The sequence below is a fragment of the Embiotoca jacksoni genome, unplaced genomic scaffold, assembly GCF_022577435.1.
Source record: "Embiotoca jacksoni isolate LCO1_2020_lvr unplaced genomic scaffold, fEmbJac1.0.p SCAF_31, whole genome shotgun sequence".
Taxonomy (NCBI): domain Eukaryota; kingdom Metazoa; phylum Chordata; class Actinopteri; family Embiotocidae; genus Embiotoca; species Embiotoca jacksoni.
This window is the reverse complement of record NW_027185383.1, coordinates 4,109,097-4,253,275: the sequence shown is the minus strand read 5'-3', so window position 1 is coordinate 4,253,275 and position 144,179 is coordinate 4,109,097. Positions and strand designations below refer to the sequence as shown.

General features: G+C 40.5%; 1 protein-coding gene across 1 annotated transcript; it reads left to right on the top strand.

Annotated features, from left to right (window-relative positions):
* Positions 1 to 47,000: 47,000 nt before the first annotated feature.
* On the top strand, positions 47,001 to 110,332 carry LOC138207430 (pinopsin-like). The gene is made up of 4 exons (XM_069164643.1): positions 47,001 to 47,449; positions 57,224 to 57,552; positions 93,588 to 93,821; positions 108,273 to 110,332. The coding sequence occupies exons 1-4, from the start codon at positions 47,077 to 47,079 to the stop codon at positions 108,552 to 108,554; spliced, it is 1,218 nt and encodes a 405-aa protein (XP_069020744.1). The 5' UTR covers positions 47,001 to 47,076; the 3' UTR covers positions 108,555 to 110,332.
* Positions 110,333 to 144,179: the final 33,847 nt, after the last annotated feature.

Below are 144,179 nucleotides of genomic sequence, written 5' to 3'. Positions count from 1 at the left end.
ACTTGGGTCCACATGCGTAAAATCACTCTGTTTCAACTCATGTAGCTTAAATCTTACATTACAACACATTATTTGGCTCTTTTCAAAATAATGTTGTCCATACACCAGTTAGAGTTGTGTGCGCTGCATTTACTGGAGGCTTCTCTGTGAACAGCCAGCAAGCTAGCATCTTCTGATACCATGTGAGGTGTTTTGGGAACATCTGTTAATTGTAGCTACAGAAAAGAACTGGCTTTACACTCTCCCCCTCTAAAATGCATGAAACGATTTGTACCATTATTTGTGATGTAATTTTCTTTTTCCTAAAATTTATTTGAAAAATTTGTTATCAAAAAAGTAGCGGTATCAAATTCAAGGTATCGGTACTGAATTTTTTTTTAACAATACTTATCCCTAATCAGTTTAAAATATTGTAGTAGAGGTCCTGCTGATGGTAAGATCAATGCACTTTCCAGCTCTGGTCAAAGCGCGCTACCAAAAATGATCCGGCAAGGAGGACGGAGCATTTCCTTTGTGCTTCTGGATATATTGTGCCAGTGACACATGGTGTTTGTTCAGAATACGAGTTATCAAAAGATCTAAGTGAATGAAACATTAGTTTATATATCTACCAAATCAAATAGATGTACTAAAACATACTGAATCTGGGAGGCAATATGATGATTGTTTATGATCCATGTAGCAGACAAATGCGTAGTCTACTGTTTGTATCTAAGCTCCAACCAATTAACTATCTTGTTTGTTTTGAGTCTGGGATGTCTTTGGAGAGTGACAGCTGTCAGATAATGAATCATGATGGTGACAGTAACCTGTTGTTCTCAATCTCCAACATATGAGCTGCAGTGTGGGGTCTCCATGGTTTTTAGGCCTGTATGAATTTATGGATGTCGTGTTGGTTCTGATGCTGATTTATGAGATGCTACAGATGAGATTTATGAGATTTGAGAGTCAGCACTCACAAACAGCGGGGTCAGTGTGAAGCACTGATGTGGAGATGAAGCGAGACAGGTCTGATGAGACGAAGAGTAGCACCTGATCCCTTCCAGGCCTCTGACTCGCTGCTGTGTTCCTGCGCAACAACAGACTTGAGAGACTGGAGCCATGAAAGCTAGGGCTGTATTGTTTGGCATTAGTTGACTCTCTGTGACCCAAAAAAGACGAAACACTTTGAAGATGATCTGCTTGTACTCTCCTCTTCATCTGTGTCCCCATGTCAGGCTCTCACTGGAGTTGATAAAAAAAAAGTGTGTTTTCAAGTATTTTTGTTAGAGGACATCTGTTTTTCCAAAAGGAAAACTTATACTTAAAAACGTATAAAACATAAAATTGCAGAAAACTTATAATACAAAAAATAATTGTCTTCATATAAGTAAACAACTGGGTAAGTTTCATGGTTATATCTATTAGTTAAAACAGTTTTTTATATGCATCCTATATTTTCATCAGTTTCCAGATAAAGGCTTTAACCACTTGTTAGAGAGGACTGCTTTAACATATAATGGACAATAAGTACACTATTATTTGTATTTGTTTAATTGTGTAACTGTCGGCTACATTATGGTGTAACACAACCTGAGTTGTGTAGTTACAAAAACAAGAATATTAATAGAGAAATTGCACAATAATATGTACAATAAATAATTATTTTTCTCTGCATCATGTGATATTTTCAGTGCTGCTGAAATACATTCTAATCAGAACAAATTGTTAAAAGTGCAGCTCCATCAAAGAGGCAGGAGGCTCCCGAGATATTCCTGATTTGGAGATACCACCAAAAAACCCTAACACCCTAAGAAATGATCAAAAACAGAACGATAAACTCTGTTGGTTGAATTGTGTGTACTATTTTCAGAGAAACTTGATTGGCTCAGCCACAGAGGAGGAGAGAGCTGAATGCTCAGGACTCTGATGAAACTTCTATTTAATTTTAAATTCTATGAATAAATCCATCAAATCTGTGCATCATCACTGCTAATTTGCTTAACAATGTATGCTCAGTCTATCTCTGTCTTTCACTGTCTTACGCGCGCACGCATGAACGCACACACACACACACACACACACAATCATGCACCTGAAGAACTCCATTTACATGAATGCCTTTGAGAGGTGATGGTAGCTGGCTTTTTAATTTTGATGAAAATGTGTGGAAATGTGGCAGCCGTCCTCTCCGCCTGCCGCTCATTCACAATAACAATGAGGGTGCACAGGAAGTGTGTTTTCACACTGAATGTCATCATCACCCAGTCTCTACAATATGTCACCTCTTCACACACAATAATGCACTGTGAATATGGCTGAGGAATGTCAAGTATTAATATTTCAGAAATGTGTGTTTTTTCAGGCTCTCTCCTCGCCTTCCCAAACGTGTCCAAGCATTCTCCTCGCATTTCTCAAAAGAATGGAAAAAAAGCGATGAGCTCTCCTTCACTCCTCCCTGTTTTTCCCACTTTTTTCCCATCAACCTTCCTCTTCCCTCCCCATGAGGCCGGCCATTGAGGTGAGGCGCTTGTACCCTGCTAATGGTTCCCCTTGATTAATGGTGCATTTCATTGGAGCAACCTGACCTTGCCTGGCATTGACAGGCTTTGTTGTCTGTGTATAAATCACAATGAGAAATTTCTCTGAAAATAAAGAGGATATTATCTCATAATTGATATCAGTGCACAAATACCAATACCAGCCAAATATAAAAATTAAGTTTTTCTTCAAACATGCTGCGTTTACACGGGATTCCTGAGGAGAGTTTAAAATATACTTCATTTTTCTTCCTTTCCTTTGCCTTAAAGGTGGGTGTACTTTTGCCTTTTTAGGTTTATACAGTATACATAGAGTCATTTCAGGATGTGTTCAGACTCCCTCACTTTTTGCACACTTTATAGCGTTATAAATTCAATTTTAAATCTGACATTTTCCCATCAATCTACACCCAGACCAGCCCACTGCTTGGAATTCTGCCCAAAATGTTCTGTTTCAGACTCATCGTATCAGAGAATCTTCTTCCTCGGGCTCTCAGAGTCCTTCAAATGCCATTTGACAAACTCCAAGCATGCTGTCTTGTGTCTTTTACTCAGAGTGGCTTCTGTCCAGCTGCTCTGCCATAGAGCCCTGATTGATGAAGTGCTGCTGAGATGGCCATCCTTCAGGCAGTTTTCTCCCATCTTTGCAGAGGACTCTTGAAGCTTTGTTAGAGAAACTGTTGGGTCCCTGGCCACCTCTCTAACTAAAGATCTACTTGTTGGACAGACGGCTGACTCTATGAATATCCCTGCTGGTTACAAACATCTTTCAGTTCACAATTATTGAGGCCACTGTACTCCTGGAAACACTCAATGCTTTAGAAACAGTTTTATAAATATCTATCTAGTTTGCCCCAGGTGGACTCCAACCAAGGTCTAGACACATCTGAAGGATTGAAAAGCTCAGATGAACCCTTGAATTCTTGCAGTCTGATGTTTTTCAGTCCTGTTTAACTTGATTTAAGTTGGTGTAAAACCCTCATATGCATTTTGACAGAGTATTGTAACATAACCCTCCCAAGCTCCCAACTGCACAAAGAGTCTGAATTCAATTTATAATCAGCTATATTACTGATCTGAGCCCCTCCAACAGTCATCTTTTACACCTGTACTCTGCACACTACTGCCTGTACACTACTACCATCACTGTGTGGGCTGCTTCCTCCTTACCTGTATACATACATGTGTGGAAATTAAAAGCAAGATGGCCTGAGTTTTACAGATATTGGTAATGAGAAGAAGCTTTTAAATTAGCTTTGTGAGAAAAGTATGGTGGGATTTGAAATCTTCAGTCTAAAAAGGTTGGGGAAGTTAAGTCAATTGTAAAGGATCTGGATAACAGTACTGGTGGTTACTGTGAGGTGAGCTATAAATGTGTCTTTTTAAAAAAAAAAACACCTTTATTTCAGATAGTTTTCGAAAATCATACCTATTTATGCAACTTAATTGTTTTTTATCAATATTATATTATTGAATTTTAATTTGTTGTGTATGTGCTTTCATTGAGTGTGGCAATCGTCATAGTCTTTTTTAATAAGTATGGATCTGTTGTTGGTCAAGTGTCTTTACAAAGACATTTTTCTCTCAAAGAAGAATTTTACCAGATTAAATAAAGAAAATTACATAAATAATTGTACAAGGAAATTATATTTAAAAACACACAACTGGAAATGAACTAAAAGAAATGGAAGAGGAGGATGTCTGTGTGTGCAGACTCAACTCCGCCAGATTTCTCTCAATTTCTCTTCTTTGACTTTGGGACTTTGTGTTGGAGTCATTTAGAGTTTTGTCCCAGGCTGGGATAGGGTAAACATAGTTAAGCATACCAATTTTCTGCTGAGGACGTATAGGTTCTTTTTTTTTTTTTCTTTCCCCAAAGTACATTTGAAATCTCATCTTGATCCAAGTACATTCCCTGACGCTAAATCCAATAGCTCAAGGACCTTTGCCACGACTAATTCACATTCTCATTAACATGGCAAAATCTCTGTGGAGGTCACAATTAATCTTCTCTCTCTGGGATTCTGGACACTAAAAAACATAAAATAAAACTCCACCTCAGCACCAGTGTGCATCAGCTGTCACCCTAGAAACAACTGGCATTTAAAACCGCACTGTGATAGAATAGATTTTACATGCTGAAAAATACCTCTGTCAGACTGTAATTTAAAGTACAATGTTGTCCCTGCTGTGTTTGCATTTACGATAACAACATCTGCTCATTCTGAATCTGCAGTACACTTGAAAACACATTCAGCACTGCACAACTGAAACACAGAAGTGACAAAAGATGCTGATGTGACACAAGGAAGGTGGCACAGTTTGACAAAAAAAAAAATCCCCAAGACTCATAAAGATGAACAGATAAACAAACAGAACAGAATAAAATAGACTGACAGGCTTGTCTAACTAGATGCATTGATATCGTACAAGTTACGCACCAACTGGACACCACCTCCCTTCACATACATACTGTATGTATCAGAATATTGATTAAATGGTCACTCTACATTGTTTTCATTTGACTTCCATAAAGTTGTGGGACTTGTAAGAGATAAATTGATGTAGCACAAACCCAAATGCTGTTTTTTAGTCCCATCATTACAGAGTCTAGAGTTCCACTGGAATAATTATAGATCACTACAGCAAATGATTATCATCAATTAATAAAGTAATGCAAAAGAAAAATTTATAAATTGATGGTGTTAATTGATTAACATTTAACACAAGATGTTTTACTCCTGAAAGTCCAGACCAAGGTTGGACTAAGGTTTTTGTACTCTCGCTTTGATTGGTTTGTTGATGGCGTGCATCTGAAGTCACTGTTATCGATTAGAAGCCTTTTCTAATTTAATTAAGAAAAAATAATAAACAGACCGATTTTGTCGCCATTATGTTATTATTATGGCATAATGACTGACACTCGTCAGAAAATATATTATGTTTCCTTTTTTTGAAGTTGACTTTTGATTTTTTCTTCAGACCAAATAATTGTGCTACTGCAGCCCATTTTCACTTCTCCTCTGGTTCTTTCTCTTCTTTTGTTTAATGTGAGAGCAGCCTGCCTCAGAGTCCAGTAAATGTTCTAAATGTCCGAACCATCCGAATAGTGTTTTTCGAAATGCAAACAAACCGAAACATGATTCAGTTTAATCCGGACCGAGACCAAGTCTTTTAGTCGGATCAAATGTTGGTCCTTTTTTCCAGACCGTTGTCCGAAGCACCTTTCATACCTGCTATTTTCGGACCAAACAAGGTAGGTGTGACAGCCCCTTTGCAGAGAAAAATAAGAACTGTTTTTCCTCATTCAGTCGTAACTAATAATTGAACAATGATCGAATTGCTAGAAAATGAAGTAGCAAAATTTGAATTCATTATAAATGTTTTTTTTGTTGTTCTTCCATTAAATTATTGTATATTTTGTAACATATTATGTTGCATCGCCCAATTCATTTAGCTCCTAATAACTTGCTTTTTCTTTAATATTGTGATAGCTCTCTTTTATTTTAGGAGGAGTCCTAAATAAGGATGATAATTTTGAACAGAATTTAAATTTAAGAGGAAAATAAATCAAAGATAATTATTATAGATTCCATTTTAAGTAAGTAATTAATTCAGCATTTAAAGACAGAAAAGGGGGGAAAAAAACTGGCAAACTTAATGATCTTATGACTATATGGGTCAAGCTCCAAAAATCTCTGATCCAACTTAGATCCCATAATGCAATATGAAAATATCTTTCCTGCCTTAGTAATTGGCCATATATTTCAAATTCAGTGCTGCTAGTTTGTAACAAAAATCAAAGTTCTGTAAAGCACTAATAGGAGCCATAAATATAAGACTCAATCATGAGTCATGCTTGTCTCAAATCTCCAGTCTGCAGCCTCATCAAAATAATGGGCCATGAATATTGTTACAACAGAGGGTCAGGCCAGTCTGAACCAAAAGGAAAAAGACATTTTGTCGCCGAGCATCCCAGTATGCCCTGCTCACCTTCACGTTAAAACACTGAAGTCCTCTGAAGTCTTATCATCAGTATTTAACACATCACTATTCAAAGTCACTGTAAACCCACTTTACACCTCAGCGCACAACCCGTCCGCCTGTTAACAAACCAAGCTATGTCCTCTTGTTTCCTTCCTCCGTCTCTACCTGGCACACACACACACACACACACACACACACACACACACACACACACACACACACACACACACACACACACACACACACACACACACACACACACTTGATGATATGTTAGCCAGATCCGATTCAGGCACTGAAGGACAAGTGTCAGCTTCCATAATCTCCAATTTAATTTTCTCTGCTGCTTCAGTTTGTTGTGTGGCGAGGGGAACGGTACGATGGACTGAGGGCAGGTTATTTTCCTGCCCCACGTGTGCTTATGATTAGGATGAGTGATGTTCCGGGAGGAATTGTGTGAATGTGTGTGAGTGGGGTGGTCTATTTTGTGTAGCTAGTCATTTTAGATGCAAGGCATAATCCATATAGTCTATTTCTCTCCAGGTTACACTTGTCTAATCCCTAGTTTTTACCCCGCTCCTCCTTCACTTCCACCTCCTCTTCTCTCTCTCTGCGCTTTTCTTTGGTTAATGGTGAAATGGCTTTTTGCTGCAATCATATCTGAGAGTATGTGGAGGCTTAGTGGACCATATGTTCCCTCCTTGTACATGGAGGAGAGCCAGACAGTGTGCAATGAGGCTTGAGCTGTGTTTCCAGTGTACTGTACACAGTATAAGTCCCTATAGCCATTCTCAATTGGCTATCAACTGACGCCCGCCTACACACAGCGAGATATACTGTACAATACAGGTTTTTAAGAAAAATAAAAGCCATTGTTTTCCTCAGAAATAAAACAAAGAAAGTCTCCTACGTCAGCACAGAAACATCCAGTGCCATTATCCTCTCTGTGTTTTTCAGGCTAAACATTGTTACTCAGGCGTCCACACATCTTTGAAAAATGCCCTCAGAAGTGTTAACTGTGGGTTGATTATGCCATTCATCCTGTCTGCCAATCTTGCACCTTTTTGCCTCCTCTGTTTTCTGAGCAGCGCTACCGACCCCCCCCCCCCCACACACACACACATACCGGTTGTGTATAACTTCGCCATTAACAAAGCAATTTGGGCTCTTGTTTTGACAGGCATGCAATAAACATGTCATGGCTAATGCGCGCTGACCAGCTCAACGATCGCTGCAGACGGCACCGCACACAGACGGCCCCATCCCGAACAAATCCCAATTAATAACACCAAGCCTGGAGAAGAAGCAGCTCTTTAAACATGAAGGAATTTGTTATTGATGCCCGAAACAAACAAAAGAGAGTAGAAAGGGGAGATGAGGCAAACGACTACGACGAATGGATGAGGGGGCCACCTGCTGCCACCTGTTGCTTCAGTTATACTGAGCAATTATTCGAAAGGAATATAAATCTGGAAAACTTCATGACATAAAAACCCATTAGTCACTGCTGATTCAGGGTCAGAGGTTAGATCAAGGGTCTCCAACCTTCTGAGGGCTACTTTGACAACATGAAAATGCCCACAAAAGTGTTCAATAAATCGTTCTTGTATAAGATTTAACAAAGAAAATCCAAGTGATCCAACAAGTGGTTCCCCTTTGATGTGAACCCCCGGCCCCTTTGAAAAGAAACGCATATCTAAGTCAAAACTTGGCATATGGCTGGACATATACTGTGAAACTGGAGGGCTTCTAATTTGAAAAGTTGCAACGTTCAGCTTACCTGAGGTGTAAGTTTGATCTCTCACTCACTCAGTGACAGACGCTCGTTTTATAATTCTGCCCCTGCTGTTGCGGTCCACCCGAAAATTTTGTATTTATGTTATTTACCTAATTTATGAGCACTTTTTTTTTCTGACTCAGTGTGGGAGTCTCTGCTGTGTTTTGCAGGCACATTGCAGGTAACCGTTTCTGTCCCCTGATCCCTGTGTGTCTCACTCAGGGCGGAGCAGACACAGGTGAAGGAGAGGAAGAGGAGATTGTCCATTAATCGATATTGTTGATGGCGTCATTCTCTCACAGGTTAAAAAATAAACAATACAAAAAAATGCTTAAATGGATCTTCAAATATACGTGGGAAGCTGCCAATATACCTGCGATTCCCACCCAAGTACGTCAATGTATGGGAAGCACAGGTAATGAGCAACTGGTAGCTCGTGAGCGACGGAGTGGAGACCCCTGGGTTAGATACACAACCATTCACAACAAAAGAAAATTGCACAAATTTAATACCAGACAAGCTGCTATTTGATTGGCTGAGTGTAATTTGTTCATAGTTGGCAGAATTGATCAATCCTTGTAAAGGAAGGGGGCAATTACAATCCCAGGCTCTGTGGACTGAATACATGTGATGTAGTGTATAATGGCAAATTGTGTAATTTTCTGGTCTTGCCATCTGTCAAAATAGTTGCTCTGCCATCATTTTTTCCACCTCTAATCACACTCGCCTCTTTGCCCTTTACGGGTTCGTTTATGTCTGTGTTTTATATTAACCACGCTGACGACCTTTTTTTTCCACCACCCTTTTCTTTTCTTTTCTATCACCAAACTGCAACTATAAATCAGAACAGCCTTTTAAACCATTAATACCAAACGACAACTCCCTCAGGACAGCTCCCACTCCTCCGGCTCATCTTCTCCTGCAGTCAGTCCCACGCCTCCTTCTGTCCAGGTAAATTCCCACAATATGCTAAAAGAGAGGGAGTTTGATGAATGGCCGCATGCTTCTTTCATGACCAAGGGAAATATCTGCACCACCTACACTCTCCCTATTATATTCAGAACAGAGCATTCAGCTGACATGTCTGGCCTCATCCTCCCTGAGGGAGTACAGTTGAAGTGTCCTCTCCCAGCCCTGAAGACAGATTCGCCTGCACATCGAATCACTTGTACTGTTACACTCAAATCATATGGAAATGAGAGTCCCATCAGCTGGTTCAAACACACGGGTACTATTGATGCTGATTTTGTGAATGTATATAACTTATTTTCTTTGATTGTTTTATATTAATACAGATGTATTCATGAGTAAGCAGTCTTTTACAGCTGTATCTGGCTGAGTTGGAAGTTGTTTTTACCACAGTTTGAAATTTTAGCACAGGGGATACCACTAAAGGGATTGATTCAATTCAATTCAATTTTACTTATACAGCGCCAAATCACAACAGAGGTTATTTCATGGCACTTAACACATTAAAGTCCTTACAGAAGAACTTTACAACATTATAGAGAGAAACCCAACAGTACAACAATTCCCACATAAACTAGGAGGGAAAAAACCCTCCTCTTTAAGGGATAAAAACCTCCAACAGAGGGAAGGAAAAACTTCCTCTTAACAGGAAGAAACCTACGACAGAGCCAGGCTCAGAGGTTGGCTGTCATCTGCCTCGACCGGTTGGGGTGAGAGGAGAGCAGAGAGAGAAAAGGACAGCATAGAGATACAAGAGAAGAACTGTTGGTGGAGACGACAAGCACAGAGCAGAGACATGCAGCTCCATGACGGGACATCTGCAAAAGAAAGAACAGAAACTACACGAGCGAGGGAACTGAATGGAGACAACAGATAATAAGCAGAAACTATGGGAGAGAAAAAGATGGTGAGGTATAGATCCCTGGGGGATTGTTTTAAATTTTATATTGTGTTACTTTAAAACTTTTATTTAGAATTTCAAGAATAAAAAGAAAAGTCGACAATAAACTTGATATTTCAAGATTGAAGTTGAACATTTAAGAAGAAATTAAATGAATAGCTTTATATACTTTGATAAAATGCCTTGTGTCGATAGTAATGGTAAAATGGTACTTCAGAATCCATTTTGTTGCAAGGACATATTATATTTCTCTCTTAGCGTGGATACTGTTATAGAGATATCCTGTATAAAAAGACACTCAAGAGGAATTATAAAGTAGAAGATGTACTTAACATGCAAGTAGCTCAAACTGTACTTCAGTCCCAGTGCTTGACCAGGAAGGGAGACACAGTTTACAGATGAAACTTTACTTTACTCTTTTGATCCACACTGGAAATTGATACTGTTCCTCCAAAGTGGTTGTACCACAGTAGTACGGGTGCACACAATTATCTCAAGAACCACTGACAAACTTTAGGAACCTGGACCTGAATGCTTGGAACAACGTGCCCAACAGCAAAGCATGATTATACAACAAGGGCGGCACGGTGGTGCAGTGGTTAACATTGTCGCCTCACAGCAAAAAGGTTCCGGGTTCAAATCCGGTCCTGGGCCTTTCTGTGCGGAGTTTGCATGTTCTCCCTGTGCTTGCATGGGTTCTCTCCGGGTTCTCCGGCTTCCTCCCATCACCCAAAAACATGCACTTCAGGTTGGTTGGCGCCGCGGTCGTGGCAGCCTGTTGCTGCAGCTCCCCCTCGGGAGGCTGCTGTAGCGAAATAATTTCCCCTCGGGGATTAATAGACTACAATAAAATAAAAAAATTAAAAAAAGTAGTACCAACCAAGCGATCTGATTGGTCAACTGTACATTTGGAGCGTGTTCAAATCACTATGAAACATCACACCCTGCTCCTCACAAGAAATATTACTCTGCCTTCTCAATGGGAATATATAATTGTAATTGAATTTCAACTAATATGTAATATAATGTTGTTTTTACTTATTATAGGTCTACTAATTGTGACCCATTTGTCACATATCAGATATCTTACTTACAACGAGATTGAGCGAGCTAAGCAGTCTAGTGTTTCGAGGGTGTGCTTTAATGTGATTATTGGCGCGATAGTGACCGAGGCGCTTGGGCTGAGGTCTGTAAGCATCACTGTTGTGCCAATAATCACGTTTAAGCACACCCTCAAGTGTAACATTGCTTAGTTCTAAACCAGAGATTTGAGTTCAGCGCAATATAAACAAAGCATTTTCCCTCTGTTGCTCCACAAATATTCTTCTTCTTCCATTGTCTGCTCAACTGCTTTCACACCATTTCACTGACTTAAAGAAGACGAGATTAGCCATCATCGTGGATTTTATACCTTCGCACGATGCGCCGTTTTACCAGTTGTCTTCCGCTCTTTCACTCACCATGGCCAGAGGCCAGTTTCCAGCCCTGACATCATCCAAGTGAAATTGCTGCATAATTTGGTAATTTCTTTTCTCACTTGTCAATGAAAATGTTGCCATCTGTGATATTTTCTGGAAGGCCGCCACATTTATAAAGTCACCAATTTGTTCAACACATCAGAGTTAATGAGGAGACATAGGAAACAGAGCTGCAAGAGAAGAGGAAAGATGAGGCGTGTGTCCCGGTAAGATCCAAAACAATTTCACAGTGATGGTTGTCGGTCATTCAGGCCAACCGTATCCAGCTAGGCTGCACACAAACAGTGGTACAAATGCAAAACTATGAAACATTTCCACTTCATAGCATCAGTTTTTCTCAGCTGATGTCTCACCAATGTGTGACAGACCACAATAACAAGAGCTGGACAAAAATAAACCCAGACATGATGCTCACTTAACTGTCTGTAAGCCAGTACCCATTTGGGATGGGCGATGTCTACCAAACTGGCACATGACGATGTCTAAAGTGGACCATTGTGATGGACCATGACATGTGCGGGGGTGGGGGGGGCGCGGCAATTTTCTATCTAAAACTTTCCCAGAATCTTGCATTATTCTGTTGATTGCAGCTGAACTACAGTGGGTACGGAAAGTATTCAGACCCCTTTAAATTTTTCACTCTTTGTTTCATTGCAGCCATTTGCTAAAATCAAAAAAGTTCATTTTATTTCTCATTAATGTACACTCAGCACCCCATCTTGACAGAAAAAAACAGAAATGTAGAAATTTGTGCAAATTTATTAAAAAAGAAAAACTGAAATATCACATGGTCATAAGTATTCAGACCCTTTGCTCAGTATTGAGTAGAAGCACCCTTTTGAGCGAGTACAGCCATGAGTCTTCTTGGGAATGATGCAACAAGCTTTTCACACCTGGATTTGGGGATCCTCTGCCATTCTTCCTTGCAGATCCTCTCCAGTTCCGTCAGATTGGATGGTGAACATTGGTGGACAGCCATTTTCAGGTCTCTCCAGAGATGCTCAATTGGGTTTAGGTCAGGGCTCTGGCTGGGCCAGTCAAGAATGGTCACAGAGTTGTTCCGAAGCCACTCCTTTATTATTTTAGCTGTGTGCTCAGGGTCATTGTCTTGTTGGAAGGTGAACCTTCGGCCCAGTCTGAGGTCCAGAGCACTCTGGAAGAGGTTTTCTTCCAGGATATCTCTGTACTTGGCCGCATTCATCTTTCCTTCAATTGCAACCAGTCGTCCTGTCCCTGCAGCTGAAAAACACCCCATAGCATGATGCTGCCACCACCATGTTTCACTGTTGGGATTGTATTGGGCAGGTGATGAGCAGTGCCTGGTTTTCTCCACACATACCGCTTAGAATTAACGCTAAAAAGTTCAATCTTGGTCTCATCAGACCAGAGAATCTTATTTCTCATAGTCTGGGAGTCCTTCATGTGTTTTTTGGCAAACTCTATGCGGGCTTTCATATGTCTTGCACTGAGGAGAGGCTTCCGTCGGGCCACTCTGCCATAAAGCCCCGACTGGTGGAGGGCTGCAGTGATAGTTGACTTTGTGGAACTTTCTCCCATCTCCCTACTGCATCTCTGGAGCTCAGCCACAGTGATCTTTGGGTTCTTCTTTACCTCTCTCACCAAGGCTCTTCTCCCATGATTGCTCAGTTTGGCTGGACGGCCAGGTCTAGGAAGAGTTCTGGTCGTCCCAAACTTCTTCCATTTAAGGATTATGGAGGCCACTGTGCTCTTAGGAACCTTGAGTACTGCAGACATTATTTTGTAACCTTGGCCAGATCTGTGCCTTGCCACAATTCTGTCTCTGAGCTCCTTGGACAGTTCCTTCGACCTCATGATTCTCATTTGCTCTGACATGCACTGAGCTGTAAGGTCTTATATAGACAGGTGTGTGCCTTTCCTAATCAAGTCCAATCAGTTTAATTAAACACAGCTGGACTCCAATGAAGGAGTAGAACCATCTCAAGGAGGATCAGAGGAAATGGACAGCATGTGAGTTAAATATGAGTGTCACAGCAAAGGGTCTGAATACTTATGACCATGTGATATTTCAGTTTTTCTTTTTTAATAAATTTGTACAAATTTCTACATTTCTGTTTTTTTCTGTCAAGATGGGGTGCTGAGTGTACATTAATGAGAAATAAAATGAACTTTTTTGATTTTAGCAAATGGCTGCAATGAAACAAAGAGTGAAAAATGTAAAGGGGTCTGAATACTTTCCGTACACACTGTATACTGACAGAGAGATTTGACATAAACTAGCTTCCTGACAGTTTGTCCAAAGTCTGGTTTGAGTTTAGAATTGTTTTTTTGTTTTGTTTAACACATATCACACACATCATTTATCAGACCAGCAACCCGTCATCCGGAGCAGGCTCTTATCACCACACCCTTTCTAGAGGAAAACAATCCCGCATACTGCATAGATGGCAACGGGAACTGGAGGAAGTTAAAACTTTTCTCCAAACCTCTACTTAAAACAAACAATAAAATAGTTGCTGTGTAGTTGGTTGCACCAACAATAATGTCTAAAACACTGATTTGTGATAGTTTCCCATCATGTTCTATACAAGATCCTGATATAAGGACTTTATGGCTCCAAGCTAAATGAAAGCTGGACAACAGGATGGTATGAATTTAAGGTAGCTCGGTCACAGCACAGTGCTAATGTTAGCTAGTTCACTATTTATAGAGCAGAACCCAAAAGTGAAATATTTCACTGGTAATTTGTTTCCCTGGAGACTCAGTAAGGTAAAAATAGATGTCCGAGTAGGACATCTCTTGACATTGACTGAGGTTGATGCATGAGCTTGATGCCGACCTGAAAACTGAAGGGACATGAGAGGGATGCTTTTTGGTCATTTATAAACTAAATTCACTCTGCTAGTTTCTAATAGTTTGGATTTTAGTCTGATGGTTTTGTCCCACTATTTTATATTTAAGTGTCTTTTGTTTTCCTTTAAAAGGGGGTGGGGACAGCCAAAGTTCCCAGATGCGCCGATGTGTACCCACAGCTGCAAAAAAAGCCCACGCCTGCCCTTGCACAGTTCATTTATCCAACGCAGAGCAGAGCCCAACCCTCTCAAATCGTCCGGGAAAGTTAAATAATATGAGCCTGAACCGACATTATTGCGTGGAGTCTGATGGTTCAGGTTGTGAATTACAAAATTTAGTGTTCAGACATTTACAAATATGAAATACGTCATACATTTCTAATTGACTGCATTGAGATCAGGCTGCATTGAGCAAGGACGTCTCATTTTGTAAAATGACTGTTGCTTCAGCTCCTCTCTCCTCCTGTTTCTGTCCATGTTCAGATGCCTATTTTACTTATTTATTTATGAGAGACTTGTTCATTTGCATATAGAGCAAAGAAGTGAGACCTGATCGCAAGTGATCACTCTAAAGGCATGCGTCTACTTAACTGAACTTTTTTTCCTGAATGATTTCAGATGGACCTCTAACACGAAAATACCCCAAAACTATGAAATGTGTGGAGATTCATTTTAGTCAAATAATGCTGCGTTCAAAGGAAGTCAGAAAAATGTTTAGGGTGTTTGCTCGTTGGCAAATGTTTGCACACACAGGTGTTGGGTGCGCCCCACTGTTGGTGTAGATAGAGGTCAGATGGAGGGTGATCACGATGCCGGGTTAAGACTGTCCATCAGCCCAACCCTACTACCCAGTTAAAAACATTTTAACTACAATAAATCTGAGTGACAATGCAACGTTTACTGACAACAACATGAATTAAGTCAAGAGGTGAGATGCGTCCTCCCAACATTTGAGTGAAAAACTGAGTTTTGTTTCTTGCCTTTTCTTCCTCTACATTGTGTGTTTAAAGCAGATGAGTCTCAGATATTTGGAGTGACAGAACTTGTATAAATAAACGAAAATATACAGCTTTTCTTTACCACTGCCTGGGGTGTACTTTATCTGCCCATCTAGTCTCTTCATAAAAATGGTTCATTTACAAAATTGACCATCGCTTTGCTGGTGGCCGGTAATTAATTCATACCAAAAATAACTCCTGTCAGACATCCTACTGTACTTTGTTCCCCACTGCCATGTGTCATCAGCTGCTGTTCCGCATGGGAAATCATCCATCACACAGCCCACACGGCATCTTACTTCCACACACTCCTATCTGATGTGCACACAGCACTGATCTCACTCTTTAATGGAGGGACGACAGATTTGAGACCAACAGCATTTTTTGGCCCAGTAATTTATCTGCACATGCAATGTTCCAAGTTGTGATGATTGCATGCTTTTCAACTGCAACCTCACATTCATGGATGGTAGCATCGACCTTGATTGTTTCAGCAGATCGTGGTTGAACAGGGTGACCTGTGCGGTCTCCCTGCACAGGTCTCTTAACCAGCAAAGCCTTGCACTGAACGAATCGGCTCAACAAAGTGTGTTTGTGCAGGCGTGAGAGACATAACTGTTTTAAAAGCCTTGCTGTGCTCAGCATACATGTCATAATACAGGGGTAACAATATATTGTGATATTGAAGGCAAGATGCAAACCGGTATCATGGCAAAGTGTGTATAACAGTGTCTAGTCTTGGAAAAACAAAACCATGTAGAAACCAACATGTGGAAGGAAAAACTAAGCCCAATTAGGGTTAGGAAAAAAAATCCTGTCGTTATGGTAAGGTAAAAACAAAACTCCCAGACTCGAATCCTGTCCTCTTGGATGAAAGTCACGTGACCAGCCTCGTTTTGATACGCGTTATTCTCATGTCTAAACGACGGCAGACGTCTCAAAGACTCTCATGCCTTGTTGTCACACTGGACTGCACGAAAAACTGTCAAAGTATAAATACTTCCTCAGTTCCTTGTCTCAGTTTGTGTTGTTACGTTGTAGTAAAGAGTCAAATGGCTGAAGACAGATTACAACACTGCAAACGAGCAGTTAGAGATTCAAACACAATCAATCACTGTCTGCCATGAATCTTTGCAAGTAAACTACTAATTACAAATCAATACAGTGTTTTTGAGAATCAATACAATATCACAAAACATAATATAATATTAAGATACTCATATGTATCGATGTTGCCTCTTTAAGTCGTATCTTAACTGTATTATTAGTGTTAAGATACTGCAAACAGAATTTCCTGCAGAAAACATAAAAGCTTTCCAACGGCATTGATGACAATACACCTCACAATGCAGGTGCTTATTCTTTAAGTTCATACAGTTTCATCAAAGTCAAGCAATCTAAGACACAGCTCATCTTTATTAAGATGAAGAAACAAATGCGAGGTGCTGTTAAGTTCTCGACAGAAATACTGGCATGTAAAAGCAAGTAGATTATTTGAACTAATGTCAGATTTTTGATTTGATGAGGAAGAGAAAATTCTACTTTGCTTTTCTGGTCTCGGTGATTACACACCTTCTGTGCGGAGCATGCATGATGAGCAGCCTTCCTAATAACTGCTTCCTGATATGCCCCGCAGTTGTCCTGCCATGCTTTACTTTGGCAAGTAATCTATAATCCGAGAAGAGAGCTATGCCTTTTCGCAAGTCAGGTCAGATCCAAATGCAGGACAAGAGAACTCTGCTGTTTGAACAGCTTCACCGGCCTGCAGATCAAAGACTACCTGCTATGCACCTCATTACCCCTTATGGTCAGAGATTCGCTGATGTCAAACGGTCCTTTTAACAAGGTCACATGTCCTTAACTCTATGTATCACATCTAGAATATACCTACCAACCCTGAGAGGTTTGTTGACACAGCTGATGAGGAGATATATAATATTTAAATGTAGTCTGCAACTACACAGTATGACAGCTGGTTTGTAGATGGATAAATTAATACAAATCTTTATCATAGTTTAGATTTTTCACCTTATCTAAATCAGATACTATACAATACCTGCCAATGATGGATTTAAAACCTTTAATTTCTTTCATTCAAAAGCACAGCTACAATTTCCGCTTATCGCCTTAGGTGCTGCCAAAGAGACTGAAACAGATCTTTGAAATTGTAACTTTAAGTGAATCTCTGAAATGGTCTAAAAAAAAAAAGTCTCAATTCAACCAATGGATTATATATTTATAGTGATTCACTCCAATTATAGTGTTAGTAGCACAACAAAGGAAATTGGTTATAACCACAAGACGGACGGTGCACAAGCTAACCACATCCCACAATTCAAAGGAGGGAATCAATGAGGGAAACTGGGATACTCACATTGAGTGGAGGTCTGATTAGCAACATTAAGGTTACCTGTCATTGCTATCTAGATGTTTAGGCTAACCCTGCAGTTATAATCTGGTTTGTGAAGCAGTTTAACGTCTTTAAACTCAGTTTTTTGGTATTATAGTCCCCAACTTCACCAAAACCTTTGTACGCTACCGGCTCCAAATGGCAGCTAGACAAAGTTAGTGACTATTTTGTGACTATTGTTGAGCGATGACCAAATAGAGAGACAAACATTTTCTTCAGGAGTCGGTGGAGCCCAAAAGAGAGGTAAATGCAGAGTGGACTTGATTTATCAGGGGGCACCAAATACCCACAAAGAGCATTACGTCGCTGCGACATTAATGCTTTATATCTGCTGGCTTTACGGTTGACTAAGAAGTTTTCCATTTTCAACTTAAAAGGTGAATACATGCAAATGTCGTGCTCGCATCTTAAGGTTTCATAACTCTACTAGCAAGCCGTTTCTTGCCAGAAGTGGTGCCAATTGATGGCTCAACTGTCGACTCCAACCCTTCTTAAGCATTTTAACAATAGATGGATGGATGGATGGATGGATGGATGGATGGATAGATGGATGGATGGATTGATATAGATTTGACTTCATTAATCCCACAGAGTAGGGACAAGCGGTCACTTCACTCTATTGTTTTTCAAAATTCAAAATGAATGACTGTCAAACTGTGTCAAACTAACCTTAACATTAGTGATGTGGCATCATGTGACCCTACATGGCCAACAACAGGACATTTATATTTTTAATGTGATGTATATATGTAATATAATGGTGTAATAAAATTAAATGAAATGATAACTTTTTGGACTTAGGCTGGTGTGCAAGTGTCTGGCCTTGAAGTGAGGCTGGAGTGGAGGTGGAGTTGGAACCTCAACACAGTTTGGTAATCACTGGTTCAGGTAGTATACTTATAACTTTCTTTATTAGGTAAAAAAGATTATCCTCGTTAACTATAAGCATTTGAGAAGCCAGCGCACAAAGGTTCAGTCTTTCTGCCCAGAACTAGTCAGAAATTGTTTTACCCTCGTGTTGTCCTCGGGTCAAAATGACCCGCAGCTGTGTTCAACCAAGTTCTATTTTATTTCTATATTTTTATATTTTTTGGGATCATTGGTCGTCATTCTTTAAAGAAACCCTCACAGCCTCCTTGTCACCAATGATCCCAAAAAATATGAAAATAAAATAGAACTTGGTTGAACACAGCTGCGGGTCATTTTGATCCAAGGACAACACGAGGGTTAAAGCAGTTTCAGGCACTGTTACATGTTAAGTGTGTATACCATGTGCGTACACATGGTATATTCAGGTAGGACTGACTGAGGCACTCTAAATATAAGGTCAGTTTTGCTGTTATACCCATGTTTATTCTGCCCCAGCAACCTTGCTGCGAGCACACCACATCACTATAATGAGGCCCGCCTTGTACTGGTCACCAGTCTCACCTCTGGCCTTCAGGAGATTCTCTACCATTTTCTTTCTAATCCTCATTCCACACACTCTTCCAGCTCATTACACATGCTGCACGTGGCCCCGCCTGGCTGACATAGACACACACTTGGTCAGTCACACGCACACAGACACACAGAAACACGGACAGACACACACACACACACACACACACACACACACACACACACACACACACACACACACACACACACACACACGCAAGTAAAGACACTACTGTAAAAATACTCCACCAACACTGGAAAACCACTGACAAAAATATGGGAGTCGTTACTGTAACCTCACTTTATGTTGCAGCGCATTAATCAGCTGCTGGCAGAATAATATAATCTGACTTCATTTGAATATTTTTAAGCATCTCTATACTTTTAGAAACAGAAGTTAACTGAGGTAGGGAAGAGTTATGCAAGGTTATCTGCAGCAAATGATGGAGGCACTGTTTTCAGCTGCAGTTTGTTTCTTCATTGTAGCACAAGAATATAATTTTCTCACCTGGAGTCAGGTTCTTTTTTTTCATTTTTTTTTCACATAATGTACTAAAATCTCATCTGCAGTAATCATCCGCCAGCAGCACTCCTAAGGAGGTGAACAAGGAAGTCACTAGGGCAAATTCGGGGACCTGCAAAGTGACAAATCCTCGAGTACCAACTTTCAGAAAAACAGAAGGGCTTTATTTTCTCAAGAGTGAATGAGAGTGTCAAGAGAAGCTCTGGCTAATCATTTGGATTCACACACATCAATCAATCAAACTTTCTTTTACATCCTAGTTATTCCACTAGTTAACTGCCAGTTTTCACCATCTAAATTCAAACCTTTTGTCTGTTTGCACCTGTTTGATTATTTTGTGGCCCACATATTATTTGCTGCTGTAGAGTGCATCTCTTGGTGTGTTGACGCAGATCTGGTAGCAGAGTGCAGCCTCGGTTTCCATTTTGGCATAAAATTTGGTCTGCATGTGTCCTCCTTGTAGAGTTCACAACTTTGCAAAAGTGCATATATAATATATGTAGATTAATCTGAAAACCACATTTCAGCCACATGGAACAGTTAACAAAATGTGAATTCAATACTTTTACAGAGGTGTTATTTACCATCTATAAGCGCTGACCTTGTCGCAAACTGCAAAGGCACAAAAAACACATGCGTCAGACATAGCCACAATGCTGAATCTAAACCATATGGCAGATAAACACTGCGTGCCATTCCCCTGTGAGGCAGCTCCAACAAGTCCAGTACACTAATTAACAAAATTAGATGGATAAACCACATAATATATAATATCATAATATAATATATATAACCAAATGTTATGCAGCATTACATGTAGATGACCATCAGGCGATGAAGATGAGTGCAGCTTATCAATAAGTACAGCAGCATCCACTATTTAATACGAGCTTTACAGTTTAGGTGCCACCGATATGCAAAAGAGTAAAGACTGATCTCTGAAGCGTAGCTGAATAAGTAGCACAGTGCTGTGCCAAAGTTTTAGATGTTTGGATTCTTATCCGTCACCGTCAGTGAGGCAACGAATCAGTCCAAACTTCAACAAGAAGTCCTGGAAAAAAACGCAGCCCTAATCTGAGATTACATAACAGAAAGAATCAAATGAGACAAACCAAACCAGACAATGCCAAACTGCTCTCTTAACTTGTACATAAACAGAACATTTCCAGCCCATTTCTGCTTAAATACATTATATTTGTTCTTTTCAGCTCGCTGTTACGGTAGGAGACACAGTCGAGTGAGGAAAAGTCAAATATTAATCCGTAGACTTGTGTCACCTGATGCTACATCAGCGTTTTACATTTTCACCTTCTGTTCCTTTTTCTGCTCTTCTGTGAAAAATGACTCGAATCTTCATCATTCAGACTTCGTGAAATGTGCCATCGTGTGACCCCCCCCCCGTCCAACTCAGACAAACACAACACAATTTGCACCTTTTACACAGTATAAAAGGACTCTTATCTTTTTGTGTGTTGCAGATGAACTCTGTGGTAACTTCTGCATGATGCTTGGAAGAACCTGTATGCCATGTACCTATAAAACATTTACATACTGTAAGTGAAGCTCAGAGAATTGGTTTGGTTTAAAAATGATTCACTGCATTCAAATTTGAAAGCATCTTATCTTTACTCCTAAAATGTTTGGACAGTCCTGTGTGTAGAGAAAATGTACCTGTATATTTATGCATCTTTGATATGACAGGAACCATGTTGGTTTCTCTATTAGTACTAGTGAACTTTTGCAGGTATGTGGATGAACAGAGTCCAACAATGATGTTTACATCCCTGTAGGCAGTCATACAACATTTCCATTCAGATCGGCTCAAGGCAACTGCAACAATATGAATTACTATGTATGAATTACTTTTACACAATTTAACAGCATCATACCAAACCACCATCACACCAAGACGAGCTCAGTAATAACCACTTCATTTACAATTAACGACAATGCAAATACTGCACATGGCAACGGAGACAGCAGCAACACATGGCTGATGAGAGTGACCGTGGAACAACAATTCAGTAGGGTTGTTGGCCTCATGGCTTGGCTTACTCCACTGTGAGCCACAACACGCGCATGTTTATAGCAGCTTTTTCTTGCCTTGGTGAAGTGAAGCTGTGAGGAGTATCAGCATGAAATACATCCTGAAATTGGTCCTGAGCCACCTCCAGAAAAACAGAGACACCCAACTGGAGCTGCAGCAGGGATCAAGGTGCAGCTATTTCCTCCATAAAGCTGTGTCGAAGCAGCAGTCACGGGTTTTCAGGTAAAGCAGCGCAGCACCTGGCATGGCACAGTGAGCAGAGATTATTAAGGTTAAATATAAATCATCTAGAGTTTGCTTCTGTCAGTGTTTATATACATTTTCAACTAGTACACTTACGAATGAAGAAGAAAAATAGGAGCATATATCACATTTAGGCCAAAAATACAGCTGTGTAGCGAAAAAGTATGTAAAATATGGACAGAATAAAATAGCATGAGAGTCCTATAAGTCAAAGATGTAACTTTAAGAGAGAAATCAGTGACTGTAGTGGTCATTTTTCACATATGTAAGTTGATGATCATAAATAATCATATAATATTGCTGAGATATAAACCAGTAGCTGCCTGGGAGGTGGAAAGTCAACTTAGAAATGTATGGTATGATTTTGAAAATGGTCAGCAGTAATGAGGAGTATATGCAATTTGTAGTTAATGAGCTAAAACGCGCAAAATCACTGATACAGTTCATTTTACTGTCATTTTTACAATTTTTTTTTTTTTTTATATATATATATAGGCATCTATAGTTATTAATGTGATTCAGCCCTCATCTTCAAGTGAATTACTCTTTGGTGATTAGACACTGCTTGGAAATGGTGGCTAGAGATGCTTTGTTTTTCTTGAGGAAAAAGGGATCAAACAAAGGCAGGTGTGACAGCTTTAAAAATATCTTTCCATTTTCTGGATGAACACAATATTTATAGTCATTATTAAAAAAAAAAAGGCTCCCCGAGGTAACAACATTTGCTCAGCCCCTTTCCTCACCACCGTTTCTCCCCATCAGTCATCAGAGCTGTTAGAGCCACATCCAGATACATAATGAACGTGGGGCCTGCTCTGTCACCTCTCTATATGTGGACATAAGTCTTTTTCTCAACGTGGTACTCAGGTTGACAGGGGAGGTCGCTTTTCCCTTCAATCAAAGCAAGTCGACAGACACGAGGGACAGTTGCATCAGTGCATGACAACGCAGGCGCCCCCCAAGCACCAGCCTCCTCCAGTCCGGCTAATATTTATGTAAATGTGAATACATATGGAGAAGGCAAATTTAACGATCTGTCATGGCACAGCTGACTGGACAAGTTAATTAAAGTTGCAATAGTCTTTAATAAAACAGAAAATAAAAATACAAAAATAAAAAGACTGATATGTTAAGCTAATAAATTGTAATTTTATAGGGAGTTCAATAACTTAGATGATAGCCTATGTCTGACAATAATGTTGATCTTCCTAACGGCCATCTTTCCCTCTGTGCCTTTGATTCTCCTGCATTACTTTACCCCCGTTAGCTTACTAAATTGTTAGCGTGTGTGGCTTCACTTGAACGGCAAGCATACGATGCACAAGACTTCTCTTGTAACCACGAACCCACGAGTTCCATTTGATGCAGCACAAGTCAGCGTGTGGAGAAGCTGGGTCTGTGAGAGAGCAAAAGTCAACATGGATTTCTTTTAGGTAAAGTAAGTAAGTGACAGTAGTTACAGTAGGTACATAACGTAACACACCTTAAGAAACGTATGTGAAATGTGTATGGTTGCTTGCGTAAGATTGCTTATTTTAACCCAAACTATAATCGTTTCCTGTATCTAATTAAGTAGTTTTAAGACACTTCACTTTTTATGCCTGTGCGAGGCAAAACTTGATACTGACACGGCGTCCTCTAGTGGACTGATGGGTGTACTACGTGCTATATCAACTTAAGTCTTCACACACAGTGAGTGTCCCAGTTTCCAGACAAATTTGAATGTATTTGTGAAATACGAATGCTCTTGCAGCCATTTTGTAAGTGACAGTGCCAAATGAATAAGAGCTGAAGAAATCCTTTCAGCCAATCACATGTCGGCACTGCGGACGTCCCACGTGAGGTTATCACACTTGCCGCTTGGCCGACTGCTGCACCGAATTAATTCACCGCAATGATATCTAACTCTATTAGGGGTTGTGTCCTCACCTGTTTACCAAATGGACTTCTTCTTCCTCTTTTTCACCACCTGTCTGTTATTTTTCACCATCTCCCTCTGTCTCCTCGTGTCCCTGAGGATGTGATTAGATGTGTCTGCGGTCCCGATGGGAAATCACTCGTGTTGCTGCTAGTATGTCTATAGTGACAGATTAGGCTCTGGACTCCCTAGCTGCTAAATTACTCCACAGAGCTGACTGGGTCCTATGGAAAAGGTGAGATGAACAAAGAGGAAGAGAAGAGAGATGGATGAGGAGCAAGAGCAGGGGGAGAAGGAACATGAGGCGGATGTGTGGAAAGCGGCGCTCGGTCGAGGATTTGAGGAATGTGGAAATAGAAAAAGAGAAAGAGACGGCGAAGGAGGCAGAGAGGTGATAAAATATGATGGAGAAAATGAGAGGGAGATATCAATGAATGGATGTGAAGATGCAAGAGGAGAGAAAAATAACAAAAAACGACGAGAGGAAGGGCAAAATGAGATGATAAATGAAAGAAGACGACAAAGAAGAACAAATGATTACAGGATAGAAAGTTTTCAGAGCCTGAATACACAAGGATGGCCCCGCATCGTCTTCTAAAGGTGTTATTTTAATAAGAAAACATGTTTGCAGATTGATATAGAAATCGGAAATTATTTCTTTTACATTATCTTACTGCATCAGTCGCAATGTGTGCGGATGTTTCCGCCCAGGACGGCACGTAATTAATGAAAACATGCTAAATTGCTGCATTTATTGTCATCTGGCCGACCACTAAAAGCATTAACTTTCAAAAGGCAATGTTTGGTTTTCAGTCCAGCTCATAAGAAATGCACAAACTGTACTAAAGGGGCAATAATAGCAGAGGTATTTCAATCAATAAATGTGTCACAATCTCTCTGTTTTATTATTGATGTGATGATGGATGGAAGATGGACTGGCCTCCATCCCATTTTATATTAGTTTGTTCAAACCTTTGAAATCCATTTAAAATGCATGGCAGTGGAGACTGCAGGCAAATTCCCTGATTGACTGAGAGTCTGGTCAGGGAGAAATGAGGGGGAGGTCACAGCGGCTCCCGAGGTACTCACTGACCTTCAGAGAGGTCTGCTGTATGACTTTAGTTGACTGAAGTGATAACTGTCGGTACGATAGCAGCTGTAGCTGTAGAGGTAATGAGGATAACAATAGCTTCAGATTGGGGCAGTGTCAGCAGTAAATCTGGCGCTGCACCAAACCGTTTTGGTGAAGAGGGAGCTGAATCGATCTATGCTCTGACCTCAACTAGCTCTGGGTAATGACCGAAAGAACGAGATCGTGGTTACATGCAGCAAAAAAAAAAATGTTTGCAGGACGGCTGGGCTCAGCCTTAGAGATAGGGTAAAGAAGCTTGGAAATCAGGATGGAGCTGGGAGGAGAGCCGTTACTTCTTTGCGTCAATGGGCTGAGGTGGCTCGGGCATCTGATCCTGATGGCTCCTGAGCAACTGGCACGAGAACTCGGGGCAGACCCAGAGCACGCTGGAGGAACTATATATTGCTTCTGGCCTGGGAACACCTTGAGATCCCCCAGGATGACCTGGAAAATGTTGCCATGGAGAGGGAAGTCTGGGAAAACTTGCTCAATCTCCCAGATAAGCAGAAGAAAATGGATGAATGGATGGCTTAGGTTCACTGACTTACTGATGATGTCATGCAAAAAGACTGAGGCTAAAGCTGCATGTCCTTGTCTAATGTTATCACATTTGCAGTTTAAATCAAAGCGGACAAATATCACGTGAACTTTTTTTTTTTCTCTACTTAAGCTCTTGTTTTTTCCAAAATAACGACACCACACTGCTTCCTCTTGGGAGTTTGAATGCTCCACTACAACTCTGTGAACACAGCTTCAACACAAGGTCTGCAGGGCTGCCGTGGCCAGTTATTTAAAGTTATGACTGAAAAATCACTGTTTGGGGGTAGAGTTTAACGAATTGGTCAATTAGATGAGGCACAAGTCATATAACCCTGAAATGCTGGTTCAAATCTGGCTGTTGACCTTTGATGCTTGACAGCCTTGTTTCCCCTTTCGCATGTTTCCTGTTACTCTACATTCAAATTAAGGGTCCAAAACTGCAAGAGCACTTTTTAAAATTGTAACACAGTGATATATGTGGAGTGAAAACAAAACTAAAACTATTTAAGAGATTAATGCTGCCAAAACAGCATTCAAGAAGTACAGACGTTATATTTTGTGACTTGAAAAGCTCACACTCGTGTTCATATTTAAAAGGCTGTTTCCTGGTTTAGGGGTGTTTTTATATAGGCACACATGCAGTGCCACTCACTGAGCTTTGGTTCATTAAAAAAGCCCCTTTTGACAGACTTTGTTTCAACGGTGCGTGTGCTGCTCCTTTATTTTAGAGTAGCATTAATCTCAGCACTCAGTTGGATTCCCTCCTCCCCTGGCAAATCACTTAATTCGCTCACCGCCAAATAACAGAACGCTCCTTGTAATTTCACACTCCTCAATAACAGTCATGTTTATTAAATGGCAAAGGAGCTCCCTCAGGTAAAATGATAAATAATTGCATCACCCTGATACATCACAGATTTCTGCTTCATCAGCTTGGTGCTTTTTGAAAACCGCCGTTGATGTGTGATGTTTGCAGGCACAAACTGAGCAGGAGGCCTCGCTGCACATTTCTGTTTTCCATTCGCTCCTCTCCACATATTGCCAGGGACAGAGACTAACGACTGCCAAATGAAAAGACGATGCTTAACGAGTGACATCGCTCACATGAGGGTGTAACTGAAACATGCATGCCAGAAAGCACACACTTGCGCGCACACACGTGCACGTCGCTGATGAGAAATCGAGGGCCGCGGAGCATTTTCATCAATTCACGGCTTCCATAACTGTAACATTTCATTTGAAGATGCTGTAAAGTAGAAATGGAAATGAGTTTTAAGTTCATCACACCACAGAAGTATGGGTTGTTAACTACCCATCCAAATTTGAATGAAAAAAAAACAGACAAGTCTGTTAAATTAGGCTTTGAAATCGTGAGAAAATCATCAGTCTTCTCTGCTCTCAGACTGGGGGGGCGTGTCCTGAAGGAGCTGAAGCTCCGCCCACTCACTGGAAGGTGTTCAGTGTCCTGTAGGACAGTCCTGTGGCTGCAGTTCTTTTCCCCACTAAGCGGTCGGTCTGACATCCAAACTCTCGGGTGACTTCATGCATGATGTCACACTGGTACTCTGTCTCTCTGCTGGACGGAGCAGCCTGCTTTATGAAAACAGAATAGAATCAGAATGTATTTGTCCAATGAGTGAAACATACAGATGCAATCAAATCCAGCTTGTCCCCCTGAGCTATAACAGGAGTCAAACTGGACACCAGAGACAGCAGACAGTGAGTCTCCAACTACTTCTAACACACCTTCATTACAATGGTGGAGATAATAAGAATGGAGGAGTTGATTTAGTTCTGTAACGACTGCAACATGAACAATGCTGCATCACATCACATCAATTCATTACATCACATGTCTATTCAAATTCTGAACTTGCTCAGGTCAAGCCAAAAGTCTTTCTCTTCCACTGATGTCCCTCCACCTCCTCCTCCACCTCCTCCTCTCTGCAGCCTCCTGCACATGTAGTTGGGCTCGTTTATCCGGACCGGTACATGTAACGTTACACCGGAGTACCAAAACAACAACCCTCATTAATCGGGAGGACTAGATATCCTCTGGTCCATGTTTACCATCACCCCGACATGTAAAATACAGAGTTACATATATTATAGTTCCTTATCGTAGCTAGATGGACACACATAAAACAATCGCCGGTTATCGGAGCATTTTCCTCTGAACTCTGCTACGAGCTCAATAGAAGCTAATTAGCACGTTAGCTTCCATTTCACCAAAATAAAGTTATTCTACACCGAGTTACTGTGGAAAAGTTATCTAGTATAATTATAACAAGTACACAGAACTTGTGCTGAGTGGTGGACTGCTGGCGGCGGCGGACGGTGCCGGTGTGACCGGAGAATGAACGGCCGGGAGGACGATGCTCGGTTCGGCTCCGCGCTGCAGGACGAGCGGTGCGTCCATGAACTCCATCTGTCTCCGGTGGAAGTTGAAACTATCCACCGTGAAATGATCACTGCAGAGGCGGCTGTTGGTGTTAATCCTAACGTATCCTCTGGCGAGTCACGAAATCAATCCACCTCTTTTTCCTTTCTTCATCAGTAGGACATTTAAATAGAGATGCAGCGCTGCTTTGGAGGTTCTTGCTTCCAGGAAAATGAACTTGCAGGTGGAGGGAGACGTCCTGTAGCAGCCAGCTGATGTACAACAACAATCTGACTATAGCAGGAGTAGAACTGAAGTCCAGTGGGATGACCTCTTATGCAAATGAGCTGCAGGCTTTTATAGCGTTTCACCGTGTGAGGAGGAGGAGCCATGCAGAAGGTCATATAAACCGGCTGTGAGCTAGCTCGGTGACGTACTGAAGCTACCTTTTAGCCCCGCCTAAAAAAATTTTTGCTTTACAGCATCTTTAAATGGAAAGTATGATTGTCTTCTGCAGTTGTGATGCGTGAAGTCCTGACATAGCAGACGCACAAAGCCCCTCCTGGTGCCTGCTTATCGATGGAGAAGACAGAACACATCCTGTTATCATGTTGCTCGTCTACGTCAGCTGGCTGCTAATTTTAAATGCGACTATAAACTGACCGTTACATATTGCTGGATGTGAGAAAATCTCGGACCTCCTCCCCCACATCCTTTTCCACCTGCTTTCTAATTGCATTTCTCAACAATGGACAAAGCCACCCGGGAGCAGCCAGGATCACAAGGCCTTTTGTCCTCAAGCAATAAAAGCAAATGACGAAGCAATATTCTTGCAGTGTTACAGCACTTCGCGGGGCGATAAATCACCTCTCTGATTTTGATGTCCCTAGATCTTTGCTGTAATTCGAATGCTTACTCAGCTTAATTGTGAAAAAGTGAGCTGTAATGTTTGTCACTTCTGTGTGTGTGTCATTTAAACGGTCACCCAGCCAGTGTCTAAATGAGAAATGAGGGCCACAGGGGGGAGTGGTGTCTATAATATGTCAGCAGGTGCTTATTCATTGTACTTAAACAAGAAATTTAAAAACAATTCTACTCAAAAAGCATTTTTATAATATCAGGCATGTGGAACATTTGTTTTCTTTTTGAGTTATTTTTCCACTCATCCATAATTATTAGTGATGTTATTTTAAGTTATTTATCATTTTAATAACTTTCCCCAGTGATTGATTATGTCTAGAGGTGAAAGGAGGTGACAGTTCAACACAGTTTTCATCTATTAGTTAAATCTGTATTAAAACCTGAACTGCTGGATCACATACACAGTAGCGGCCCCTTCATACATCTGTATTATCATCTGTATTATCTTAATGATTGGTGTTAAGTCTGATGGACTGATAATGTAATTAGCTCCTGTATGACATGACAGATCCATCAAGTTCTTCCATCATTATTCAGCTGTGAGGAAGTGGGAGGTAGTTGGGAAAGTACAGGTTTGCGTTTCCTACATTCAGATATCAGCATTTCTTAATTTGAACAGGGTGTTACAGTTTCCAAAGGACATGGGTCAGTTGTCATCACTGTCATTTAACAGCTCAAATTGGATGTTCACACACTAAGGCACTGCGTGTCATGTGACGTTCATCAACTGCCGGCCCTGACACCAAGCGGAAGCACAGTTAAGTGTGGAGACAACACACAGCACGGAAAAGAAAAAAAAAAATGATGGCTAAGTTGCATGTTGTCCTTGTAATAACGTCACTGTGGATCGTACAGCTCCACAAGTAGTTTGTACTCATTCATTGTGGGACTACAACAGAAATAGGTGAGGAAGTCGAGCTGCTACAAGAGCAGAAAGCCTTTTCTCTGGTGGAAACAAGTTTGTCAAAGGTGCAGCAAGGCTGGAAATAGGACCACGGGGTGAAGTGTTGTGGGACTACCCACTGCCAGTGTGGGGGTTGTCCATAAAAATGAATTATGAGCGGCTGATGTGTGTTTTAGCCCCAAGCCTAGAGTATTTAAAAGCCATAACATGTTCCCTCCCAGTCTCTTCTAGTTTGTGGAGAAATAATATCTGCTTCATAACTTCTAAATTACAGGACCTGTCAAAATTATTAATAGATTACGACAGATGAGTAGCTTTAAATATTTAGGAAATCTTATTGAGATCAATATCTCTTTTACAAGACAGTCTTGAGCACAACACCACAACAATTAGCTGCACTGTTAGCTTTGAACTCAGCAAAGGTTGTTCAATATTTGAAGACACTGATGCCCTCTGGGTGTCAGTGATAACCATCCAACCTTTTCATCTGATTCTCAGTAGTGAGTGCGAAAGCTTTCTTAAGTAATGAATAGAATACCACTATGGTAGACTGAGAACTGCAGCGATTAGATCACACATCAGGACATGGACTGAGAAGATCGATGGAACATGCTTGCTTGAAGTGGACATATTTTGTCTTCTTGGTGTTTATAACGAGTCTAAACAAAGACAGGGAGGTCCGCAGCTCAATGAAAGCAGCCTGTAATCAGGAGAAGGCAGAACAACTGGCCTTACACTGCTCAGAAGCGAAACATACTAAAGGACAGAGTAAACAGCAGTGGGCCAAATATTGACTGTTGAGGAACAGCTTTATCTGCCATCTGGTTTATTTGTCACCATCAACAAACAAACAGTTTGAAGTATTTCATGAAGATAATTATTTGAATCACCCAGCAGAACCATAAAAAACACCATAACATTGTGGTGTGCAGTTTCTAGGTAGATCTATAGTAAGCCATCAACATCATCCACAGCAACAGTTGCAGCAGTAATTGTACTGTATTGTATTGTAAGAGCACATCTAAAACCTGAAGTCAATAGCTGAAGGACATTAGCATCATCCAGGGAGCCGCAGACTTGTGAGCTGACTGGTGATTCCAGGATTTGGGACAGACAGGACTGCTTGGATAGATTATACTGAAGGAAGATGGTTGTTTCTGTCAAGTGTCATCACCTTTATGCAGTGGAAGTGGGATTTTGGCATTAAATATGTGTACAAGTGATGCAGTAATAACAGGAACAGTGGCATGTAGGTCCAAATTATCCTCAACAAGACACTTTCCCATGTTTAACTTTGTCAATGCATTTTATACCTCTGAGCACGTGGCAGGTCTAAATGAATTTTTATTTTATTAAGTATGAAGTGAGGAGCACAATGGGATGTGTTGTTATCAAACATGTCACAAAATTCAATTAAGTGATTATTACAAGTTTTCAAACATGTTGCTTTTATTAATATTAGGACCATTTACATCATTACTTTCTGGTGGGAGCAGTGTGGAGTACTTGTTCTATGGCAAATTTACAAATTTCTATAATGCAGAACTATTACCATTGCAGTTTAAGATGATATTAACTTTCTTGTAAACGTAATGACACGGTCTCTCTGCTGTCTAGTGTTTTGTCTGTCAGTATTCGTGCCAGAAAATCTCCTCACATGTACAAAAGAATCCAATAAGATTTTCCAAAGTAAAGAGGAGATCGATAATAACTCCTTTTTCATTGCAACATGTGACAGGTCAAGAAAAAGTGGTTCCAGGATATCATCTGTTTAAATGTGATTGTTTAAATCAAAAGAGGAAAAAAGTCTGGAGGAAGGAACAATAAAACTCTCATCGCTCTCATTGAGACAAAAATCTCTTTTTAAAGAGCGACCTGCCGTCTGAACATTGTTACAACATCAAACACAAACAATACACATGGACAAATACAACTATTACACACAAGTGAGCACAATATCCAGTTCCTATACAATACAGGTCAAGGACACGGATATTGAATATACTACACCCTCTTCAATTTGCATGCAGACACAACAGTGGAGAAGTGGATGATGCTTATGCTAATTAGCTCTATAAATATCTGGAGCAGGGTGAGGCGCATGCCCTTCAACTATTTGAGGAATTTTTGCTCAGCATTCGCTATTCAGTCAAGAAACTAATGTCATAGTCTCACTAAAGCTGTCAAAACAAGACAATGCAAATTTTGAGAGAGGAAATAACAAATGAACAGTGAAATTCATGTAATAAAACATATTGTAGTTCAATGCTATTCATCCGGGGTTTGGCTGCTTCCGCCTTAAACTGGGTTCAGACTGCACAATATAGTTGTCTTTCATGATGATATTTTATTAGATTAGCCAAATAAAGTGCCATGAATTCTTGCCGTGTCTTTGTTGGGAGACAAAGTATGACCCTGACCAATCATGGTTCACATTTGTACGAGTTCTTGTGTCAATGGAGAGAAAAGTGAAGAAGTTGCCAATCATGGCTACAAGGGTACTATGTTTGATTCTTGCAGTTATATGCGCTTGCTCACTGTCAAGAATCACGTTCAAACTAAGCAAGTAAAAACAAAATTTCTGACTGTTTGTCTTGGTTTTGTATGGCCCCTTTTGACGTTCTCTACGTTCATATTCATAGCAGAAACAGGAAATTAGTTGGCAATGACTAAATCATGTCCAAATCAAGCTGAATTTGTGTCGTCTGAATCTGCTCTATGTGGTCTGTTATAACCATAGATGAACATCAGCTTATGATGGCTCATGTTGGCAACATTTATGTAGATATTGCTTGATAACAGACATTACTGTCAGTTTGCTGACATTATGAGTCCTCTACTTGTGCTACTGTTTAATGAGCGTAGCATTTTACACAAATGGTAAACAGTAGTTTGGCTAAAACTAAAACTGATAGCAAGGGGTTTAGGCCAGTGCATCAGCCAACAGAAACAAATTGCGCTCCTCTCCATTTCCATCATCCTTCTTTGATGAGAGGAAGGCCTTTTGTGCTGTTGTTTTCCTGCAATTCAAGTCATCAGCGTTTACGGGGAAACCCAACTTTGGATCCAAAAAAGCAAGCATTTTTAGCATTGGTATTTTGGCCAGTTAAGCATTATTTCATAATTGACCAGCTGCAGTGACACTGTTCAGCTAAAAGAAATGGTCTCACTTTAATGGAAGGGCACAGTTGCACAAGTTGACTTCAAGCAACATGCTACAGGAACTGTTGACCCAAGTCTCCACACTGAAGATGATTGCTTTAATTTTTTTACTTTTCTCAAAAAGACAGAAGGTTCTAATTATAGTAAGACCATTTTCCTGGCTTTTATGTGTTGTGGAGTCATACGAAACTAAACGGGTTTTGTTTTTTTCTATTGTTTTCTATTGTATCAGGGGCTCCTTTTGTTACAGGATGATTTTGACTTGCACGGCTCTTCCTACATTCAGTATAGATCGACGCATACAGTAAATGCATCTACCATAGTTTAACAGCATTTACGTGAAACCTCCTAATGCTAACATGACTACTAAAAGTGTTGTTATAAAAAGGTGGTGCAGCAGTTTTGAAACTAAATGCGACCCAATTGAAACCCAAAATGTTGCCTCCATCTAACTCGTGATTATACAGAAATGACACACATTTTTGATCTAGCAAGAAAAGATGCTTTTCCACTATTATCACCCAAAGAGGCACCTTTCAGTGTTTCATGCTTTTAGCACTCACCCCTCTCAGACTGCACAGCGGGTGGCCTTTCTTCATTTGGTTGTTGCTGACCTGAAAAAAGGGTTCAGCCGACAAAGATTTATGAGACACTTCATTAGCGTGATGTCTAAAAGGGTTGTAATGATAAGTGGACTGACAGAAAACATAATGTGGTTTGCTGGGGTAAAAGGTGAGAAGGCTGTAATTAAAACACCTAAAAGCACCGACTTCAGGAGCGAGAAGGAAACCAGACTGTGTACTTTTACGGCTGTACCTTCTAACTTACTCTGATTGCTGAAAAGTGTAATGTGTGATGTTTAAAACCTCAAACCCACTTCGACATAAACTATGACAGCAGACTGAATCTGGAGTTCTACTTCAGAAGTAGTTAGAATTAATGATAATAATTCACTTCTGTCAAAAATAGTCCTCTTGGAGAGCTCCTAACATAAGCTTAAAGTTTCTACCCAGGAGTCTTAGTTTAGGAGTGATTTAGGAAACTTCTCAGAGCAACTCTGGGCACGGAAAGGACACAAACCCTTATCTCAGGGAGGTGTGGTTGATCCCGTTGCTAGGTATGACACATCTTTTTAAAAGATGCAATTGGCTGATCAAAAAATCCAGTGGAAATTAAATGAACTGCGTGCCAGTACGAGGCTGTGAAAGCTCTGTTTTTGTTTGTGTGGTGAGTCAGCTGATGAAGGTTGTGACTAGGAATGGGACATGAATAACAAACTATTAGTATGTGCGACTATCGTTCTTCCTAATTTCCCGTGTTTTTACCGGCCCCTGGGTGTAATGCATAACTCCTGTCACAAGGTGGCGGTAATGTGCCTATAAGCTGCCTGCCAGCCGCCATTAAAACATCCATTGTACTGCAAGTTATGTTCGAATTTCAATTTGTATTTTTGCTTGAAATGCCCATCCCTAGTTGCGGCAAACCCGAGTCATTACCAAATATCTTTGCGCTGTCACGTTTATTTCTGGCATCATTGTGTTGAGTGGGAGATTAGAGTGTATCAAACGAGGTAGACCACAAACATCTCTGCACGATAAAATTTAACACCGTCATTCAGCATTCATTTTAGTAGAGTGATAAATATACTATAGGATGACTCCCAAACACTTTCAAGGTTTTGTCCAAAACTTCTCTGAGAAGAGATAAGACCAAACAATAGTCTGGCATTTCACAAACAATGTTGACGCCGATGGAGGCTGGAATGATGACCGCCCATCAGTTTACCTTATATGTCTGATTATCTTTAGCATCTTTAGCTCTAAAGCCACTGCAGCCCTGGTTGCTCGTGTTTCTGTCTTCGCAGCTGTACAAATAATGGTGAGAATAACTATCGAAGTGTCTGTTTTTAAAGCCTTTGATATTCATCTGTCCCTGAGGTCCCAGTTTCATTTGCTGTGAAGATGTTTTGCATGCTGCCCTCTCTTTTCCTTCACTCAAGCAGATTTGAAATAAAAGAGCTCATCATTTCTTCAATAAGAAGCTTCCTTCAATGTTCTCAGTCCTGAATCCGGTGGACTGATATTGGAGTAATGCCCTACTGCACTGTAACAACTGATAATGTTACAACTGAGAAATAGTGTCATAACTCATCTAACTGCAATAAACTTTCTTTTACGCTGTTGGGAAATGAAATAAACACGGTGGTTGATGGCACATTTCATTACATTGTTACACAGAGCGGTCGGCCAGTTGGCTCGGTTTCACCTCACAATAGTCTGGTCCTGGATGCAGATTACTGCTGTGACGTGGTTTCTTCCAAATGTCCAAGAACAAATGTTAAATGCACAAGAGGCCACAAATGCTCCGGCTCTCGTGAATATAAATGAGTGTGTGCTCCTTCCTAGATTAGGAGTTTACAGGGAATGGAAGGCGAATATATAAATTACATTAGGAGGGGATTACTTAAAGAATAATTTAACACCATTCACAATGAGGTAGTCTTTCTGTTTAATGAGATAGTCTCCATGGCCAGCTCCCACTTTGAAGCAACTAAGACCCTTATTATGATGCCTGGGTTGAAGAAAATATGGAGCACTACTCTGCTGAGATCCAACTTCCTGCTCTCTTCCACCGTTCGCACTCTTCTATCTGTCTTCTGGTTTAAAATCTGTCCTAATGCCGGCTGTGGAGAATGGTCACTTAACCTCCAACCATTGAGATCTATTGAGATACTTTCAACTAATTTAATCAAACCTTGTGTGATCTGGGGAATTCAGATTTTAATTTCTTTAGATATTTAATATTTTCACCTTAAAAAACTTAAAATGACACCACATCCCACACCATAAAAATCTATTATTGAACGTCTCTCTTTGGTTTAAACTTTATAACCAACTGTACTCTTTAGATTTTAATCAGTTCATTACAGCAGATATTTTCTATCTTAACAGCTGGCGGGACTGGCTTAGATGACATGCGACAGCAACAAAGTGCGATAACACTTACGGTCACTTGGGGCTGGTTTAAAATATCCCTAACTCCAATAGACACCCATTCAAAAACTTCTCTCATGAAATACCAAGTCAATAGACTGAATTGTTGATCTTTTTTCAATAATATTGTATGGTCTTGACCTTATTGTGTAAAGACTGACATGACTTCTGTTATAATTTGTGGCTATATGAATACAATTTAGTTGAAAACATCCAGTAGATGGTAGAGGTTCGAGAGTGAAATTGCAAGAGACTCCAAAATCACAATCACAATCCACATTCATTTGGGTATTAATACTGTGGGATACAGATGTAATGTAACCTAATAAAGCAAACAGTAGTTATGGGGAAGTGAGGACAGCTTGGTTTCATAGAGGAAAACTGGAGTCGGTGCAGCTGAGATTTGAGGCTTCATCTAAACACAAGTGTATTTTCATCCATCCATCCATTATCTACACCCGTTTTATCCTGAACAGGGTCACGGGGGGCTGGAGCCTATCCCAGCTCACTTAGGGCAAAGGCAGGGTACACCCTGGACAGATCGCCAGTCCATCACAGGGCCACATAGAGACAGACAGAAACAAAGACCATTCATGCTCTCATTCACACCTAAGGACAATTTCTAGGTGCATGCACCTGAGGTGCATGTTTTTGGATGGTGGGAGGAAGCCGGAGTACCCGGAGAGAACCCACGCAGGCACAGGGAGAACATGCAAACTCAGCACAGAAAGGCCCCGGAATCGAACCCAGAACCTTTTTGCTGTGAGGGGACCATGCTAACCACTCCACCACCTGTGTATTTTCATATCATTCTAATAATTTTGGAAATACATTTAGACAGTTACAGTGGTTGCAGCAGCAGATTTAAAAATCCTAGTAAATGGGATTTTCAGTGAGCTATCAGCCTTGGTGGAGGTATTCACTCCTGCAGTGACCTTCCAGTTTGCTTAAAGATGCTGTAAAGCAAATTCCAAGATTTGCTTTTCAATACATTATATACGTGTGAAATGAGTTACTGAAAGCATGTGCAAAGCTTTAAAACTTTGTCGCACTGAAATGTGGAGTTAGACCGTTAAACAGTTTCTCACCCGTCTTCAACTCAGTTTTTTTTAGGCGGGGCTAAAACCTAACCTATCTACTTCACAACAACCTATCTACGTCAGATCACAGACAGTTTATAACCTTCTGCATGGCTCCTCCTCTCACAAAAGCCTGCAGCTCATTTGAATAAGAGGTCATTCCACTGGACTTCAGTTCTCCTCCTGCTATAGTCAGATTGTTGTTGTACATCAGCTGGCTGCTACAGGACATCTCCCTCCACCTGCAAGTTCATCTTTCCTGGAAGCAAGAACCTCCAAAGCAGCGCTGCATCGCTATTTAAATGTCCTACTGATGAAGAAAGGAAAAAGAGGTGGATTGATTTCGTGAAGAGCTAAAGGAGACGTTAGGATTAACACCAACAGCCGCCTCTGCAGTGATCATTTCACGGTGGATAGTTTCAACTTCCACCGGAGACAGATGGAGTTCATGGACGCACCGCTCGTCCTGCAGCTCGGAGCCGAACCGACCATCGTCCTCCCGGCCGTTCATTCTCCGGTCACACCGGCACCGTCCGCCGCCGCCAGCAGTCCACCACTCAGCACAAGTTCTGTGTGCTTGTTATAATTATACTAGATAACTTTTTCACAGTAACTCGGTGTAGAATAACTTTATTTTGGTGAAATGGAAGCTAACGTGCTAATTAGCTTCTATTGAGCTCGTAGCAGAGTTCAGAGGAAAATGCTCCGATAACCGGCGATTGTTTTATGCGTGTCCATCTAGCTACGATAAGGAACTATAATATATGTAACTCTGTATTTTACATGTCGGGGTGATGGTAAACATGGACCAGAGGATATCTAGTCCTCCTGATTAATGAGGGTTGTTGTTTTGGTACTCCGGTGTAACGTTACATGTACCGGTCCGGATAAACGAGCCCAACTACATGTGCAGGAGGCTGCAGAGAGGAGGAGGTGGAGGAGGAGGTGGAAGAGAAAGACTTTTGGCTTGACCTGAGCAAGTTCAGAATTTGAATAGACATGTGATGTAATGAATTGATGTGATGAATTGATGTGATGTGATGCAGCATTGTTCATGTTGCAGTCATTACATAACTAAATCAACTCCTCCATTCTTATTATCTCCACCATTGTAATGAAGGTGTGTTAGAAGTTGTTGGAGACTCACTGTCTGTTGTCTCTGGTGTCCAGTTTGACTCCTGTTACAGCTCAGGGGGACAAGTTGGATTTGATTGCATCTGTATGTTTCACTCATTGGACAAATACATTCTGATTCTATTCTGTTTTCACAAAGCAGGCTGCTCCGTCCAGCAGAGAGACAGAGTACCAGTGTGACATCATGCATGAAGTCACCCGAGAGTTTGGATGTCAGACCGACCGCTTAGTGGGGAAAAGAACTGCAGCCACAGGACTGTCATACTGAACACTGAACACCTTCCAGCGAGTGGGCGGAGCTTCAGCTCCTTCAGGACACGCCCCCCAGTCTCAGAGCAGAGAAGACTGATGATTTTCTCACGATTTCAAAGCCTAATTTAACAAACTTGTCAGTGTTTTTTTTTTTCATTCAAATTTGGATGGGTAGTTAACAACTCATACTTCTGTGGTGTGATGAACTTAAAACTTATTTTTATTTCTACTTTACATCATCTTTAAGTAGAATGTTCTTTGTTTTTGTAAAATAGACTGATGATGCTGTACGGTCAGTTATGCGCTCCAATCAAGTTTCATGTACTACTCCTCCTGCTTCACCCAGCTTCCCATATTTGGAATTTCCTGGTTCCAAACAGAAAAGATGACGTTAAACATAAATTTATTCCCTCATTTCTTGGCCTTAAATGCAAACCCATTGGGGAAGTCATTGCTAGCGATGTCCATTTTTATATACAATCTATGAGTGGCACATATTTGAAGGTTTCAAACAGCAGAGTGCAGCGCCGCAGCAGTTTCCTGCCTTACAATGATTTACTGATGATCGGGATTGCCTTGAGCTGAATCACAGAAAAAAAGCAAGGCTGTCAGACTGGTTCACATTTTTACCAAGTCCATTTTAGCATCCCAAAAGAAGATGAAAATCCACAAAGAAAAACAGCAAGCTCCCACACTATAAATGATGCTGGCTTTCGCAGCAAGTGTTGATATAAAATTTAGGATGTTTTCATGAGTGTACAGAGCAGGAGACACTTGTTGGCACTGTCTGAATATCAGCCTGTCGGATGCACCTCAGGGGTTTGCCCCTGTGGCAGGTGTGACTGTGCTTGGACAGTGTTCACACCAGGGAGAAGGATGCTCTTTAACGGCAGGAGGCAAGGGTCAACACTGTGTTTAACATCTACTGTATTTTTCCTGCATTTATTTGACACAGATATTCTGGGGCCTCTTATTGCTCTCTGTGGAGTGGGCTGACTAACTTGGTTAGAGCATCTATGAATCCACCAGGAAAACCAATGAAGTTAAAGCCTCTGCTGTATGTCCTTGTCTTCCTTCATTAATACAACTGAGCCACGTGAGGCTGCAATGATAGAAAGGGCATTAACTCATACTGATTTTATTGCATATCAGTTGACCTCCACAGATGCAAAAAGTAAAGTTACCCTGTGAGTTTGATTGTAAACAAATAACAGTGCTTATCCATAAAGCTGTGTTAATCAGGCCCGACCCTGCTTAGCTTCGGCGATCAGCCAAGATTGGGAGCACTGACTGATCGCACGGACTAGAAGCAGAAACAGGGTACCGGAGAGGGAGCCGGAACAGACAGACGGGTGACTGGCGGTGACTGGCAGTATGGACCGACACTAGATGACTGCAGGGTCAGGGTACATATAGTCCGGCGAGGCGATCAGGGAAATGAGCCACCTGCAGGTGGTGATTTGGGGAGAGTGGTGGCAGCTGCTGAGACCGGTGAGGAGTGTGGCCATGGGAGGTGACAGGAGGCGGGGAGAGGAGGATACAACACATGGTGAAACAATAACAAACAGAAAGGGGATGACAGAAAACATGAGCAGAGGTGATTGGGGACAAAACAGAGGAGCAAACAATAGGAGCAGACAGGAATCCTGACACTCAGAATCTCTGCTCAGACAACTTTTCTTCCCATCGTCTGGCATACACTGCTCAAAAAAATAAAGGGAACACTTAAACAACACAATGTAACTCATGTAAGTCAGTCACACTTCTGGGAAATCAACCTGCCAGTTAGGAAGCAACACTGATTGTGAATCAATTTCACCTGCTGTTGTGCAAATGGAACAGACAACAGGTGGAAATGAGGCAATTATTATAATTCCTATAAAGGAACGGTTCTGCAGGTGGTGACCACAGACCATTTCTCTGTCTTCGTCCTTTCTGGATGATTTTTGGTCACTTTTGCATTTTGCCAGTGTCCTCACCACTAGAGGTAGCATGAGGTGTCTACAACCCACAGAAGTTGATCAGGTAGTGCAGCTCATCCAGGATGGCACATCAATGCACGCTGTGGCAAGAAGGTTTGCTGTGTCTGTCAGCAGAGTGTCAAGAGCACGGAGGAGACACCGGGAGACAGGCCGGTCCACCAGGAGACGTGGAGGGGGCCGTAGGAGGACAACAACCCAGCAGCAGGACCGCTATCTGCTCCTTTGTGCAAGGAGGAACAGGAGGAGCGCTGCCAGAGCACTACAAAATGACCTCCAGCAGGCCACTAATGTGCATGTTTCTGCTCAAACTGTCAGAAACAGACTCCATGAGGGTGGTACGAGGGCCCGACGTCCACAAGTGGGGCCTGTGCTTACAGCCCAACACCGTGCAGGGCGATCGGCATTTGCCAGAGAACACCAAGATTGGCAGCTTCTCCGTCGGCGCCCTGTGCTCTTCACGGATGAAAGCAGGTTCACACTGAGCACATGTGACAGACGTGACCAAGTCTGGAGACGCCGTGGAGAACGTTCTGCTGCCTGCAACATCCTCCAGCGTGACCGGTTTGGCGGTGGGTCAGCGATGGTCTGGGGAGGCATTTCTTTGGAGGGCCACACAGCCCTCCGTGTGCTAGCCAGAGGTACCGGGATGAGATCCTCAGACCCATTGAAGACCATATGCTGGTGCAGTGGGTCCTGGGTTCCTTCTGATGCAGGACAATGCTCGGCCTCATGTGGCTGGAGTGTGTCAGCAGTTCCTGCATGATGAAGGCATCGATGCTCCAGACCGGCCCGCCCGTTCCCCAGACCTGAATCCAATCCAGCACATCTGGGACATCGTGTCTCGTTCCGTCCACCGACGTCACGTCCACCACAGACTGTCCAGGAGTTGACTGATGCTTTGATCCAGGTCTGGGGGGAGATCCCTCAGGAGAACATCCGTGGTCTCATCAGGAGCATGCCCAGGCGTTGTAGGGAGTGATACAGACACGTGGAGGCCACACACACAACTGAGCCTCATCTTGACTTGTCTTGAGGAATTTCCACAGAAGTTGGATCAGCCTGTGATCTGATTTTTTTCCACTTTTATTTTGAGTATGATTCTGAATCCAGACCTCCATGGGATAATGATTTTGATTTCCATTGATCATTCGTATGTTATTTTGTTCTCAACACATTCTACTATGTAATGAATAAAGATTTTCAACTGGAATATTTCATTCATTGATATCAAGGATGTGTTGTATATTCTCCCCTCCTGTATCACGCCGCGGCAGGCTGTGTGTCGAGCATTTAAAGCATGCGGCTCAAGTGACACGTGTGCCCAGATAAACTAGGGACTGTGGTGGACCCTCTCATTTGAGCCGTGGACAATAAATTCATATGATCTATGACATCGCACCTGAGCTTTCCTTAAAGCCTCGGGCATATTAAGTTGCAGAGCCGAAATGGCCACTCTCTCAAGGTCAGTGTCATAGGGGAGGAGAGCGGTGATGTAGCAGGAGGAGGGAGGGGGGAGGAAGAGGGACAGAGCTGAGAAAAGGTAGAAAAAAATGCAAATGCAATGCGTGTTTAAAACAGAACTTCACTGGAGAAAAATACTGTGCAACAAAAACATTTGTGGACCCACTTTCTGACAGAGGCGCAAACCCCTTCGCATTAGATAACCTTTCTTTCTTCTGCCTGCACCAACTCTCTGCGGTACTCATTTTTTGCTTTTCATCCCTTTCTCCTCTTTGACTTTGTGAGATGTTATTGTGTTGTTGTTGGTATTTTTTGTATCTGACAACATGGCAGCGGTTGGACCCCTTGCATACAAAGATCTACTGTACCCAGTCTGCGTGTGGATTATTTAAATGCAGGGCAACGATACCTGGTGACACTTCTACCTTGCGAGTTGCGCACCCTTTGGGGGCCAGCATAATGTCGACACAAACAAAACACAGAGGCTTCCGTAATCTTTCTGTGAGGCAGCATAAACAAATCAAATGCGCTGATTCCAGATCTGATGGTGAGAGGGTGATAGTCGGGAAGAGGAAAGATTTACAGAAATATACAAATATAGGAGACCAGACTGAAGAGTGCAATTCCACAAAACTATATCAATATTAAAACAAGAAAACAAGCGATATAAAGAGCTCCATCCACTTGTGCATGTGCAGCTTTAACATTAAACTGATTGATTGAAGGATCAAATATGCAAAATGATCAAACTGTGATTTCTGTCCTGGCAAAGCTTGAGGAATTGTGACCTTTTGTGATGCCCCGATTAGAAAAAAAAACACTTGTGGTGTAACTCTATGGATGGCATTGTTGGTTGATCAATCAACCAATCCGCTACTTTGGTCGAGACTGACATGTCTTAACAACTATTACTGTATATGGACTGCCATGAAAATTGTACCGACTCTGGTGATTGCTTGATTTTTATTTTATTTTTTTATTTTGCTTGAAGCACCAACGTGTCAAAGCAACACCTCACAGAACTGCTATAGCAAGAGGCAACCAACTGTGGTGTCACCCACTGGTTCGTGACCTGTCTTGAGATCGGCATTTCAGCCGTCAGTATTTGTTTTTTGGGGGGCCAGAAGTGACCATATTTGAACTGGGTAAGAGCAATCTTTAGATCTGACTAGATCTGACTGGGAACCTGAAGACACTTTGCCACCTATCACAGAAACGTGACTGCAACCCAAGCATGTCAATCAAACAGACACACCCCCAAACATACTTCTCTTTCAGGCATAATATCTAATTAAATATGGTATTATTTTCATAAGGACCACCAGAACACTGAAGGAATGAATTAAGCTAATGGCAACATAATGACTCAGGAAAAAATGACTGACTCTGCATTTCATGATCGAAGTTAAATGGGAGTCTATTGAAGCAGAGGCTTTTTAGAACCAGCCCCTATTGGCCCCCAGTGGTATTGCACTTTAAGGCACCTCAGCTTTGGCCTCACTTTTGAAACCCACAAGCTATTTCCACTTTTACATCCTGTCTACTTGGTACAGGATGGGAACTTCAAGCACAAATACTATTCAATATTCACTGAAACTAGTTACATTATATTAGCTCTTTTTTGAAGGACTTCCACAGACATTTCTGATAGTTGTAGTAGTTTTTGCATTACTTTGCTGTTTGTACTGTAACATAATCTCACAGCGCCACATACATTTTACCGGAGCTCGGTGCTCTTCTCCTCCTTTTGTTGTGTAACTGCAGTTGACAAACAGCTTTTAGATGCATTATCACCACCTTGTGACAGTATTAAGCCATTACCACCAGGCACCGGTACACAAGATGATAGTCGCATAAGGTATTTGACTTTTTTTAATGACTACTTAAAAATTCCTTATTCCATCCCCATGGCTGTATTCTCTTAATCCTGTTAAAATATTCAAGGCTTATACAAACACAAACAGTTCTGCTTTTAGACAAAAAAAACAACCCTGTTAGACGAAGGCAAAGTGTGGAGCAACAGGAAAACTTGTGAAATCCTCAATTGAGAATCAACAAGCTTTTCATTGCCGTTAGACTTGTTGGGGCCTCGATGGGATTCAGTTCGTCTGCTGAATCCGTGACTGTCCTTTAACTTAATTTCAGGTTCAGCTCTTGATGGATAATTGTGGATTTGGCTCGCAGGAATGCACAGGAGAGTACATCACCAGTATAAAGAGGCTAATAAATGCAGAAACATGAAGCACAACTGACTGACTAGCAGTGGGTGTGCCAGTTAAGTTAATGGGACAACATGGTGACAAGTCATGTGGCACTTTGGTACATGGCAGAATGACCATATGAAAGTGTCTGACAAAATGTGTTAGGACATGTCATTTTAACTTTATAATCATACTGGTTGTTCCTGTAACAACCTCAGATTGGGGTGAAAAGATGAGCGCAGCTCTTTAGGGCAACAGTAAATCAGATTTCATGTCCTAATATATTAAAAACCGTCCATAACAAATCACATAGGAGGGATAACAGGTATAAAACAGCATTATGGTGGCACCTTTCCTCTGATTTACACATATATTCTCCGCAATGACCTTTTCACCTCATTTGCATTTCATCTTCACGGACGTCCCATCAAAGTGCAGCCACCAAGTTGACCTAGAAATCTGACTAAACACCAACTTTCCAGTCCCACTGCGATGATTAAACAAGGGTGGTATTCACGGCGGAGTCCAAGTGTCTTAATTCAACTCAATTAGGCGTGTATATGGGGGAAGATGTTGTCAGTGTAAATGTCGCTGTACAGTTTCCACGGGTAATTACCTTGCTCCAGTGTGACAAGGGGCCTATTTGGTGGAAAGGGATGAGGAGAGACAATGAATGGGGAAGACTAAGTTTCCCCAACTGATTCTGTAACTTTTCAAATGCCAACATTTGACCACAAGAATTTGCTTTTAATTACCAGCTAGTTGCTGAAATTCCGGTGATTGATTATTTTTGCTTAGTGGATCATTTAGTGGGTGTCTGTGCTAATACATCCACTGGAAAGCAACCAAAAAAAAAAAGTCCCAAACTTCAGCATTATCTGCTGCCAGATACAAACTGATTTATTAGGAAGTCATTACAGGACCTAGAACACAATATTTGTAATTTGAAACTAATTGAAATACCCTGAGAGATTCTGTTTCTGCCCTAAAATTCAAAAGCAACTGCATTCGGTGGCACTTTATCTGTCAGACGTGTGAAGGAGCTGAGAGGCTAGTTTAGCGCTGCGGTAGACAAGATAATGTTTGTTTGACTAAAAAGCGAGCCAAGGTTCAGACGCACAGATCTGCACACACAGACACAAGCTTCTCTCAGGCTGCGGTGGAAATATATGAGTACTACGAGGAAGATGCTGGACACTCATCATATTTTAGCATTTCGCTGTTCCTGATTATTCCGGTCTGAAAATGCAGTCCCTGAAGTGTATGCCTTCAGGGCTGGCAGATGTGATTACATTCCACAGAAAGGGGAGAAAAAAAATGCAATTGGACAATAGCAAATCTATTTTAATTGATTTCTTTGGAAAAAAAAAAAAAAAAGCAAGTTACATAACAAAACATCCAAACATATGGATGAATCTTACAGCACAATCTTACAAGTGTTACACCGTCACCTCGTCACCATCTTATGGTCTGAAACAACAGCAAAGTAAATCGCCTGGAAATCTTTTTTTTTTTTTTTTTTTTTACATGGGAGGAATTTTGCCTCAGCCAAATCTAGACGATGAGTCGAAAGCTTGTTTCCATCACAAATAATGACAAATTTTAAACTAAACTTAAGACAGAAGTAGATGCTTTAACTCAAATAAAATGTCTAGTTTGACCTATGAGCATCGTAAAGACACAGAGCTTTCCCTACCATTATAACACTTGGGTGCAGCAACAAAGAGTTTTTTGACAGCACCTTTATTTTACCAATGTTTGGTGATTATTATTTTTATGGCATACGGGGCGTTTTCAAATGGATATTGTTATGATACTAGTCCAATATATTACATGGAAATAACAAAAAAAATTAGTCAGATAACTTCTCACCACTAACAACCACTGTTACTTAAGCACCTGAGCCCTCTAGAAACCAGGGACAAATAGTGCATTTTATTTATTTATTAGTCTGCATTAATATATGGCAAATGGTCGTGAGGTTAGGAGCTATATTTATGACCTAAATCAAAGATAATAGCTTTGCACTCGTAAATTATTGAATTTCCTTTAAATCTGCAATTTAATTGCATGACAGACTTGAGTTGATGAGCGGAGCTGCTGCTGCTGCTGCTGCTCCACGACTAATTTTAAACGCAGCTGCTGCTGAGACCGCGTTCAGCACCGCGGACAGCGCCGCGCATCAGTGCGCACGGAGCGGCCGTCGGAGCGGCACCGGGGCGGAGAGCACGAGCGGCTTCCTCAAACTTTTAGGGGAACTTTGGTTGAAATCGAGCTCTGAACTCAGCAGGGCTGTACAGCGTGAGCGCGGCATTTTCTTTGAGAGGCGCGATTACAGTCCAGATCGGTCTGTCGCTCTATTTCCATGCGTCTCCCCCCCCCACCCACCCAACGCACCAGCGCGCTCCGCTCCACCCCTCCACACCCTCCAACCCCCTGAGCTGAAAGTCAGCTGCTGGAGAGCGGGCAACAGTGATTTAAATACGGCCAGAGAGGGAAGGTGTCTGTATGAGAGACAGGAGCGTCTCCGGAATGAGTGAGAGTGTACAGTGCCAACTGCCACACGGTGGAGCAAAGCCTAACCAAACTTTTTTTTCAACAGTTATTTTCAATGTTGTTTTTTTTTTTACATTTTCTAACACCACACCTCCCCCGTGAACTGAGACACAAAGTTTTAACATCCCTGAACAAACAAACTATCTCACATTTTTGTTTGGCTCTACTTTTTCTACTTGACATTACTTTTTTTTTTTTAAAGCAACAAGTGTCCCTGGCTTCGAGCGACAGCTTGTCTTCTTAGACTTTTTTTTTCTCCCAATACCAGAAAAAAAAAAGAGAAATGCCAACGACATATTAGGCCGCCCAGTGTGCCACCGCTGTGACACCGGACTGCCATGATCGTGCCCAACGTGAGCCTGAGCGGCTGCGCGGAGGTCAACAGCGCGCTGTGTGCCGCAGCCAGGGAAGGGCACCTGGGGGGCGGATCATACCGGTCCACCCTCACCCCGACAGGGAACCTGATCGTGGCTGTATGCCTGGGCTTCATCGGCACTTTCGGACTTATGAACAACCTGCTGGTGCTCGTGCTCTTCTGCCGCTACAAGATGCTGCGGTCGCCCATCAACCTACTCCTGATTAACATTACCATCAGCGACCTGCTGGTGTGCGTACTGGGTACTCCGTTCAGCTTCGCGGCCAGCACGCAGGGAAGGTGGCTCATAGGAGAAGGAGGATGCGTGTGGTACGGCTTCTTCAACTCCCTCTGTGGTGAGTACGAATGTGAAATCTGTGAGCTGATGGTATTTGGGTGTTTCTTTTCCATCTATAAGCTACTGTGGGGCTACGTATTTCTTTTAATTTCAGATGTGGTCGGTGCGCGGTGTGTGTGGATCCTTAGCAGAGAACTGCGCTTGTTAGATTTGATAATGGGGGAGCTTCATTGATGCGGCTAAAACGAGGAGTTTGAAAAATGGGAAGAATATTTGACAGAATAACACAAGTACAGATGTGTATGACAGTATCAAACTTTCATAGAAAATGCCTAAAAAAAAAAATCATCGGAGCCCGGATGAATTAAATAATTCTGTCAAAAAACTGTCAGCGTGGAGTGCTGGGTGTGAGAATTGAATAATTTCTTATGCGCCAAATTGGAAAATATAAAACCTCAGCTATTTGATGTCTCATGCCTCTATTTGAACAACGCACTCTTTATGTTTTATTCATTTTGGGTGTGATGCTGCAGTCTCTCGTCCTTAAGGTCCAAGTAAAAGTCCAAATACCTTTTCTTATATTTTATTGTTAGCGAGAAAAAAAAAAAAAAAAAAACTAAACATGAAAGGTTAATTAAGCACGTGTCAACAACGGTTGCTCATCATTAGTTTATAGGGTGCACATCCACTGCCGTGGTCCCGAAGATGCCTTCACGTGCAGATGGGGCAGCTTTCTTCCAGGTGCTGAACGCAGTCTGTGTTTGCTCTCTTTGTGGTGCGGAAACTGGTCATTATCTCCGGATGGGGGCCGCGCGGCAGACTGTTGAATCACTTCCAGTCCCTTCCGAAGCGGAACGCATTTCCACTGGTCTGAGATCGCTGGTGCTTCACGCGCAGATGCTTAGTCATTTGTTCGGATGTCATTTATGAACTCTGGAAACAAGTCACAGGACTGTCAGCTGGGGGTTTGATGCCGCTATATATAAAGCAGTGTGCAGGCTGTCTGTTAAATGGCCGCTAAATGCTCGTTATCATATAGCTGAGGCAAAGGAAGCCTCCTCACCGTGCATTTAGCTGCGGGTGCAGGTCCGTGGTGGGCTCTGGGGCTTCTGGTTGTTGGTTTTTTTTTTTAGGGGGGTGGGGGGGCTCTGCATCTGCATCTGCATCTGCAGCATTTCTGGCGGAGTAAAATCCCCCGGGGGAATTCTGTAATGAGAGACGGAGCGCTGGTCTACCTTTACTCAGGAGTGCTGATATCGATGCAAATGGAGCACAATGATGCAACTGAGAATACGGCACGCGCTCAGTCACCTGGAACTGAGCCAGTCTTGGATGCGGAACCAAGACAAAATACATTTAAAAATGTAAAAGCTCAGGGCTATTTTTTTTTTTTTATGGAACAGGAGTGCATTACAAATACAACAGCAGCAAAACTCATGTCCTCTTATATACCTTATTTTATATGTATTTGAGTCATTTGGATGATATTTGTTTGGTGGTAAATTCGAAAAAAAGACAGCGTCAGAGATGAAACTGTTCTTTTATCATCAGGAGTCCTTGGCCTGATGCCTGATGTGAAGTTATTTAATGAACTGGCTTTCTTGATATCAGTCCCACTAACTGCTTTAAAAGCTTTCAATGACATCCAAACAACCTTTGAAGTCCAGTCAGTCTGAGATATTTGGGTTTGGAAAACACTCATTCCTCCTCTCGCTGACATTAGCACAATGTTACGACACTCTCATCGCTGTATATCATACGAGTTCTCGCTCGCTGTCTAATCAAAAGTGCATATTTGAAAAGGATGGTTGGCAGGTTGTGATTTGAAACCGAAGCTCTTAAACTAATTGTTGCAGGATTTCAGGAGAGGAGATGCAGTTGGTGTTAAAGTAATGTCAGTAGGTTTTGTCAGCTGTCAGATTCATGAGTTCTTCTTGTTCAAACTGAACTCGAAGCTCGACTGAATGTGGCAAAGATCAGATCTCAGAAACTTCAGTCGACGTGCGTCTCATAAAATTCACTGCATGAAAGTGGTTATAGTTGTATTGGTCGTGCTGCTTTGTTTCAATTAATCAAAGCCAGTGGATTTCATGGTCAACTTGTTCTGAAACGTCCTAGTCACTTGAATGAAAATATGCTTATTGCTTTTGACAGGATTAGGGAAAAAAAAAAAAGATTTGATGAAATATTAAGAGTTTTTCAGAAACACAGTCCTCCGCCTGCGTGTCTTTACAGCTGAAAATGGACTGAATGCTGCTGGATGTCTGTATGTCAGCGGCTGCAGCTTTTCTCTGGTGAAGTTTGTGCTCATAAATCTTCCACAAAAGGTTCCCTTCTCACTCACTTCAGTGCATCTAATCTCTGTTTAAAGCCTCACTTTAAGTGGAGCTGCCACTGGTAACCACCCACAATCTAGGTAACACACAGCCCAAACATCAGGGCTTCTGGTACCTGCTGGAAACTAAAGATTTCAGGCATTTGCCCTCATCTAGAGAAAGATTATGGCTCAGTGAGCCACCTGTGAGAGTCCATTTGCTTTAAATTATCTGGGGGGGAGAAAAGTTAAACTTTAAAAAATATGCTCGAGGCTGATTTTGCACCCCAAAGTGTGTAATACACCCATCTGTCTGCTCAAGGATACTGTGTAAGTGTCACGTTTTGCCTTGCCTAAGCGTGAAAAGTACACACGTGTATTACAAGGTCAAAGTGGTGTGATAGAGGTCATCTGACGAAGCACGAAGAGTTAGTGAAAAAAGGCTGGCGCTGGTTGGATGGAACAAACACAGGATTGACACCCAGGAGACCAGTTATCGAGACTGTGAGGAAGCAATGCGGATTTCTTTTCAATAACGAGAGTAAGTTAGCTAGTGTAACTTAATTAACTTTAATAATGCACGTTATAACTTAAAATACTTAAGTAACTGATGTAAAATTACTTATACCCTATACCATGATCTTTTTCTCACCTAATCAAGTATTTTTTTTTTACCAAACCTAACCCCGTCGTTTTAAACTTAAGGTACCTACTTTTTTTTCTTTGCAAGGTAAAACGTGACCCTGACACAGTGTCCTTTCGTGGACTAACAGGTGTCTTTTGGTTTCATTTTGCAGGTGGTCCCTCTGCAATTTGGGCCCCATTAACGTAGCAGAAGAAAGAAATGAGTCAGATTGTCATGCAGCAGGCGGGTACAGCAGCTGTTCACCTTTAAGGAAAAACCCATGAGTTTCTCATGTTTTCCACATGTAATCACATATATGACACGTATTGCACATGTTGTAACATGGAAAAATATGTAGGAAAGTTTATTAAATCTGTGTGGTTTTTCTGTAAAGGTACTTCCCTGGCTGTTATCAGCAGCCCTCCCCTGTTTCTTTTCCTGATCTACTGCTAAACTTTTCACACAGCACACTCAATTTAACTAAATTGAATTTTTCCTTTCCTTGAGAGCCTCTTCAATCTGTCAAACGTATAAATTCAAAACAGACCCTCGAGTATTATGCTCTTCCTTCCTCTGGGATAAGTTGGCAATTTCCAAAACCAGATTACTTCATTTGAGTCATATCGCGGAAGGGGAAAAAAGGCTCTGTCATTTCTCAGTATCTGGATGTACTCTGATTGTATCCACTGCCGCACTAACGCGAATGTTACATAGCGATTAAGCGTCATCTGAAAATGTGTAAAACTGACATCCACAAGGAGCCAATTTATTAAAATCTGTCTGACAGAAGTTTGGCTTCTACAAACGAAAACATCGCGGGAAGACAGACAGTGTGTTACAGTGTGTGTGCGAGGGAGAGAGATGGCTCGCAGACATCATTAGAGCCTCCATTGGTTAAGGATGAGTAATTCCTCAATTGTCTCATGAAAACAGAGTGAAAGAAAGAGGGAAGAAGGGTCAGAGAGAGGAAAAGTGAAGCTGATTGTTCAGATGAATAATGCCACGCGCAGCTTTGACAAAGCGACTGTGACGGTCTTCACCAAATCTCTATAAAGTCCTCCCGAATGATCGATGTTCCTTCAAATTAGAGGGCATCACTGTCAATGACAAAAGACATTGTTAGCTTGGTGTGAGGATGTCGTATTCCTGCTGCCTCTTCACATCAATTGAAACTTTTTTTTTTTTCCGCTCCCAGCCTCACCGCTTTTAGCCCATAACATAATAGGATTTTTGAATGACTGAACAATTGAAGAGCCACCATTTTAACTTTATGCCAAGAGCACCAACTGAAGACAATTTGCGGAGACACGTGTGTGTGCACCGCTGCCGTCGACACACTCTCTACTTTCCTTTGCCATCAGCCTCCTGGCACCCATTTAGCTGCTTCACCTCTTCTGCCCACCTCTTTGCGTTCCCCCCTCTCTCTCTCTCTCTGTCGCTGAACTTTTATTGTCCTCCATTAATACAGTGAAGAACCAGGACAGGATCTTTTTTCTCCCTCCCCCTGTCTTTGACACCCACTCGGCGTGTCCTTGCAGCCTGTTTGGCTTGCCTCCTGCCTCGAGTGGACTCTGCACACAAGTCACTGGATTAACCTTGCACTGCTGGGCCCACTCGCCGCACTCTGAAGTCAGATTGCCCTCCTGCACACACACACACACACACACACACACACACACACACACACACACACACACACACACAGACACACACAAAGACACACATCCTCAAAAACAGCACAGAAACAGACAGAGGAGACTAAATGCATATACATGTGCATCACGCCTGCATAGGCAACACCTGCTCGGAGTGATGTTAATTCATTGTGACAGTATGAAGCAGTCTCAGCAGGGAGAAAGAAAGCAGAACAATGTCGCTCCTCCAGAAAGGTCAAGAGTGAGTGAGCCAACTAATGAGCCGGGGTAATGCAGAGTGAATTAAAAGGTCTCGTAGAGCTGAGACAAAAATATGTTTTTTTGGGGGGGGATGATGGGTGTCTGTTTTGAGTCATACATTAAGTGTGAATAATCACGACACTTGCGACCCAAAGCAATTAATGAGTCCGCACATTTACAAATCTCATGCTCGGTTTGTCTTTTTTCTTTTTCGTTTTTGGTTGACTCAGTAGTACTGTGCACCTGGGCAGGCTGAGGGAAAGACACCGCGACGGGATTTTTTTTTTTTTCAGAACAAACACGGCTTTATTCAATCCTGTGATTTTCATTCAAACTGTCTTTACCTAGATATGCTGTATCTGCAGAAGCAGGGAGGGAGCATCAGAGACACCACAACAAAAAGTCAGCTTATTTTCTTTCTTGTATTTCAGACCATTCTGATCATAAGATGTTTCATTTTGTTATATTAGATTCCTGCTGTTGCTTTTGATCCTGCCAGAGGAATAGAAGATTCATGGAGGGTGATGTTTGATTTCAGACGCTACGAAGTTACATCCAAAGTTGTGTCTTTCACGATGACATTACATGTCCTCAAATACAAGATGTCCTCATCACTCGTGAGGTGCTGCGTAACCAGAGACAGGGCTGTCCTCATCGAGTGGCTGGATATTATAAAGGATCTGCTGAAGTTTTGAAATTAAAAGTGGTTAATTATAATCAACAACAACAGCTCTGATGAGCCGGGGGACAGAAAGTTTCAGCAACAGGGTGGCTGCCGGTGTTCAGTTTTGATATATGCGAGTTGTGGAAGAGCTGCTAATTAGCTGTGGCAAATTTGAAATGTGATTTACCTTTGGCAGTCACTCAAAGCTGGTTAATGGCCCCTGGAGACTTTTATACGCGCCCAACACATCAAAGATTTCCCAACCTGACCTGACATGCATGACCTCACAGAAATGACTGGAAATGGCACGAATCAGAATTTATGTTCTTTGTGCTGAACTACTCTTTGCCTGTCTGTTATTTCTGATTGTATTTCCAGAGAGCAAACAGTATATTATCTTTGCTCATAGCATTAGAGATGCTCCAATACAATACTCTGACTGTATAAGCAGTTTGGATAATAGCCGGATTTCACTGATCTGCTTTAATTACAGTTTAGTTGCGGATGTCATTTAAAAAAATCTGGGTTTTTGCTATCACATTCATATTCAGGCAGCCGAGTCAGTTTTTAGTTCCGCAGAATAATGCTGACCTCATGCTCCAACACTCAAAAACAAAAGACTTAACCATTCTTAAATTATTTTTTAACTGGTGCTATTGCGCAAGTTAATAATGACAAGAAATTACCAGGGAAATCTGTGTACCAAGCAGTAATACTGTAATATTAATAGAAAAACAGTATCTTAAGTCAGCAAAGTGTCACAGCTAAGTATGCAATACACACGCCCGTCCACTAGCGAGAAGTGTATCAGTGTCATGCGCTTTAGAAAAACAAAACCAGGTGTAAACCCAACATACCAGGTTGTTTGAGTATGTATGTTTGCTGTAGCGCCACCCAGTGGCAAGATTCCACAGAAGCAGGATATCCTGAATGTGCCGTAAATTGGCTGTTGCATACAAGACATAACGTTTGAAGTGACTAATGAAACAAATGATCAAATAACAAATTACACCATTGTTTCCGAGGTTCGTATGCACAAAAGCGGAGAATAGGATCTTTAAGTTTTTTGCTGTAGTGCCACCAAGTGGCAAAAAGGTTGCTCAGTGACTTTATGTGCACGTTAACTACATTTAATTGAAATAAAGTTTTGCAGTGAGGAGTTATACAGCTTTATAATCCCCAAAAATGAAAGAATTCACACAGTTTTTAGATTACAGACAGATTTAGAGATTGCAGATTTACGATCACTTATCACAGGCAAACAGACAAAAAAGTTTTTCATTTTGTCTTCTAAAATGACACACGCTTATTTTCTCATGAGACACCTCTATCAGCAGAACGATATATATCATCAGTACCTTAGAAACACTTTGCATATGAGCATCACAAAGATTTATATTAGCATTTGCTCATCAGCCACCACTACAGTTATGGTTTGGTGAAGCTTGGGCAAAACATGACATGGTAAGATTAGGAACATTTTTTGTTTGTGTAAAAGATTCTGTCTGCTGTTTTCAAAGTCAGAAATGAACTATCATGTTTAACTGTACTTGGTTAGGGAAGTGACAACAGTCACGGTTAAAATTGATGGTCAGAAACACCAAATGAAAAATTGTTTCCATCCTGACTTCTATAAACTTCAGACAAGAACAACCTTGCACAAAACTTTACACATTTCAATCAACAACAATTTCTGCATTCTGTCTTCTGTCTCAATTGCTTTTTAAAAGTTTGTTCGAAGTCATTGAGTTACATAAACCTTTAGCGAGCAGCTAAACTGTACTGTTGCTGAGCATTTCTGCAACTCAATGTACTTGATGACACGCAGTGTTGCCTGAACCGTTGACTGAAACTATATTCGTGTTCCTGATAAACTACACATCCAATCAGAGAAGAGTATTTTCAGCATGTCATCATGACTCATAAACCGATCAGAATTAATCACAAATCCAAATAAAAGTTTTATTCGGCTCTCACTGCGCTGGAGGGTAGTGGAGTAAAGGTTATTTCTATTAGGTTATGGTTTAAACATCACCTGCCAATACTATAAAAATACTCATTTTGAATAATAATTTGTGTCTGATGTGGTTTTTACATAAAAAGTTAAATTGCTATCAGTGATATATCGGTATCAACGTATATGTTTGTGGATATCAAAACTTTCTTTTTTACAGAACATAATGCAGAAAAAGATGCTTAAGCTAAATTCAAAATTGTTATCTGTGTGTTTTTTTAAATATCTCTTTATATGTAAATTCCCAGAGAGGCTTACTGTTCCAGAGCATTGATATCAGTGTGGACAATAAACTGTAAAATATCCTGCTTCTGTTACTTATTTTTGTCACAATAGTCAAAACTGTTTGATATCTACATTAGAGGGATCATTGCAAAAAAATGTGTACATATGTGTGTATATACACAGTATATACCGCATACTGTATAGAGAAACTGACTTGTATATCATATATATATGACTTTTTCCTCCCTAATATTGGCATCAGCCCTAAAAATCCAGTATCGGTCAGGATCTAACATATGCCTCCTCCCTCACTGAAAAATCAATATACTATGAATATGCTTATACTTTTCGGGAACACGCCTTAAACTGAAGTAGCAGTTCAGCTCGTAAAAACTTTTTCCACTTTCAGCAGGAGAATTTGAAAACAGCCTTCCAGTGTCATCACTCCGCACAGCGAAGGTCAAACATCCATCAGAAGTAACATTGACCAAAACACATTAGAGAGCGGGACGGGCACTTTAAAGTGTAGCTGCTGCACCACACTGGTATTTACTGACGATGCCCAGCGATGAACACTGTCACAAAGATTTTATCTTAAAGATGACATCAGCCTCTTCCTCCTGCGGTGGAGACAAAAGTTCTCCCAGTGTTTAATTTCAGACCTCACAGACGCAGTAGAACAAAGGATGTCAGAGAGCAGAGTTGGGCATCGCCTTTTAAAAATGTAAAGGAGATATATATTTGGGAGTGGTTACTATGAGTCAGCCCAGCAGAGCTAATAAAAGCCCCCAGCCAAGCCGAATGTGCAGGAAAAGCAACGCGAGTTCAATATCTGGGGGCAAACAGACAAGCAGAACACGCATAGACTCTGAAGTCAGTCAGAGGTGTGTGCGGTGTGGTCAACGCATTTGCACAATGTAACAGACACAAAAAACACCATCCTGGTCTCCTGGCTATTTTCTCCTCTTCCCGTTTTTACTTCTATTCATTCATCGTGCTCAGTCGTCAGCGAAAGGCCCAGACCGCCTTCTTAAAGGAGCGTGCGGATTAGGTCCCCTCCGCTGATGCTGAAAATCAATGGGCATTAAGGATGGCCCCATGGATCATAGTGGCTTCAAAACAAATAGCAAACAGGATAGAAAGGCTGAAGGGTCAGCGTGAACACGGAGCTGCTCAGCCTCTGAAATGCTGAGATAGAGAGATATCGAGAGAAAGACTGTGCTCATTGAGTGGTTATACAGAGATAAGGAAAGCGTCTTGAAATTTCTGTGTTGTGTTTCACTGCATTGCTTCTGTCTAACAGAGACAATAAAAGTAGTGTCACTGTGTGTAATTTACAGCAGCATGGATCTGCTGCAGGCCCCACAATGTGAACTGAAATATTAGATGATTCCTTTTGCTATAGTTTTACTATACTGCACTTTTCACACGGGCAATTATCTTATTAAATAGCAACTCCTCCCCTGAGAACCGATAAAGCATAAAGCTAATTTTGTCTGCACTTTTGATTTGAGAAAGAGCTTTGTATCACAGAGACTGCGCATGTTTTCTTCACCAGAGAGGATAAACATTTGAACAGGCAGTGCTCTTCTGCTTCTATTTTATGGCCCAGTCCAATGTGAAACAACAGTCAGAGTATACAAAAAAAACCAAAGAACACACCTGCACATGCTGTCTGCAGTCTTATGTTCGCTCTCTGCTCAAGCTTCAGGTGCGTAAAACATCGTAGATGCATCCAGACCAATGCTTACGGAAACGTGTAACTCGGCTGTTGATATTGATGAAGCGACATAACCGTTTACGTGCAACGTAGGACTATCTGCTTCTGTGCCCACCATTTTATCTACAGCTAGCTATTCTTGATTGGCAGCCGTAAAGTGTTTTAACACTGTAAAATGTTTTAATATTTGTGGTACAAATTAGGAATGCGCATGCCTAGAACAGATCGGGCACTGCCATGTATTCCTTTCCTTTTGTTAACTGTTAACTCCATAGGTTAAGGTTGTGTGCCTTTGTCTCTACCATACCTCTACCTTTCATATTTTCATATGAAATGTTTACCTGTGCCGGTGGCTTTGTCCTGTCTACACCGTAGGCATCGTGTCCCTGATCTCCCTGGCCGTCCTCTCCTATGAGCGCTACAGCACCATGATGGGCCCCACTGAGGCGGACTCCTCCAACTACCGCAAGATCTCCCTGGGCATCACCGTGTCCTGGGTCTACTCCCTCATCTGGACCCTGCCGCCCCTCTTTGGCTGGAGCAATTACGGTCCAGAGGGTCCCGGGACCACCTGCTCCGTCGACTGGACGGCCAAGACGGCAAACAACATATCATACATCACCTGCCTGTTTGTCTTCTGCCTCACCGTGCCCTTCCTAGTGATCGTCTTCTGCTATGGGAAGCTGCTGTGCGCCATCAGACAGGTGAGTCAGTGTGGGGAACACTTTAGTTGAACTTGCAGCACTTTCCTTTTGGAAGCCTGGATTTCCCTTCCACATTAGCTGCTCTATTGAAGGTCATGTTCACGTGACATAGAAATTCATTGATTTATTAAAGTTAAACTGTGATACGTGGCTCTTTTATTTTGAAAGTTAGCCAACTTCTATAGTTTAAAGCTGCTCTGATTACCGTGTTTACATTCCTAATGAATGACGTGAAACCCAACTCTGCAGTTTTATCTCTCAGCTCTACGGAGCATTTTTGTATCTTTGAACTCATTTTTCACAGCTTTTTTGGTCTGCTTTACTCTTACTGCTCGTAATAAGGCCGCTATTTTCAGTCAAAGAGCTCTGGAAAGCCCACTGGACACTACCTGCTTAGCATCAAACATCTGACAGACAGAGTTAGTGAACAGCAGGGGAGCATTGTGGAGCATTTAACAGCTAGAGACATATACTGTATGTCCCTCAAGAGGTGGTGGGGACCAAAACAGAGCTAAAACTAAACTGAATAGTGGAGTTAAGATTCATCAGGTTTGCTAACATACATCTGTGTTGTGTTTAGAGTTTGTTTTTGCTTCCCCCAAGTTGCCGAATAACAGTTAGTGTGAGTTTATTAACTTTAATTACACATATGCCGATATTTTCCAACTTTTTGGGCCGATAGGTGATACCGATATCTGCAGAGTCTCTCCTGTAGTGGAATTAACACATTATTATGCTGATCTTTATGGACCGCGGGCATATGTGGACATAAAATATGATAATTAATTTTTTTAACATGTACACAAAATAAGAAAACTACTTCAACTTATGTTACATAAAACATGCCAAATATATTTTCATGTAAGATTTTCTTTCAAACTAAACTGTGACATTCATCCTACTTAAAGAGGCTTGGATGATGACACAACCATGACAACAGCTACATCCATAGCAAGTTTGAACCGCATCGGACATTTTGGTATAATTAAAGCGGTAGAATTGTTCAGTACGGACATTTACGTATTACGTAAAAACATCAGCAGCAGTGTTGTCTTTAAAGTCTCAGATTCAGTATCATTCCCAGAGCTGAACACCAAAATCCTTCCTCTAGAAACTTCCCCACTACTGTTCTCTGGCAGTTGTTCAGTTTGAACTACTTCCTCCCAAAGCTGTAAACCTCTGAACCAAAACCTGCAGCTGCTTTATCAAACTGCTGTTTCATGGCACAGCTAATTACAGTTGTGAGCCATTAACTGGGGCTGTATTACACTGAAATTACCTTCTATAAGTCCATAAAGTCAGTTTCTGGGTGTTGGGCAGTGGAACTGGAAATGGACAACACACACACACACACACACACACACACACACACACACACACACACACACACACACACACACACACACACACACACACACACACACACAAACATTCAGAAAAATGTGGCACACTGAGCCACATTTGAGCTTGCATCGTCAAGCATGAAACTATTAAAAACACATCAGTTAGCCACACCGCTGCACTGGGTAACAAGTTTCTTCATCACAAAGATTATGAACACTTACGTAATGAACCACAGACTAATAAGAACGATCACTTTCACAGTCCCTGGAAAATAAATCTCCTGAGGCGGAGGCCACTGTACATGCACAGAACAGTCTAGCGTTACGGCAAAGCGTGTAATACACCTGCCCGTCCACTAGAGGGTAGCGCATCTTAGTGACAGCTGTCCTCGCCTTGAAAAGTTGACGCACGTCACATGATACGATGGCTGTAATGCACGTTTTAGTGCAATATGGGTAGGGAGATAGTTTTGTATTGTGAAAAATTGCCCCTTTTTTATGCCTTTTCATTTTAGTTAAGTTAGGGGGGGGGGGGGGAGGGACAGCAGATCATCCACACTCTGTTTTTGCTGCTTTCCCTCCCACCAACATTAGCTGTGAACTGTGGCACGAGGTAACCAGGGTTCGCTTTTTCACACACCTGTCCTGCACCGGCTGAGTGTAAGAAAATGAGGGGAGACCGTATGGAAGGCTGTGCTCACACACACACACACACACACACACACACACACACACACACACACACACACACACACACACACACAGAGTTTGCGAGAACAAGTCCCTGGGTGACTTTTTCAGGACTATAACTCACTCAGACTCTGTGAGTAACATCTTTTCATAGATAAACAATGAGTTGTGTGTATGTTTGCGTAAGCATGCTTACCCTATGTGTTCTGATAACTGCTCATTGGCCCGGTGTGTGAAGATGAACAACAATCAATGTAATAACAACGCTCTCCTCATGTGTTAAAGGCTGTATTTTTAGGCTTTGCATCCTTTTTACATGTGTTACATCTGTTTGCTGGAAAGCACACACAGTTCTTTGTGTAGATGAAGAAGCAGGCTAGGGAAAGTAATAGTGTTTAGTTCTCCTTCTCTTTATCTTTGTCGGCTTTTCTCTACTTTTCTCTCTCTTATATATTTACGACATGTCAGCTTCAGCTCCTTTGTTTCCTTTTTCCCACCCTTTGTCCCGTCTTTGTGCAGAATTACATGTACATTCTTTATCGCAGTCTGTTTTAAATGGCTCGACGTGCTGCCTAGTGCTCGTCTACCACTGACAACGCGACGCAAAACAAAGAGTTCTCCTGTCGGGTCACGTGGGGTAACACCGGCTGGGACAGATAAAAGTAGTTGAGCATCCTTTCCAGTAAAAGCTAAAAAAGCTGAATTCCCCTATCTAATAATGTGATGCGGACTGGAGCGGTCCACACGGAAAAGACTGAATCAAGTTTGGGTTTGGTCCAAGTTGAAGGATTCACTGTCCCATCCTCATTCGCTGTACAATAAAACCTCTCGGAGGTAAAAGAGGACACAGAGTGAGTGGCAGGCTAAATATCATGCGGTCCTACACTTCATATATATTGGCTTACGTGTGTGTTTCTACACGACTTAGTTTAGCGTTTTACAGTCTGTTCTCAATCCCAGGGGACGAGTTACTGACGTTCTGTCAAAGCTGCTGGCGTCACAGAAATATGCACAAGGTGCTGTATGGCGTTGGCATGGTGACCACCCGAGTCAAAGAAGGAGTCATGTGATGGAGTAGAAAGAAAGAGTGACAAAGTAATAGGTGAATGGATTAAATACAGGAAAATTACCAGGACATTGGTGTTCGAGTCCATGACAAAGAAAAAGTCAACTTGGATTTACTGTAAGTAACGTAACTTAGTAACGTTATGTAATGTTTTCAACCCAAACCAAGATTTTTTTCCTAACCATAACCAGGGTTGGACTGGCCATTGGACGTACCGGGGTGAGCTGACACAACTTAATCTACCTGTATAGGCTACTTGATATATATAAAAAAAAATGTGGGGCCAACGACCGGACCATAAAGTAGCGACAGCAGCCCATTGGTTTATTTTCATTACTGACACTGGGCTGGCCCAATCACATCTCTGAATCGACCTAAGCCCTCCCCCTTCTCCTGTTTCCCGTGTCAGATGCCGTGCAGATCAAAGTGCAAAGGGACTGCGGAGACACTGCGGGGCAAAAAAAGTTTAAACTCTCGAGGCAGATGTCAGCAAATTTATCAAAATAACTGATAAGTTTACTGCCGGGGCGGCAGGAGCTTCAACATCAGCTGCAGTACCCACACTGTGCAGCAACACGAACTTAAAGGAGGAGAGTAGAGCCATGAACACTGGAGACAGAGGATCCAGACAGATACAGGCAGGATGAGGAGGGACACAGAGTAGGAGGAGAGTGCAGTCAGAGCGGTAAACGTTAACAGTCACTTACAACGAGCCATAATGACACAGATTACTTTAATCAATGTCGATGATAATAACAGAAGCTATTGTAAAGTGACACCATCACATATCTGCTGGTCACTTAAAGTCAAATGTCACAGTTGAAGCTCTTCTGTGCTAAAAATGTATGCTTGGTGTGTATAAGGAAATAATGGTTCTGTTCCAACAACAGGCAAGTTGTCTTATGTTTATTGTCAGCCAGATATGATGTTAACTATTAGCACTTCTGGTCTTTATTACTGATGTTAACATCTGTTGGGTAGCCTCCGATCTATATTCAGTTCATATTGTTTGATGCTGCTTTTCATTGAATATCCACCTTCATGTGGTGAACTATTGGTCAAATTTCCAAACAAACAAGCACACAGTTGATTTAATTACCGTCACATACAAAGATATAACTACTCTCTGATAATGAAACAAACAGGTGATCTATCAACTATAAACATGATGCAATATATTATAATAAATGTTAGGATACGTGGAATCTGTATGAATTGAACAAGTAATTAAATAAGATGGAACAGCTGCATTCATGGAATAAACAACTATCTGACCATAACCAGAATGGTATTATTGAATTGTAAGCTGTAGCTTTTTGCATCTTTGTCTGGGACTTCTAACATTTCCGGACCTGAATGTACAGGAGTATACACTAAGTTGTTTGTATGGCCCTTCAAATGTAGAAAAAACTTTTTTCTTCTTCTTTTTTTTATGTTCCTGTGATCACTAAAATCAGTAAAGAGTGACCAATTGTGGTGGGCCACCCGGTCAAAAATGCCAGGGCAGATTTTTTGTCCCAGCCCAGTCCTGACCATAACCAAGTCGTTTTGGTGCCTAAACCTAAGGCAACTTGTACATCAGTGTTTCCCACACATTGCCCAGGTACATTACGGCCACCCAAGTATATTTGCCAACCCTTATCAGCAAATTGTATTTGTCCCCTCGCTGTCCTCCACCTGTATCTGCTCCACACCGTGTCAGTGCAGCAGAGGTTGAGCTCCGCCCTTCGTAAAACACACAGAGACGAGAGGACAGAAACCAGCACAACCGTCCTTTACTGCAAAACACAGGAGAGACTCACACTGAGCTGTAAAGAAATGGGTGCCCATTAACCTGGTAAATAGCATAAATACAATAGTTGCGGTGCGACCACAACAGCGGGGCCACAGCTATAAAGAGAGTGTCTGTCACTGAGTTAGTGAGAGACTGAAGTTGAGTGCCACGACTTTTGTTTCAAATAAAAAGTTCCACACAGCGTCCAGTCATACACTTGGTTTTGACCTACATGTGTTTCTTTCAGGAGAGGCAGGGTGTCCAGATTGAAAGGGAAACAGTTGATTTCAATTGAGGAAAATTTCCGAATACTTTATTTGACACTTTTCAAACTATTTTGGCCACACACGGGTTGCATACAATTAAAGTAGGTATTTAGGGAACATCTGTGTCATTGTAGATATAGAAAATGACCTGAGTTACCCCCGCCGCCCAACCCCCCCGTCGTGCACTGTGCTACCCACCAACACAAGTCAATTCTCAACCTTTGGGAAACACTCTACATATCTCTGAGATGCCAGCAGGCTTTGACAAAACGGCAGTATTTGACGTCCTGAGATGAGAACGGTTTGCCTTTTACCTTTCCAGGATGTGAAAATGTGCTCCCTTGTTAAGTCAAACATTAAACTGGGCTTCAACCTGTCCATTTAACAGGCAGACAGACAAACAGGCCAAGTCTCGACTTGATCCACATGGTTGTAAGCGTCTGTCAGTTTGTCATCTCGTTTTACTTCTCTTTTTCCTTTCCTGTAATGTGAAATTGAAGTCGTTATCAGTGCAGAAAACAGACCGTGTTTATACCCTCTCAGACACTTCGGTCACGTAGCATCTTAAAACGGGTACATGCTTTATGAGCCTACCTGGAGTTACTGTTGTAGACTTTGGTCTTACATAAAAGTGCCTGAAGCAAATGAACTCTGGGACAATGTGAGTCTTTCTGGCTTAATTAGTACTTTGTAAACTCACTTGGAAAGGGTTTGAATGTTACAGATGTTTATTAATGTATAAAAGTCCTGCACTACAATTTTATAGTAATTACTATTACTAAGAGTAATAGTAATAGTAATTACTAATTTTATACTGGGATCAGCCGGGAACAATTAATACTCACATTGACTAATATAAATCCATACAATGTTTTACTGTGGGGAAAGAAAGAGGTGGGAGACAGCTAACTAATTTGAAAGTTAGAAAACATAAAAAAAAAAAAAAGGAGTTTGCGTTTTCGTCGAGCTGAACCTCTAATGGATCTGCAACCATTACTTCTGCTGACACCAATAAGAAAAGCTGTCGCTGATGGTGGAACTGAAGTGACTGTGTACCAAAGGAACCGCAGCAGCTATCATCATCTCAGACCCCGGGCTTCAACATCGCATCTGAAACTTCATAAAATCTCCGGTAGCAAAATCCTCCAGTCTAAAATGACAGAGTTACTGATGTTACCAGAAAAGTCTCATCTCTTCACTTAAACAAAACCTACTCGGGCACAAAAAAATAACTCCATTGTTGGGAAATGTATGAGTTTGTGCAACCAGCACCAACACAATAATTCACCATGATGAAGACTGCTCAGACTCACAACCACCTACTATAGCACGATGCGTTACGGCACAGACGACTCCCTTATGTGACATAAGATGATGTGTTGTGAAAAAATACAATAATTTTTAAGATCACTGTTCAAACCTTTTCATCTGAGTTTCTGCTTTTATGTCTCGCAAAACATAAATTCGAGCATTTTTTAAATGCCCATTTCCAAATGTAAATTACGTGAACACTTCGACCTCAATAATTTAAGAAACAAAACAACTAATTAAAATATAATTTCTTAGTACCTTTCCCAAGAAACTTTATTTCTTATTTTATGTACTTGTCACCACATTGTTGACGGAATAATGATAATTATGGAAATAACCCCCTAAAACAATGTGTTACTGCCACAACCTCTGAAAAGTCACCAACAGACTCAGAGACGAGGTGAAATCAAAACATCAACATATAAATCCTAAAGCGGCTGCACTGATAATGAAGGTGTGAAATTCAGGGTTTGTTTATTTCTCAGTAGTAATAAGAAAATGTGGGCGTTTAAAAGTCCAACAGTCAGTGTGTATTAAATATAAAAATATGTTTTAGTTATTTTGGCTATTGTCAACATTAAAGCTGCACAGGTTGACTCCAGCAGTCCAAAAATAGATCTCAAAATGTATTCCAGGTGTCAGTCAACGGACACTTGGGACATTTTCTTGGCACTTAAATAACAACATGCAAATGCAGCAAGAAAATTGGACTCACTGATAGAATTGTCACAAACACAACAAACTGTAGAGGAGGACTGAGGACAGTGCAGTTTGCTGGCTGCACAGGCTCTCTTGGGAATTAACAATAAATTATTTAATGCACAGTTTTGGTACCACAGGTTGACAGTTTAGGATATGTTAAACCCTAAACGCTTTGTTACTAGTGTTCACGGTGAGTATATACGCTATAGCCTGGCTGCGCCAACTGTCGCTAACAGCTTCAGTTTTCCTCGCTGTGAATACAGTCTGGGAACTCGGCTCGTATCCACTCTGAAGGGCGGACCAATCAGCTACAAGTGTCAGTGATTAACAGTGTTTGTCCCACCCCTCCTCCCCTGTGACTGGACGGCTTGTGACAATAAACAGCACAGTGTTAATGTTTTTAAACTCTTGCTGACTAGAAAAAAAAAAATCTGAGAACATTTAGCGCAGAATTAATGCTAAGCATCTTGTTAAACTGCTGCCGTTCAATGATACAATTTAAAAAAAATATGCTGTACTCAGGAAAAAACGCCATGGTGGACACAGTAGGTAGTTGCAGCGGTGGCAGAGCATCGGACGGTTTCGGCACATGCTGATTGGTTACAATTCACCCGGGGTCTTTGGCTGATAGGATGGAACGACTCCAAACAATTCCCCATGGAGGGCAGGGAGACCCATATTCACGCAGTGAAATTAGGTCTGGTTCGCACGAGGTTCGGTGTGGTAGGAAATGGGCTTTGTTGGGATTATGAAGATAAATTACATTTTCTCTTTTCCCTTCCCTTTGAGAAATGAGAGCTCTCTGCTCCTGGACCAGGTCAACATCATTTTGCTCTACCAGGGCTACAGCAAAATGTACAGTTTTGTTTTCGTCATGTTCTTGTGACTTCAGTTCCTGATAGACACCACAAAAAACATAAAACACAAAACACACTTCCATTCATGTTTGCCTGTTTCACTTTTCTACAATGCAGAAATACAAAGCAAAGAAAATTACACAGTTTTTAGGCATTCTAAATGAAATGCCCCTACTTACGAAGCCGTGCTGCACAGTAAAGTGAAAAGACACGTAGTCCACATACTGCACATCACTCATTCCTCAATGGCTACAAAACATATCTTTTTCTCTCTATCTCAGGTGATCGGACCTGGGAGGTAAGCACAATATCCTGAGCACAGCAGGGATTTGTGTGATCAACTTCCTATTGTGCCTGTCCTCTCACTTTGATGCATTGTAAGTCACAAAAATACCTGAGATAAGGCAAAAACATTGTGAGACACCGAGGAAATGCCAGTTTTTCTCCACAAAGGCACATCATGAACTGTGGACTTGCATAAGGTCCCTTTATGTAACATAAAATGTGATTACCTGTGACTACAAAGGTTTTACATAATTTGGTGAAATAATAATAATCGTAAGGCTAGATGCATATTGTTTGGTGACACAGTAGACACCGTAAGCAGTCAGAGTGATGACATTTGGCTCTGATAATTCATGATTCACCCAGTCCTGTTCAACAAAGCGATTCGATTCTCTGATACAAAGAACATCCACCAAGATCGTTTCTTCAACAACAAAGAAGTCATCAAAAAACAAAAAGCAGCTTCTCATGAATTACTGCTTAGTCATGTGGATAAAGTAGAACATCACATGGGGAGCGCACACCTTCACCAATGCCAATAGTCCACTCTTAAATGATATGCAAATCTGCAATTGGAACCACTATGTACTGTACATTTGCATATATTTCCAAAAGTATTATAATGATGTCAAAATACACGCCTCGTTGAAATGTCACATCTCAGCTGTTCGAGTGGTTTCGGTTCTCTTCTATGAAACTACTGTCCCCATGCGCTTCATAACGACTTTGAGCAAGTAGGCTACCTGTGTGTCCCAGAGGATTACTGGTTGAATGTGGATTGTAAAATAGAGTCATTCTATTTCCAGATTAGCCTTTCTTTTATCACTACTGAACTTTACTACCGTCTACTACAGTTTTCAATTCAAATCAATTCAATTTTATTTATACAACCCCCAAATAGCAAGTTATTTCTGGGCACTTTACATATTAAAGTATGGTAAGACCTTACAATATTATAGAGAAAAACTCAACAGTTCAACAATTCCCTCATGAGCAGAATTTGGTGACAGTGAGAAGGAAACTCTCCATTTTTACAGGAACAATCCTCCATTAGTACCAAACTTGACCACTGACCATTGGCTTCTGTTCTGGTTTATGCTTCCTTCATACCCTCACCCAGTCAGTCTAGCTTCATTGTGGCACGATGGGAGACATTTAACAGGGGCTACAAGCGGTCGGACGGCACCTGCTACTGGGTCCCAATAAACTAATGCAGCGAATTGGTTGTTTTCCATGGTGTGGAGGCACGCTGCCAATTCAGTAAGCCTAGTGTCCAAAGCTAAGAAAACTACAAATAAGCTAGAATGACATAAATGTAATGTTGGGGAGCTAAAATCTGGCTGTGCCAGACTATTGCTTACAGCTTTAGTTTTCTCGCCGACTAGAAAAGACTTATAGTCTGGAAACCCTGTTCTCATTCATGTTTGCACAGCCACTCTGCAGGGCGGAGACATCAGCGACCAGTCTTAGTGGCTAAGTTAGATGAAACTAAGGTCAAATATTTTTTTAAATGTACTTGCAGCAGTGGTAGAATTTTGGTGCATATGATGGCCAATGATCTGATAATTCATGATTCACCCAGTCCTATTCAACAAAGCGATTGCTCCAATAGTTTCAAAATTAACCCGAGGTCTTCGCACACTAGGATGCAAGGACTGGAAACGATGGAGTGTGGCACCACCAAGCGTCTGGTAACACTGAGTGACTAAGATTCATGTGCTCAGGTAAATGAGTGAACAACAGCAGCGCGTTGCAACAGTAACAGACACAATAGGCTTTGCGCAATGTCAGACATGCAAATAAGATCTAGGATCTCCCAATGTAAGTGAAAGTGAAAATATTACTCATGGATCCACCCCCTGATTCAGATCTCTTGCTTGGCTCATTCTACACCCCTTCAGCAAATTTCATGAAAGTTGGACTGGTAGGTTTTCCATAATCCTGCTGACAAACAAACCCACCACACTGAAAACATAAACTCCTTCGCAGTGGTATCTACATCCGTGACACTCAAAGGAATTTGGATTAAAACAGAAAAAGATGCAGATGCACGCGCACACACATACATATCAAGTGGTCTTTGGTTAGATAACCCGCAGTTCCCTGCCTTGTCTCAGCATCTTTACCCTTGGTCTGAATTCATTAAGTGACTCATGAAATTCCCCGTGGATATGTAGTCTTACTCTCTCAAGTGCTACAACATTTCTTCAACATCCTGTAGGCTATGTGGCACAGATGTAGAGATGGAGACAGGGAGGGAGATGAAGGTATTAAGAGGAAGTGAAGGAGGAAGAGAGATGAAAGAGCGAGATGGGATAGGAGGGGGAGGAGTGACAGAGTGTCTGCTGGGGTCTTAATTTTGTGCTGGCCTACATCAGATGTACTGTAGTGACCGTGTGCTGATCACGTGTTACTAGGATTGCCCACGAGCAGATTTTTCCCACATTAACCCTTTGGTAATAATATGACCTGCTATCATATTTCACAAAAATAGGCATGGAGTGCATTAGAGAGAAAAGTGTCAATGTAAATTAGCTGGAAATGTGTTTGGATTAAGAAATTACACTTATGCCTCTGTCTACATTTTTGACATCCACAAAAAGGTCCTAGGAATAAATCTGACTAAATATTTCACAAGTTGAACCTTTATTGCAATCTGTCTACACAGTGGGCTAAGTGCATTGGTGGAAATCTGGTGAAGGATCATGTGCACACTGCTGCATTAATGATTTGTGTGCCTGTTACAGTGCGATACCAGATGTATTGTTTAAATTCTTGTCTATTTTATAATGCAGCTGGAGTGTTGAAAATTAATTGTAAATTCTTCTTTTGATCAGATAGATGCTTATTATTGATGGCAAAGGAATGCTTAACATTTCCCAGATTTTCAAAAGTTAGAATATCTTTTTCATCATTGTAAATTGAATGGATTTCAATTTTGGACTGTTGATCGGACATAAAAGAAGCAGAAACTGCAGACAACCTCTAATTTTCTTTCACACATTTTCCCCAGTTGCTCCTATTGTTTAGTCTGTTGCCGATGATACACTCCAGGTGAGAGGGACCAAAGTGGGCGATGATATCAACCTCTGTGTGTTAAATACTATCTACACCCCTGTGACTTTTTAAAGGCAACCACTGCCTACTTGTGACCCTTCATCACACATTGTATATGTCTATGAGCTGTGAGACGGTTAACAAGAGAATTTAAACTCATTTTATTTATATAACCCGATATCACAAATGGCTTTACAATCTTTACAGCATGTGGACACTCTCGAATCGAATGACGCTCACTTGTCAAACTGTCTAATTTTAATAGTTTTTTGGATCCTGTTGGGGAGGTTAACTCTGGAAAGTTAGAAGCAGAAGTTTAACAGTTGTGTGTTATCACATTGACAAAACCTTGGCGGTCCAATCCCCGGTATCGGGCCCATTGATTGTCCGCCCTTCCCAGGACTACAGCAGCAAAAACCTGAAGAAAAACAGACTGTTAGAATTCGTAGGCAAAGTCTCACTAACGGCTTATGAAAAGTCCAGAGCCAGTAGAAAGTCCAGTATAACACCTGCAGCTCATGTCCAAATGCTTCAAAGTCATATTTGTGTTTATTTCTTGGTTCACATTAGGAACCCTGATGTTCCTCACACAACGCTGACTAAAAAAACTCGCCGCACGCACGCACGCACACACACACACACACACACACACACACACACACACACACGCGCGCGCGCTTGAACATCCAAGTCGCAGCTCTGTAGAGAGAAAGAAAGACAGCGGTGAAAATACAGTACCTCTTTGAATGAAAATTGCTTGCACTTCAGCTTGCAATGAGCATTGTGGGGGAGTGACGAGATGCTGGACACCAGGCTGTTTGCTTAAAACACAAATTAGTTCTCCGTCAGATGGCTACCAACATGAAACTCTTGTAGGTGGACTACAGGTGCCTTTCCCTATTGTCTTGCTGGGCCCTTGATTTCTGTTTTTTTCTAGTTTGTTTTCTCCTTATGCCCCTCCGGCCCACCTCCCCCATCGCCCTCCAAGCATCCATCTCCAACTCTGTTTCCATTCTTTTGACATGTCTTTTGAACTGTTATGCTTATCTTACGTGTGTTTGTCCTTGCTCTCACATCTTCACACATTCACATTCCAGTTGTCTCCGTATGCAGCTTACTTTTCTGAATCTTGGTATGCACACACGCAACAACAACTGCTTTAATTCCGGCTTTTTCTCACTTGCTCTTTCACTCCTCTCCAAGCTCTCTTCCTCTAATTCTCTTGTTCAACCTCTGAGCTCTCCGTGTGCCCCGTTAACATATTCTTTCCCTTCCACTGTGCTATTATCATCCATCTTCTTCACCTTGGCTGTCTCAGCTGCCATTATTGCTTCCATTCCATATTCACCGCTCATCAGCTCTCCAGAGAGCAACCCAAAATGTCCCGTTTGTGTAACAATGAGACAAATGTAGACATCGAAGAGCAAAACAAAACTAAATGAGGTGGGAGGCCTTTGTTTTGAATGATATGCATATGCTTCTGTTTTGTCATGTGAATATGGTCATTTCTTTTCAAAAAATAAAGTCTATTACAGTCAACTTTTCTACAGGCACAGAAAACAAACCAAACAGAAAACAAACAAGTGCTTGATTCTGGGGGCGGGGAGTGTATTTATTTTGGAATGAAACAGATAATTTATATCAACAGACTATTCTTTCTGCTCAGTGGTTTACTAACCCCAACCCTGCCGTCAAAGAAGTCTTTAACATCTCATTCACTGAAACAGCATGCCCTCTCAACACTTAACAGAAACACTGAAAGCTGCAATCATCATTGCACTTATTAACTGATTAGTTGATTGACAGAAAATAAAACTATTCAAGGTAAAACAAAATTGTGAAGGTTTCAGTTTTTTAGAAGTTAGAATTTAACAATATTCACTGTCTTAACATTAACGTAGATTGAATGTATTGAAGGTTTGAGTGTTAGTTAAGGGAACAGAATGACTTGATGATGTCATTTAGACTTTGAGGATTGGCATTTATCAGTGGTTTTTTATGTTTTATTGAATAGATCATTTTCACAGCAGACATTTGGACTTGTCACAGTAGGTATACACAAGTGGAAGTCATGACAGTGAACCAATATGCACAAATGAAGCCGGACCTCCACTAAGTGGAATGCTGCCATAATTTATACACCTGAGCTTTCCTTTTAACCCTTTAAGCCCTAAAGGCCCCCAATTGGGGGCCAGGGACTAAACTATTATTAAAATATGGACATATATACTGATATTTACACATCTGAACAAATCTCACGAGTGTTCCTTTATTATTAAAAATATTTTTTTGTATTATTTTTTTATTGTGATTGCAGACATATCCTTTTTGCAATTTTCGAGTATAAGCCTAAACAATAGGTTTGTTTTTAAAGGGTTAATAACAAGTCAAAATGTCTGCTGTGAAAAAGGTTTGTTACCAACACGCTTAAAAATGTACTTGGTACTATGAAGAGAACGTTTTTGGAAATCAATGGAAAGCTGAATCAGGGGAGTTTTTAATCAAGAAACAAATTCTGATGATTAGACAACACAATTATCTCCCAGCTTGACAATAGACCTAATGGACATGTTGGTCAGTGACTGAAAACCAGGATTAAAAAGGTAGTACACTCCAGATTACTGTTTTTGGAAGGTATTTTCATTAACGTCCTGGTATTTTGGCCTGTTTTGATTGATTTTAAATATTTTTGAATTGTCTGTAACATTTTAATCACCAAAGGTTTCTTTCCTTTCATCCAATATCCTCTTCTGGTCTCAAAGGCTGTTTGCACTACATTAACATAAAATTCACATTATTCAGGACCACCAACTCCAACACTATACTACCTAAGTGGTGTTGCAAATTTACCTACACTTAGAGCCTCACCAATATATCGGACAGCAAGTTTATCAATTAATATTGGCCAATCACAGCTATATCAGTATCGGTGCATATGTGATGACATACACCAATGAAAACTGCTTTTACAGAGCATAATGCAGGAAAAGATGCTTAGGATTAATTAGAAACTGTTCTATTTATGTTTTTAATAATTATTTGTAAGGATTTAAGTACAAGAATATTGACCCATATATCGATATCAGAATTTTATTACTTCTGAGTATTGGTATCAGTATCAGTAATGTCGGTATCGGTATCAGATTCAAAAATCCAGAATCAGTCGAGCTTGCAACGCATTAAGCTGTACACGGTATAGCAACCTATGAACTTCCGTTATTAAAGTAAGTCCCTCGACAAAACAATGTGCTACATAGCTCTTCTTCAACAAGGATGATTCCTTATGTACAGTCCATCCATAGTTATCTTTTTGAAATATAATGTTTAATTGATTTGCACTGAGGCTCGTTGGTTTGAATCTCCCTCTGTGTGTGATCCTAAAGGTAGAAATTGCATTTTAGAAATAAAAAGCAGAACATAAATACGAGAAAATACAATACCATTGACTGAAGTATGATGGTATGTGTCCAACAGCACTGTTTAACCTGAATAAATGGTGCCGGTAGCAGTTTGAGTAACTGCAGGCAGGAACCTGCCCCTATAAAGTGCTGCAGCTTTGGGACCTCTGACATCTGCCAACCCCTCACTACCAATCTGTGGACATATGGAGACAACATGCAGCATGCACTTACACGAAGCCATCAACTAGACCCCGCTGATAGTTTAATTGATAACTGGAGTGAGAAATGCCTCCTCTAAGTAATGGTCAAAAGGGCAGCCATTTTATTCTAATTATGTAATATGTTCAGCATAGGAAACCACCTTGTAGCACTGTATCCTGCATCATTTGGTACCATAAAACACACAGGACCTAACTTCTAATTTTTATGTGAAGTAATGTCATAGAGTTCAAGGTTGTTTCAACTCAGATAATTACATTGGAAATGGAAATTTGAGAAAGTTTTCAAATATGGCCAATAGCCTTGGAAATTGATCAAAAAAGTTGTAGTGAACCATCAATCAAGTCCAAATTTGAAGTGAACTGAAGAATGATGTCCTTGACTTAATGTTTTCAATCGCTAGCTGTGTTATACTTATGTCCCACGTATGTATATATCTCATTGACGCAGATTATAAACCGCGGGACTTTAATCTAGACAATGATTAGACCGGCATCTTTCATTAAGGAATACATAACTCAAAAGCTGACCAATCAGCAAAGGAGTCAGCTCAGGAGAGCAAGTTCTTAATTACACTCTCCTCCCACAAGTATCTGTACATCATTGGCGTGACCTTGTACTGGACCGAAGGAAAACACACACACACAATTGAATTACTTTGTGAGGACTCTTGCTTTCATAATGCATGCCTCTGGCTGTTATCACCATTGTAAATAGATTCGTTTACCAAAAGCCTGTTCAGCCTGTGCTCCAAAGTGAGGATGGACAGAAATGTGTAATAAAAGCACACACACACACACACACACATACACACACACACACACACACACACACACACACACATACACACACACACACACACACACACACACACACACACACACACACACACACACACACACACACTGATGCTGATGTCCAGGAGGATCGCTGGTTTATCACTAATCTCTGTCACTGATTTCATACATGAAACAGTAAAATAAAATATGTATTAGACACATTCATATCACCAACTGTGCTAGGAACTTAAGAGCTCATCTTCTGTCTGACAGACAGACAGACATAGAGGTTTAACAGTTCTGCAGAAATGCAGTCTTCCATTGGCCAAAAAGCAAAGCAGCGTCAACCAGCACGTTCAACAATTCAAATTGGTCCCCCCAAAGATAGGAATGAAAGTATATACACAAACGCAAGTTCTACAACTCAAACTTGGTCCCCACAAAGATGGTCATACAAACACACACACACATATACAGCTGAATGTGGCCTTTTTTTTTTAAATGACTAGAAAGGCATTTTGGAAAATACAGGACTTTCTCTTGGGGAGAGTTACAGTAGCCATGTGTGTCTAGTAAATATGAAACAACTGCTGATTAGCTTATCCCAAAGACTATTGGTTTTAGCTTTAAGTTTTTGTGGCAATTACACAACACCACTCCCTCCTCCATAGATTTGTACAATCTTATAAAAATAAACTGTGCACAATCTTCGGAACAGCATGTATTTAAATCCATTTAAATCTATCACTGTTTAACGGCTGACTAATGTCTAAGGCTTAGCTCACAGTGCTTTCAAATCTACTTTAGCTCCAGGCTAAACTGTGTCTGTTCTTCAACTAAACTCCATTCATAAGATCGATAGATAGATAGTTACTTTATTAATCCCCAAGGGGAAATCTTTTTGCTACAGCAGCATTATAGGTACAGGAAAGCAATAAAACAACAGTAAAAAGTATTAAATATAAAAATGCACAGTATATACAATAAATAGAATAATTAAATTAAATGAAAACTAACTAAACAATAGCGCAAAGTTTTTTTGTTTTGTTTTTTGTTTTTTTTACATTTAAACTAACGGTGTTATTGTTGTGTGATGGATTTTGCCAGAGGTGAGTTATTGTACAGTCTTATTGCAGTGGGCAGGAATGATCTCCTTTATCTGTCCTTGTGACAGCGGAGCTGGATGAGTCTATTGGAGAAAGTGCTCCACTGTCCCTGCAGCAGGTGGTGAAGAGGGTGGTCAGGATTATCCAATATGGATAATAGTTTCCTCAGCGTCCTCCTCTCCACCACCTTTTCCAGGCTGTCCAGATTGCAGCCAATGATGGAGCCGGCCTTCTTAACCAGTTTGTTAATAAGTCTGTTGGTGTCTCCGGCTCCAATGCTGCTCCCCCAGCAGACCACAGTGAAGTACAATGCACTGGCCACAACAGACTGGTAGAACATCTCCAACATCTCGCTGCACACATTGAAGGATCGAAGTTTCCTCAAGAAAAAGAGTCGACTCATCCCCTTCTTGTAGACAGCATTGATGTTGGTCTTCCAGTTCAGTCTGTTGTCGATGGAGACACCCAGGTACTTGTACTCCTCCACCATGTCCACCTCCTCTCCCAGATGTGATGTCTGTGTGGAACCAACCCTGTAATTGCACATCATTTCTGCCTTGGACTGGCTCATACAAATTACCAATAACCAAGAGCACTCTAGTAATTCGCAATGACAGCATGTGCTGCCTTTTTGTCATAAAAAATGCAGATAGCATGAATCTCCCTCGGAGGTGAGACCCCTTTTTAAAGCCAGCAGGAGGATGTATGACTAGTTAAATTCATAATTGAAATGTGCTGTTTGATGGCAGCCCACAGCTATTTCTTTTAATCCAGTTATTGAAGCCGAGTACAATAATGTTCCTTATGGCTGCCAGAATAATAATATATATTAGAGGAACTAGATAGAGAATCTCTTGGTTATTTCAGGTGCGTGTTATTAAAGTACAGAAGTAATATAACATACTTTCTTCATCTTAACTCCCATGTGGAAGTTCCTCATTACTTTTAATTGACCCTCTCCTGAAACCTACACGATGAAAGGCAATGAATCATAGTGGTAATGATATCTAAGCATACTGTAGCTGTTTCTAGTCTTTAAAATGTTATCTATAGTATAATTGATCTGACCTTTTATTTTATGTTGACTGTAGAGGCAAAATGTAAGTCGTCATTTTAGTTTCATCAACATACATTCACATACATGGACTCTACATAAGTTCTGTCAGTATAACTTTCCAACAGTGAAAGTTTAGATAGAGAGAGAAACAGTTCAGCGACCCACAAATCTCTGATGTCCACACTTTTTCAACTAAACGAAAGGGTTCCCTGTGTACTGACCCACTAAACCAAACAACATCAACCACATGGGTAAAAAAACAATTTAATTATTCAATATTACTACATTAATTATTGACATTTGAGCTGAAGCCCCATATTAGGAGACAAAGTTTGGGTTGCTGTTATTTAAATGCCATATACAATAAATGCGCATCTTGCAATTCCCATCACATTTGCCTCCAAACCAAAGTGGGACAGGAAACTCCGAAAATATCAACCTCGATTCCCCTCGTGCTACAGCTTTCATGTTTGCATCCCGAAGAGGAAACTAGAGGTCAGGCATCAAAGTTAGAGAAAAACTGTAAACCACAGGGCGAACATATCCTCTTGTTATATCACGCAGTGCTAATTGCGGGGCTTTTGTTTTCATACCAAAGTCAACACAGCAGAGCTGGTTTTCATACGGGTGGTAAAAATTTGGAAGAGAGCTCTGAAGAGTTTTAGTTTCCACAAAAAGTGATTGTATACTACAGTGTGACGGCTACTCACTTTACATTGGTAAATATAATTGGGTGATTGTGCAGGACACATGTTATACGAGCGTCTATCAAAAATGTTCTGACTGTTCCCGTTGTGCAAGAACGAACCACAACACCATGATGTGTATGGAGCAGGCGGAAGCTCGAACCTTTGTGAGTAAGTATTCCAAGTTATGTCAGTTAATCAACATCAGCACCTGAGTTACAGGTATCTTTTTGTGATTAATGGTACATGTACATTTGTGATTTCACCATAGACTAGAGAGAGAGAGAGAACATACAATTTTATGTCAAACTCAGGAAATTGGGCGGTGGCCCTTGAAATGTTTCAGAAAGCCAATGGCAATAACGCAATGAACCAGGCGAGGTGTTTTGAGTGGTATTCACATTTCAAGAGGAGCATAACGTTACTGTCCAAGACTGAAGAAGGCACATCAGGTCAGGAACACAACCAGGTGGGGTTTCTTTGACATTCGCAGGGTTTTGCATTGTGAATTCATCAAAGGGTCAGACTGTCAACTCCATTTTCTACTGTTACGTTCTAGTGTTTCCCCTAGGCACATGGCCTCGGGGGCGGACTGAGTCGTCACCTCCCAGAGAAACAGACAAAATAGCGCAACATTCAGTGAAACTTTCAGAAAAATGCATGACAGAATGTCAAACTGAGCTGAAATCAAATGGGTGCACAGGAACTGAATAAATAAATAGTAATAGCTGGACGTAACTGCAGTTGTATGTGTACAATCGTATTTTGTTTCTGTTGGGGGGGCAGGAGATCTCACCACCCTCCTGAGACAATGGCAGAGGAAACATTGCGTTCTGAAGCGTCTGATGGAAATCAATTAGCACACCTGAACTGTGGTGAGATCGTACTTCGGTTCTGCCACATGACAACGCGCCTGCTCACGGGCTCTGAACTTTTGGATCGAACCATGTATTTTACGTCTACTGGCAACATTGGCCTTAGATGCCTGAGATTGACGTGATTCAATCTGAGTAAATCAAAACATGATCCATCATTATCCTGGGTACTTCCTTGGCCTTGTCAAAGTTCACCACTCTAATGGCCTTTCCAAAACCACGCAATCTTTTTGGCTTGTTAAGATGGAAATTCATGTCTCTGTGAGGAGCTGTCTTTGCCTGAATGATAAGTGATACCAACACTGGCACGCACAGCATTTACAATTCAAGGAATTCATTCTGGAGACATGATAAAAACCCTCAGGCAATGGTTATCAAACTTTAAAGCTACCAATCGGTAGCTAAAAATGAGAAACCTCAGTCTAACAATGTCTTTGTGTGTGTTTGTGAAAACACAGAACTGATGTTTCTGTATGGAGGCTGTTGTTTCTCTTTACTCCCATCCCTGGCTCTCACCGCCTGTCCTGACCCAGGAAGCCATGGCCTAATTGGAGCATTTGAATGTGAGGCAGCCTCGTGTCTGGCACTGCCCGCGTCTGCAGCCATCTGTCTGAACAATGTAGCAGCATTTCATCACACACGCTCACACTCGTTCATTCAGCGAGGCAGATGAACAGTAATGCGTTCCCTGGATCTATTGCGGTCTTTCTTTAGCATATTTTACAGGCCACAGGATTATTGAGGATGGCTGCCTTCTATTGTGACTATGTGTGCTCGCCTGGCTCCAACCCGTCTGTCTTTCTCCTCGGGGTATAAATCTAACACATCTCTTGAGAATTCTGCATGGGGACTGGAGCAGTGGCCACATATATATTATCGCTTTGATTGGGTTCTGTCTGACCTATTTTCACACGTTCATGTGTTCCCCGAAAACCTGGTTGTGGAAATGTTGACTTCTGCTGTAAATTGCTTTTCCCAACTAATTACTCTTGTTGAAACCACACGTCTGTAATTGGACGCTGTGTAATCTGCCCTCTGCAGCTTGTTGTAGACGTCTTCCTCTACATTACATTTTCACTCTCCATATGTGGCATTATCTTTCTGAATGGCCTAACTTTCCTTAAATCGGTCCAATGAGATTGAGATCACATCCTCGAGCTTCAGTGCACCTGGTTGCCTTTAAAGTTTCACATTTGAATGCTGGGCAGGGAAAGTTCCATGAGAGAAACTGTAAAATATCTGCCTCCATCCTCGGGGTGGGAGTGCAGCACATTTGATCTCTGTAGGCTGCTCACAGTCCGCCTTCTCTTTGTCATCAAACTTTATGTCTTGCTGAAGTCATCTGTAGTCAGTCAGTTTATTTTGTAGAGGTTGGACTATTCCACGAACTGCAGTGAACATTAGATTATGTTCCGAAAGAACCTTCAAGAATGCGCAGGGAACTCTATGTCGTCACAACTGCATCAGACCAGTCTAATTTATCTCAAATGTTTACTTTAAGGGCTGTGCATGGTCAAGCACCTGCCTTCTTTGAAGATCTACTGCAGCTTTGTCTGATGAGTAGGTCTCTAAGGTCGTCTGACAAAGCCCCTCTTCCACCAATCACCAATGATTCATTCCTTCATTTCTAACAACCCCGTTCCCGGGCTGCCACTTGGAGGTCAGCTCAGTTCGATTAGTAAAAGTTTGTGTACAGGTCTTAAAGGTGCCATATTGAATAAATATAGATTCCCATTTCTGACTATAAAGGAGGTCTAAGTGCTACATAAATACTGTGAAAGTCTCCAAACGCTCAAGTCCAAGGAGACATGCACAAAGCCTGTATTCACAAACTGTGCCATTTGGACTTCAATCCCTCATCCGCATTCAGCATGGCCTATTATATGGAAGAAAACACTAAACAGTCTTGTATATACAGAAGTAGTAAGCAACAAGACCAAAGACAAGTGGGGCTTGTTTTGTGCGTGCTTCACTCAGAAGACAGTCAGCCAGTCAGAAGAGAGAATCCTTAATTCGATGCGCCTTAAAGACACAGACTCCAAAGAGCCCGTTCTTGGTAGAGCTTCGCAAAGAAGCTTTAGAGAGATGCAAAACCATACTGAAATAGATTTTTTTTGTGCCCCCGAGGTTGGAGAGAATGTAAATCTTGCACTTTGCAGAGTATCAAATTAAATATTCATGTACATAATTAATTTGCTGTTGGAGTTTAATGTCCCCCTGATGTATTAAACTGGAGCCATACTGGGGCAATCAATAATATTTCTAGTGAATGTGTTTGTAAACCATACGGGGGAATCCTCCCGGTAAGGTGTGGCTATGGATTTGTGTGTGCTTGTGTTTTTGGCAGTTCCAGGACACACTGAGCGATGAGCTGTTAGCCCCCTGCCGCTAACTGATGAAACATAAGGACATAACAAACAGTCGTTCTCAACCACTGTGTCTGTGTTTGTGTGGGTATGCACTTGTATACACGTGGGTGAGCATGTGTGAAGAATTAACACTTAACAGCATATGGTACATGGAAGTCTGGACGAGTTTCATGCTACAAAGTCATTAAAAGGGCACTGCACTGATTTGAAGTTCACTTTAAACCTCATGAGGAACACTGTTCATTCACAGGTTTTTACTGTCATGAGATTTAGACACGGTGCTTTAGTGTTTAGAGCACAGAGTAGTTATGGGTTCCCAAAGCCAGTACCATTTTGGATCTTGTTCCAAGTTGCAAGAAGTAATAACATTTTTGATTAAACCCTTAATCACTGCATAATGGTTTAATCGTAAATTACTGTAGCTTCTATTAATGTCAGACTCACGCTTGTCAGGGAATTGGACTCTAAATCACAATTAAAATTTAAAAAAAATGCTGTTATAAACACGATTAGAAGAAGCTATATTTATGAAAGTCAATTCATATGTTTTGTTACACAAACCAGAAAAACGGTTTTATTGTGCTGAGCAAATTAAACACCACAATTAATCTTCATTTGCCAGTAAAAACACCGCTAAAAGAAAGATTCAATAAGCGATTCAAATTTGATTTCTGTACAGTGAAAAACTACAACCTGTGGTGTTGTGTTGTGTTTTCATAAATACTGCAGTGTTCTCTTAGTTTGTGGATGATTAAGGCGCTCATATTGAGTGTGTTAGTGTTTCCAAGACCAAATGAGTGCTTTTAAATCTGTCTGTTTTTTGTGAGTCTGCGTGTCACTGCATGTGCCAGTGAGTTTGATTGAGGCAGCCAGCTATCGACAAACAGGACGAACCCAAACGAGTTGGACTAAAACACCCTCTTCTTCGACAATGCATGCCACACAAATAAAAGTCTTCAAAGCCCCAATTTAGTTCTGTAAAGTGACAATTTCCCTGTAGATCTTCCCCTTAAATTCAATTGATTTATTTTTTGGCAGGGTTTCTTTTCTTCAATTTAACACAGGTAGACGTCTACACTGAATATTTCAGGATCTGAATTTGAGGCTTTTTTTTTTTTATGTCAAGGATGTCCCTTGCCTTTGCTGTGTAAGGACTCATCCTTGACAACGTTTTCACAGCCAGCAGATGTGATTAATTTTGTTCTCTGTATTTGGTGAACTCTATAAAGACTTTTGACATCGAAGAGAACATCAGTCTCTTAATTTTCTTTTTCTTCCTTCTCAATCTTAGAGTGCTTTTAGAGCTCCAGGACGAGAGGTAGGCTCTCCAAACGTTACCAAAAGAAATCTAGCAGTGAAAAAAAAAGAAAAAAAGAAAGCTCTTTAGGTCTACAACTCAACAAGTCAATTCCCCATTGCTGGTACAGTGCTTCACTCTCCTTTTGGTCCTTGGAGTGTTATTACGCCAAATGAAAATTAATGTCCCGGCGCTTCACCTCGGAGCACACACGCATGCGACCGCACCATTGTCCCATTCATCGCATCCGCCTCCAGAATTCCCCCCAGCAGCCTCACAGAGCCTCACCCTCAATTTGATTCCTGATTCCCTCCCTTATAAGTTGTTTGTCTGCAGAAAGCAGCTGGTGATGCTCATTCCTAGCGCTCAATAGATTTACTTGACTCTCCCCTCATTCAATAAAAGTTACAATCATGCTCTCGTTTTTGTGTGTGTGTGTGTGTGTGCGACCTTGCGGACATCTCGAGATGAAGCAGGTGGAGGGAGGGACGGTTGGGATATGGAAAGGTGGGGAGAAGAGAGAAGAGGAGGAGGGGGGACAGTGAGTGTTTGTAAAGTGACTCAGTGGAGCGTTCAGGATTCGTGCTGAGAGAGGCCCTTTGATGGGCGACAGGCAGACGTAGTGTTCTGGCAGGCCACGGGAGGCTGGTGGTGTACAGGACTAATGCGGCAGACACAAAAAAAATCCTGCGATCAATCATGTTTAGCAGCCAACAACTGTGCTGGCAGAACACCCGGGCCGACTCAGGAGCCGGAGTGCTGAGGCAAAACAAGCCAGTTGAAAGTGCTGTGCCGGTGTCTTTTTCCCCCTCCTGGATGTTTGTATCTGACGGATTGTCTCGGTGCCCAGGTGTGTGCTTAAATGTGAAATCAGGTGCTTGAGCGTGCTCAGATGTGGGTGTATCAGATGTGTGTCTATTTTAATGTAAGAAAGTTCTCGGGACTGTATTTGCGGTGCATACATCCGAGTGTATATTTCTGTACAGTATGTATCTAGTGCACTAGGCACCAGCAGCATATGACTGGATTTGTGTGCAGATGATTGGCTTCAAGAGTCCACAGCCCTCCACACACACACACACACACACACACACACACACACACACACACACACACACACACACACACAGTAAGTAAGTTCAGAGGAGAAATGTCACTCGACGCATTTTCATGTGACTTTCAGCATTAGTTGAGCGTCTTGTCTCAGTGACTGCACTTTTCTCCCCTCTGGCAGAGCGTGTGGAGGTGGTGGTGGTGGTGGTGGTGGGGGTGGTGGTAGGAGGAGGGGGGGCTAAAATGATGGAAGGGCGAAAAGTGTGATTAGATTGGTGAGGATGTAGCTTTCTGAGGCGTTCGTGTTCTGGTGCCAGGATTTGACTCTGCTTTGATATCACAGTGCAGTTTCAGCTGTCAAAGCCCCGCCAACAGGGGGTAACAAAAAAAATACAAAATCATGGAGGAATTTTCCAAACGAGCACCAACGAGAATGTGCTTTTAAAATTTTTAACTATTACAGCAACGCCTAAAACAAAATGAGCAACTTTTTATTACATTTACAATCCCAGTACTGTAGGTCTAGGGAAGTCAGAAGTTGGTGCTGTTTTGATAGAGGCACATGATACGCTTTGTGTTAAATAAATGATCAAATAAAAAAAAAATAACTCAGTTATGAGGGATTCGCATTTTCGTGAAGGCAAGTTGCCAAAGTCATGAGCTGTGGCATTAGGAGTTCAAAGGTTTCCTCCTCATTAAATTACGAGAGTCGCCCGCAACGACCGTATATCTCCTATTTTGTTTATCTCCTCACAACTTCAGTCACATTCAGCAGTCACAAGATAAGTTCTGGCTGTCGGCATTTCAAAGTTAGACGCAGCTAACTTACAGACTTGAAAATGGGAAAAGGGTTTCTGTAAAAGATTGAAGGGCGATAAAGAGTCGGAATTTACAGCAAAGCACTTCAGAAAATTTCTTGTAATCTTCCTTTCCTAGACGAGGTAGCGTGGTGTTGCAAAGCTATTCCAGCCCACCTCTCCCCGGAGCTTCACGGGTGTCGACAGTGCATTCTTGCAAAAAATTCTTGAGGCGTGGTAGATGCTAATTGCCTCAAATGATTTGGCTTAGGTCTCTGTTTTGCGGAGAGCCTCGGTGGGTGTGCGCACTTCAGGACGACAGTCGGGGATGCTCATTCGTGGCGGCCTGCTCGGTGAAGTGTGCCTACATGACAGCCTCGCCTCTTAAGGTTGGGTTCACGTGCTTGGCGAGTCAAAGACGACTGCAGCTGCTGCACTTCTTTCTCAAGCCGGGTAGAGCTGGAAGCCTCACCTGCTGGTTACAGTGTGGCACCAAAGCTCCCACAACAACAACAACAACAGCCTGTAATGACAATAGAAAGAACAAAGCAGGAGAGAAGTAGCTCTCATCAACGCCGGCACTTTAGTTTCTGATAATTTGCCAATGACAATTGGACACACAGCAGGGGAAGTCAGTTATAAATCCACCTTCATTCCGCTCTTCTCTTTATGCCGTCATTCCTCCCCCTCTGTGAAATTTACATTCCCACCTTTCCTCTACCTCTGCTGCACCAATCCTTCCATTCACCTCTCAAAAAACTCTTGGGTGTATCGCACTCTCTTCACTCTGCCTCCATCTGCCTCCATCTGCCTCCATCTTTCCAGTGATTGTTCTCACCCCGATGTCTTCCTCGCACTGCCATGCTTTCTGTCGCATCACCAATCTCACAGTCCAATAGGTGGTGTCTGGCGCTGCTGCAGGCAGGTATGAAGGCAGGCAGCAGCTGGAGGAGGAACAGGAGGTGAACCGACTGCCTGCCAGGGCTTCAGCAGCCGGCCCGGCAGCCGCCCGCTCCACCCGTGTGATGAAGTTAGCCGGCCCGAAGACTCCAAATGAACTGATTATGTGGATTAATTAAGAGCACTTAGGAGCACACTGATAGGGTTGCATGTACAGGGCGGTAGGGGGGTCGGGACCATCTGGTATGATCGTGGTGTAATTCTGGTTTACCAGAAGACGTGATGAACACGTTTTTTGTCTGCTGTCTGTATGTAACTCAATGACTTTGAAGCATTTCTGTGTTGATCGTTATTATTGTGCTGCTTTTAATGACACAATTGCAGGTATCAGTGAAGGAATATGAACAGAAAGACTATGTTTTGATGAGAAAAGAGAAAAAAAGAAACCTTTCTACAAGAGGCAACAGGAGAGAAAAAGAACACCTGGGCTTGGATGGATGAAGACTATTTTAAGCAAACATACTATCCAATATTCGCTGGAAACTAGACAAGTATTGTTTGAAGATCCTTAAACTTAGGCTCAAAAATGCCAACAAACTTGAAATCCCGTGCCTTCAACAAAGCCAATGAGAAGCATGTCTTTAGCTTCATCTTTGAGATGAAGGCTGTTGTTTGCTCTTTATGTCCCTCTGGCATTAATAGGGAATTATGACCAGAAGCCAATAAAAACAAGGGAAATAGAATAAGATGATAGACACATAGACGATTTTTTTTTTTTTTTTTTATTGACTATTCGTAAATTAAAATTCATCCCTAAAAGAGAATACATAAGAATAAAGATACGCGGTGACTCTAGAGTTGTTGACACCGTTTTTTTCTCAAATGGAAAGACAGAGTTGTGTATGTGTTTCTGAGCACTGCGCCAACACAGCAACATTTTATGTGTTTGGAACATGCTGGAGGTGACTTTTCCTGCACACTGGGGACCTGCTGGCCTGGTAATCAAACACACATTTGCACTCTGCCCTAATCTTCCTCCTCCAAAATAAACCCCCAGTACGCCCACCTTTAGCTATAAATATTTAAAAGATACTTCATCAACCACAGTATTGGTTATGTTTTTAATGTTTGCAAAACAGATATGAGTGTTTCTTTTCTGTTTATGATTTAAATATCTATAACCTATCAATAACCTAAAAACAATTGGCTAGTTATAGTTAATCAACTGCAATCTCAAAATTCCTCTTGGCGGACGTCATTGGAAGAATTTTATTTTTTATTTGACCTTTATTTAACCAGGTAATATCAATTGAGAACCAATTCTCATTTACAATGATGACCTGTCAGCACAGTCCTGAGGTGCATGTTTTTGGATGATGGGAGGAAGCCGGAGAACCCGGAGAGAACCCACGCAAGCACAGGGAGAACATGCAAACTCCTCACAGAAAGGCCCAGGACCGGATTCGAACCCAGAACCTTTTTGCTGTGAGGCGACAGTGCTAACCACTGCACCACCGTGCCGCCCGAATGAAAACATCAGGATCAGAGTTGATTTACTGCTTGCTACTCCGATATTAAAGACATTGCAATGATTTGATTAATGTCAATATAAAAAGCAGCTGATCCCACAGTGTGTCATAAGTCTTCAGAAATGACGATCACAGCAACATTTTCCTTTTGCCAAACACCTCCAAATAAGGATTAGCTGGTGCTTAAACCTGAGAAATTCTTCGTATTTTTTTAACCATGACAAGTTATCGTGATAGAAATACAGATTCTGATGTTCATTTAGAGTGATGGAGGACTTTGTTTCTAAACCTTTACCTCTAACTTTGCACTGAATTTGGCTATATCTTATTCAGAAGAAGAAAATATGTGCACGTTAGCAGAAATAGTTGATCTGACAGTCAAAATATGAAACTGAGATTTAAATAGTAGATAAAAATAGAGCCCGACCGATATTTTAGCAGATGACGATACTGATATTAGAGTGTATTATATATATATAAACACATATGTTGGAAATGTTTCCTAAAATTCCGTTGTCAAACCTTTCTGATACTTGTGACAAAAGTATGTAATGGAGGCAGGATATTGTCCACACTGACATCAGTGCACTGAAACAGTAAACAGCATATGCATACAACATATACATTGATACCAATATATCTGTAATAGTTCATTATTGGCTGATTAAATCGGCCATATAAGATATCAGTCAGGACAAGGGTGGCTCAATAAGGTAAGATAAGATAAGATTCGCAGCACCTTAACATGCACGGAGCTGGAGGGAGGTATAACCTGAATGAAAAAAAAGCAAATTTCATTGCTTTATCAAAATCAGCACCCGAGTTGCGCATGCCTTTGTGAGCAGTGGTCTGGGTGCATCGGTGATGTTTAACACACCTGAAACTTGAACAGAGAGCACACATCAAAGTTTGTGATAAATTATTAGGGAACAGAAAGAAGTAGCAGAGGGCCAAATCCAGTAGGGGCAGTGTGGAGCTACGATTGTGTTGTTGTGGGTGAGAAATTAGTGCATTGTGCACTGTGTGGGTGCATTGTCATTTAAAGAATCAAAGTACCATCGCGCCACAGATCAGTTCATTTTCACTGAATGTTTTCCCTCAGTCGCCTGAGAACGTCACTCAGTGTTGACAGTCAGAACCTGGGGAACAAATTCATGGTGCACCACCCCGCACATGTCAAAGAAATCCCACCCGGTTTTGGACAGTGACATTCTGCCCCTTTGATACGTGAATATGAATCAAAACTCTTCTTCAGGCTTATTCCTCATTGCCGTAGGCTTCCTGAAGCATTTTACGTTTCTCCGTAATGCACAGTAAGTGTAATCACAGAAAGTAGAGGAACTTAAAGGATAAGAAATGAAAGCCATAAAACTCTCAGTTGGAGTGTAATCGCAGAGAGCAGTTGAACTGTTTGCTGAGGAGTAAAAAATTAAAGCAGTGAACGCTTTACAAATACAATGTCCAAAGCAATATGAGTGTGAGGGTTGGAAAGGAATCAGGGTCATTAAGATATGAAATGTCAGTAGACCTCTTATTTTATTAAGCGAACAAAATAATCAACTTTAGAGTCCATATTTTGCAATGAAAATCGGCTTTCTGGTGACTGAGCTTGTCCTCATGTCCAGACCTCAAAATTTTATGGCTGACTCACTTCAGGGCAGCGGAGGAAACAGTGGGAAAGCAATCCAATTGAGTAAACATGTTCCTTCTCTCTAGTTTTCTCTTATTGACTTAGGTAGTCCGGCAAATTAGAACCAATATAAATGTTCACCTCAGTATATTTTCCTTTCATGTGTTACTCTGCCTGAACTCAAGAAGTAAACAAACTTATAAAATTAAGATAAATGTGTGCCACGCCCACTGAATGATGCCGGAGCCAAGGTTTATTTACTGGCTGCAAAGCATTCAAAGCATTTAATTTCTGTTTCAACTTCCCCCAATGTGTGGTTCAATATATACAGGCTACCAAACATGCCAACAATGGGTTATGAAATATTCTCCTTGAAAACTAACTCTGAAAAATGGATAGGCTGGATGGTAAGACTGCACTGAACTTTTCCTCTGCACTAGACTTCTCCATCACCACTGACAACACTATAATGATTCCTGCCTCCTACTGACTTGTTTCTTAACAAAGAACTGACATACTTTGCCCACATTGCAGCCACAACCTGAGGATGGGTCTGTCTCTCTCTACCCGAAATCCATCAAGTCTGATCTCTCCTTGTCCAGGCTCTGCCCAGCTCTTTGCTCAAACTTCAATCACCCCTCACCCTGACCAATGCAACTGCAGCTGAAATATTGGTTTGAACCGAAACTCGTACGCGAGTTCCCCAACTCGTGCATGTCCTTCACTTCTTCCACCTTGAACCAGGCTAATAATCCGAGCTGCTGTGAGACTATCTGGTGATCACTTCTTTTGTCTACTACCATCTGTCTCTCTAGCATGATATGATCTTTCTCTTCTCTCAACACAGTAAAAAAAAACACTTATCATATAAAATACAAAATAAATATATAATCAGAAAGTACATTGTGTGTGTGCTGAGTTCCTGTGTATCAATAACTTTCAAAGGCTTGTGCAGGAGCAGATTCGTACCTCCTCTGAACATTAAGTATGAAAAATGAAATGCCTACAGTAAAGTGTAACTGTCAAATATCTAAAGTGACACAGCACACAATCTAGTTTATCTATCTCCCTGACTTCACACACCGTTATTCATCATCGTGTATGTGACATGCTGTCATTAGAATAGATGGCTTTGCCTACAGACAGGACATTTCTATGGTGGCTGTCAGCATGACAGCGTGAGACCACGGAGCGACTGTCTTTTCCCCACAAAGGGATGGCGTGCTGACACATTGAAAGCAGGTTCTTAATGTCATCTTCAGTGACATCTGCAAGAGCAAAGTGTCAGTGCAGCAGAAGGCACGTACCCATGCATGCATGTAGGCAGCGACAAAGAGGTGAAATGTGGATTTTACTTCTTTTGCGTGCCTACATGCTGTTGCACACATACTTCCTGTTTAGGCAGGCATAATCACAAAGCCTTCAAAAAGTGGCACCAATGGTGCCATTATTTTTTACGCGTTTTCAATCCCCTTGATCTGAAATTCATGTGCTTCTCAGTATGTTATTCAACCAAGGCATAACAAAGTTTGCATCAGATTTTTGTTTCTGACTGCTAAAACATACTACGTGTCACATTTCTTTTCCACTGCCGGCAGCATGACTTTCATCACATCACACTGCTCTGTTTTTCTTGACCTCCACAGACTGTCAACAAGGAGTCCATCTTCTAGGCATGAATTTTTGAGTTTTTATACACAGCCTTTTGCATGGGCCAAGCAGTTGCTTCTGCTGGTGGGTCCTGCTACGCCAATGCCAAGACTTTAGACTAATTTAGGATGTATCTTTCCTGATCCAAAAAATGACATTGGTCATGCATCATTCTGGGAAAAAAAAAGGTCTGATTTTGGTGTATTGGCTTAATTGTAGATCAAATGATGCACTGGGCATCAGTGCAAGACAAACAGCTTTAATGTCGATCAATAAACACATTTGGAAGATGTTATTTTCATATCAATCAGGCAGGCCAGTAGAGAACACAAGTAAAAAAGTGATTGAAACTTGACTTTTGAGCGAACAGCTTTCATTACATTTTTGCATCCAATATAAAACACATACATCAGACTGAAAAATACCAACAACTGAGATCCACAGGTTTTCTTTAGTCTTGTAGTTTGCTAGCTACAGAAGGGAATGACTGCTCTCTGTTTTCTTCCACATAAAAGGCTGAAGAGAGGGAAGACATGAGCATGAGTTTGTGACCTCACAAAATCAAAGCGACATCACAGACTCTCAAAGTCCAAACGGCATAGTTGCTAAATATGGGCTGTGTTTATTTCTTTGTGGACTTAGCGTTTTGACACTTTCACATTATTTATATATATCTGCTTGAAAATAAAACAAGAAATGGAAACCTGGATTAGTAAAATATGGGACCTTTAAAGTGGCTTAAGCTACTACTGCTGCAGTACGATCGACACCTTTCAAATATAGGCTTGAAGTCAAGTCAATCTGATCCATTGTACAGTCCGTGCTGACAATAAAAGACGCTTTGAACGCCCAGCCATCCACCCCAACCTCATCCCAAGGTATTGTACTGAATTAACCGTGTACAGTTATCATATTCACAGACACAAGAGGTCAGTTATCAGAAAATGATAAGGCCGTTTAAAGTATTAAAACAAACATGTTTTAATGTAGTGGTGAGCACTCACGCATACATACTCTACATTGTATGTTTGATAGGACCGAGACAAGCAAACCACAATCATGGAAAAAGAGTGTAGAAGCACACACCAACACACAATGAAAGCAAAAAGACATTTCACGTGTCAAGCAGTTCCCTTTATTTTAGCTAAAAAGCTAATTTGAACAACTCAGCACATTGGCTAGATGATCTGTCTGAATAAGTGACAGACCGCCAGGGACTCACAAGAAGACAATGCCTGTTCTGTCGTTGCAGAGGAAAATTAGCCATCGGATATATAATTAAGCCGGCAGCGGCTGTGAAGATATTCTCTCTTGACAAGCATTTCATGTCAAGCACTTCTTGAAAAATTCTTTCCCGCCCATCTATCCGCATTTTGTGAGTATCGATGCTGCCTTGGACCACCGCCATTAATCTGCAACTTTATTTCAAACTGTCATGATGGTGAGCTAAAAAGAAAAGGAGTTGCTGTTCTCAGTTGACTGCGTGACAGCTTAGTACAACGTCATGTTGCCTATCATCAAAAGCCGACTGTTATCTTGATGCTCATTACCAAGCTTGTAGTCTCCAATATTTTGACAAAAGGCTGCAACGATTTGTGCCGTCACACGCGCACAACACATAAATATTAATTACACAGCTTTGGGGATTGCTGTTTAGCATATGAAACAGTTTCTATGTAAGGGCAGTCAATTAGTAAGCGAGCTTCTTTTACCAGAAGCCCAGCCTTTGATTGCAATCATTCAGCACTTACTCTCCATTTCCTCAATTTGTCTGTGATCTCTGGCACTTAATTTATTTTATCAGAGCCAAGATTGAAGCTATTAGTCACCTATTCTCCAGAGCTGACGAAGTGAGAAAGTCTACGAGGTGAGAACGGAGCCAGACTGAAAGGAAAACTGAAACTTTTCTGAGCCAAAATGACAGGTGACCTTTTCTTTTTTTAGTTCAACGAGGATGATTTTTACAACCTTTGATTCAGCATGAGAAGGCAGTAAAGAGACAGCTTAGCCAATGTGTTAGGAGAGCTTTACACAGATGGCACTGAACTCTCGGCAGGAGACACCATCCAAAGCAGTTTATGGACATATATGGACTCATTGATGAAGCACTCCAAAGCCACTTTGGCCGTAGGATTTTCCAATTTATACCGGTCTCTTTTAAGTAAATCTGACAAAGATAAAAGCGTTACAGGAGCAAAAGAGTAAGGAATGGATTAAACTGCATTTGCTGGCACTAACATTAGCTATAAACGTTAGCATTACCACTTCGGCTGTTTAGCTGGACATACTACACTGTGTTTGTTCATCAGGTACATTCTCTTGTGGAGTTACAGGTTGTGTTCAACAAAACAAAAGCCCTACAGGTAACTATTGCACATTTACAGTGTATTATTTTTCCATTGTTTCAAATGTAAATAATTAGAATATGAGATCTAATTAACCTCAAATACTACGACACTTCAACGTCAATGATCATCTGTTGAGGATACTGATTCTTCTGCCTGGGACAAGCAGCTTCAACCACAGTGCAGCCAGTTTGACTGTTTTCAGACTATTAAACAGGCAGTTATCATTTTGCACCAAATATATGAGGTAGTCGGAGTCTAATACACCTTAGGTTCAACAGGCTGTCGTCAAAATATGACCAGCAACAGTAAGTTATGTTACAGTAAGTACCTTAGTAACATAAGTTATGCATGTCAAGAAACTTAGAGTGTGATGATAACAACCTATTCAATAGTTGGTTAACAGTCACATTGGGGCCGATTAAAAGGCTAGCCACACACAGCGCTGTCAACATTACCTTGCAGGCTACAGCTGATATAATCGGCTCATCACATTTTAGACAGCAACTAAAAATGAAGAGCTTGTTGTTGTTTACCTTTGTCTGAAATTACAGACGCATTATTTAAAAAAGTTACAAAGCCAGAAGATGCAGACAAACCACGACACAGTTTGCCTGAAATGTTCCAAACTAAAAGAGTAAACACGACTGAGTTTGAAAGGTTCTTAACGCATTTGTATAAACGCAGTTCCCCCTTTTTGCAGAGTTGCGGAAACCTGTTGGGGGTAAATGAGCAAAATGTAAAGAGGCAGTCAATCACGGGCATGCTGTTTGATTAGTCTGACACAATGGAAAAGCATTTATTTGTTCCGTGCCATATTGTAGCAGTCACTGGTGATAGCAGTGTTCTACAATGATGTGTGTATGCATGCAAATTACACAGTGTGAGTGACAGCATGGGAGTCCATAACAATATGTGAGTTTATAGCATGGCCAGTATAATGTGAGTAATGCAGGAGAAAAGCAGGTAATCATACTTCACCATATGGTTTAAACCTTCACAGCATGTATTAACACACTGTGAATGTAGCAATCAAAGTAGTGGTAGCAGTGAAAGTGGAGTAATTTTGTATGTCTGCAAAAGTGGGGGTTTAATTTTGGGAGTTAGCAGAGAGTGAGATTTAGCCAAGCATATTTTTCGACTGATTGGGGGGGCCATTAAGATTTATTTTCTTCATGTTTACATCAGCTGTTTTGGGTTGTTTTGTTTTTTTGCTGGGTTTTACTTGTGCATGTGCAAATATGTGCAGAGTATATCTATTTTCAGTCAGTGTTTCTAAGAATGCAATGCAAGAAAAAAAAGAAAAGAAAATCTGACACTGCTGAAGCCTTTTTTTTGAGGCAGCGATGAAACTGAGCGACAGCAGCAGACATACGACCATCAGGCAGAGATATAAACAGAGACAGTTCAAGTCGGTGGAGAGTGATGGTGTTTGTCAGTGTGAAAGTGTCAGATTCAACCCAATGTATTGCATAATTTAAATAAAGAAAACTTGAGGTTTTTTTTATGTGTTAAAAGTTTGGTCTTATTTTCCTAATTTTGACCATTGTTTTTATCTGTTAGGACAAAGTTTCTTACATCTGAGAACATGGCAACATTGCTGCCGCATAGTTTGACAAGGGCACAAAACACTAGTAATCAGATGATAACACGGGTTGTAAATTAGGTTTTTATGCAGTAGGACCAACTGTGGACATAAAACTGGTACACTATAGGTCAAAGTTGAACATGATATCAACTGTAATCTTAGTAGTTAAAGGAATGGTTTGACGTTTTAGGAGATACACCGATTTGTCATCAGCTTAGCTTTGCATAAAGACAAACTGAAACTGAATTTCTAATGTTTTCCACGTGATCACAGGAAATAACGTGGAGAAAATATGTGGAAAAGTTTTTACATGAATCTACATGGACTTTACACATTAAACAATGAAAATATTACAAAACCACATGCTTCGTATGTGCAAAATAAATGTTTCACATTTGTGTGTGATCGCAAGTTTTTGCACATGTGAAATTCATGTATTTTTTCTGTAAGGTTTCTGGCTGTACATTGATTTAACAAAATGATGTGTACTTCTCCTCAAGGAATGCAAATAACTGTATTTTACCCAGAAGTCAACCCATTGCTTTACCTTGTTGAGTATAATCTCATTACAGATAGGAGACAGACAAAAGTACTAAATAAAACCCATTCACTCTTCTGTGTAATGGCATAACAATTCTGCATTGTCCATAGCATGTACAGTACTTTTTGCTAATAATGCCACAACACAGCTGACTGATGATTAGCACGTGTCCAAAATGTGAATGTATTGCTGACTATATGCAGTACATGCTGCAGTGAGCAGTGGGTGCGTGAACAAGGTCGAGATTTTAGACACAGCTCTTGTGTTTTTGTCAGAAAACAATCCCAGGAAATCCAATAATCGAGGATAACAAAGCATTCTCCTTCTGTCATTTCTTTCTCGCCGTCTCGTCTCTGATAAGAGTCCTTCTGCAGATATTAAGATGACCTTCCGTGCTTCCTCCTCTGTCCGTTTCCTGCTCTCTCAAACTCCTCGTCACTCGCTTCAACCTGTCCGACCTGCTCTTTTGTCCCTCCGGTGTTTCATTTCCCACACTGCTCCTCTTCTAACAGCTCCCTCAGGGGAAAATTCAGATGTCAAAAACCTAAAAGTCTGACCACATTGTGTCATCACGGGAGGATTGCAAGAGCATTAAAACCCTTTAAGGCCTAGAGGCCCCCAATTGGGGGCCAGGGACTAAACTATTATTAAAATATGGACATATATACTGATATTTACACATCTGAACAAATCTCACAAGTGTTCCCTTTATTATTAAAAATATTTTGTTTATATAATTTTTTTATCGTGCTTGCAGAGATATACTCTTTTTGCAATTTTCAAGCAGGGGCCTAAAAAATAGGTGTGTTTTTAAAGGGTTAAAGATCTTATTTCTCTCCTTCTTTGCCCCCTCTGTGTGCAGGTGAGCGGGGTAAATTCGTCGACGAGCAGGAAACGTGAGCAGCGTGTGCTGTTCATGGTGGTGATTATGGTGATCTGCTACCTGTTGTGCTGGCTGCCGTACGGCATCATGGCCCTACTGGCCACCTTCGGGCAGCCGGGCCTGGTCACACCCGAGGCGAGCATCATCCCTTCGGTGCTGGCCAAGACAAGCACGGTCATCAACCCAGTCATCTATGTCTTCATGAATAAACAGGTGAGAAAGGGGGGGGGGGGGGGGGGACTTCAGCTGGGGTCAGTGCCTTTTATCTTTCGCTGTCACCGAGTGGCAGGCGAGGGTCATCTTGCCCACTGAAGCCAGTCGTCTCGATTGTTTTCAAGGTGGTTTGATATAATGGAAATGAGTCATTGTTTAATATTCCTGTCAGGTGTTTATCCAGCGCTCTCTTGACACTGAATAATCTAAATTATGTACTTGTGTGAACGATGAATAAGAAGGCGATTTTTCATGTTTGGATCCAGCTATTTTTTTTTTTTTACAGATTCAAGGAAAAAATGCTCACCTTTATCGCGACATCCTGCTTCTGTAAAAGAGTATGGATAAGAATCCCAGGGTCCGATAGAGAGAGCACAATAAATAGAGCGAGGAGTCACTGCCTTGATACTGCTGCTCCATTTTGTCATTTTGATGCATCTCAGGTCACGTTGAACAAATCTAATATACTTTGTTATCGAGTAACCCAAGCCTTTCATGTGATTCTAACTAATTCCTGGGATTTACTGACTGATTGTCAAACCAGGGAGGTATTAGCAATGTCACGAAGGAACCAATCGTCCAAGGTGTTGTTAATTAAACTCACAGGAGGCCTCAATTAACCTTGGCCCATTTTCACTTGAGACAATATAATGGATCACTTTTGGTGCTGCTATCTTTAACTGGGAACTCTTATTTTGCTGTTGTAAGAGGCCCGGGACTACTATCGTGTTTTATTTGCTCTTCTACTTTAATTAATTTCAAGTTGCCTGCGAGGAAATGATTTGCACCCAGCACAATGCAGCCCGCGTCATGTGCCTCTCTGAGCTCACAGCAGGCTCATGTTTATCGCTGCAACTGCCGAGCACTTTGTCCATTCCCGATATTTCAAGCTTATCATTCATAATATTAATTCTCAAAACTGAGCTTCAGATCCATCATTAATTATGTATTTCTGTCGAACGCCAAAAAAGAGAAGATCAACTTTTTGAAGAGTATTCTTGTTGACTTTGTGACAAAGTTAGAAAAGAAGACTGATGTGATCCCAAATCTATTAAATATGAGGTAACAGTCCGCTTAGCAACAAGCAAAAAACTCCAGGAATTCACAGCCCCAGCTGTTGTAGCTGTGTGCTGAGGTAAGCTAACCTGCTGCTGTCCTTCATAGACATTATCTCGTCTCAGCTCACCATCTGTAAAAAGCAAGTAAGTATATTTCCCAAAATGTCAAAACTATTTCTTAAAATAATCAATAAAATAATAAGGCTCAAGATGAAACAATCATATTAAAAAAACAAAAAAAGTCAAGTTGAATTTATGAAAAGTTTGACACTGAAAAGCTCAGCTCTTCAGCTTCAGTCAGTTTTGATGAGGTTTGGTCACATTTTATTGACAGTGACCGTGACAGTGACAGTGATTATTTTTTTCCATTGATTGATTGAATATTTGGTTTGTAAAAATTCAACGACTATTAAAAAAAATTGACAGTTTATTGGAGGTGCTTGACAGCTCAAGGCATTTTGTATTTGATGTTTAAACACTCAAGTTTTTTGTCTGACATTAAAGTTATAAATGGGACACTGACTTTGATCTGTACAGCGAGATTCTCAAAGATGTTGATGTGTTTCCTCATTTGGAGACACTTGGCGTCCATGTTTGTTGTAAACTGGAAATCCATCCTCAAGGACAACCTCATGTTAGTTTTTAAGATATTCAAAGGTTTCCCACATTGTTTTCAATCACTTTTTTGTGGGTAGAGATGGTGATATTATCAGTTTTGTTTGTCAGTCAAGGAGGAGAGTCACAATGTGGAGGCAAGAATTACCGTTGGTTGCATTTATTTTTTCAATACCATTATACTGCTGCAACCCCACACTGCAACTGTCAGCTATCAGTGATAGTGCAGAAATAATTAAGATCACCTTGTTTAAATGGAGTCACATCAACTTTAAACCAACTGGAGCGTAAAAAGAAAATCGTTACCGCCCTAACTTAAAATATGATTTTTTTTTTTTTTTTTTAATCTCAAACATCTATATTACTTCGGAGAAAGTTGGCTGAAAAATACGTTTTCAAGGTCTTTGAATTTGTGATCACATCTTTGTCAAAGTTCAGCACCGCAGTGGAAGACAACACATAACTATACATGCGTCACAAGTCAAAGGGAACAGACAAACTTTTTGAGCCGTCAGCAATGAAACTCGACAGCGCGGGCCCTCGATCGTGCTTTCATAGCTGGAGGGCCAGACAGACGGGAGACGGGAGACGGGATGAAAGGCAAAAGGCGGCCATGGTTGGGAAGTGAACTCCAACATCAGACATGAGTCATGCCTCGTGTCGTGTCTCCAGTGGCCAACATGTGGAGAACCGCCTCTCATCATAAACTAGCTGTACATTACTAAATTATTGATTATGGACGAAGGGACACAAAGTCTTTGTGTCCAAATAATGAATCACAGCAGACCTTAAAAGTAGTCACATTTAACATGCAGCTCTTGCTTGTTTGTGTTATTTAATTCAATCCACAGGAGGCCGCTGAAAACAAACATGTTTTTTTGAATCACTCAGCGGGAGCTTTTTTTATTTAGCAATTTCAGGTTGAGCCAAGATGGAGTTCAGAGCCCAGAACAACGCTTAAAATGGATTTGAGATTCCTCTTCCTGAAAATTGGATTAGGTTATGTCCAGCAAAGTTCTCTGGTTGAATTCAAATCAGATTTAATGACCCAGATTGTCCAACCAGTAGGAACACTGATGCAGTTTGGCCCCAGAAGAAGAGGATTAGAGGGCAGGTATTGTTTAATGGATCATTCCAGTTAGTTTGAGTTCGCTGTTTTCTATTATTATGATTGATGGCGTCCATGTCAAGCTTTGAACGCACGGGTTACTGGTAGTGCAGTCTGCGACAGTCCTAAAAGCGATTTAAACTAAATAGTTCACATTTGTTATTCATTTTGGTTAATTAAACTAACGTTCCTGTATCAGTTCTCATTCAAGACTTTATTAAAATTATTTATCAAGGGTGAATTAGCAACTAGGCAAAGTGGGGCTATGCACCCTTACTTGTAGATCTGAGTAGTCTCAAGTTGATTGAGAAATGAGTTCTGATTACTTTTGTTTTTATTAAAAAAAAATCCGAAAAGGTAAAAACTCATTCTTTTCTGCGACTGTCAACTTAGAAGTGTACACTGAGGCTAAAGCTGTGATTACGGGTCCTCATTCATTTGTTTAATGTTGGCATAAATCAAAAGGTTTGGGGGTCTGAAGACTCCAAGCATTTTGTTGGGCAGTTACTTTGTAATGATCTGTCACTTTGTTTGGTAACACTTCATGGACCATTGATATTAAACTGCAGCAATAAAGGCCTCAGGAGTTCATTTTGTGTTCCTGCTTTATATAGAGTTGCCTCCTGTTTAAATCTAGTTTTAAGGTCGTTATTATTCATTTGCTTTCATGGTGCATGGTCCTCAAATGGCCACTAATCACAAATGATGAACTAACGCAGAAACAGGGATCAATAGTGACCCACAACTATTTTGTCCTTATGGCCCTTTGCAGTCATACAACCTTCTTGTTTACACATTTTACTTAACTTTCAGTCTTTGTGTTACATTCAGGTTTGTTTTGTTTTGTTTTTGTACTGAAGCACTGAAACACCCATATCCACAAACTTTTATGATTATTAAATCACATACGAATTCACTAGAGTAGTTATTTTTTATAATGACTTCCCAACCTCTGAACATGAAGTCACTGAAGCCTTTTTGCTTGTGTCCAACTTGGATGGATGAAATACAGGACTTTCAAAAAGGAATGGAAATTTCAAGCAAAATACTATTTGAAAATCGCTCAGGAATGAATCAACTATTCAAAATCTCAGGAACCTGGTCACAACGTGTTATTTTTTACCTTGTGTTGTTTAATGGTGGCTTGCTTTCAGGTGCATTACCGCCACCTCCTGACAGGAGTACTGCATTACAACCAGGCGCCGGGAAAAGAAACGGGAAATAAGGAAGAACAATGGGCGCATATAATATACGATTTTTAAAATATATTTTAACGATTATTGGAATATTCAAAAATCATGGCCTATCCCTACTTTCACACAGGAGGTCGGTGTTTGAGCCCATGAGAAAGTTAAAGTCAACGTGGACTTCTTTTTAAGTGACGTAATGTAAAGTACGTGAAGTAACTTACTGCCTTAATAACATTTCTTACTCATTTGAACCGAAACCGCGATCTTTTTCTAACCCTAACCAGGTAGCTTAAACCTAGGACATCTTCTGCATTTCTCTGAGATACCAGCAGGTGGTAATAGCCTAGAATGAGACCAGGTTACCCTGTGGGTCCCCTCAAAATGTATTGTTTTTATTTACTGCAGGATTTCTCAAAATCCACTTCATGCACATGTCAAAAAACTAATTTGTACATAAGTGTACAAAGTACAAAGTGTAACTAACTCCAGAAAGAGACTTAAGTCATTGCATGAAGTATAAAGGCTTCCTAAATGAGACCTAAAAATGATAGACCTATAATAAAATGATTCTTAATGCAGGTAACTTTTGTCCTTGATTGACAAATGCTAACGTTACATTGACAGAGTAAATCCTTTATTGTTTAAGACGTTAACAGCTTTTACTTTAGGATTAATAGTTTGGATCTACAGTGCACCAACAGTTACTCTCAGTTTACTTTGTTCTCTATACTTCCTTATCAAGTTTCTCTCTAAAGTAAAGCTTTTAGTGCAGTACAACATATTTACACTCCAGATTTAAGATGTTTTGTTCCATTCTGAAATACAGTTCATCATGGTGAGAAAAAATAGCAGAAGATAACCAAGATTGTCCCACTGGGGCAGACTGATAAGACCTTTTCCTCAATGTAATCTTTATCATCTCATTCTGGTCTATTAAGTGAGGCACAAAATGCTGCGTAAGGTTTTAGAAAACACTCCCCACAGACTCCATTCGAAGGACTTCCTGTGCTGTATAGAGATTATATACTGTACCGTGCTGTATATTGCTGAGCAAAACCTTATCACCATTTTCAAAGCCACTGAAGTGTAATACTTTGAAGTTTAAACTTTCCTCGCAGAGTTCCTGTCAAGAGTTATTCTATTGTGCGGTTGGGAATTCACCGAAAACCCACACAGGTTCCAGATGTTGTTGTCATCTGGACACACTGCATGACTCTCCTGTCATCTCACACTGAAGCACCACAGCATGCTGACCTTCCAGGGACATCTGCGTCCGCACGTCATCGACCTCATGGCAGCCTGAGAGAGCAAAAGTGGGAGAGAGGGACACCAAATGTCCTGTATGTCATTTTCAGTCTTCAATTCCTCCCAGCCCGTTACTATGGAAACTGTGAGTTGAGGCGAGTTGAAGACTAAAAATGCTGTACAGATACAAGTAGCAGCTGGTGTGTGCTTATCCCATCAACGATCTGCAGCGCACACCACCAACAGGCCTGCGGTGGATGTAAAAAAAAAAAGAGAAACAGTAATTATGGGTAAGTTTACACTGACTCGTCTTTTTCTTTTTTTTTTCTTTTTTTTATATCATATGAACATATTGTGGTTTCTCCTGTATGTCTGCTGTCAGTGCACAAGAGCTTGCCTGTGATAGCTAAGTGTAAACTCAAAGGGCAAACAGGGGACAGATAAAATGTTTTTTTCTTTGCCCCATAAACTGCGAGTCCATTTGCAGCTTTTCCGATGATTACTACAACTACAGCCCACTAATTCTTAGTCCCACACAAACATCCCCGGGTTAAAGGAATAAACAGACCTACACTTTAGAGTTGATGACAGACCTACACTTTAGATTCCATTTCAAGCTAATGGAGAGGAGTTTGCATGCTTTATAAAAAGAAAAAAAACATAACACACATAAACCATGAAGAAAATAATGTACCGGTAAATGAAAAAGGACATAAACATTAAAATCATAGTTTGACATTTTTGGAAATAGGCTTAGTCCACTTTTTATTTTAGTTAAATGGCAAAATCGTATATAAATAAATACATACATATAAATAAATAAATGTAACTGTTTTCCCTCCGATTGTCTTGGGGGGTCGGGCTGCCCAGCCAACAAGGCCTCCCACCACCCCTGAACAAAACAAAATACAAACGTACTCCTAGAACTGCAGTTACATCCAGTAATTACAATTTATTTCCTTATTTCCTTTGCACCCGTTTCATTTCAGCTCAGTGTGAGAGTCACTGGTGCAGTTTTCTATTCCTGAAAGTCGCGCTAATTCGTCTGTTTCTCTGCTCTGCTGTGTATATTTCATGAAGGCCTCACTGACATGCAGCGCAACAGAGCAGAAGGTGGACACAGGTGAACGTTATTTGAGTTGATGACAGCTACACTCGGCATACAGTTAAGCAATCAATAGACAAACCTCGACATCAAACTGTGGAAAACCAGACCAGAATATCAGCATTTTTTAAATATATCCCAGCTGTTATCTACTGAAAGTAGTAAGGATGTTAGTGTTTGCTAACTAGCGGTCAAAGCAAGAGCTGCACCCTCCCGACAAGCAGCGTCGCAGCCCCCCAAATATGTATATATACACACACACACACACACACACACACACACACACACACACACACACACACACACACACACACACCACTATTCTACTACAAACTATACAAATTAAATGTGCACTAGAGGCCGGCCGATATATGAGCCGGCCAACTTAATAATCAAATATTGGTCTATCACAGCTATATCAGTATCTGTTTATATATCTTGGCTTATATGCGCCGGTATGAAAATGTGTTTTTAGTAACATTATACTGAAAAAGATGCTTGGGTTAATTGTAACTGTGTACTATCCTGCCTCCATTATATATCTTTGTCTCAAGTGTAAATTAGTGTTTGATAACCACATTCCAGGGATCATTTAAAAAAATGTTTTTATAAAGAAAGGTGTTTATATATACACTGTATATGGAGTATAATATATTATTCAGGCTCTTCTGTGAATTGCCTCTCAGAGGATGAGTCTCCCTTCCAGCAACAGAGGGGAGTCATAATAAATTGTTATTGCAGTGGCCCTGAATGACTTCCTGTAGCTGTCCCTATTACAACAGAGCTGAAGGAGCCTCCACCTGAAATCACTGCTGTGTGAGCAGTAGGTCGTGCAGGGTATGTGACGTGTTGTCCATTATGTTGAGCACTTTGTGCAACATCCTCCTCTCAGTAGCCAAATCTATGCGCTACAGAGCTGCAGTCCACCAGCACAGAGACAGAAATACAGAAAATAGCTAACCACAGGTAGCATCAGCCACCTATAAAGTTCACTAATTTGCATGTCAATTCAAAGTCTAAGCCTTAAAACATCGATTTGTGGTTTAACAATGAGGTTTTTTTCTGATAAGCTCAGCTAACTGGTTGAAGCTCCATATGTAGTGGACACATGACAGTGGTACCAGTCTTTTTATCTAACTTCCTGCACACAAAAAAAAAAAAAAAGTCAAACCACAATTTAACTCATTATTATACCACAAGTAGTTTAACTGTTTCATTAGCAGGAAAAAACAAACGGCCACACTCTGGATTCTCTCTCACTTCTCTTGATGAGCATGTTTGATTGATTATTCTCAAACATATCGATAAACATTTACTCTGTGGGGCGATGCGGTGGTTGCAGTAAGGATTCTGTGTGTTGGATTGGCACAGTATATATAATTTACTTTGCCTGGTCTCTTTACACTAGCAAACTCTCTCTCATCAGTGCTTGCTGCCAATTTCCTTTTAAATTTTAATTTACTGTCTGTGCGCAGAGGAAAGTCACAGCAGATGACCTCCACTGAAACAAAAGAAATGATTAAAACAGAAATTGGCAGCATCTGTTCGAGAACAGTGGACACTGCTCTGAGCTGCAATCCTGGTTTGAGCCGGTGTGAGGGAATATCACTGTGTTTGACTCTGGCACACCAGAGGACAGACAGGACGATGACTATGAAACTACCGTCAAGATTTATTACAGAATTTGATTTGCAGTGTGACAATATTACTTCTTGATGTCCTGATGACAAGATTAGAGAGTAAACAGATTTCAAAATAAGATGAAGTCTTACAGGTCGTGAAGCGGGTTTATTCAACAGGAAGTCCGATTTCTTTCACCGTTACTCTTTTGAGAGAGATCACCATTCTTTCACTAACAACAGTTATGTTTATTTTCATGCTAAACTCATGGTAGCGATGTTGGACTACAATAACTAAACTAGTTTTCAGAACTTCAATCTCAGTTTGACCTAAATGTTTTTGTGACACAATTTTAGGAGCTTTTATACAATTTGATCATATTTTTAATTGGAACATTTAACTAAAACCATACTTTAATTGACCCCTTTGGCATCACATGTATCATTGTGTGTCCACTATTGTCTTTCATGTCCTATTTATTGGCATTTTTACACAAACAGCGACTTAGAATAAGTAGACTCCCAGACTCTTATTTAATCCAATAATGACTCACTTTAAAGATCTGAACCCTGTCACTGCAGATGGAGGCTAAGCAGCGATATTACGTCAAATGTAACAAGCCACACTGCTGGATGCTCCTTTCAAAATGTATACTTCATTCCCTGAGGAATGTTTCAAGCCCAAACAGGCATTTAATCAGCTACAGAGGCATTAAAACAAACATCGAGACACATTTTGTCTTGAAATTTTGCAAACAGGCAGTGATGATGATTCAGATGTGCTGAAATGTTCAAGGCGCACCACCGATCTGTTAAAAAGTATGACGCCATGGCTCTTCCTGTCAAAGAAAGTCGAATTTGCAGGAAATCTTAAAATGTGAGACTTGTTACAGCCACGTGCTTCAGTAGGAGAAAATGATTGATTTACAATCTAAACATAGTGCAGCCTGCACTGAATTGAGAGTGTGGCAGGAAATCCCAGAGGAAGCCAAGTGATTGTCATTCTATTCACACCTTCCTGTGTGACAATCATTATTTTTCCAGCTAGTGATCGCAGATCTATTAATTTTTGCTCCATCACATTCTATGCTCGGCATAAAACTTCACAACACTGGGGAGTTTATTGGATCTAATTAACTCACGCAATTGTCAGATGAAGTAGTGGGTTTATTTGGTGATGCCTATAAAAGGAATTTAATGCTCTCTGCCCTTGCCTCACTATTTAGATCCCTTAAACTGCATTAAGTATAATGTAGAAGTGACTGAGCATCTGCAGCTCAACTCTTGTCAGACTGTGGTGTCAAAAAGAAGACAATTAAAGAAGTAGAGTCTATTCATTTTCCATCTAGCTTTGCGGTCCCAATATACAGTATACACTCATTTAATATGAATGCCCCTATATTTTTGGATTATGTTTAGTATAAACAAACAAAACTGATATCTCTTGCTTATGGAATTAAAACATCAATCAGTGGTCTGCAGTGTTTTCACATCACCAAGTATTATCATCTCAGCTCGCTTGGAGCATCAAAAATAGTTCCAGGGCAGGTACCACTTACTTTCCTCAACTTTTGGCCAATGGAAAAACAAAATAGCGAGTTGCATCGAGCCTAGTCGGTACCAGTGGTGGAAAAGGGGCTTAACTCTGCCACATTCCTACTTTTGACTTTCTCTCCTAACTCCAGGAATTAAATGGCATATTTTTAGAATTGTTTTGGGCTCAGTTAGAATTTTAAACACTCTGAGCAAAGAGAAAGTGTATTGAAAAACACCTGCACCCACGTTGTAACTATTTCTAGAATCAAATGATTTAGTACATGTTTGAGCCATTTTGTCTCGACAGCTTGAATTTAATTATGACCAGAGTGAAATCATTAGTTGACAGCTTAAATCTGTAGTTCATCCACCTTTTACACTCAGAAAAACACATCAAATACAACTTAGAGAGGAATCAAACGGCGCTATAAGCACATTATTTACATGAACTTTGACTTGACTGATTGAATTTGACATCAATGTTCCACATTTGAATATCTCATGGCAGAATTGTGGAACACGTTTCTATAATTATCTAAAATATTATAATTAAAAAGACAATCAAGATCAGAAAAGCATATGGAGATGACTACGTCTCAGTCTAATAAGTAAATGTTCACAAAATATAGAATTTAAGTAATTTCATCATCATTAATACATCAGTAATGAGAGTACAAACAATACTCCACTATGGCAGAAGCTTGTTAGATAGCCAAGCTGCCGCCAGTGATAGCCTGCAAGCACTTGGTCGCCATCTACTGGACAGCACTTGCATTTGTGGATTTGCATGATGTACACAGTAGGGGTGGGGGTTTCAAGCAAAAATACTTTTCGAAAATCGCTTTGAACGAATTGACTATTAATCAACTTTTAGCAGCATCGTGTTCTTTTCCTTGTGTTCTTTAATGGCGCTTGGCCAACAGCATTTGGGTGTATTACTGCCACCTTCTGACAAGTGTAACACATTACATCCAGGCGGCAGTAAAAATCAGGGCAATGAAGGAAGAATGCATGTACTAATAGGTTTTTTTATATATTTTAACGACTATCAGATATTCAAATATCATAACCATTCTTAATTAACAGCTCGGTTCACCAGTCTCAAAATGATCCATGAAAAATACATAAAGATGCACATATATTTCCATTTAAAAATGCTACAAACAGATGATCATACAACTTGTGGCACAGATAGAGATTTAAAGATACAAATCACTGCATTTATCAGAGCATTGTTTTTGAAAGTTATGTAACTTGACACCTGTGAAAACTAATGAGACTGTTCTAATCCCATATTTTTTGCAAAGCCAACGTGTGTAAACTGCTAATGATTGTCTGTTTGAAAAACGCTCGATCCAAGCCAGCATGTCAGGCTTTGAAAAATAGATGAATTCCTTATTGTCTGATGCCTGACATGTAACCCTCCAGTTGTCATCCTCTACCCGTGGCGCATCAGCCCAGATCATTGAAAGCATCATCCAAACTTGATGTGACCAGTCTGAGATGACCCTTACTGAGTCATCTACAAGCCTCTCACTCCGCAATACTCTGTCAGCGCATCTCATTCCTTCCATCTCCCTGTCATGCTTTATCTATTTATCTGTCACTGCCTTCACCTTTGTCTTGACCTTAGCCTTGATGCCTCTGTGTCTTAACTAACTTCATCCTCCACCATTTGTCTCCATCTCTCTCTCTTCAATCTTTTCAGCGTGGTGTTTGGACAGCTAAGGGAAGCGGGGGTTGTGTTCATCATCTCGTTTCTTTACATCTCCTCTCCAGTCTTCACTCATAGGCGACCTATAGGTTATGAACGGACTGACAATGCGTATGATCGTGTTGCTTGCAGATACAAAACCTGTGGAAGTTTTGGCTATGTCCTGGGGCGTTTCTCCCTTTCTCGCCCTCTGCCTCTCTTCGTACCCTGCGGGCATTTCGACAGTCAGCGATGGAGAGAAAAAGTTCATTGTCAAGTCAAATGACAAAATATTTTCACGAGATGAGTTTGAAATGCGGTAAAAAAATCTGTTTGAGGTACGTTTCAAACCCAAAAGTAAAGTCGTAAAAAGGTAACGCTTTACAACTTTTGCAGCCTGTCCGTGGCTCTCAATCCTAAACTAACAGTTTCTTACTGAATATGCAATTCGTTGAACACCAGGTATATACTTTTATTTTGAAAAACAATATATCCCAAAACAACTGGCTGCTGTAAGTTAGCAAATATTAGACAAATAGAAGTAAACTGTGTAGTTTGGAGTACTTGCAAGTGTTCCCGTTAACAGGGCGGGGTTTGAGGAATCAACTCAAAATAAAAGAAAAATGCCTCCAGTGCAACAGTTACACATCAGTTATGTTTCCTTTAATTAGTATTTGGAAAACAATGGCGATCTAGAGCAAAGACGAAGAAGCTATTAGGCTTTAGTTACACAAACAATACTTGTTTGGAACTTTTTTTCGTCTTTTATTGGCTTATTTGACAAAAGAAAAATATTAAATAAATTATCACCAATCTTCACCTTTAAAAACGGTAAAGATAGAAGCTGCTGTATCCTGAATGTCATCTTTCAACTTGCCACTGCTTTAATCCCATTTTACATCACATGATATGTTACTTTTGTAAACTTAATAAATTATTTTGATCTACAGTATCATCCATTTTTGCCTTTCTCAATATTTGTCAATATAAAGAGCATGATCTGTTGAAATGCTTATATAATCTGTGCATTCAACCTGTGTGGTATCTGCGATCTAAACAGATGCTGTGAAAAGAGTTTCATCATTATGTTGCTCTCATGAGAAAATGTAGTAGACTATAAGTATACATAGAACTCAGAAAGTATACTAAGTATACTACGTTTACTCAAGAGTGGCATCTTCAGAGTCCACATTACCAGCAACTCAGGAAGAGGACCTGAAAATGGTTTAAATTTTGGTTCAGTGCCCGTCTCTGCGATGAAAATGTGTCTCGGATTGTGGATGGAAATGCCTGGAATTTAAAGTATAGCCAAATACCCTGAATGCATTGTTAAGCTTTCAACCTGCTGCTGGGGTCCTCAATTATTCAGAATCTTCCAATCTGTCCATCAGCAAGAGATAACCCAGATTGGAGCTGGGTAACACAGAGGCTCTGTTTGTGTAGAGGGCTGGTGTAAAACAGGGAAATCTGCATGAAATCATAATCCTGAGACTTCTAGATCTGTTCACTATTTATGACACTGACAGGGAGTATATACATTTCAATGCCTTTCCTCTGCACCTTGGAGACAGCCTGTCCTTTCTTTCCATAAAATATTTTGATGTGTTCTGATTCTCACTGCTGGTTTGAATACAGTATGTGTAGAGGTGTATACCTGCAAGGGTCCATGTGGAATCACTGAAACAATGTTATCAGTTAGAGGAAATGTGTTTGAGGTAATAGCTCTTGCACTTTGACAACTTAAAGTTTGCACAGCAGAACTTCAAAATAAAAGCCTTTATTTTTATTTGTTGATCATGAAAATAATAATTAATAAGTTGTTCTTGAATACTGAATACTGGATACCTGAATTTAGGATTATACGGTGAAAAATAATGATATTTACTGGAGAACATACTAGGAGATACTTGATTATCCTATACATAGTGTCATTAGTAGAAGATTAGTTCAGAATTACCTGTGAAAGGTAATAAACCCATGTCTTCCATGACTTATGAAGTTCCTGACTTGTTCCTCAGTAACTACTCACATTTTTGCGGACCGTATGGGGAGGTGGTTAATTGTCGGTCTGTGATGATTTGCCAGTCAGAAATCTCTTGCATTTAAGTCAGAACACAAACAAGCCCATCCACAACCACGACCACCGCTGTCTTACCTCCCACCCGACTACATAGAGGGTGCAACGTCTACGGCTGCATAATGTGAATTGTTCAATATGGATGCAATTCATAAAGGGGTATTGCGTTTCTGTAACAAGCACAATGGCCTTCACCACCCTTCGCTGCATTAACAAGGCTCTAAGCACCTACATTGTCATCCATTGAAGTCAGAGCAAGTACCAGGGAATTGATAGGTAGGCATTGACAACAGCTGGAACACAAAGACACAGAGTAATGATGGTTTTGACCCCCAACTTTTAAAAGAATGTCTTTAACATGGGATTCCTCCAGCTTGCCACATTTCTCTCACAGAAGCACGCCTGACTGGCCACATATGAGCAAGTCTGAGGAAGTATTACGTATAAGTAATAGTACGTATGCTACAGATAATCACAGGTAAGTATATTTGGCGACTCATTTTAGCCCTGTAAATGTGAAGGTTTGTAAATTGTAGCTGCAGGAAAAAATTTGGTTGAAGCTCTTCTCCTGTAAACTGCAGAAGTCTCTGCATGCACATTGGTAACCCGCCACGCCACCCACCACAAGAAGTAAATTCTCAACCTGCGGGGAAACACTGAAGTAATTGTCAGCATGTCAGCAGGAGAACAATCCACTAGGAAGTTTCTAGGTGCTATTTGCCGCTATTTATAAGCACACGTTAAGCAAAATAATGCATCCAATTAAAAAAGCAGTGATGGCTCGTACTAATGATTGAGAATATTTTTCGTTGATTATTGAAGTCAGAAACAAATTATTTGTGACCCTTGGTCTATTGTTCCAAGCAACACAATAACCCTAATGACCCTAATGTAGGTTTGAGGGATGCGGGGTACAGAGGAGGGCAAGGAGAGCAAAGAGGGGTCTGCTCAGTCATAATTAAGTGCAATTTGCCTGAAGGTTAATAACACAGAGAAAAAAGATGGGAAATTTATAGGCGACGTCTTAAATGCAGAAGCAACAACTTTGCTCAAAAATTAAAATTAAGGTAATATCAGCTATAAGTGTAACCTGTATATTTGTCTTAAAACATATAATATCACTCTTCTTGGCTGATCCGTAACTACATCCATTGTGGTCACAGTACATTTTTTAATTACGTGCTTGTGTTGTATGCTTGCCCCAGTTTTACAGATGTTTCCAAGCCCTGCTGCACTGTGAAACTCCTCAACGAGGCTCCAGCATAAGGAGCTCCTCCAAGGTGGCTACCAAGGCCATGAGGGGCGCCGCAGTCACCGGTCCCCGCCGCAGCAATGATTTCCTATTTATGGTAGCCTCGCTGGGTCAACCGGCCGCCACAGTGCCCCAACTGAACCCCTCCTGTGAACCCACCATTGATGTCACCAAACCCCCATCTTCGGACAACAAACCCGTGATAGTATCACTGGTGGCCCACTTTGACGGCTGATGATTGGCTAAAACCATGCAATCCCAAAGCCCCCAGCCAGGAAGTCATTAATAATGAGAGAGGTGGTGTAACTGAGGCTTAGAGAGCAGCAGCCCGCCAGTCCGAGTGGATTTAACGCCGCTCTTGCATCAGCTCTGCCCCGTGCTAGTATAGATGGTGGACCCGTACCAGAGGGAACCCTCGGACTGCCTCTGGACAATATGAGCAAAAATTAGAGGCAGTGAACCTGCACGAGCTGGGAGACTGCATTTCTCTGTAGAGAAAAAAGTATACACCTGCCACGCTACGATTGAGCATTTAATGCATTTTCTTGTCACGATTTCTGCAGAAAGCCCGGTTATTGTAAAAAAAGAGGACTTGTAGGGATCATTTTTTTGTGCAAAATGTATAGGTTTGCTAAGGTATTTATTCTCTTTAAATCTCATAACAGAAATGTGTTCGGAGTGCACGGAGAGGGATGAGATGTATTTTTGTATTGATTTGTTACTGATGGTGGTAACAGCGTGAGCACACAAATCATTACCCCGAACATTTTTGAAGTCTGAGATGAGATAAAAAAATAAAAAAAACGAGAAACGAGAGCAGGAAGCGAAATGAGGCTGCACTTGTAATAACTTTAAAGTTTCAGTCTTTGTAGCTGTTATTCCCTGTACATATTTTTAATAAGTGGGTTGTAGCATTGCTAGCATGCTAGCGGCAATCAAGTTTTTGCTTTAGGAGTAGTGACTTTAATGTCGGAAATAAGTGCATGTTGGAAAGTCACGGTATAGTTGCTTCAATAGCAACTGTGCATGTGTACCGTTGCAGTTTAATGCAAATGAGTTTGGAAAAATGCAATATCTGGTGATGTTAGCACTTAGCAGTAGAGGTACTTGGCAGGAAAAAATCATGAAAATAAATACCTGTTATTTTGTACAAACTTTTTTATGCTTTTTTTCTTTTTGAATTTGATACTTTAATATGTATGTACATACCTGAAGTGCAAGAAGTCCCAAGTTATTTAAAAAGGATGGCGGTTACAGCCCCTAAAATGTCATCTTTGAAGATCAATGAGTCTAATAGTTTAATGTCTTGTTCATGGGCATGTTGTCAGCAAAGCATGGGCAGGTATACTACTCATAATTTACAAAATATGAAGATATTTGTTTCCTCAAGAGTCAGTCTACAATGTTTTACAGTCTTTGAATAATTGACATTGTCTCAGAGAATTTCAACGTACTGATAACCAAAAGAAAATTCCTCCAATGTCTCCCAAAACAGAACAAAGGACTTTACCTGAGGCACCAAATATCTGTTAGATGGAATAACTTTGATATGTATATATTGTTTGCCATGTGCTTGTCAGCATCTTGTTAAATGTTTTGATAACTGATTTGACACTCGTTCCCTTCTTGCTACTCCAAGATAACAGTGGAGTTTCTACGAAGCAGTGCGTCAATGCTGTGTTGTCAGTGGATGTCTGAGCCGTAAGTGGTGTGGTACTTTTTGCTACTGCATACGACATACAGTGTGCACTATGTTTTTGTATTTCACTTTGAGCACACAAAAACTGTTCTCTATGTGCTGTCACGATCTTGTATACTACTAATGTACATGAGTTGATACCAAAGCAAAAAACATTTTAATATTTTTAGAAGGGAGCTGTTCAATAAATGTTTTTATCTGAAACAACATGCAGTACTTTGATTTTACTGAAAGCTTGTTTGAAATATGTGTGCTAAGGTGTACATTGGGCAGTAGTAAGAACAGTACTCTGTAAATAAAGAGTTTGGGGACTGGTGGCATTTTTTGTTGTTGTTTTTGTGTTATTTTTTTTAAAGCTTTCCAAACTAAAAATAGAAAAGGAAAAGTTGAGGGATTAAATAAATTGTGTGTTTGTTTTCTCTAAGCTTATCATTCATGTCAGGCTAAGTAGCTCATTCAATGTAGTTATAACCTACATCCAAGGCCAAGGAGCTTTTCATGCTTAATTTGTGTTATAGGCCATTGTGTGGTATTACCCCACTGGAAGCTGGTCCTGGATGCAACTATAACAACCCCACACAATATCCAAGATGGTGGTACATTTGTCTTCGTATGCGTATAGTTCACAATAGGCATGGAGAAGAAAAACAGATTTGATATAAAGGGTGACCTGGGGTCAACTATTTACAAACTGCAACTGTTAATGTAATGTAATAAACATTGATTATCAATGGGAAGATTTCTTCCTAAGGGAGTTTTTTTTCTCTCCACTGTCGCCAACTGCTTGCTGAAGAAGAAATTGTTGAATTTTGCTCTATAATATTGTAAGATCTTGACCTTACAACATAACAGAGACTTTTCTATGTTAAGTGCTCTGAGATGACAGCTATAGCAATACAATTAAAATAAATTTGAATATTACATTTAATGCTATGTCCAAACAGGTCACAAGATCTTTTTTTTCTTTACTGGAGACCCTCTACTGGAAGAACCTCCAAAGCACTTTTTCCATCCAACATAAATTCACATACAAATTTAAAGTAGGATGATTAATTCCTGTCAAATAAAGATGTTCCAAAGTCCAAAGTCAAGAGAACTTGATTTATCTTTCTCAATACATTCAATACATTAAGTAATAAAATCAAAATTGTCATCTGGATTCAGCCAGAGTGAGAGAAAGTTTACATATTAACACAGACGAAAGCAAACGGGCACGAATACTGTTTGGTGTTTCTAACCACTCAATAATTCCTCTGGGACAGCTGGAGATGAAGTGACTAAAGGGCAAGTGAGAAAAAGCAGTTATTGAATCTTGTATGATGGACATCATGGGATGTATTTAGATTTAAATTATTATATTCAGTAAATAAACTTGATGTTGGATGAGTACACACCAGTGAGCCACAACATTCAAACCACTGACAGGTGAAGTGAAAATAATTGATTATCTAGTTACAATGGCTCCTGTAGAGGGGTGGGATATATCAGACAGCAAGTGAACAGTCAGCTCTTGAAGTTGATGGGTTGGAAGCAGCAAAAATTGGCAAGCATAGGAATCTGAGTGACTTTGACAAGCGCCAAATTGTGATGGCAAAAGGACTGGATCAGAGCATCTCCAAAACAGCAGGGCTTGTGGCCTGTTCCAAGTACGCAGTAGTTAGTGCCTTGTAAAGGTATCTGCGGAAGGTCAATCCTATGAACAGGATCATGGGTGCTTGGCTGATTGATGCTCATGTGGAGCGAGGGCCGGCCCATGTTGATCGATCCTACATAAGAGCTACAACTACTAAACTGGTGAAAACCTTAATACTGACTATGAAATAAAAGCTTTCAGAGCACATAGTAAAGGTTTTCCCTGCCATTATAACACTAAGGTGCAAGATCCAATTATTCTGCATTTGTAAGTAAATATTGTACTGCTAATAGTCTAAAATTATGTTAGAATTCATAGTTTTTGGTCAAATAATAGGCCCACTACCCCCCACTAATACCACATTACCTAGCCCTCTTGAGACCTGAAGACAACTCTGCATAGTACAACGCAAAGCAAATGTAACGGAAATGGGAATGTCAGAACAGGACCATGGAGATATGACAGAAGGTGGCCCGATCTGATGAATCACATGTTCTTTCACATCATGATGGAAACCTTCAGTGCCAGCATTCATGTGGACGATACTTTGACACGTACCACCTACCAAAACATGGTTGCAGACCACGTACACCCTTTCACGGCAAGGGTAATTCCCTGATGGCAGTGGCCTTGTTCAGCGTGGATCATGCGCCCGGCCACGCTGCTGAAATTGGTCCAGATTATGATTACATAACTGCCAATACAGTAGGGTAATCAAATATTATTGAAACAGTCATGGCATCACGTTAATAACTTTAACACTGAACTGGGATTTTGGTCAGCTGCGGAGTCAGTGTGACTGGCCCCAATATAAAATTACTTAAAGGACTATCATCATTATTACATCTGTTAAATAACTGTTATATTATAACGCTGTTATATACTGAGCGGTAGACATTATACGGTGAACTAGGAGAGAAGCTGCCCCGGTGTAACCCCTTGTGTTATCAGTGAATTGCAGCCAAAAGATATACAAGAAGTGCACAAACTAGCCCATAAGCCTGTCCACTGGAGAGAGAACTTAAATTGGTGGTGGGTCCTCAGGTTGAACCAATCTGTTCTCAGCACTGATTTTAAATCTCTTTCAGGCTTCAGTGTGCCTTTAGGGATGTTCTGCTAATTGTTTTTGTGTAATGCTCTGTCCCTGGTCTCCACTGTTTATTATAAAGCCCCTGGTGAGCCAAGATAAGAGACACCCCCCCCCCCCCCCCCCCCCCCCAATAATCAACATGGCTGTGAGATGGCATTGTGGAGATGGACTTCATTAAACCGGAGACTTGCGGCGTAATGTCTGATAAACCAGTCGAATAGCCTCAAGACTGGACTGGACTTGGGATGAGTTGAATCCAAATGACCTTTTGTTACCAACCCTTTCAGCTTTTGTCAAATACAAGAGACGGTCAGTTGTCTTAGTAAACAGTTGTCCATGAAGGGCCAGCATTCAAATTGATTTCTCTCTCTTATTTTCAGCAATTGTCTGTCTGTCTTTGACTTTTAGCCAAGGATGATGTGAAGGGATCATTTATCCAGGTAGTAGATACTGTAGATGGAATTGGATGAAAAGTTGAGCTCTGGCCAAATATATGATTCAACCCTTGTCTAATTTAATCAAAATTACACAGATTTACGCTTCATCATATAATAATTCATACTGAGAGATTAAAGGGATCCAAGCAATGTTTGATACCTTTACCGTCTAGATGCTTTTGAAAATATGGATTATGTACAATAATGTATTGTGTTTATCTCACACCAGACACTATATGCCTTTTACAAGCATGATGATGGTAATGAGTTATAACAAACAGTAGGTGTCACATGACCACAGTCATTAAGTTATTGTTACAACCCTAATTAACAGCACCACATCATGATTAGGAACACCAAGGGGACAGCTGTGGCTCAGATGGTAGAGCGGGTTGTCACCACGTTGCAGGGTTCGCAATTTAATCCCGAGGTCCTCCTGTTTACATGCCGAAGTGCCCGTGGGCAATACATAGAAACCGCGGCGCACTAGCGCTGCCACCATTGGTGTGTATGGGTGAACAAGTGATTGTGAGGCAAAAATTGTGAAGCGATTTCTAAACCTATAAGGTAAAAAGGCACTTTATAGGAGCAGCTCATTCACCACATCATTTGCAGTGACATAAGCTTTTAGACTTTGGCCATAAACAATACTCAGTTAGGGCTGAAACCGACAACTGTAACTACACCTTCGTCTAAAAAAGTTTAAATGATGTTTAAAATTACACAAGACAGAAAAAAAAACGAATAAATCTAATATTTCATAAAACTGAAACTAGTTCATTCTTGCTTGATTGAAAGTGTCTAATGATCAAAATAGTTGCAAGTAAACTTTCTGTCAATCAACTATTCGAATAATGATGAACTGTTTCAGCTGTAGACGACAGTTCCTTCAAGATATATAAGAAAACATGAATAAAAGAAGAATAAAACATAAGCAACAAGTAATGTTCACAGCCACAATAACTAAACTATGACAAATAAGTTCTAAGGGTTACATAAAGAATTAAAACCGTAACCAATTAGGAAAAGACTTGAAATCTCATAATGACAGACTTCACAGCATGATAAGAGCAATGAGAGTAGTAGTCCAGCATATTATATTTAGATTTACATTGTTAACTAATACCAATTATGTGATTACATGATGGGTTATATTTACATTTATGTTGCAAATTTATTGAATTTTTTGCCAAATAACCGTCTCAAACTTCCACCCTCTCTAAAATCTGTATTCATAAGTCAAGGTTATAAACTGTTTCTTTTTCTTGTGGCGTGTGCACACCTCAGACGAGACAGTCGACTTCCCACCAGGAGAACGACGATAGAGCTACATGAAGAAACATTTGGAAACACGCCTAACACACGGTAACACATGTCTTGCCATCACAGTGATAATGTTACTGATGTTACATCTATACATGTGTCAAACAAACCGGACAGATACTTTGCCAAATTATCTTTCAGCAGTGAAGCACACGTGGCCACTGAAAGCAAAGGTTGAGTGGTGTTTGTCTTTGACTCCTGCCAGAGTCGCCGGACTACACAGTGATTGTAATATCTGGCAGGCTGCCCTCTAGCCACTGAGCCATGCCAGCACACTGATGATAAAACAAACAGTAAATTAGTGCTGACAGAGAAGGGGGATTCCACAGTTAATTGATTAATAAAGTTCACTAACATCGGACACGGCCTACCTGGAATTTTCTCTTGGACCTCCAGTTGGACAGGCGCCAACTTTATCATAAAAAACATTCAAACAAAAATGAATGGATTTAAATTTCCATTTGCTAATACTTGGTATAATATCAATATAAATATCTTTCAAAATCGAAGGGTCCATTCGGAAGGAATCAGAAATGTCCCTGCCTATTACATTTTTATATTTCTTGTGTACAAGTGAATATCCCTGCCTCAACATTTCATCGAAGCCTGGTCATTTGTATTAATGAAACCAAAGCCGAGGTGTTTGGTCATGGGAGATTTTGATGTGATAGTGGCACTAATACAAAAGTCTGATCTGTTTTAGGATGCCTTAAGGGTGGAGACCAAACAAACCAACCGATCAAATCTCTGGCATTGCCACCAGCTTTTAGACTGAAATTGCAGACAGACAACACGTAAAGAGTAAGAGGGTGTTAGAGAACTTTCAAAGTCCCATTAGGTTAGGCTCCCACTACTATTATTCTCCTAGGATGGTTATAATAAAGTGATAAATAAATCATGTGTTTTCTCTGCTCTCTATCAAGGTAAACTAATTATCTGTGAATACTGTTTTTAAAAGTGTTTTAAATGCCTAATTCCCTGAGCTTTCTCTGAATTTCACTGACTAAAAAGCAAAATTTCAATAATGAACAAAAAACAGGCAAAATTTAGCAATTAGCTTTTCTGTCACTTTCTACTTTTAACACCTTGTCTTTAAAGTCATGATTTTGGAGCCAAAACACAAAATCTGCATTCTCCTGGTATGTTTGCCTTTGTTAGCAGGTTCAGGAAAAATCATCTTTATCCAAGGGGCAATTGTTGATAAGGGGAAAGAAGAAAGACCACACACAAAATACACAAAACCTGAAATAACATGATAAAAATGATAACGTTTAGGTAAATGGCAGCTAAAATGTAAACATGCTACAAACAAATTGTATGATATTCTATGGCAGCCCAAAGAATGATCAATTCCCCTGACTTCCCATGTCCGGACATCCATGATATTCCATAAATTCCATGAACAGTGGGAACCCTGAATTTCATAGATGCATTTCCAGATGCAATCCAGCTCACAACTGTGTCCTTCCTGCAGTGATCGGTAGCAAGTGTTCGAACAGAGTTCCCTTCCTGAAAATGAATATCTATGGTATGTGCTGAATACATATTCTCATATTATCCTGCCTTCAAATTTCTTATGCTACGGAGTGTATCGTCCTTGGAATACCAACTTTGTATTTGAAAGGTGTGCTCGCTCAATACATGCTGCTTTTGGACATTGCACAGGTCCAGTGTTCTACAAGCCACTGACTGAGGTTGGGGGGTGATAGCAAAAAAACAAACACGGTGTGCTTCTGTATAAATACTAATATAAAATCGTCCATAATTCCTTTCCAGCTGAGTGCCATTCTGAACCTCCTTTGTCAGTCGCTCCGGGCCAGTTCATCTAAAGTCTGCTGATCTTGTTCTTTCGGTCCTTGACTTCTCTGCCCTCCCAATGCGAGGTTTTATTACATCTGGAGGGTTGTCTATTTATTTAGGTTGTATTATGTATATGCTTGTTTACTCAGCGTCAGGGTTTTGTATGTACAGTAGGGCTAATCAATGCAAGTCGTCTGCACTCTTTCTATCAAGCCTCCATTGTCCATCATTTATTTTTAGGCAATTCAAAATTTTGAGATACACATTTTTTTACATACCATGACTGATACTCTCTGCCATTAATATTGATACAGATACACAAGTACAGTACAAGCTACAGTATAGAAGACCTTTAGAGTGATGGCACAAAGACAACATTTCATATTTTGTATGATTTTGCTAAATATTAACAATTGAAATGTTTAAAACACTTGTGATCTAAAATACCAACACATTCTGACCTAAAGAGATGATGGATGCAGTGTGATATCTGGTGCTCTGCTGGTCCCACTCGACTTACGACCCGGCTTTGTTAAGGTTAATTACTGTATCCGACTATAAAACTCAGGTGACAGTTTGGTCCAAATGAGATTCATTAATACAATAAAATATTAACTGAGTGGGGATTTCTCTGCCAAGGTGGCCCAATATTGCAGCCCATCTTGTAATAAATTGCTGCAGGAAATTCTGGTAGGAGCTGCATTGCTAAATTTCATTGTGGAAGAGACAAAACTGGTTTGGGGGACTGGGAGCTGCAGACGGGTCAATGATGGTTAAATACTGGCATCACTGCAGAAATGTGCACTGATAAACACCTCTATAACTAGAGGGGTACTTGGAGAGTGAACCCTTGTGTATAAGCCACTCTCCTATAATATGCAAATCTGCAACCACAAGCAGTACATAGCATACATCTGAATATATTTAAATGTTGGAAATGTTACAGTTTTTCCATATGAAACCAATGTCCCCAAGTGATCCACAGTACTGGCCATCGAGCATACTGAGACAAATCCAAGTAAAGTTTTACCAGCCCTGTCTGTCTCTTTACAGACCTTCTCTGCGTGCCTGTCATTCAGGGTGTACATGAAAGCGTGCTGTGGGCGGTCCCAGCAGATATATCCAAGGCTTAATTTCTATCCCAGTACGGCTCTGGCGCTCCATAAAAACTTCTTGCTGTATTAAGTTTGAACAAGTACACGTGTATCCGAAAATAATACAGATACCCATGAATGTGGATTGTGATATGGAGTAATTTTTTTCTATAATGGCCAATGTTTTGTCACTGCCATCTTCTGCCTCTTAAGCAATTAGTGGGCCAAATGCTCTATATCAGAATTTATCTGAAACCCTCCTGACAAATAGACTAACAGACAAAAATGCCCCAAAAAACATTTATAACTGCTTACATAAACAGCCCCCAAGTGCTCGGTGACCTGGTGGTTCCTCTCAAAGCTTTAGGCTCAGTAACAGGTGGAGCATTAAACAGGAACTGTAAGGTGCCCTTACATAAATCCTCCCTTGGAAATACATTGTTGTCTTTCAGGGGGATCAGCATGTGGAACTCTTTACCTACAGAACTCAAACTGGAGCCTAATTTGGGTTATTTTAATATCAAACTGAAGCAGCTGTTAAAGAGGGATCAGTCATGTACTCATGTATGATCGGGTGGTCCTGTTTTATGTTGCATCTTATATTATTCTGTCTTTATTCTTTTGTTGAGTCAGTATTTTGAATGTACAATCTTAGTATTTAGTTTATGATCTGTACCGTCTTCTCTGAGTTGTTGATTCTATGTATTTTGTAGCATTGCAAATAAGTCCCAAGATTGTACATTCAAAATGCAGTTGTGAGTGGCATTGGTTTATGCGACATACTTGTAAATAAACATGACCTTTTTAGCAGAGGTATCAATGTAAAGAACCAATATAAACACCTAGAGATCCCACATATTATTTATTTATGGTAATTCATTGTGAGTACTGTGTTTCTGGCTACACAAGCAGATCTGGTTTCTCTCTCTCTACTACCCCCTTATCCTCTCAAGTGCTCTTATGGCAACCACTAAATCTGTTGCTTTGTCATTCATGTCTGAGACATCTCCTGCACAATCAAGCGATCTTTTTTTGTGTTTTTAAAGTCCTTTCATGGCTGGTGGGTGTGACCTGAGTCTGTTCAGGTTACTGCTCCCATTGATGAGGGCCTCTTCACAGTGCAGAGATGCCTAATTAAATTGTGGCTGCCGCTATGTACTGCTTTTGTTTCCCTGCAACTTCTAAACAACTAACAAAACCTTGGCCAACTAAGACTTCTCTCATCAACTAACGTTTAGCCAACCATTGGGTGGCAGCCCTAGTTTCCAAGTCTCATTGGTATTAGTATCAGTATCATCTTTCTACATTTGTTGAATTCTGCTCTCTTAGAGCTGCACTGAGCAGTATATATATTAAAAGAGAGCATGATTTCATCAGACTGAATCACAAATCATGCTACGATACAGGCTCAAAGTTCATGATGTGCCATAGATGCACAATTTTTCCAAATTAAATTCAAGTTTCGCTGCACTGTGTACGATGCTCTGCCCACAGAAAATAATGAACTGAAGGTTGAATCACAAACTGTCTGCTGAACAACGAGCATTCAACCAAGAAGAAGCTGAACTCCCAACATTAGATATTAAACCGCTGATCCCCTCAGTGGTATAAGAACCAAATAAAATTATGTAGATGGCTAGTCATGCCTTTTACTGCAATATTAGATGACTTTCCTATTCTGGACGTGCAAAATGACATTCCAGTGGTTAATCCTGCTTAAAGTTACAATCCTTCAGGCTTTAATAAAAATCAAACTTATTTGACAGGATTTTAATGTCAGGAGTGGAGTCAGCCATTCCCACACAAGATTCAAATGCTTACCTACATGCACAAGGGACAAACACAAGACACATCTCTTCTTGTAGTTCAGAGTTCAAGTTTGTTGTTCTGTTTCAAAGATATCAACTTGTACTTTCACACCATATCAGAGCTGCATTAAGTCACTCCGCAGTTGATGTAACCCAAAAATGGCCACTCCACTGCTCACTTCACTTTATAAGCAATCAGCTGGCAAAATACAGATTGGCTTTTATTGTGAAATGCAATACATTTGTCACTGAGGACAGTCACAGTGCTGACAGCGATTGTTCATCAAAAATGCATCTACAAAAGAAAACATTTTCCCTGTCTGCATTTTTTGACAGACAACTTAACATCAGCAATAAGAGTGAGCCAAGTAAACAGTTACAGCAGCAGTTGTTTGTGTTGGATTTTCTGAAATCAACAAAGTGTTTGGTGAGAAATTGAAACGTAACTTGCTATTACCACCAGCCACCACAGGTGCCACGAAATCAACTAAGAGCGATTGTTAATTAAAGTCCATTACAGATATGTACTATTATTATTATATTCATATTTCCTGAAGTGACGTTAAGGATACTGTACAACTTGTCAAAAGAAAAGAGATATTTCTTCTGCTTTATTAAGACTTTTACCTGCATTGTAATCATTGATAAACATTGAACCGTTACTGCTTGAAAGAATGACACGAGTCCACTCTGTGCTTTATTATCCCACACCTACTTTTGACAATGCATCTGCCACTACTCCACAGCTGTGTGCTGTAGTTAGTCTGACAGGCTTACGGCACACTTAAGCCCAATCATAAGGCTTTAATTGGAGCCATGAGATTCAGTAAGGAGGCCAAGTGGACAGTATCAGGTCATCTTTCCTGTGAAGTCGAGACAGACTATCTGCAAATAGACCTCGCAGTGAAGTCTCAGCTGTGACAGGACGCTCTTTTAATCAGTCAGGCCATATATATACTCGGCATCAACCGATATTGCCTTTTCAGGGCCGATACCGCTTAATGGTAATAAAGGAGACAGATAAACCAATATTTTGAAAATAAAAATAAAAAACATATTCTAACACAAAACTTAATTTAAATAACTTTAAATATACAAATACCGCCAATAATAATCTTATTATGAAGGTATACTGCAATGTGGGTTATTACTTAACTTTGGGCTTTTATTGGGCTTTTTTTTACAGTCACGTAATGAATGTAGTTGTTATAAACTGGAGGGACGTTCACCTGTGTCGCCTCTCTGCTCTCCCTCTTCTGTTCTGCTGCACAGATCTGTGAGCGACACACCGTCCTTCATGATACACAGAGAGCGAACTGAAGAGCAGCAACACAGAAATTAGCAAGACTTTCAGTGACAGAAAAATGCACGAGCGACTCTCACACTGAGCTGAAATGAAGCGGAAGGACAGAGACTCAATAAATACCATAATATCTTGTTTGGTTCTGGCGGGGCAGGAGGTCCCGTCTGCCGGGCTGCCCTCCCCAGACAGCGGTGGGACAAACACGGGACAGCAAGTCGCTACAGTGTGAGACAAACTTTTATGAAACACAAAGTGTGTTGTTAAACTGTTAAAAAGAAAAGGTAAATATGACATGATTGTGGTGTTTTTGCAACATAAGCGTAGAGGACTGTGGTGTTTTTAAATTCTGCCGTGTCTACTGTCTTAACCTCTGGAACAGACCTCTGAGCTGCTGAGAACTTCTGAGACTGAAGCGAAGCCATCTTCTTCTGTGACAGAGAAGTCCTCAGTGTTGATTGGCTATCACTCTTGAGATGTAACCAATCAGATAAAGCTGTGGGTGGGACATTGCTCGACACCACAGAGCTGTGACTACAGATGCTGAGATGCCGCATCAGAGCCAAAGCAGCGCATTTTTAAATTAATTAATTTTATCAGCGATTGAATAAAAAAAAAAATACTGATACCGATGATCATAAAAATGCTAAATATTAGCGCTAATAATCGGTCGATCCCTAATATATACACACTATATTAAACGCATATCAGTGTTTTCTATGCATACGCTTTACTTGAGTGGACCTCCAAAGGTACATCGAAGGCCGCACAAGTAGATTTCAGCAATTTTTAGGGCCTGAGCACGGAAGGTGCGAAAGCCCTATTGTTCTTCAAGGAATTATTTTTCTCGTTTCTTATTCTTACAAATGAAATGCCTTTTTGGAGGCTTTATCATATTCGAAACTCATGAAAGTTGGCACACATATCTCTCTCGGCGAAAAATGTCGCATTTTTGGCGATTCTCACGTACTGTACTTTAACGAACTGCTCCTATGGATTTAGTCGGACCAACTTGAAATTGATTCTGTGCACTTTTAACATGTTTGGGATTAAAAGTTGTTAAAAGAATTTGTTTTCGTCGATGGGTATGTATGGTAGTATGACACAGTGGTGCAGTGGTTAGAGCAGTTGCCTCACAGTGAAAAGTAACTGGGTTTGATCCCCACTTGAGGCATGCATGTCAGTTCAGAAAAAAGTCATACTCCAAAAAATGATTAAAAAAAAAAAATCATAATGTAAGTCGTCCAAAATATAAAAAATAAAAAAGTCATGCTATGGCATGTCATCCAAAAAGTGACCCAAAATATATTTTTGTATATAGTATATAGAATAGCCAGGGCAATGCGGCTAAGTCTGATGTTTCGCCATGACACAGGAAATTGATGTTTAAGGTCAAACGATGCCCCAAACTTCCCAAAATTTGTGTCAGGCACCAACTTTCATGAGTTTTTGAAGATGTTAAAGCCGCAAAAAAAAAAAAAAAAAAAAAAAAAGGCAATTTTTTTTAAAAGAAGAATAAGGAACGAGATCGAGAAAAAAAAATGTAAACTGTAAGAGGGAATATGCGAACCCTCGCGTGCTGCACGTCGGGGAGCCGGCGGCTCCGACCCGGGGCCGGAGCTATAAAGTGAGTGTCTGTCACTGAATAACTAAGAGATCAAAGTTACACCACTGGTCAGCTGTTTGTCGCTACTTCCGTTTTAAAGGAGTTCATCTGTGATATATACAAAGAAGCCATGACTTCCTATAACAGTGCAATACGTCTGGCAAGAAAGGATTACTTTTCTAAGATTATTATAGAGAATGCTGGAAACTCAAGAATATTGTTCTCCACTATTGAGCAGCTACTCAACATTAATCCCGCCTCCCGCAGGTCTCGGCATTAAAATGTGAAGAACTAGCACTAGCACTTCAGAGACAAAGCCACTTCAATCAGAGACAAATCAGCCAATCAGAGACAAAATCTTGTCACAGATGCAGCCATGGAAGAATTCACCTCCATCACATTAACTGAGCTTTGTAAGAGTGTCAGTGGGTATAACTCCTCCCCTTCCTGTACTCACCCAATAACAACAGCGTTTTTTAAGCGAGTATTCAACAGCATTTCAAGTCATGTCCTTGAGATTATAAACACATCCCTTCAAACAGGCCTTTTCCGAGATGCCTTAAAAACAGCTGTTGTAAAACCGTTACTAAAGAAACCCAACATCAATGTTAATGCATTGACCAGCTACAAGCCAAATATCCAACCTTCCATTTATTAGTAAGATACTTGAAAAGATAGTTTCAGTGCAAATAAACTCCTTTCTTAAAGAAAACAACATCCTGGAGGAGTTTCAGTCCGGCTTTGGAGCACATCACAGCACTGAAACAGGACTTACTAAAATAATCAGTGGGGAACATCATTAGAGAGCACAAAGTCTTTTTTCAAAGTTATGCAGATGATACACAACTGTACATCGCCACTGAACCAAATGACGATGCAGCGATGCGCTCTTTCACTGAATGTCTTTTAGCAATAAATAAATGGATGAGCAATCATTTCCTAAAATTAAACGAGGATAAAACAGAAATCCTCCTCATCGGCCCCAAAACAAAAAGAGAAATCGTAGAAAAAGATCTGGGGCAACTAACTCTGTGGGTACGATTAGAGGTAACTAGTCTGGGTGCAATCTTAGACTCAGATCTAAGTTTCAAGGCCCACATTAACAAGGTGACCAAAACTTGTGTTTTCCACCATAGCCAAGGTGCGGCAGTTTATAAATCAGACAGATGCTGAAAAGTTGACGAGTATTAACCAGAACTAAGAGGAGAGAGCACATCAGATCAGTTCTGGCTGCTCTGCACTGGCTGCCTGTAACACACAGGACTGACTTTAAGATCCTCCTCCTCACATACAAAGCTCTTAACCCTCCCGTTGTCCTTGGATCAAAATGACCCGCAGCTGTGTTCAACCAAGTTCTATCTTATTTCTATATTTTTATATTTTTTTGGGATCATTGGTCATCATTCTTTAAAGAATTCTTTAAATTCTTTAAAGAAACCCTTTCTTTAAAGAAACCCTCACAGCAAGGAGGCTGTGAGGGTTTCTTTAAAGAATGATGACCAATGATCCCAAAAAATATGAAATTAAAATACAACTTGGTTGAACACAGCTCCGGGTAATTTTGATCCAAGGACAACGGGAGGGTTAATGGGCTCGGACCGAGTTACATCTCTAACTCTCTGGTGAACTATGATCCTTCAAGAACGCTGAGATCATCTGCTGCTGGTTTATTGGAGGTTCCCAGCAACAGCCAAAAGAAAATTGGCGACGTAGCTTTTGTGAGCTAAGCTCCAAAGCTGTGGAGCAAACTACCTGTAGATCTGATATCTACAGGTAGTTTGCTCCACAGCTAGCTCAGTTAATAATTTCACAAGAAAGCTCAAAACATATCTCTTTACTTCAGCCTTTAAGTAGCAACTCTTGAAGCTCTCTTTCACCTGCCATGCTCTTGAACTACAGTGCTTTAGAAATGCATATTGCTCATTTTATATTTTGACTATATATTTTGCTAAAACTTAAAAAGACTGATATGTACGTGAAAAGGGAACTTTAGTATGTACGAACGGGTTGGACCTGTGTGAGTTTTTAACCGAGGTTTAGCAGAAACCGGGAGGTACACTGACGAGTCTACCTTAAATAATTTACTAAGACCACAGCAGAAAAGGAGATTTAATCTTGAGTGTATTATGGGGTAATATTATAGACTGTGTGAAGTAAAGTTCTAGAAAAGTGCACTGCTACAACTGCTGTTGCCACTACTTCATATCATAAACTGAGAGAACGAACCAAAACAAGTCTGTTTCTTATGCATTTTATCTGTTTTTATCCATGTTATCTGTTTTCTTATTGATGTTCTTATGCATTTTATCTGTTTCATCTAATTTCTTTTCTATATTTTAAATGTTTTATTTCAAATATTTTATGTGAAACACTGCATGTAATTATCTTGCTATAAAGCACCTTGAGCTGCATTCCTTGTATGAAAGGTGCTAAACAAATAATGTTTATTATTATTATTATTATCATTAAAGGGGAAACACTGGATTTTCCTTGTTAAATGTTATTAGATCGCTTTATTTTACACTTTTTAAACTATTTTGGCCACACACGAGTTGCGTGCACTGCAGCAAGCATTTAGGTAAGATCTGTGTAATTGTAGACACAGAATACATAAAATCCCCCCCGCACCCCTCCATACAGTCGGTCACACGCCGTGCCACCCACCACTACAAGTAAATTCCCCACCTATGGGAAACGCTGCATATTGAATTGGTTTAAATTAATATTCTCTTCATAAGTGCTGTTCCTAACAACACTGAGCTTGTCTGACACAACAGTAGGTCAGGCATTTGAAGACAGAGAAACGGCTAGAAACAACATCAATTTAAAACGCACAAGGAAAGTAAATGAGTCAGCTTCTTTTGTATGTGTGTCACAGTGATTTATGTCGAGGTTGCACAGTCTTTGTAATCATCCACAAGCACGGGCCAAAGTCTGTATAGAATTTAATTACTCAGACAGCGGCTGATGGGGATTAACTGAGGAAAAGTGACAAAAGTGGAAGGCTATTACGCCCGACCATGTTAATTGTCCCATCTGGTATTATAGAAATCCATGAGAAAATCTAAGACTGATAAGCTCCAATTAGACTTAGGCTAAATGTGACTTTTCACCCGTCCTAATAAAGTAAGTACATGTGAGAGTGAGTGAGTGAGTGAGTGAGTGAGTGAGTGAGTGAGTGAGTGAGTGAGTGAGTGAGTGAGTGAGTGAGTGAATGGATGGCTGGATGGCTGGCTGGCTGGATGGATGTGATGGATGGATGGATGTGATGGATGGATGGATGTGATGGATGGATGGATGGATGGATGGATGGATGGATGGATGGATGGATGGATGATGGATGGGGTAATATAGAACAGATATTTGAGAGCTCACTGTAACACGCTAAGAAATGAATCGGAGGGTGAAAACAGAGTGAAAAAAACAGCACAAAACATAATTAATCAAAAACTGAGAAAGATAATGTTTTCTTTTCCACTTGTCTACACAAGTTCCACTCGAGATCAAATTAACCCTTCCGAGTGAAACTTCATCACAGTAACTTATAACAGCTCTGCATTTTATGAATTTATGTTTATAAATTTGCACTGCTCAGGCAAATATTCAAATTTGTGATACTGCTGTGTAATACAAACTTGCATCCGGGAGAAACTCTAGTTGAGAGGATTGTTCGGTCCAACTTTGTGTCCTAAAACATGTTATGTTTGACTACTAATCATAATTATATTGCTGTATCTGTTAATAACTATTATGCTGAGTAAAGTTTTTATGGAAATCTTAATGAATACAAACCACCATTCACTGACTAACTTCAATAATCTGAACCTAACTAATTTCAAAGTTCATAAAATTCAATTTCAAACAGTTTTGCAAGACAAAAATATGACATTTAGGTCTCCTGTATCATACCAGATTTATCAGTTATCAATCATTCAGAATTGTAATTGTAAAAGTACATTTCACACATTTAATTTAGAGAACCAAAAGAGTTTTTATTTATTTTCTTGTTTTATATAAACAACAAAAAGGTCAGATTCAAGCAATATACTGCATCATATCAAGATCACCAAACAGGTATGTGATAAGAAACTCTTTAAATTAGTCTGTATAAAGATAGAAAAGGCTCAACATTTTTCCAAATATTTGCATGGAGATTGCTTTTAAATTTGTAGGTGTAAGAGAATCTACAGTGGGTGTAAAACGCTCAAAAAACATGAAAGGTCGTCTCCAGAGCTGATTTTTTTTTTAACTGCTCTCAGAAAATCAGCTCAGACTGACCAAAGATAAATATCTACCTTAAACCAAAGAGAGGGTAACAGTTTCCTGGTTGTTGCTGAGGAAAGTTGAGGGTCTTGTAAGGTGAGGTGACACCAAAACTTACAAGACAGGACATGGTCAGTGCCTCTTAGTATAAGCCGCACATTACAGAGAATTACAAAACTAATTCTCTGACACAACCTCCCTGAATTAATTCTACATGCCTATTAAGCAGGAAGGATTGGCCACCTCTGTTGCGAGCTTCCCCCAGCTCAGGAGCTTTAATCACCAATGCTGGCGGTCTTTCTTTCAGAGTGATCCAGCTCTGGGTTGTGAGATAACCCATCTTTTGTCTTTTATGCACCTACACTTTGATACCCTGTGGGAGTTTTAAGAAAAGCGACCTCCAGGACACGCTGCAGCTGGTAGTCTGGTATTTTGTATGCTTTAACTCTGAGGCATTTCACAAATACATGAGGAGAAGCGCATCTGGCAGTGATTCATATTTGACTTTCAGGGAGGAGAGAAAACAAAAATATGGTTTGACTTTGAATTTCTTAAACTTTGAGTGATTTTTATAATTTCAAGATAACATTTTCATGAACTCAAAGACTACTTCTGATTATCCAATAACAATCAAATCTTCCTGCAATAGCTGTTTCCATTTAGCAACCACTCTGACTGCACCAAAACCAGAAAACCTTGCCACAACAAAACATTGTGCCGCGCCTTTAAGTTCTGATTACCAGAGTTTACTGTCATCAAACTAGAAGCTACTAAGCTTCCCCTTGAGTATGAAATGAGCTATTTAAATCCATTGTTTGAGCTGGGTATGGCCAGGCTTTTCTCCATACCCTGCTCAAACAATGGATTTTTGCAGCATTGTAACAATATGCAGCGGAGCCCTTCAAAAAAATGAAGTCTTTCACTCAACACTACTGAATGCATGCAAGGCCACCAACTGAACTACTTTATCATTTATTTTTATACTGTATATATTTTAAATCTCACTCACATACATTTGCATGTCAATTGCATAAACATGTGTTCTATTTAAGAGAGACAAGGTTCATAAATTGTGTCTGTGTCCCCGTGCTGTGAGAGTTTGATTACATCTAACCCTGCAGTAAACAAAACAAACGCTGCTCTCCTTTTTTTTTTTTTCATGAGAATAGATATGAAAATACAGAGATGCACATTTGGTTAGTGGCACGTACTTTGTTTGGGTGAAAAGATGCTGATGTCAGGTGGCCTCCCCACAGGAGTCGACCAGTGGCTGCGATGAAAGTTAGTCTCTACAACTAAATCATTGAAGGTGGCGAGAGAGCACACTCCCCTACCTGCTTGTGTGAGAAACCACTGACACATTGTCACATTGTGCAAATCAATACACGGTGTTTGCATGAGGTGAAACGAGTGGCAAGGAAAAGAGTCACTGCAGACAGTTCCAGATAATTTAAGTGGGCCCGGCTCTGCATGGCTACCCACATTGTGTTCACTGTGCTGCAGCGCTGATTAAACCACTAACAGGATATTAAGGATGGGGATGAAAGGTGGGCTTTTGAGCCCAGCACCAAGTAAATGGGTTATGGTAGGTAGGTCACATCCGCCCCGCATAATATTCTGAGGTAGGCTCTTCATACAATATGCAGCTATTCTATACAACCGATTTCTTTTGGTGGGTGAAAAGGACGCAAATCTACTTTAACTTGCTCAACAGTAATTACATCCAGCAGCCATGCGAGAATTAAGGGAGTTCAGCTGTAGATGTAGGTATAGGGTTTTGATTTAAAGTTCAGCTTCACCTGTCGATGGCACCATTACAGCGCTGGAGGAATGTATTTTATGTGAACGGGCCAGATTGCCTATTACATTACATTACATTTAATTCTATACCTTCAGTAACCGTGTTTACCTTCTTCCATCCACTTTAAGATGCTCGTGACGGCGGTAAGGTTTGTGTTGTCTCACTGCTGCATAAGACTATTCAGTGACATCATTGTTTATACCGTACATCCTTCTTTCAGGAGTGTGTTTGTCTTGAGGTGAAGAAAATGATTACTGTGTTAATTAACTGATCGAGAAAATAAAGAGCAGATTAATCGATAATAAATATAATAGTTGCAGCCATAGTGTAGAAAATTAACCTTGACCTTGACCTTGATATTTGAGCCACAGTGGGTCATATAGTGAATAATTTGATCAATTTTAATTTTAGTTCTTGCACAATGTGGATAAAAAATGTCAGAGTTGATTGTACACATAAACCCTGTTCTTGGCAAATAGTGTACAGTTTTAATAGAAAAAAACACTTGTGAATAATGCTTTGTCTTGATTTATAGAGATTTTGAGACTGCAAATTGTCCATGAGACTGAAAAACAAAAATGTATTCAAAAACCTTTTTGCCCAGGTTCAAGCCATACCATAACAACACTGTACTTTCCTTTTAACCTGTCTTATTTTAAAATGATGTTTCTATTTGAACCCACATTCAGCACTTATCCTCTCGCTTCTGATCAGCACGTTTAAAAACAAATGCAATGACCTGAATAAATCATGTGATGGTGACACTGCAGGGATACAGCTGTTACTGACTGTTTGAACTGTGCAAGGTCTAAGGAAGATGTTTAAGTGATGCCTTTACAGAGTTACTAGACCACATAATTTGACAAAGAACACTAACATTAAAGGAAAAACCTGCATAAATTGTCAAAATGGAGTGACAGCAAACAGATTAAGGTCACTTGTCAACATAGGTTATAGGTTAATAATACTATAAAGATAGTAAAATCTAAAAATGTATTCTGGATTCCAAAAATTCCACAGCAAGGATCATGAGATGAGAATAATGTGGTCTCTTGACTTAATATTGCGTATTTTCTTAATCTTTATATTTCCTGTAATCGTAACTCGAGCCATGAATATTGTTTTAGTTTTTTCTTTAAAAAAAAAAAAAAAAGAGGACCCAAAAACATTTCACTTTCCAAACCAGAGTATAAATTCTCCAAATGACCTTTATGGTGAAAATCACTGGAAAGTGTTTTTATTTTGTTCATCACAGTTCACTGCTCCAGTAGTACCTCTAGATGGTGATGGCATTGATGTTTACAATAGATGGCAATCTTTCCAGCTTTTCCCTCGTACCCTGTGGTGCACAACCTTGTGTGATAACGCTTGATCACACAAGCTCTCTCTCTGTCTTTCCTTTAGTACCTTCTCCAGTCCTGTTTTCCCCCACCTCCACTTTTTTTGCCGGCTGTCACCTATTTCTAGTTAGCTTTCACAACTGTACTCCAGCATCAGCAATAAACTGGGTTATCCCAAATTACTGAATGTGCTTGGAAAGAGGAGTGGGAGAAACAGAGATTCAGTGGGAGTATCGGGAAGGGCAATCTGTGACCCTGGAGAAGGTGAAAATTCCCAGAAAAAACAGATGGCATTCCAATTCTCATTAATCACCGGCCAGCATGACAGCTGGATTAAATTGGAAAGGCAGGGATACTGAGTCAGTTTCCATCAGCCTCCCTCCTTCTTCTTCTCCTCTTTTTTTTCTTTTATACACCTTCCTCTGTCTTCATCAGTTCTACCTTTTGCCGCCTCAGCTCCACTCCTCTCCATGTTCTTTGGCCACTCTCACGCCTACTGTCACTGCTTTTCTTCCAAAGCACCTACAGTCACAACCCTCCTGTCCAATCTACACCAGCGGAGGTCCACTGTTCCCAGATGCCACAGGTCCACTGCACTTCCCCAATATCGCGTGGCAATCAGTGTGCTGCGGTGCTGTCATGCATTACCAACCACCAACTATCAGATGTTGGGAGAGTTTAGTCCCTGCTGACCACTGTGGTGTCTGTAATAGGCTAATTTGTACGAGCTGATGGCTACTACATGGTAAATGATGAATGTTCTGCACTTATATAGAACATTTTTACCGGAGAGGTTTAAAAATCGCATTACAATGTTTGCCTCACATTTACACACCAGTGACAACAGAGCTGCCATGCAAGCTGCTCACCTGCGATATCAGCCAACCATATTTATTTGATGTGTGCCAAAACAGCAGGTCTGAGACAACCAAAACACACAAAATATCAAACTAAATGTTTAGAATATGTACATACAAAGCAAATACATACTTCAGTATGTTCCTCAGTGTTAAGGTCATGGTTAGGGCATCTTTGGTACAGCAGAGAAAACAAAAAGAGTTATATATTAACATTTTATTTAATAAGTGAAAACATTCAAAAGTCTCTAATTGTCCATTACTGTGACAGTTAGGACACACATACGCTGCATGCTGTCAAGAAGAGAAGACCTATTTACAATAAATCTAAATAGAAAATGTCCATTAAGAGAAGGGTAATATATTCATAATTAACTTAAATGAACAATTACAGCCAGCAATTTTCCAAAATATTTCAGGTGGAACTCATTGTCTAGAAGTGTTTCACGGGAAGGTGATTCCTTAGACAGATAAAGACCTCTGACAGTAATTGTTTGGGTCGGTTGAACCAAGAAAATCTTCTGCAGGATGGAACGTCGCATATTCAACTCAAATATTAGATGGCAAGATGGACACTATGTTTTTGTTCCGGATTCCCATTTTACTTTTTCCATGTACGACTCACTTGTCATTCCTGCTCTCTCCTTCCCTGGATTCATTCCCCCCTCTAAATCCTCGTCTGTTACAAAGATGTGCACATCTCCAGCATACACGAGCGCTGGCTGGTTGATGGATTAAATCAGGGCTTTTGGGGAAGCCCTTGAACCTGAGCTCCTTTATCATCCAGAGATCATTATTCTTAAAAAAGACCCAAGAAACTGCATCACCAAATGCTGTCGGTGAGGGTGTTGATGCAGATGATGGCAGCCGTAATGACGTGTGCTCCTACTTGCACCTGCCTCTCAAGACACCTGCGAGGATTGTGCATCAAATCCACATATTTTACAAGTTAAGTCCTTTAGAGTGTAAACAGTGAAGGGTAAAATTATGCCTCAGACCAAAAATAGATGCAAAATAATGCCTGGCCTATTCTGAATTGGCTGATTTCTTTTCCTTTCCTCTCATTGTGGTGAGCTACCATTTCTATTCATACCTCCTCTGTTGTCATGTCCCATGTTGTGGTACATTGCACGTAATGGCAAAGAGCAAAAAAAGAAAAAAGAAAAGAAGGCTCCCGATTCCTCTCAGCAGAAGAGGGAGAGGTGTGTGTGCTCAGAACATGAAGTCAAAGAGTTGGTAATGATTACATCATGTATCACTTACTCACTGACGTGTTTCCTCCATCCCGACAACGGATGAAGGAAGCGAGTGTGTGTGTGTGTGTGTGTGTGTGTGTGTGTGTGTGTGTGTGTGTGTGTGTGTGTGTGTGTGTGTGTGTGTGTGTGTGTGTGTGTGTGTGTGTGTGGGTGTGGGCGCCATGATTCAAAGGTCTTCTCGAGGACAATGTGAGTTAATTAAGAAAACAAATGGTTAATTATATGGTCTGTTTACGCCTGAAATGGGGACATGATGACGAACAGCTGCAGCGAGTTGTTTCAAATCTTTGATGAACGTGCCATTTTGATTTTAGTGTGAAAAGATCAAAATGTCACTATATGGCAAATTAATTTAAATTAAATGGATTAAAAATGAAAAGTGCATGCATGTGCGTGTGGCTATTTGCATGTGTGCATAGGGCTGGGTTTTAAAAAATACATTTTCACAATATATTTTAATCCCAAGATGGATCTTCTAGCCACATAACATTTGGTCCGCCCACTCGCATGCCGTCGGGAGTTTTAACGGCGTCGACTAACTCGTCTACGGTGCTAAAGTTCACGTGAATACTTATGTGAGAGGTCTGTGGAAAGCGAACATAGTTGTAATTCTATTGATATGAACCATTTCAAGATACAATCGCCCCAGCAGGTTCCGTAAACAGCTTTGCCAGACCAACACCAAACAAACAGACGATTACAGTGTTGGTGTAACTCAGCAATAAAGTATCATAATCCAGCAACAATCTGACAACAAATGGTCTGGTTAGTCAGCAAAGGTTGAGTAAATCCAATTCAGTAAAGTATTTAATCCAAAACACATGATTACATCCATAATACACACGATCTGGAATTGCTTCATTTGAAACTTAACTATGTCAATAATTTTTCAACATAGTTAGTAGTAAAGTCAGATAGTGTCTGACTTGGACTTTGGCTGGTTTGAATCTCACTGAGCCATTAGGAGCTTTCATATCCTGTCTTCAGCCGACGATAGCCAGCCAGAGCCTTGTACAATTTACAGAATCAGATTCTGTTTCATATCCAAGCAAAATTGTAACTGAAATAATCTGAACCGAATTGATAGCGAATTGAATCAGGACTTTGTGAATCGGACTTGAATCGAGTTGGGAAATCCGTAGCAATACCCAATTTGTGGACAGTTTTATGTAGATCTGCAACTAATAATTCTCCATTCATCAATAAAATTTAAAATATTTTGAAGATGAATTTACCATTTGTGGAGAAAATGCAGAAAAATCATAAACCATAGAACGTAAAATAAGATCTTCAGATTGTTGGCTTTATTTGACCAACAGTTCCATACAAAAAGATATTCAAGTTAAAGTAATTTAAAAAGAGATTAAGCACAAAATCTTCACAACTGCAACGGTTATTTAATGTTATTTTTGTTTGATAAATTACAAAATTGCTGTCAGTTTATTATCTTGTCTTTTAAATGATCAACAAATCAATTCAGCGCAAACTTCGCAAAAAACAACATTTACCACTTCATCTAAATTTGTTTCCAGCAGTTCAGAAAAGTGCTCCAGCAATATAAACCTTTGGTGCGTCTGTGTTGAGCACTTTGCCAGTGTGTGTTTGTGTGTTTGAGTTTGTGTATATGTGCTAAAGCGCTTTCTCAGAGTAATATTCGGATGTTCCTACCATAGCTTCTGTGTCTCTGCTCATCTGTTTGTTCGAATTCACTCTTCGGATGAATGTGTCAACAGTTATCAGACCAATAGATAACAATATGTCTGACTGAATAGATTTTTAAAATAAAAGGTGACTACTCCCGAGCAGTCGAGCACTCACACTTTGGGGAAAATTTAAGTCAAACGATTACCTGCCTCTCAAGTATGGAGACATTTCTGCCGCTAAATTACTGGACAGCACCGAAACTCATTCAATCAACATTTCTTTAAAGCTCCGCAATGATTTCTGTCAGTTTCACTACATGCTGCAGCGACAGATGGCTGAAATCGTCCTCAATTGAAACAGATCTACAAAGTATTCAGTGGCTTGATCATAGACACTCAAGGCCACTTACAGAGGGAAAAAAAAAGATTTGTCAGCTGAATGTCGATAGAGTTATAATTTGGTCCTGTCAGCTGAGGGAATCAAACCAATTATCGTCACTGTTAGTCTGATTTCTGTCAGAAAAGAACGACAGCTAGTTCAGTAGCTGACCTATCCTTATTTTTTCTGTGTGCTCTTTATCACAGTGACAATAATCACTGCAGCATTTCAAATTATAACTTAGCATGGTGGATTCAATATTGTTGAACTTGGCTGCAGTAATTCGATTTATGACAACATAACACAATAGAACCTGCTGGACAATACTATGTCACTTGGGGACACTGAGTGAAATGCAGTGGTCAGTTGAGTGTCTCGAGGAGCTGTGTTCATACAGTGCCCTCCCTTTGTGCAAAGCAGAGAGAAGCATGGCCTTCATGAAGTGATACAGAAAGTCTGTTGAGGTGGTGGAGAGCCATACAGGACAAAGTTGGAGACCAGGCATGGTTGTAGACTTCGTAGGGACAGTAGAGTCACGTCTCTACCAGTATCGAGTGACTATTGAAAAGTCCTTTGCAACAGTTACGATAAAAAAATAAAAAAATAAAAATGTATATGACCACACTCTTCTTTCAGTTACTAGTCAATGTGGTAGGAACACAAACCATTAAAAGAAGTGGCTTTGTAGTTTCTTGCTAACGTGCAAGACTGTTTAGCTCCAGCTGGTACTAAGAAGCTTTAAACCTCCAACAACTAGATGTTTGCCTTAAGGAAGACATCTTCCTTATACTAACAGTTCCGCAAGAACAAATCTGACATATCGCGTCTTGTATTTATTTACTTAGGGACACTGAATCTTGTTTTTCTATACATATATGGTGGAAACGCTCATCAGTGTGTGTATGACTCCCTTTCCTTTATTGCCTGTACTGCACAACACACACATTTGAACCACCCAGAGTGTAAGAGATAGGTAGTAAACTAACTAGCCAGTATTCGTTTAAAATAAAACCTCCTAGCTACCTAATGTCACCAGCCTTGATAGATTATAGATTATAGAGCAAAACAATAAATGTTGAATATAAGTCTTCATTCCTCAACCTTCATCTACTGTGGTAGGATTATAACCATGACCATACCCACCGTTGCTTCCCTGAACCAAATCTTTCCAATAATTTTTAATGAAAGCATTTTATTTTGAATTAAAACATTAGTATTAGGAGAAAAGGAAACTAACAAGTAAAAGCATGGCATTTTCTTTTATTAGTGGGTTTTACATTTGCAATACTGTGCATTTTATTCCAAATGCTTTGCAACTGAAATGACAACATATTAAAGCTATCAAAGGAAGCCGACTCTCTGCTTCATCGACAGCTGTTTTGTTCAAAGGTATTGAAGTGAAAATGCTCAACATTTGCTTGGTCCACCTTCTCAAATATAAGGATTTGCTGTTAATCTCCCGTGATGGTATCTTTGGGTTTGGACTGATGGTCAGAGGAAGATGATGTCACTCTGGAGTCTTGAAAAATGTGTTGAATGTTTTTAACTATTTTCTGACATTAGATGGATCAAAGGAATAATAGTGAAAGGAGCAGACCAATTGATGATCAAATACAAATAAAACCAAAAAAAAGTGTAAAGTCTAAAGAATGTACTTCTAAGTAATGTTTGGTTTTATAACACACCGTATCTGCCTCACAAAGCATTGTATCATTTCATAGAAAGACAGAAAAGTTGTGAGGCCTAAAGTCAGTGTTACTGATTTTTTTTTTTTGTCAGTTGTGATATCACACAAACCAACCTCCTGGTTAAATACAGTAACCCATTACTCACATCTCCATTGCCTAAAAGGTATTAACTGGAAATCAAAGCAATTAATACTAATCACTAAATCACCTTAATCACAGAATACTTATAAATAGAGAAAATGGCTGCTTTGTACAAAAGCAACACATCCGCCTTTAATGAAACTGGGAATCCATTCTTAAGTCCTTTTAACTTAAAACAAAAGACACTGAGGTCATGCACATCCCCACAAGGACATACAAACACAGTAACCGAGCAACTTTAAATGATATAACTACTATTATAATGATGCTTCAAAGGCACCTAATCACACTTGAAACATAAATATAATTATGAATATCATATTCACTATCTGCCAATAAATTTAGCTAAATCCCTGCAACAGCTGGGCCAATCGCAGTGACCAGTGATGTAAACAGTTCAACAAATAGACTGATGCTACTTCAAATGTTATCTGAACTGGCCAGAGCAGCACGACCTGCAGCCTGAGGGAGATGGAGTGGGTTTTTATTTAACTGATGACAGAAATAAATAATTTAAAAAAAGAAACATTGATGAAGCCATTTATATGGCCGCATCAATCAGAGCTATGAATTTTATATCCCATGTCAAAAATGGTCACACCAAAGTTGGAAAGGAGGCAATGAAACACAGGTTTGTTTTTCTGCTGTTATCCCGACACCTCCCACAACGTTACTAGTTGTCTGTTTTCTTGTTTGTTTAAATCTTTGCACTATTGTTTAGTTAGTTTTAATTTAATTTATTTAATTATTCTATTTTATTTTATTGTATTTTATTGTATATACTGTGCATTTTTATATTTAATGTTTTTTACTGTTGTTTTATTGCTTTCCTGTACCTATAATGCTGCTGTAGCGAAAAAATGTCCCCTTGTGGGATTAATAAAGTAACTATCTATCTATCTATCTATCTATCTAGTCTGGTGTCATCTGTATGTGATTTAATAAAAGTCAACACAGTGGACGTCTGTGTTCCACTGGCACTGCACTCCGCTGATTTATCGACGTGTCCTGCTTCCTTCAGGTGGCAGTAAGGATTTAATGAACTGCAGCAGAAACATTTCATGCAGTATAAAGTAGCTGTGAATAACAGGCACTGTTAGAATCACGTAAACCAATTTATAGATCAATGCAGACTGAGGTACTGACGTTCCTGCTTCAAACATAATACAAATTTGTTTCATGCCAATTCAAACACAGCTACTGGTGGGGCAGTGATTCATTAAAATGGTATATTGACAACTGAAACAATATTCTTTCATTTACTCGGAGCATTCTGTCTGCTCTTGTTGATAAAATCACCAAAGTGACGGCAGATTCCCGAGAAACAGATGTGGTTTTGAGATGCCTCTCAGCACAAAGTCTGAAACACATTTTCCACAAAAAGACCAACGACTTCATTCAAATAAACTGTCCACCTGTTTGCACCTCTCCTCCCACCCGTGTGCTGAACACTTGATTGGTTCCTTCGGTATTTGACATGAAATTCTATGGTTTTTTTTAGGCTGTCTGGAAAATAAAAAATGCCAAGCCATGGAGTTAACAGCTTATTTTGTCCATGATATGTCTTGTAGTGTATACAAAAAGCCACCACATGTTAACAAGGTTAAAAACTTTATTTTCACTGGGGGGGGGGGGGGGGGGTCTTCAACATAATTTTGTCATATAGAGTCCTAGATTCAGGCATGGTTTCAGAGAAGGACAACCAAACTAGTCGAAACTGCACGATGGTATGCTAATGATGTCTCAGTGGGATGCTTGTCTCCACTGAGTGACCTTCCTCTCTGAACTGTACACATCCAGCAAAACACCGAAGAGGAAGTGGAGGGGACCACCAAGGGAACGGAGCAGAAAGTTAATGAACAGCCTTCACAACTGACAGGGACTGTTTGTAGAAGCAGACACATGGATGCACAATCAGGCCTGTGCTCGCTGACAGTTTCGCAAACCACCCACATGGACGCACACGCCGCCATCACCGCTGCTTGTTTCTGCGGCCCCTTGTGCCATCTCGTACCATTCATACTTACGATTTATCCTCCCCATTCACCAAGAAAAAGAATCCAACGAAGACATGGCTGGAAAGAGTTACACAGCAGAGAAATCGATGTGCTGTCTGAGGTACTGAGAAAAGGAGTCTGTAGCTGATGTAGGTGGGAAACAGAGAGCTTGTCATTTTCAGACATTAAGTTAATTTCCCAGGTCCCCAAAGCTGAAGGCTGTGGGACTTGGAGGAAAGGCAGTACTGAGGAAAGGACGGCGTGAGAGAAGGTGAAGAAGTGCTCAGGTGGGCATGGTGACAAGTATGCAACAAAAAAGAAAACAACGCAAAAAAAAAGTAAAACTACTGTAGTTTTCAATGGAGGAAAAAAGCCCATAAATGTATGTTATGTTTTATGTATGTATTTATGTAATGTTTTAGTAACAGGTTCTACTATTAGCTTAAAAAAAACCTGCATGATATATTTAGAAGTTTAACTATGAGTTTAACTATGACATCATCTTTGAGTACCAAACTAGCATCAAGACAACATACAAATCAGACAATAGCAAAGTGTTTAATTTTACTGTAGTTAACTCAGTAATTAGATTCAGCAGGCAAAAAAGCTCTTTGTGATTTGATACTTCAAAACTTAAATTCTGATCACGACCCATCGCGGTTTAGGGGTTAGGTCGCTGACCATGAACTGAAACTTCTTGGTACGAGTCCAGTCTGGGGCCGTTATTGCATCTCTTGCCATGGTTTTCTTTCATCGCTCTGCTATCTCTATCTAAATATTAATGCAGAACATGAAAAACAATTAGTCATTTAGCCCTACTTTGGAAATGTTTTTACCTTTTTGCCTTTGCTGGTATTTAGTCGCGCAGATTTTTTTTCACAATTTGTTAATATTTTTGTGAAACTTTTCACTGGAACCACTTTCTCCTGTAGTCACAGCAGTTCCAATGAAACTGAAATAAAACTTTGCTCTTCAATGCTCAGAGGAACCGTGATCTTACTGCGTGGTAGGAAACCACAAAGTTTTTTAGTGAATTGGCTCTTTAATGCTACAGTAGTAGGGATTGTCCTTTCTGCCTCTATACAAATATGTATATCAATATGTACCTTGATTGATCAAGGATGTCCAAAAACTATGAAAAATATCAAGCAGTGTTTCCCAGAGCCCAAAGCGCTGCTGAAAATGCCTCGTTTTGTGTTGTCTAACAGTCAACAACCAAAAGATAATCAGTTAATTATCATGGAGGACTGAAGGAACCAGAAAATATTCACATTTATGAAGGTGGACTCTGACAATCTTCAAATTTTTCAATTTAAAAAAGTATTTATCAATCATCAAAATAGCTATTGATGCATTTTCTGTAGATCAGCTAATCGATTAATTAATTAACAAAAAAAATCAAACTCTACTAACTAAATTATTGGTCACAGTTATGTTTTAGTAATTTGCAAAATATAATTTGTTCATGCTTTTTTCCAAAATGATCATCGACACTTCATCTAACACGGGTCTCCTATAAGTCACACGTGCACCTTGTATCTATCTGACAAACCTCCTGTCTAGTAATTATTTTTGATTGGACACTGTGAAAGCTGGTGCTAATAAAGTAGCGCCCTCAAGGAAATGCTGAACGCACAGCCCCACACCATGCGGACGAGAATGAAAAACCCATTTACATACAGATCAATGTATAGCAATAAACACGGACATATTTCCTTCCACATTGCTGTAACCTAAATCATCCCCCTCACAAGGACCCATCATTACGCTGCCACAGCAGGCTGTAGCATCATGATAATATACTGCTCTCCCTTGCTCCCTTTAATGAAGGGTACTTCACACATATCATAAATAAGTGTAATAAAAAGTGTTTTTTTGTTTTTTTTAATAAATTTAGAAATATTTATTATAATGTAGAAATGTGATTAAGTCATGCATGTTTTGTTCTACAGATTTGTATGTGCTGCAGGATATACTGTACCGTAGGTTAATTGTTTTCCCTGTTATCCGGCTATGTAATGCGGCTCCATGGAGCACTCCCCTGCTCTCAGCCGGGAGGATGAATGACCGAGTGTTATGGATGGACCGAGAAATTGGAAGTAAATAAAAGCTGTGTGCAGGCCATACCTCTGTTCTCTAACCCTGCTGAGCGGAGGGTGGATGCCTGCGGAGCTGAAATATGGAGCTGTCATTGGGAGGTACATAGCGGCAGAGAGAGGACACAGTGACCCAGCCGGGGAGTGTGGTAGAGAGATGTGGTTGGACTGGACTGGTTTGGTCTGGACTGCCTTATGCTTAATGTGTCATCGCCATTATCCCAGTCTGCATGAAAGAGTATCTTGATTACTTTCTGGAATAAAGCTCCACAGTGACTGAACAAACAAAAGACTGTCACTACGGACGACTGCATCAACAGGAGACCCGAGAAGAATGTCTTTAACTTGGAGGTGAACTCTGGGAAGTGCAGTGTCAGCACCGCCTGCACCCCGTACAGGTGGAGATTTCTTCAAAGTCAATATAATAAGATGTGCTCCTATAGCAAATAAACCTGTCAATTAAGCGCTGTGACTGCATGGCCCCAAATTCCACTTTCTTCAGTTTCTCAAAGTCACTGTGTGCTGGCACTCACACACACAAGTGCTAAAAAATATCTGGGTGGAGGTAATGAGATTTGGCTACTTCAACAACCACTGTGGAGTCGTCCTTAAAGGAACTCAGTTCATTTCCACAAAGTGTCACTTTTTGAACTAATTAAAGAAACATGAAACACTATGTAATTAATAGGGCTGCCCCTGACTAAAGATTCTCCTAGTTGACTAATAGACATCAATTCAGGGGAATAGTCGATGCACGTTTATGATATTGATTTGATAATTATTTTTTAAAATTTCATCATTGTAATTTTTATCAAACAAAAACTGTTATTTCTCTGGCTAACAAATCCTGTTGAAAATAACATTGTTAACAATGAGCTATATTACAGAGAAATACAAAAACTAGAATAATTCAAATACAACTCTCATAAGCACACAAACACGAACCGAGCCAACTGCTAATGACAACGCTAACGGCAAAAGCAATAATGAATCCAAATGTGCTGCATCAACCAGCAAGGAGACTCAACATTTAGTTCATTTATTTCCACACAGTACATTGTAACTTAGCCTGATAGCGTCTGTGTCAAGGCTACGAGCAGGTTATTGGCAGCCAGGGTGTAAAAGGATCTGCACTCTCTGGAGTGTGTGTGGTAAGTAGCCTTTCCTGTCTGGACCAACTCTGCAGTGATGAGGAGAGGCACAGACACGGTGGTACTCGACCTTTAATTCCTTTTCTGGGGCTGCAAACACGGTGCACAACATTTAAAAAGCAGTCGTTCACTTCCCACAACGAAGACCTACGTCACCCCAGGTTCCCCACAAGACCACCTTCCTAAAGGGGAAGACTGAAACCATTACAAACGTTACCCTTAGTTATTCATAAGTTCTCTGACAAGGCGCATTAAGAGGGAATTTCTTTTCTCCTTGCAACTAAACAACTAAAGAAAACTTGGTCCACTAATACTTTTCCTGTCAACCAACTCTTTGGAGGCAGGCCTAGAAATATATGAGCTAAGACAGAGTTGGGCTGCCTTGGCAGGTAAGGTAAGCTGCTGCTGCTTCCATCCATCCATCCATTATCTATACCTGCTTCATCCTGGATAGGGTCTCACAGAAAGGCCCAGGCCCAGATTCGGACCCGGAACTTTTTCACTGTGAGGCGACAATGGTACCCACTGCACCAGTGTGCCGTCCCCCTGCAGCTGGTTGTAGCTTCATATTTACCAAACACACAAGATTTTGTTGTCACAAACTCCAAGTGGAAAAAAACAAACAAATAAACATATCAAAATGTGAAAGTATTCCTTAAAATTGTGTCTTTACAGATGCAAATCAATTACATTTAGTATGATCGAAAGGCATATTCTATATACCAAATTAAAAGGATGTAAATAGCAAACTTTGAGTTTGGACAGTGTACAATTAATTCAGTGTTTATGATCTCTGTATTAACTCCCTTCAGATAAACCACTCACACTCATCAGAAGATGTGGGTTGGTAAGGAGAAAAGGCCGCATTGACCGTTATAAATGTCAATACACAAGACCAAAGATGAATCACAGCCGAAACCCTAATTCATCTGGTTGATTACGCACCAGACAGACGGTGTTTCGTACAGGTTGTGCTCGTGTACTGGCAACAACCAGAAGAAAGGCAGAACCAGTGGCCGTTATGACAATTAACAGGGGAAAAAAACAACAACATCATGTGACCTTAATGAGACCATCAAGAAATTATTCACACACATAATGAAGCCCATTTTTGAATTTAGCATGCTCTTAACCTAGAGTTTATAACACAAGCCGGTGGTCTGGAAGGAATTTAAATAGATGATGAGAGGAGTCCCTTAAGTGTTCTTAATTCATCTCCAAATCAGAGTAATGGCTTAATCGATGTATCGAGCCACTGAAATCAGGTAATGGAACATTCCTCTCCAGTGCATCCAGCATAGGGATTAATCAACGCTGAGGCCTATATAAGTCAATGATAGCACTAGTTTGTGTGCGTGTCTGTAGGTGTGTGTGTGTGTGTGTGTGTGTGTGTGTGTGTGTGTGTGTGTGTGTGTGTGTGTGTGTGTGTGTGTGTGTGTGTGTGTGGAGAAACGGCCCACCGCAATGACAGAGTGTGAATATCCATATGTTTCACTTCCCACTAGCCCGGGAACATTTGCAGGTTGAATAATTAATCTTACAAGGGATTGCAGAGGATGTTGAAATTTTGAAAAAGAGCAATTAAAGACGTGGAAGATTTATGGAGCAGATGGAGGTGTTAACGGGGCTGCTGAGCGGCCAATGAGGAAGCAAAGCCTGTGAGGAGGTGTACAGTACGCGATTGTGTCAGCTGCGTGGATGTGTGTGGAACAATGCATGGACGAGTGTGTGTGCGTGAGGAGTTGGTGGCACTGGGGCACGTTGCGGCCATGCGATAACAGCGATGAATGGCCCCGCCGAGTATCTAATGAAGCATTAGTGACAGACTGAGGGAGGACACTCTGCAGCCAAAGCACCCTTCCCCATTTTTCATCCCACGTGTGGAGCAATTGGACTGAAGATAAAGGGATAAATAGAGGTGTAGGGAGCTACACGGAGGAGACGAGCGCTCACCTTGAGGCGGCGGAACGTCAACTCAGCGAAAGTATGAAAAGGTGGCAAAAAAGGCGGCATCTTATTTATTACATTCGTTAGCTGGGAACATTTCCTGAATATGCAAAAATGCAGAATGCCTCTATGCATCAGGAGTGACATTAGGTGTCGCATTGCATGTGAGAACCAGGGTTAGTGGGGGAAAAGCATGTGAGGATGCCATCAGCTAGTAAGGCACTACTGAGTATAGGTCCAGTCGGACGTACAGGGTGAGAGAGGGAGAGGGGGGGAGCTTTCTTTCTCCATTCCTTCGCCTCCTCCATCAAAACAAACAGTACTGTTTTTTAATAAGGGTCTCATCTTGTGCCAAATCGACGCACTGCTACATAACATACGTCACAGCAACAAATAACGCACCTGCGACTGCTGGGAGACTCCTCACCTTTGGAATATCAGTGGGTTACAGCATGGCAGAATCTCAGTACCAGAAAAGCAAATAAATTGCATCAGAAAATCAGCCCAGGAGCCAACATCCCGAGGCTAAACTGCACTCAACCAGAGGCTATTTTCCCTGAACTAAATCTGTTTATGGTGCTGTTAACAATCCCCGCCTGAGCACTGAGTTTTATTTATGCATGAGTTTACTGTTCTTTAATGCATAAAGCTTTTAAAGTTTGGCTATCATCGTTTTACCACCTGTTTTATTTGTCAATTTACATGACGTGCTGATCAGGGCCAAGCAGTGGAAGGCAGGAGATGTGGCAGATGGAGAAAGTGTGATGAGAAAATTAAGAGTAAATCTAAAGTAAACATTACGTTTTCTTAGAGTCTACTAAAAGCAGTCATAAATATGTTTTAAATTTGTCACAACACATGAAGAAAAATGTGTTAATATTAACCACACAACCAATAAACAATTGAAAACAATTCCATTGAAATTGGAATTTCTTACATTACTAGTTACCACCAAAAGTAATGGAATTTGTAAGGACGTTCATTGCTCATAACCTTTTTAGATTCACAATGAAACCTGTCAATGCTAAATACCATATACTATATACCAAGTTGAAATGGCAATTAGTCATAAAAGTTAGGTGACAACATTCATCAAGCAACAACCAGCCCTTTAGAAAAATTAACAGCATAAATCACAAACCACACACTAACAAATAAAAAATGGGATAATTGCAGTTGTAGGTTGTGTTAAAGGTGCCGACTGTTTTGTTTACGCAACAACTGCTGACTATAATTTGAAACAAGCCTGTGAGCACAACACCTGAAATCATACAGGAGCCACATTTTAAAGCATAAAGCACAGTTAGCAGAGGGAGGAGGACAAAGTGTATGAAAGTGTAAAAACGTAACAATTTTTTTAAACTGAAGACGACAAACTTTATTCGACGAGTGTCCAATTAATTTCAATGTCAATGAACAAGACTAAAACCTGCAGGAAAAACTTGGTGGAATTTTAATTTGAAACACATACAGGAAGTCATTAAATTACAGAATTGTAATTGTAATCAGCT

Bases quoted from the DNA above. Each gene is read 5' to 3' on its own strand.
- LOC138207430 (XM_069164643.1), top strand. From the start codon at position 47,077: ATGATCGTGCCCAACGTGAGCCTGAGCGGCTGCGCGGAGGTCAACAGC. The intron at 47,450-57,223 runs GTGAGTACGAAT...TCTACACCGTAG, and splicing joins CTTCTTCAACTCCCTCTGTG to GCATCGTGTCCCTGATCTCC. The intron at 57,553-93,587 runs GTGAGTCAGTGT...CTCTGTGTGCAG, and splicing joins TGCTGTGCGCCATCAGACAG to GTGAGCGGGGTAAATTCGTC.